This window comes from Abrus precatorius, unplaced genomic scaffold (genome assembly GCF_003935025.1).
Source record: "Abrus precatorius isolate BTA unplaced genomic scaffold, Abrus_2018 Scaffold9, whole genome shotgun sequence".
In the NCBI taxonomy this organism is placed as follows: Eukaryota; Viridiplantae; Streptophyta; class Magnoliopsida; order Fabales; family Fabaceae; genus Abrus; species Abrus precatorius.
In genome coordinates this window covers 24,225,300-24,369,478 of record NW_020874439.1, presented here as the reverse complement: position 1 = coordinate 24,369,478, position 144,179 = coordinate 24,225,300, and the positions used below count along the sequence as shown (strand labels likewise).

The following is a 144,179-nucleotide window of genomic DNA, read 5'->3' as shown; positions in this document are numbered from 1 at the left end:
TCAATTATAAAATAATCTGAGTAATTTGTTTAAGTAAAAAAAATGTATGTTAATGGGAATGGGACAGGATATTAATAAAATTCAGAACGGGAAAAGATTAATTATCACAAAATGTCAAACTTTACATTTATAACAATCCTATGCTTTCATTTTAATGGTTAAATTTAAATTTTGCTTATTAGATTTAGTATTATTTTTTCTTGATATCATAACTGAGTTAAATTTAGTCTTTATATTAATAACATTTTTTAATATTTTAGTTCTAAAGAATCTATACAAAAGAATTGTACTTTGACCGTAAAATGAATTTTTTTTATTCCCTATATTAAAGCCAACTTCTTTTTGTTTTAATTACTATTTAATAGAAAAACTTTTAGATTATTATAATTTGAAAAAAATGGTTAAAACAAATTTGTAAACATTTTTTAATTAAAATGAAAATGTATTTTTCCCTTATATAAGTTTAAAAAATGATATTTTATACAAAACATTTTTTAATTTAATCTATTTTTTAATCTTAGGTCAAATTTGTATTACTAAACTAGTCATGACTCTAATATTAAAAGAAAAACAAGAGAAGCTGGCCTTTTCATTCCTCTCTCTCTCTCTCTCTCTCTCTCCGGCGGCATGAAACGGCTCTCTCTCTGGCGGCATGAAACGGCTCTCTCTCTCTGGCGGCGTCAGCCTGCTGTCGATCTCCGTCCGTTTGCAACGACATCGACAAGTGAAGAAATGGCCACTCGAACTTTTGGTCGATTTTATTAAAATACTATATATTAAAAAGAGACATGCATGCACCATTGATGGCCAATGCTGTTTTTTTACTTATAATTCCATTCAACCTTTGATGGTCGATCTAATAGCAACGAAGCTTGACAATTTGTCCTTCCTTTCTACAACATGCATGAAGTCGATCTTTATTCTCTATTTTAACATTTAAACAAACACATTTTATCTTTAAAATTGAATTTGCTTTTACTATTAAAAAAACATATATATATATATATATATATATATATATATATATATATATATAGTTTGTATATGAAATGGAGTACATATTGTATTTTCATAAATAAATTCTGCCTATAAAAAAAAGTTTAAAACACACACACACTCACAGAAAACGAGTTTATCTTTAATTTACTTATAAATGAATGTTCATTCAACCGACCTTAAATCAACCTGAGTATACTCGTATTTTTTTCATCTTACGTATCTTCTCCCAATAGTAAGAGAATATAAAATGGAAGAAAAAGGAACAAAATATCGTAGAAACAAAACAAAACATGCAGAAGCAAGACGAATATATTGAAGTAGTGGTGGAGGCTGTTGAATTTGGAGAACAAATCTATGTAAAGTAATTAAGGAAGAACATATATTCCAAATATATATTTTTTCAATACGTCACTTTGAAATTAAGCGAAATATTACGCCCACTGCCTTGTTAGAAAAAAGTTCACCAATTTTGAAACTTAACGCATTGATGATATTAAAACAAAAAGAGACAAATACAGTACATCACCTTGTAGACTATACATTTTGATAACTTATATTTTCAAGCACGAGCTCGATGCTTTTTGACCATCTCTATCGACACGCATTTATTTCCGTAGAATATATATATATATATATATATATATATATATATAAGAATAAAATAAAATCTCAATTAGTACGCACCTGGTGTTTGGCTAAGATTTTTTTATGTTTGAACGCCGATATTTAAACATTTTTCTTTTACCATATTAATAGGAAAACAAAGAAAACAACTACTACTCTCCAATTAACAGTGTGAACTTCATAGAATCCACGAGCAATAAGCTGCTCATTCCAGGGGGTGCCTGAAGGTTCATATCTTCGTAATGTTGAAAGACATGACAACTTGAAGTTAGAGAAAAATAAAAGGGAAGAAATGAGAGGACAAAGTGAATGCAATTGTTTGAAACGCGATTAAGTAACTTGTATTCTAGTAAGTTCTTTGTAATCGCAAATATTTAACTAGTGTCAAACCAACTAATCAAATGGTAATACATATACAGAAAATCACTACAACTATTCTTGATTGGATTTTAAATTATTTTATTTTTTAAAATTAGTTTTAAAATTTATATTTATTTTTAAATTTATTTTTTTCTAATGAACGAGACTAAAAAGTCCAGATTTTAAATTTAGTTTTAGTTGAAACTAATTATAAATCTAATATTTTACATTAAATTAGTTTTAAATCTAAGACAAAATTAATTTTTAATACATTAATAAATTTAGTTTTAAAATTAAAATTAATTTGTTGTACTACACTATTGCATTAAATTAGTACATTTTGAAAAGTTTTAGTAATTTTTATTAATTATATTATATTTTATAGAAGCTTTTAAAAAATATTTATTAATTTTTTAACTTATTATTAGTAAAAATAGTTGATGATAAAAATTTTAATTTAAATCTGTAAAAATAAATATTAATAATAATGAATAATAAAAATATAATGTTATAATATTTTTAAAAAAATTAAAAATGATTTAAAATATAATAATAATAATAATAATAATAATAATAATAATAATAATTCATCTAAAAATGTTTGTTATATTTTATATCTTTAATATATAACAATTAAATGAATAAGAGCTATTTGATAAATTAATATATAACTGGATAAAATGTGTTAAATGATTAAAAAAACAGAATTATTTTGTTTAAGTGTAAATTATTTTAAAATTTAAGATTAAAAATAGAAAAAAATAATAGTTACCCTCCAATAAATTTAATGCTACTTGGAATAAATTTTTATAAGTTATCTTTTAAAAGTTATGTATATTTTTTATTTTTTTCACCAAATAATTCTTCCAACTTATTAACTAAAAAAAGTATAAATTCTTACATAAATTATAAGCTTGTGTTATCAAAGTGTTTTCTCAACTTATTTTAGAATTCTTGTTGATCTCCTTAATCTAAGAAGTTGTAGCGAACATAAATTTAAAAAACTCTAAAAAACTACAAATAACTTCTAAAAAGATTATAAAATAACTAACATAAGAAGAAAGAAAATATCGACAATTGTTGATTTTTTTGTTTGTTTAGTGGTGGAGAAAACAAAGAGAATATAAAAAGATTGACTTTCAAAACAAATATATATATATTTTTAATTTTTTAATTAAAATTTTTGAAAATTTTCTCACCTTTCATTTTCTTCTTACAAAACCAAATATAGGGTAAGATTTTTATTTTTCATAATGTTCAGTTGGAAGAAAACACATGGAACGGGATGAGAGAGATTTTTATAATTTTTTTAAAGTTTAATTCAATATTTAGAAAAAAAGAGATATTTTTTTTCACTCAATGAAAATTTGGAGGGAAGAAAACCTTAAATTAATTAGATAATTTTTTTAAAATTTAATAATTTATTTTAATAAGTTAAAAAATTATTCAAGTAAATTAAAAAAATCACAAAAATTACAAACTATTTTCATTATCTTATTTTAAACTTTTTAAAACGTATCTTAAATTCTTATGACATAAGAGAATTGATTCATCGATCCTTCGTTTACAAACTTCTCAATCTATATTGGGACTTCTTCCAACACATCCGTGTAAAGCTAATGTTTGAGCTTATTAACAAGCTCTTATATATATTGAAAATTATTTGAGTTTTTTAAAAATCTTATACTAATATTTTTATAAATTTTAATTAATAATTAAAAAATATTTTAAAAAAGTGTTAAAAAGTAACCTCCTTTTATTTAAATTATTAACAAAAGGTGACTTAGCACAAGGTTGGCCCTTCTTCTTCTTGTTAGGATTTGGGGAACAAAAAACTCCCAAAATATTTGTTACCGAAGATTTAAAAGATGAAATAAAATAATGTGCATTAAGTTTGTAAGTCTTTTCACTACTAAAATCTTTGTCTAAATTGTGAAGCATCTTCTACTCACATATCCTCTAAGAACGGTGGAACCCACATCCCTCAGTTTATAGCGAACGCTCTGTCGCATTGGTATGACTGTTGACCTACGCGAAATGTTCATACGTATAGGGTTCCTTATGTATGAATTCACATTTTAAGAGAAAATTGGCATAAAAAATTCAAGTGTGGGAGTGTGATTATAACAAGTCCCACGTTCAAAATATATACGAAAAAGAGGATTTTCTAAATAAAAATGACTTGAAACATAACATGATAATATCACTCATCACCAAGAAAAGTTGGGTACAGAAAATAAAAATTACACCATATACTTTTTATCTTAAGATATTTATAATTATTATTTTTATGAAAGTATATTAAATAAGCTTGTTGAATTAATATTTTCTATTTTTATTTTTTAAATGAATAAATATGTTTAAACATAATTGACTTCCCACAATATTTAAATAATTTTAAACGGACTTAAGGAAGAACTGGTGATACAATATAAAAAGAGGAGTAAAAGGGGCGAAAAGGAGTTATCTGCTGTAGTTGGCGGTCTTATCAGTGAGTCTATGAAATATAATTATTTCCATCCACATTTGCATAAGGATTTTATAATATCTTGGACATGCAGATCCAGTATAAAAAATTAGTTTATTAGTTTTTTTAATAACTTTGATCGAATACTAACCAAGTTGAAAAGAGCCACGAATTCTTCTATTAAAAATTTGAGATTTTATTTTAAAATTTTATTTCTATTTCTATTTCTATTTCTATTATTATTATTATTAAAATACAAGTGAAATTTTATATTAAATTAATATTTTTGATCAGTTGTCTTGTCAAATAATTTTTTTCTTTAATTATTTTAATCGGTTCAATTCAGTTAATATTAAATACAATAACATATTTATAAATTAATAAGAAAATAATATTTTATTAGTTAAATTAAATTATTTTTTCGAAATTATATTTTTAAACATCATGTTTTTATATTTTAATATTTTTTATTATCAATTAATTTTTTTCTTAAAAATTTATAATTTATATTTTACATACATTTGTGAATCCATGCAGTGTTGGAAATTATTTTTCTAAATGGAATTATCACTATAGAGTGAGTGAAGACTTTTCTTCCTAGATATCACTAACATGAATAACATTGAATGACTTTGAAGTATTTAATTTGTGTTAAATGCCGTCTGTATCACTTTATTGTGTAATATATATAAAACTGAGAGGCAATTGGCAGATCATATATGTCTGAATCTTCAAAAGAAAACCATGTTTCTTCGTTGTTGAATCGCCTTTATGTAGTGGGGAACTAGTCATTGCCGGAATTTATGGGAAGGGTAAAAGGCTATTTCTTGGTAATTCATCGATTGACCGAATAAAGTTATCAATTTTTAACTTTATTTTTTTTCCCATATACTAACAATTTAAGATTTCACAACTAGTATTTGTCATTAATTGTACTTCAGGAAAATATCTGAAATTAAATTATTGTTACTTAAAGTGTGATGTTGAATATAATTAAAGTAATATTCGTATCTATCATGAATAAAATAATACATTTTTCCGTTGATTAGTAATGTACATGTTTAATGAAGGGATACTGATATAATATTATTTAAAATTTTCTTTCGACACATGAACTGAAACTCACATTCTTTTAATACGTATAACATAAAGTTTATTAATAATAAATGTAATAAAAATAATATACTAAAAATTATTTCATAATAATTTTTATTTAATGATATGTAAGAGATTTATATTAATCTGAAAACACTTTTTAAAAAAATTCGCGAAATATTTGACCACGTCATTGTATGACTTCAAGCACCCAAAATGGCTGTATATTGCCCTGTCATTCTATTCTTTGACAATCAAAATAGGTGGCTCATTTGAACTTAATTAATTATACAGTTACAGATTTGACTTGATAGTATCATCAGTCGCTTCATCCACAGTTTATATTACACAGAAGAAAAACATTTGATAAACACTTTTAGTTATTTAAAAAAATTTAAAAGGAAAAATGATAAATAATATAAATAATACAATACAATTTAATGTAAAAAATATTAAACAGATAAATATTATTACAGTGTGTATAAATAAATAATGATTATATATAAAAATGGACTTTTCTTCGCCACCGTGTACTACCGTTTTGACAAATTTATATATTTAGTCATGATCATGATATATAATTCTTGAGGTGTGATTGGGACGCTTGGGATTACTCATGATTTGCAATTTGAAGTAGGTGCCAAATGTAATTTGACTTCATTTTAAATCTTCGATAATCTCAACACTATCTGTAGTTACTTAAGAAACAAGATTATTATATCCTCCATTTTATTATGCTACTCATAATTTAAAGAAGGAAACAGTTTAGGTAAGGGAGTTTTCTAAGTGCCATTATATTTAAAGCTTGGTAAATTTAATCTTAGCAATAAATAAATGTGGTTAGCATATATATATATATATATTAGAAAATAGATTATAATTTTTTATCTATAGTAAAAAATTATTTTTGAAAGTCCAAAATCATTATTGAAAATATAAACAATGATTTAACAACATTTCTTTAATCTTTTAGGTTGCAAAAAGTACAAATAATGTATTTTTAATTAGAAAGTATGAAAATTAATATGATAATCTTAAAACAAATTAAGGGGCATATGATGTCAAACATTTTTGTTGTGGTGCAAACTGAAGGCCATCTATATTAAATTTCCATTTAAAACAATCAAAAGTGTGTTTCCACATAATGTATTGTGATATATCAAACTACTCGCCATTGACTAATTAAGCAAACTAGTCATACTCTGTGTTCTGACTATGTATGGTATTCTATTTTTGCATCAAATTCACATATATCCATTCTGCAAAAACTTGTATACTTTGTTGATGTCATATAATTGACTATAAATGTTAAGATATTTTAAAAGTCATGTTTCAACCAGGATCATAACTCTTGAAAAAAATATATCATAACTTTAGTCAATGACAGTTTCATTATTTGAACAATAAAAGTATGATATTGTGATTGTTTTTCTTCTCTCAATTTTTTTCTATCTTATATATGTATATATATATTTCACAATTCTTATTTGAATCGGGGATAAACTAGCATGCATGCATGTAGTCTAATTTTTGGATACCCAACAGAGAAATATTTTTCTATTTACCTTCCAAGACAATTGAGCTTCTCCACATGGATTGCTTGGACCATTTACCTTTTCATTGAGAAATTTTTAAGTAGCTTCTTCTTTGGGGTTATGCAACTACCAATGTGGGTTGAACATATTTTTATTTATTTGCTTATTAGATCGTCACTTGTGACAAATATGGGTTTAACATTTTGAATTCAACTCACCAATGTAGCTCAGACATATTGATGTTTACTTCGAGAAGCTAACTACTTCAGTAGTAATTGCTTAGCCTTTAACAATCTTGACCGGCAATGCTACTACTGGTAACAAGGCTCTACCTATTGTTGATACACATGCGACAATTGGATATTTTGAGAGAATCTATAACTATTACTAAAAATATCATCTCCTATATCTCTACTCTATAACATAACACCAACTCTATTATTTTAAAATGTCTAAACCATACACGTGCTGGGACATAATCAATTCATTATACGAGTTAAAGCTTTAGAAAATGTCAAATTGAATATTTTTTTATCTATTTAATTTATGGATTTAAATTTATTATAAAATAAATTAAATCTACAAAAAAAAAGTTGTATAATTCAAAACTTAACTTATACTTTTATTTTAAGATTTTAGTTCTAGGATATTTTTAGTGCAAAATTTTGTATTAGCAAACAATAAAAAAGTATCTTAAATATAAATTTTGAAATAATTATTAAAAATAAATAATTTTTAATTATATGATAATTTATGATTTAATAAGAATATAAATTTTTTACACTGCTAATATATTTTAATTAAATATTTTTTTTAATATATAACACATTGTTGAAAATATAAAAAATATCTACCACTAAACTCATAAATCAACTAGTAAAAATTATTTCAATTTAACATGTGACTTTAAAGTTATAAAATTTTATTAAATATAATTGTGTTAAATACTTAAAAATTACTTTTAACAAGAGATAACTATGTATAAACAATATATATATATATATATATATATATATATATATATATATATATATATATATTCCATCGCAATGTATAAAATAAATTACATACAAATTAGTTATTAATCCATGTGAGATTTCCCATGGCACTTGACAGGTAAATGATTAGATGTGATTGTGTTGTTTTTTATTACACATCAATTATTATATAACAATAAAATAAACATTAAAAAATATTAAAACTCCAATTCGATGAAGAATCTTTATGAAGCATGAGGAATCGAATCTTTTGAAAGATATTGATTTTATCAATTTAATTATTATTAAATTATAAGTTTTCACTTCACTGATTAAGTTTATAAAGCTTTATATAAATTAAAAATTATATGATACTTTGTTTTAAATTTAATAGATTAAATCAATTTCATTTTAATGTATAAAATACTTTTTAAAATGTAAATAGATACTAATTATTAATTTATTTACCTAGAAATATTTATTTTATCTAAAATTTAATAGGTAGATATTTGAATTTATAAATACATCGATACATAAATAAAAAATAGCAAGATAAATAGAGAATAAAACATTGTCTATTATAAAAATTAAAAATGCATAATCTTAGTTAAATTTAAATGATCAATATTAATTTTAAAAATAAAATCTATTTGCCAAATCATGTAAACTCATGACGTGTTTGATTTTACGTCAAAATGTATATAAAATATATTTGTGAATAATTAAAATTAATTTTAATACATATTTTAATTATATTTAATAAAATTTTAAAAAATTTTAATTAAAATAATTACACTTAACATTAAAGCAAATGATCCATTACACTTAGCTTCTACTTTCATTCCTGGTCTTTCTCTAAGCAATTGCTCCATTGTTAATAATTTTTTTAGTGAGAGGGAGGAGTTAAGCAGCAGAACAACTGCACATTACAGAATAATGTTAGTAGTTTATACATATCTATTTACACAAAAAAGGAATTATGTGAACCGTAATCAGAATCTGTAAAATAAAGTTTTAAATTATTGTCTCTTATAAATTTTTTTATGAGTTTTATTTTAGTACACTGTTAATATAAAAAAAATTTAAGTTATCGATCAATCAAAATATATATAATAAATACGATAAATTATTAATCAAATCATGAATTTAATTTTTTTTTCTTCTAAATATTAACAATTTATTAAAGACAAATTTAGAGTATAAGGACATTCTAACTTTATAATTTTAAATAAAATTAACAATACATGTCAAGAAATCATTAATCTAATTTATAGTTAATTTTTTTAAAAGTCTTACTGCAAAAAGCTTTTAAAATACATATTTTAAGCATTTGATTTAATTCTTTCTTCTTTTTCTCGCCTTATAAAATGCACTCTTAACATTAATTTTGTCTGTACTACCACTTTAATAACAACATTAGATTGAGAAGAATTTAGTATATAACTCAATACGTAATTAGTTTTATCTAACTCATGACAATGCTTAATAGTTATGCCATCAGATTTGTTAATAAATTTTTTTTTATAACATTACTATTTCCTATTACTTCCTTATCAATAATATTTAGTTGAATAATCTTTAATCACCTTGCCTATCTCGTTAATTTCCTTCCTTATAAATTTTGATGAATCAGCCTGATTTGAATTACATAACATAAGTAAATTGTGCACGTGAAGTTATGCAAACAATAAAAATGTTGCAGAGGCATACTCTTTTATTGAATAGATCAAATAACGTTACCTTTCCATTGCATGTCTATGATTTTGTAATGATACAATTTAATAATAGTTATGGGCCTTTTGCATTGGAAGCCAGTGAGCTATTTAGATTTTGGATTTATTTTTACCCTTTGTCAGTGTGATTATATATTTTATTATTTTATCACTGGTTTGGTTTCTCCAATGTTAGCGTGTCTGCTTTCCTAGAATCCAAGAACAAGGGGCTCCACTTCTTAGCTGTGGTTGTTGTTCTTCTTGTTTTTTTTTTTTTCCCTATTTTAGTTTTATGTATGTTAAATAAATAATTGCTTTTAAATGGTATGCATCTCGACCCTCAAATCTTATTTTAAGCAAAATGTTTATAAACTGATTTAATTAAATACAAATATTATATTTTTTTATTAAATTAAATTAAATTAAATCAATCCTTGATTTTTTAAAAATATATCTAATTCAACGTAAACTGATCATATATTTATATATAAAACCTTGATATGATATATATATATATATATATATATATATATAAGTATGTATTTATAAAATTATCATATCAGTTTATTTTTTCCTCCATCTTATTTTTAAATTACATCTCATGTTTTGGATTACTTTTTTTTTTTCATTGCATCTCATGTTTTCTTTAATTTGTTATATAGTTTTCGTGTTTTGCATTAAACACTAAGTTTCTAAAATAATGTGTAAAGGATATAAATATATATATATATATATATATATATATATATATATGAAATAATACATACTTACCAAAGTCACAAGATAAAACGCAATAAGTTCAAACAAGTTAATTTACACTTAAAATTATTGAATATAACATTATATACGTACTATTCAAATAAGCTGTTAAAATGAATTATGTATAGTTTGAGTAAATTTTTTAAGTAGTCTTTATTAAAGAAAAAATACATAAAACTTTTTTATGTTAAAAAAATTTTTTTTTTAAAAAAAATTTAATAATTTTTTAATTTAAATTTTCTAAAATTTGAGAAAATAAAATGTTTATAACATATAAAAAATCTTATTTTTTTATATTAATTTTTCTTGTTATAAGAAATTTTTTAGAGGTTTACCAAAACTAAACCTTATATTAATTGGAGATTTATAATAAATAATTTATATGATAATATGCTTGATACTTTCTATAAGTGTTTATGATATTTATTATAAATTAATAGATTCATCAATTTAATAATTTATAAAAAATCTAAATAAAAAGTTTTAAAATTTGTAAAGTCAAGTTAACTAATGAAATTTTTATGTATTTTTTTTTTAAACATCAACCATTTGTTAAGGACAAATTTAAAGTATAAAAAGTACTCTAATTCATTATAACTCTAAAGGAATTAATAATATATGTCAAAAAATTTTCATGTACTATATTATTATTGTTATTATTATTAATTATTTAATTAAATATTATTTTAGAATAAAAATTCAAGATATGTTAGATTAAAAATATATCATTAATAATAATAATAATAATTTTTTATTATATTAATGAGACTAAATCAAAGGCATAAAATTTTAAATAAGAATAAATTTAAACATAATTCTTATTAATATAATATATTGAAATTAAAATGTTAAATTAAAATTAAGTAATATTATAATAATATTAAAATTTAATTTGTCTAAAATAATATTTTCAATTTGGCATAATACATCAATATTTAAAATAAAAAATAATTGTTACATACAGAGAGAAGGGCGTGGGGGAGGGAAGGGAGAGAGAGATTTAGAATGGATCGAAGCTGAATTTTTAATCAAACTGATGGAATAGAACAATAAAAAAGAATCCTATAAATATTATTTTAAAAATCAATTGAATAATATATTTAATTTTAAGTTTGATAAAATTATTAATTGAAAATTTTTATTTATTATTGTTTATTTGCTTGATGAGAGAATAATTTTTTTGACTTAAATAACATTTTAAAAAAGTTGCATTTTTTTATTTGATTCCTCTTTTTAAATTTTTAAATTTTTTAAAAAAATATTTTGTATTTTTATGAAGTATTTATATTAATATTTTTTTTTTGTTTTGTTATTTTTTATAACATTTAAATTAATTATATAATTTGAATAAGACATAATGACACGTGCTATTAATAATACAATACTTTTTATTAAGAATAAAATTTTAACATATAAAAGTAAGACTTTGAAAATTAAAATTTAAAAATATAAAAATATAAATTATAAATGTTACATTATTATCTACATCAGCTCTATTATATTATATTAGTCAAATTAATTGTTAGATAGATACATACATAGAAAAGTAATAGATTACTATGAATTTATGAAAAGAAAAACCATGTTTAGAAGACTTGTTTGAAAAAATTAAAATGAAAGTTTAAATAAAAAATTATGAATTTAAAAAAAATAAAAATTGTATTTAAGGCATATTATTTTTATTTATCTGTCAACGTAAATTAAAGAGTATATTAACATTTTTTCCTATATACTATTCAAATAGTTTAGGAGTTAAAAAAATTTATTAAAGATAAATTGATAAATTTAGTGATTAATTTTACAAACTTATTCAATTTATTGATTTATGTAATTTTTTACTTTTTTAAACAAACAAAAATAGTTATATATATATATACACGGGAGAAAGAATATTTTTACACAAAGTTTAAAAAATTTTACACTTAATCCGAATATTTCATTTAACAACTAATAAAATAATAAATTATAACATGTTAGATATAAGTTAAATAAAAAATTTAAATTTAGTGTAAGAATTTTTAGATTTAAAGCGGTATAAGAAGATAATGTCCATATATATATATATATATATATATATAAATAAATAAATAAAAAGGTAGTATGATCAAATAATTAATTTTGAATGACATGATATCTGCAAGATCTGCATCCACCGCATGGTAAGCTATTCCTTATATTTGCAGGGCCTTTGTATGCATCATTATTGATTTCTGGTAAGAAATAAAATATATTTGTAAAAATTGTCAATCATAACTTTTTAAAAAATTTATCTTATTGTCAGATACATTTTATATGAATCTTGTTACATAATTTAGATTTGTTGCAATAATGCATATGTGTCAGTGATTATTATGATTTGATTTTATATAATTTGATTTGTTTATTTTGATAAAATTTATGTTTTTAGTAAATATTATTAAATTGTAAGTTTATTTTTTTTTATTTACTTATATCAATGTATTTTATTTGAATGAAATAAGAGACAATTTTTTTTTTAACTTTTCTTTATTTTGAATATATTTTTACTTTATTTATCTTTTCTGAGTTATTTTATAAAATTTATGTAAATTTTATCAAATAATACAAAATATAGTTAAAAATGTTAAAAGTATATTACTAACACTCCTTAGGAATAATAACAAACTTCACCACCCAATCCAATGGTTTTGAATTGGGCTCTACCAGTTTTTAAAGAATGACAAAATTTTCAAAATACAAAATTGTATTATCTACTTTTATCATATATTTGTAAGCTTTACATTTTAAAAGTGAGATATTTTATGAATTTATTTTCTACATGTCACATCATTAAAATATGTTTGTTTATTAGTTTCCATGTTGTATCCTGTAAGATAGTCTATTATTTAAAATAAATTTCCATCTCTTTAATTTACTTTATTTAATATAATAAAATATTTAAAAATAATAGTAATGATATTTTTAAAATTTGATTTAATGAAAATTATGTAGTATATTTTTAATTTACTAATATTCTTGTATTACTTTAGAAAAGCTCACTGATAGAGTGATAAATGTGTGTGTATAATATATATATTATAAATTTTTTAATATTATAATGAAAAATATTATTCATATTAATTTTTTATGTGTAATTTATTATAAAAAATTATAACTATCTACCGGAAAAAATATTTGATTTGTATTTTTATTTTTAGACATTAGTATTTTAAATTATTATTAATCACTTGACAAAATTACAAATTTGAGACTTATTTATGATTTATATATTTTAAGATAAAATAAATTCATGGACAAGTTAGTAAAGCATAAAATTTAAGGTTCAAAGTTATATTAATTTCTTACATTGAACTAACTTTAAATATCAGAGTAATAATGATTTTCCTATATTTTTTTTTATTACTACCAAATTGAGTTTCATCAACTTATGTGTATCTTCATTACGTGACTATTCATAAAATTCATTTGATAACAAATAATAGTGTTATGATTGTGAGATATATGAAAGTCTGTTTATAATATGAAATAAAAAATTTCAATAATTAATAATTTAAAAGTTAAAAATTATTTTTGTCTTAATTCTAACTTAAAATTTAAGTCTATATTTCACATCAGTACATACAATGCGTATTAATTTTAATAGTTGTAATTTCTTAATATATCTTTATTTGTTTCACAAAATATTTTTATTTTTAATTATTGTTATATATATATATATATATATATATATATATATTAAAGGTGAAATACCTATACCATTTTGGCTATTAAGCTGAGTATTTTTATTATAAAATAATTATAAAAATTGGAAAAAAAAAACAGCCATAGATCCACGAAATGTACACGGTGTAATTATTTTCAGATATTCATCGTATTCTTATCCAAATTTATGCATTGGCCTACCACAGAGGATCATATTAAATGAGCATCACATTATTTTGACTTTGCAAACGATAAGATACAAATTAGAAATATATCACGTCTAAAAGCTTATTTAAGGAGGAAAATTGCTTGAATTAACAAGGAGTATTTCGATTATCGTTTTAACTAATATAAAAATATTAACACATTTTTCTAAACATTTGTTGAACATCTAGATTCTAGAACATAAAATTTGTGGTATTAAACATCTGTATTTGAATCCAAAGCACACGTAAATCCGAATCTAAATTGTGTGTTGACAAATGCTCTCATACATTTTCCTCTAGTGTTATTACCGTATTAATAGTTAGAATAGTTGATAAGCTTAATGAGAAAACACTTTCATCATGTATTTATTATTTTATTGGGGAACTAAGGAGATTATTAGTACATACATAAAAGCAACGCGACTACTATTTGATATGGACATTGATATGGCTATTCAACTAATTATAATTAAGAAACAACTAATTCTCCCAATCGTTGCTAACAGCTCCTGTTGACTCATTAACTAGCATGCATACATAGTCACTTCTCCTATGAAGAGGAATGTCTTTTTAAACTAACAATTTAGCTCTAGATGAATGCCATCTTTTATCACCTTCCTACATTTGGAGTCAAATCTGTGATTATTCTTATTTGATAAAATCTAATGTACTACATATATAGAATAAGTACTAACGAGCTCATTGCACTGCATGCATGCATGCAGTGGTTGTCCAGCATGCGTAATAATAGCTTCTCGCTGCAGCAAGTCAAAAACATATAGAAGTAATACATTTTTAAAAGAATTAAAAAAGAAAACTGTACCCTTTATTAAAAACTCATTATTGATTCATTTTATAGCATTTCTCAAATGAGAAATATAGAATTATATATAGAAAAAACTATAAGGTGAGGTCTATTGAATAAAAGAAAAATCAAATGAACCTGTACTTGGTGGGTAGAATCATAATTAAGACTAAAGTTGAGCGAACTGGACACTACAATATGGCATTTCTGCATCACACCTAAGTTACATTTCTTCTAATTATTGAACTAAAATTTGATACAAAACTTATTAAACAGTTCTTCATGTTCCATCAGTTGCGTTTCTTTGTGTGTTTTTCTTTTTGGTCAACATTGGTTGCTTTTCTTTTCTTTAATTTTCTTTTTTCTTTTTTATGATATTGATGGGTTACTTCTCTTTCAATGCCTACTTTTAAACGGTGAATGGTACTTCAACTCCATTTTCTTTTGGTCAACCTCGATTCCATTTTCAACTTCCCCACTTAAACCCGTTGAGCCCATTCTAGGCCCACCACAAGGCACGTGGGCTAATACACGTTGTGGGCTAATACACGCGCAAAGTAGGGGTAGCAGACCAGCAGTTTTGGGTGTGGGTCATGATATAATATTTCGTTTGAGCCCAAATTGCTTTAGTTAATTAAATGTTTATTTATTCACATTCCTTGTCAAAAAAAGGAAAAATTACCTTTCCATTTTTGAAAAATAATATAAAAGTAAAAAATCTTTATTATGAATTTTTAATTTTTGTTGGTCTATCTTACACTTTTCGGTACATTGCACTTATCTTGTATAAAACATATACGTTGTCAAATTGTAATCCATTGTTGATTATTCCGTTCTCTTCTCACCCATGAATTCAGCTGGTTTTGTCTCATACTGTTACATATTTTTAAAATTTGATTTTGAACACAGTCCATCTAGTCGATCTCACGTACTAAAATTAGAGTATAATTGTTATTGTTATTATGGTCTTACATTGTTAGCACGGCTTTTGACCATGTCTCCTTCAATTTGTGAAGCAGAATGCTTTGCACAGTATCACACTCTCCCCATTCCAATGCTTGATACATGCATGGACACGACAACCCCTGCAGCATAGACAAGGGTATTTGTTCCCCACTCTGCTTAACACACTAATTCAGCGCCAACAAAGTGCATTGGTCTCCCACTTCATTTTCATGCTTTCACTGTGCAATACACCCACCATTGCCTTAAGGTACGCATAATGTCATTTTTCTCCACTCTAACAGCTTCACCACAAATAACACTTACAAATTACTTAGGCATTCTTCTATATATGTATAAAATTTTCAGAGTGTAAAGGGAAGTAACATTAACATTCAAAGAAAGTAATGTAATTACCCTTTATTTTTATTGTATTTTTTTAAAAAAATAAATTTCCTATTTAAGTCCCTTTAATTATAAGTGTTAATATTTTAGTCGTTAACTTAAAAAAAATATCACTTTAATTTTTAATTTTATAAGTCAATATTTTTTTATTCTTTTTAAGTATAAAATGATAATAACAAAATAAAATAATTATGCTATAAAATATTAAAAATTAAAATAATATTTTTATAAAATTTAAAATTAAATTAATAAATAATTATAATTTCAAGAACTAAAATAAATTTATTTTCAGGCCCATGGGATGGGAAGGAATGAGACTTTTTGGGATGATGACAGAAATGGGACTGTGACCTCTTTTGCAGCATGTTCCGTCAACTCTCCACTAAGGTATTAAAGAGTGGGTGGGCTCTCTTCTATTTTGGAAATGACATGTCTAAATTTCTAAGAGGATTGGGCTAATAAGGATTTCTTTACAAGTTTTGTTAATGGGCTTTTTAGCTTTGCTTTCTCCCTGTTCTTCTTTCTTCTTTAGGAGATAGAATAAACATATTACATATGTATACATGTTGAAAAAATATATAATAAATTCATCAAAATTAAAATTAATGAATTTTACATGTTAAAAGCAAGAAATTAAATTTGAAGTGAAAAGTTATATACATCAATAAAATATTAAGGAAACAAGGTTAAATAATTTTACAATTTGTTGAACACCTACTTTCTTTTATCATACTTTTTACCATCAATTTTCAAACCATCAACTATAATTACAAAAGATAAAAATCCTCAGAAAAGTGAAAAGAACTCTGCAAAAGGAAAAAGAATCCGTGGAAGCACAGAAAGACGAGGAGCTAACTTTTTAGAAAACTAAATCAGAGATTAGGTGGTTGAAATCAGGAGATTCCAACACTTGTTTTTTTTTTCTTGCTAAGCAAAGGACACTAATTGAATAAAGAAATGTGGGTCCAAGAGACATTTTATTATGTTTATAATGATCATGTTCTTTTAAAACATCAATTTTTTCCTATAATTAAGAACTTTTATTTTATATTGATTTTACAATTGTTTTATAATTACTCCCTGTACTATAATTTTATATATTTATTGTATCCTCAGGTTCAATTTTATCATATACTATATTCTTTTCTCGTATCGTGTTGGTATTTTGTATATGATATTTATAATTTTAATACCTAAATAAAAAGTTTCTTAACAATTATTGGTATTAAAAGTTTAACTTTAGTGTGCTTTCAACTAATTAAAATATTCTGTGAATATACTTTTTATATTAATTATTACAAAATTTAATCACAATTTCTATATTATAAATGAAAGTATTCTATTCAAAAAATGAAGCATTTAATGAAACTATTTTTTTTTATAGTTGTATTTTTTTAAATTGAAATTATCTGATAATAATGTAAAAATTAAACTCTCTTATTGTAATAATTTTAATTATTATTTATTATTATTTTTATTAATTTTGTTTTAAATTTTAGAAATAAAATTTACTATTTAACTTTCTCTTGTTACTTTACATAAATTTTCTAGATTTTTCATGAATCTGTGTTTATATTTATAAAACTTCTTTTATTACCTAATATAAATTTTCAATTTTATTTTAAAATATCTTTGTTCATATAAAATTTATGATAGTTAATATATTATTTTTATTAATTTAAAATAAAATATTTTAAAATTATTATAACTTTATTATATCTTTATTATTTTAATATATACTATTTGTAATTATAAAGCTAAAATAATGTTTAAAGAAGATTAATATTTTAAATAATTTTATTATATATTGTACTATTGTATATATAATTTAAAAAAATATTTATTCATTACACAGCTATTAACTAATTCTTATTAATATGTTAATCCATAATTAAGAGACAGTGTAAATTTTTTTTACACCAACGCATTTAAATTAAATTCTTATATTAACCATCCTCTGAAAAAGGTCTCTAAATTAAATTCAATAAGTTCGCTGTTCCATCGTGATCTCGACTGCAATAGATAAATAAAATAAGTTAGTTTGATTAAACTTGTTAAAATATAAAAAAACATTTTATATAAAAAATACAGAATTTTAATTTAAAAATTTATGCTATAAGTTTAAAAGTTATTTTTTTTATCAATTCATTATTTTAATCCAGTTCAACATAGTTTATAAATTTATTTAAGCAGAAAAATTACATTTACATTTAAATTAAAATTAATTTATTATTTTAATATTAAAAAAAATTCTTTTTTACCAATTTAATTAAGCTGAAAGTTGGAATTAGAGTGAAGAATCCATTTTCTGAACAGTCTAAGCTCAAATATCAATCATTGGCAGCGTAGTTTATTCACAGTATGGAACCCGTTCTAAACAGAAGCAGCCATGTCTTGCAATGCACTACTTTAACAAAATAATTGAAAAAAGAACATGCCAAGAGATTACGTATGCTTGTCCTATAAGTCGAGGTTTGCTCAGATGACTCGTTTATTTTCTATAATTATTAAGAAAATTTTAACATCAGCCTTACTTTTAATAAAGTTGATGTTAACTATTCATATACCATGAAAATATTGCACGTACAAAATCGTTTGGCACTTTCACAAACTAGCAAGCACTCTAGAATTTTGATTCTTTGAATGCCGAGTGGCATGCTTTGCCTTTAGGTATCCCTACAACCTTTGGGGGTATGAACTTAGTTCCTCGGGCACATTTAATTAGGCTTAAACTTTGCATAATTGTATCTTCCAATTAAATTATCATCAGTTAAATGCTTAAGCGTTTGATTTTTTTTTTGCAAGAACATTACTCATTTTGGATCATTGAAAGATTTTTCTTGATTTTAATCAACCTTAAAATCTGCTAATATTACTAAGATTTTTATAATTTTATAGTTTTTTTTAATCAATTTTTACTAATAACTAAAAGTGTAGTTTTAGTGTTCCTTCTTTAGCTGTCTTCTAATCTCCGATCAGGCGTCCTGCTGCTAATTTGATGATAGGGAGAATACCTGCAAAAGGTACTCCGATGATAAAGTCAGGATTCGGTTCTGAACAATAAATGTTATTTAATGATCTGAAGTCAACCACTAACCTGTATTTCTTATCTTCTTTTTATAGACATTCTTTGAGCTAATGAGCCTGAGTCAATTTTTACATTTGAGGCCCATAGTATTTTTGATTATCTTTAATTTGGATTATTTACCTTTTAATCCTGACTAGGGGTACCGGCCTGGTATGCCGAGTAGGTATTCAGTTTCTTTTTGCTGATGGTGGGACCGAGTTGATTCCTTTCCCAGTACACTAGCCCCACAAGCCCGGCGAGTTGCGAAGCAAGGGCTTTAAAAAATGGAGATGGTAATATAGGTATCCGGTTGGAGTGCTTTTTATTGTACTGAGGGGGTCATCGTGGGGGTGTCCGGCCTCAATTGATGGTAACGTTTGATGTATTAATTTACACTGAGGAGTAGTCGGTTTAGTAACAATACGGTATAGGCCAAGATTATAAATTTGCTGAGGAATATTCTAGAATGTTGGTTTTGAGGATTTGTCAGAGGGGATGTGAAACGAAGGGGTGCTCCATCTCCTCCGTTGATCTGGAAGGGATCTGATGGTTTGAAATGAAAGGGCGTCTTTTCGTTTGCCCGACATCAGTCCCTTATAAATATGTGGTGGTCCCCCATCCCTTTCTTACTCTTTTGCTCTGTGCCGAACCCTGCATATCTTTGCTCCAAACCGACTAGTGTTCAGAGATCCTAGGCTTTTCTTCTCTACCGACTACTAGCAAGGTGCGTTTCATTTTCTTCTTAACTTCTTTTCTATCATGGCTGATCGTATTGAGTGGGAGGATTCCTTGTCGGATGTCTCGGGGCCGGGTACCATTGAGGTTGATATTATGAATGGAACCGAGGGGAGTGGCGAGGTTTCGTCTATTTCAAACCAGAGGGCTGAAGAGGCACCAGTCGGCGAAGGCAGTAGCGAAGCCGAGACCTCATCGTCCAGTGATACTGACGCTCCTGAACCTCTTCCCAGCACTAGTCCTCCTGGGGAAAGGCAGGTGTTTCCTCCCTGCACGGTGCCTGGTTATGAGTGGGTACACGGTGAAGTGGCCGCCTACTTTTCTCGTTTCAAAAGAAATAAAAGTCTTCAATTTTTTGTAGATAATTGTGATATTTCTTTATGGAAGGCTTGTGACCCGTATCCTATACACCTTGATCCCTGTCAGGGGGATGAGGGCGAGAACCCAGACTTTGTTTTCTTGGGAGGTGTCGGAATGGCCGACACCTTCTTTATGTATGAATATATGTTTAGGGAATTAGGTATCAGGCTCCCTTTTGACGATTTCCAAATGGGGGTTTTGAGGGTTTTGAATGTAGCGCCAACACAACTACATCCAAACGGGTGGGCGGCAATTCAAGCCTTTAGAATACTTTGTAAATTCCATTATATAGAGCCTAGTGTAGGTCTTTTTCTTCATTTTTTTTGTACGCGTCCATCCGACCTGGCGAGGTGGGTTTCTCTAATAAGGCAACTCGAGTTGCCCCTCTTTAAGCCATACGCGTCGTCTTTTAAGGGTTTCAAAACCGGTTTCTTCAAGGTAACCGTGGACCCTGTAGGTAAAAATTATTTTTTTGATAGCGAGGGCAATCCCCTATTTCCTTTTCACTGGACTCGGGTGCCGCGCCGATACGACACATACCCTGAGGATATGTTATCGGCTAGGGAGCTGTCGGATTTGCAATTCTTGAAGTCCCTTCCCCGAGACATTCCTGCCCGACATGTAGTCCTCGTTCTCAAGTCTCCGCGTCCTCGGTGGGATATAGAGGGTATGTGTTATTTCGTTTCTGACTTGTATTTGGAATTGGGCTATATTGATTTGACTTGCTATTGTTAATGCAGGTTTAATGGCTCAAAGAGGTGTGGATGTGCCGACCTTCCGGCGTACTTTGAAGCAGAGAATGCCCGAAGGGACGCCCGTTGAGGAGCACCGTCATCCTCAAATCGACCAACTTCCCGAGGTGCCGGAACCTCGCCCTCCTCCCCAAGATTTTGTTCCAACCGAAGGCCCTTCCAAGAAACGCAAGGAAAAGGGCAAAAGCAAGGAGCCCGAAAGGGAGAGGAAGAGGCGACACGCCCACTCGGGTGAGCCTAGCGGCGTTCAAGGGGCTCGGAGTCAGACCCGAGTGGTAGCTGCTGGGGAGGGGAGCAGCTCTCCCGTAGTTCCCTTGGACATGCTGGCCGAGGGGTTCTTGGTAAGCGGGACACATGCCGGTCGGCTTGCTGCTCCGAACCTGTTATCTGATGCAGGGAAGGAACTGGTCGGCGATTTGGACTATGAGTCTCTGTGGCGCTACTACGCAGAACTTCATGTACGGTCCACCGTAATGCTCCGAAGGCTAGTTGTGGATCCCATTCTCGAAGTTAAGAAGTTGAAGGCCGCCCATTCGGTTTCTGAAGAGGCTTTGGCCGAGAGTAGAGAGATTCAAGCTAGCCTGGACGAGACCGTTCAATCCCTGCAGGGTCAGGTTAATCAATACAAAGAGCACTTTCAAATAATGGAGGACCGAGTACATGCGGCCGAGGAGGTGGCGAGGGTCCGGGGGGAGGAGATGGAGGCGTTGAAGGCGAAGTCCTGTCAAATGGAAGAGGCTTTACGGGCCAAATCTGCCGAGATGGAAGAAGCCCTGGCGCTGGAGAGGCAAAAGGCTGAAACCGAGATGAGAAACTTTGCTGAGAAGTGTTCTCAGCAAGTATCTTACGAGCATGAAGCCGATTTTAACCACGCTATTCGACAGTGTCATGGGTTCTGCCAAGTACCGGTAGGTTTTCATTTTGACATTACAAAAGACTTTTTCGGCGGGAGGTTCATTCCCTACACCGAGGTTGAGGATGATGTAGAACCCGACGTCGAAGTGCCGAGACGTCTCCCTGAGGTTACCGCCAACCCTGAGGTGGCCGCTCCCGAGGCGGTAGAGAGAATAGAGAGTTAAATTACTCTTCCTTTGTATTCATGGGCCATTAGTGCCCACATTTTGTAACCAGTTTTTTGTTTGAAATAGAATTTATCCTTTTTCTCATGGTTTGTATTTTGTCACGCAACTTGTCCTAACAACCTTTACGATATGCTTAATATTATCATGCTTAGCCAAATAACTGGATACGATTTACCCTTAACATACTCATTTTTAGCTGAGTAGGGGACGAGGAGATGATCTCGTTTTTTTAAAAATTTAGCTTTAACTAAGAACTCCTCCTAATTTGTTAATTTTGACGAGCATGAGAGTATTCGGGATTGAGATATGTCGACCTTTAGTAGAGAGATGCTTGAAAGAAAAATAATTCACACTTGACCGAGTGGGGGTACTCGGCAGGGGAATATAATTGCTGCATCCTTGACCGAGTGTGGTACTCGGGAGGGAAACCATTTAACCTTGGCCAAGTGAAAACTTGGGAGGGAATGGTGTTATCTCATCCTTGACCGAGTGAGGGTACTCGGCAGGGGAATATAATTGCTGCATCCTTGACCGAGTGTGGTACTCGGGAGGGAAACCATTCAACCTTGGCCAAGTGAAAACTTGGGAGGGAATGGTGTTATCTCATCCTTGACCGAGTGGGGGTACTTGGCAGGGGAATATAATTGCTGCATCCTTGACCGAGTGAGGTACTCGGGAGGTAAACCATTCAACCTTGGCCAAGTGAAAACTTGGGAGGGAATGGTGTTTGAAAGGTATATAATGCGTAAAAAACCGTATAGGTGAAGAAAGAGAAATTTTATTGATTAGGTGCCTCGTTAAAAACCTTCTCAGGAAAACCCCTTTTCACTTTCTTTTAAGAGGATAAAACCTGGGATAGGAAAAGAGTACACCTGTGCACGTATTACAAGGTTTTAGCTATAATAATGCTTTAAATGAGTGACGTTCCAGGTTCTTGGTATTAATTTTCCTGCCAGGGTTTCCAATTTGTATGCTCCATTATTTAATTTTGCTGCTACTCAAAAGGGGCCTTCCCAGTTGGCTGCCAACTTCCCTTCTTGTCGATCCTTGCGCGCGTCCCCGGTTACTCGCCACACTAGGTCGTTTTTGTAGAATTGTCGTGGACTTATTTTGGAGTTGAATTTTCTAGTCATCATTCTTTTACTAGCCTCAGTCATGATGGCAGCGCGGTCACGGATCTCATCTATCAAGTCCAGGTTAACGGCCAGAGCCTCTTCATTGGCCGATTCCTTGAAATTCTCTCTCCTGAATGACGGCTCTCCAATTTCTACCGGCACCATGGCATCAGTACCATATGTAAGCCGAAAGGGGGTTTCTTTTGTTGTGGTCTGCGGCGTGCACCGATAGGCCCATAAAATCTCAGGCAGCTTCTCTGCCCATTCTCCCTTTGCCGAGCCCAACCTCCTTTTTAATTCATGCAAGATCACTTTGTTGGCAGCCTCGGCTTGGCCATTCGTCTGCGGATGTTCAACAGATGTAACTCTATGTTTGATATGCAGGCCAGCCAAGAACTCGTTGAATCTTCGATTTGCAAACTGAAGCTCATTATCTGTAATCAGTGCATGAGGGAGACCGAACCGTGTTATGATGTTTTTCCAAGTGAATTTTTGCACGTTATGGGCCGTGATTGATGCTAGGGGTTCGGCCTCAATCCATTTGGTGAAGTAGTCCACAGCGACGAGGAGGAATTTACAATGCCCTTTTGCCAAGGGGAATGGGCCGAGGAGGTCCATTCCCCAAATAGCGAAGGGCCAAGGAGCGATAATGTGCCGAAGGGTATCGGCGTGTTGGCGCAGGTGAGGGCCGTGTTGTTGACAAGGAATGCATCTTTTTACAAACAATTGACAGTCTTGAGTTATTGTTGGCCAGTAGTATCCGGCCCTGAGCACTTTGGTTGCCATAGTTCGTCCGCCCGAATGGGTTCCACAAATACCTTCATGGATTTCTCTCATCACGTACTTAGCTTGATCGTCTTCTAGGCATTTAAGCATGGGGGTGGAAATTCCTCTTCAATACAATTCTTTACCGAGAAGAAGGTATTTGGCTGCATGTGCTTTAATTTTCCTAGCTGCTGCTGCGTCCTGTGGGAGACTGCCATCAGTGAGGTATTGGACCAGGGGGGTCATCCAATTATGGGATGAATTTTCTATGTCCATGCATTCTCGCTTGGTGATACTAGGTTGGGGGATTTGTTGGTAAACCATGCTCTGCAGCTGCCCTGGTTTCCGTTGGCTAGCCAGCCTGTCGGCTCGTGCGTTCATGTTTCGAGGTGTGTACCGAATGCATACCTCCTCAAACTCGGTTTTTATTTTCTTAACCTCCTGGTAATATTTAAGCATGACCGAGTCCCTGGTCTGATAGGTATCATTTACTTGTTCGGTTACAACTTTTGAATCACTCCAAGCAGTAATGCGTTTAACCCCCATTTCCCTTACTAGTCTGAGACCGGCGAGTAAAGCTTCATATTCGGCTTGATTGTTGGATGCCTTAAATCCGAACCGGATAGACTGTTCAATGGCGAACGCATTTGGTCCTTCAAGAATGACCCCCGCTCCACTGCCTGATTGATTTGATGATCCATCAACATGTAGGTTCCACATGTCTGAAATGGTATTATGTTGTGTCGTAAACTCGTTGATGAAGTCGGCTAATAGCTGGGCTTTAAGGGGGCGTCGGTTCTCGAAATGGATGTCATATTGGGATAATTCAATTGTCCATGTCACCAACCGACCAGCCAATTCTGGTTTTCTCAAAATTTTGGCCATCGGACAATCTGTACGGACTATCATTCGATGGCTCTGGAAGTAGTGCCTTAACCTACGAGCTGTGTGGACTAAGGCAAGTACCACTTTCTCCACTAACTGGTACCGAGATTCAGGACCCTGAAGTGTCCTGCTAACGAAATATACGGGGTTCGGTTCGGGTGTTTCTTGAAGTAAGACCGAACTGACGGCGTGATCGGACACGGACAAATAAACAATCATTTCCAGATTCGAAATTGGTTTAATCAACGCAGGTGGTGCGGCCAGCATATGCTTGTACTGTACAAAGGCGTCCTCACATTCATTGGTCCATGCAAATTTTTGCGATTTCTTCAACAATTCAATGAAAGGCCGAGACCTTTCTGCCATTATTGGCAAGAATCTAGCCAAGGCTGCAATCCGCCCGGTCAGTCGTTGCACGTCCTTGATATTGCGAGGGCTGGCCATGTCGATGATGGCTTTACATTTGTCGGGATTTGCCTCAATTCCCCTTTCGGACAACATGAAGCCCAGGAATTTACCGCCAGCTACACCAAATGTACATTTTTCAGGATTGAACCTCATACCATGTTTTCTGGCTTCTCCGAATACCTCCTTTAAGTGGTCAAGATGTTGCTTTAATGCAAGGGATTTAATTACCATGTCGTCTACATACACTTCCATGCATTTACCCACTTGTTTTTCAAAAATTTTGTTCATAAGTCGCTGGTAGGTTGCTCCTGCATTCTTCAACCCGAACGGCATCACCCGATAACAATAATTTGCAGAATTTGTGATGAATGCTGTTTTTTCCTCATCGGGGGGTACATTCGTATTTGATTGTACCCAGAATAAGCATCTAAAAAGCTCAGTATTTTGTGACCGGCAGCACTATCAACCAAGGTGTCAATGTTTGGTAGGGGGTATGCATCTTTTGGGCATGCTTTATTGAGGTCCGTGAAGTCTGTGCACATTCGCCACTTGCCATTGGCTTTTTTGACCATGACAATGTTGGCTAACCATGTTGAATACCTGACCTCTCGGATGAAACCGGCTTGTATTAGTTTGCTGGTTTCTTCTCTTACCGCCTTTGCTCTATCACCACCAATTTTTCTCCTTTTTTGAGCTACCGGTTTGGCCCCTTTATAGACCGATAAGTGGTGGCATAGGAATGCTGGATCAATGCCAGGCATATCCGAAGCTGTCTAGGCAAACAAGTCGGCATTATCTACCAGCATCTTTTGGAGAACGGCTTTCTCTTGCTCGTTCAAACCGATCCCCAAATACGCAATTTGTTCTGGCCTTGTTCCTAGTTGGAAAGATTGTTTGTTTTCATTGGGCTCGACTCGGTATTCCTCATCCACTCTAGGATTGAGTTCAACATCTAACTCTTCTTCCAACCGAGGGGATACAATATTGACATCCCGGGTATTCCCCTGAAAGGGTTTAAGGCGTAAACTTGCGAAGTAACATTCCCTGGCTGTTTTTTGATCGGCATGGACGGTAACAATTCGGCCTCTTTCAGACGGAAATTTCATGGCCAAGTGCGGAGTGGAAACTATGGCCTTCAATTTGTTCAGGGACGGTCTACCGAGTAGTATATTATAAGATGTGTTCGCATGTACTACAAGATAAGTGACTCTTATGCGTTTGCCCTCGTGCTCTGATCCAAAGGTCGTATACAAGTCGATACACCCCTTGGTCTCTACTCGTTCCCCGGAAAAATCGACCAACGGCTCATGATATTCCTTGAGTTCTTGTTCTGAGATGCCTAATTGCTTGAATGTATTCCAGTATAGGATATCAGCCGAGCTCCCTTGGTCTATTAGCGTTTTTCGGACAGTACAGTTAAGAATGTCTACACTAATTACCATGAGATCATCCTGTACCGGGTCGACTCCTTGAAAGTCGTCGTCAGTGAACGTAATAGGCGGGATTCGGATCTTGCTGCCCAATGAAACATTATTCACAGAACGGACATTCCGAAGATGCCTCTTCCTAGCCGAATGGGTAGATCCTCCACCAGCGAACCCTCCGGCTATGGTGTTAATGACCCTTTTCGGATATTTATCTTGTTCATATCTTCTTGGTGGGGGCTCCCTGGACCTGCTCCTGGGCCGTTCAAATTTTTTGGCGTTGGATCTCTTTGGTGAATCGGGGTGGCTGTTTCTTCCTTTGTTGTATTGCCTTGCGGGATCTGTCTGTACAAAATTTTTCAGGTGTCCATCTTTGATCAATTCTTCAATTTTGTCTCTTAGTGCCGCACACTTCTCGGTAGTGTGACCCCTGTTCTGATGATACCGGCAAGACTTGCTTTTATCCGCCCGAGGAGGGGTGTTAGCACGTCTAGGCATTCTCAATATTTCTGTGGCCAACGCTTGGTCAAGTATTCTGGACTGATTAGAGTTGAGAGTCGTGTAGGAGGGATACTTCGGTCCTCGTGGTGGTCGTTCGAGTTCCTTTCCTCTGTCGTTCCCCCGCCTTGTTTTAAAGATCTCCCTTCTTTCTTCATTTTTTGAGTTAGGTCCTTGTTCCATCCGTACCTGGCTCCGGTATTCGGATAGTTCTTCCATTTGCATATATTTCGCAGCCCGGCTCCTTAACTCGTCTAGGTCGACTGGGGGTTTTTTGCAGAGGCTATTAACGAAGGGTCCCGGTTTCAGCGCTGTTGTTAGATGGTGCATAGCCACTGCTGGTTCTAAATTATGGATTGAAAGAGTCACTTTGCCGAAGCGTTCCATGAACGCTCTAAGTGATTCACCTTTCTCTTGCCGAATATTGACTAGGGCCAAGGATGTTAGTGGATGGGGCCGGCTTGTGGCGAACTGCAGGTTGAAACGTCTTGTGAGAGTTGCGAACGAGTCGACGGAGAGGGGGGGGAGTCGAGTGAACCAACTAAGTGCAGGTCCTCGGAGCGAAGTAGGAAAGATTCTGCACCATAAGGCGTCGCTTTCTGTGTACAGACCGACCTGCGTTGTAAATATGTCCACATGTTCTCCGGGGTCGGATGTGCCATCGTATTTGTCTATTACCAACCCTCTCCAATTGTCGGGCAGCTTGGCTTCTAGAATGCGGTGAACGAATGGGCTCCGATTCATAAGTTCATCTCGGTCGTTTTCGGTTACCGATTGATATACTTGTCTTGATTTTTCTTGCAGCGCTGATGATTCTCCTTGGTCTTGGACGACGGGGGTAGTAAGGGAGGGGATGTGTGTCCTTATTTCCTCCCTTAGGCCGGTATTTTCCCTTCGTAGGGCTGAGAGTTCCAGTGCATCCCTTTCGCGATCCTTCTTCATCTCCTCCATTTCTGCCCTTAGCTGCCTTAGTACAGCTAGGATGCTTTCTTCCGTTCCTCCCTGTATCACTACTTCTGGTACTAGTTCCTCTGGCGTTACGCCCTCCATTTGTTGCCTAGAGGTCCCTTCCTGCTGGTTTCTTGTCATTACCATGCTTAATCCTGAGTGACGAAGTTAATCGCGCCCCACGGTGGGCGCCAAAATGTTCCTTCTTTAGCTGTCTTCTAATCTCCGATCAGGCGTCCTGCTGCTGATTTGATGATAGGGAGAATACCTGCAAAAGGTACTCCGATGATAAAGTCAGGATTCGGTTCTGAACAATAAATGTTATTTAATGATCTGAAGTCAACCACTAACATGTATTTCTTATCTTCTTTTTATAGACATTCTTTGGGCTAATGGGCCTGAGTCAATTTTTACATTTGAGGCCCATAGTATTTTTGATTATCTTTAATTTGGATTATTTACCTTTTAATCCTGACTAGGGGTACCGGCCTGGTATGCCGAGTAGGTATTCAGTTTCTTTTTGCTGATGGTGGGACCGAGTTGATTCCTTTCCCAGTATATTTAGCATTTCTAAAAAAATTAAATGTTTTTTTATGGAATTGACTCCGCAGTGCATAACAAACATAGATTAAGATTGAACCCAGAAAGAAGAAACATGGAAATCCGGTTCATGTCATTTTCAGCTAATTAATTCAATGGTAGAATGGTGCTAAGAAGTTTCACGGATTTTGGGTGGGGATTTAAGGGAAAATAGTGGTCAAGAACTTACCCACTTCAAATTGTTATCAATTCGTGGAAAACAAACTACACCAATAAAATGTATCAATGCAACTTATTCTAGGGGCAAGGAGTTTTTTTTAAGAGAAAAAAAAAGCTAAGTTTTCATTAAGTCTTATAAATGAAAAAATAATATTGATATTTCGCATCTCCCATGAGGTGTGAAATGGGCGTAGAGAAGGGAGATATAAGAAGTTTAAAAAAGAAAGAAAGGAAGGAAAAGTAAAAATATAATAAAAATAAGAGAAAAATAAAAAAAATGTATATAAAAATATTACTATTGATAAAGAAAAAGAAAAACAAGTATTAAGAGAGTTTTACTCTCTTGAATGAGTTCACTAAACTCAATTCAGATAAGTTAATGTAATATTAAAAAGGTGTTTAGAAGAACTAATAGTGTGAGTGATGATATGAATTTAACTTTAGCAGATTGACTTGTATAACTTGCTTATTTTGGTCAGTCAAGTTAAGAGTGTAAAATACATGAACTTGATTTATATCTAACTTGCATTTAAAATAAGTTAACTAAAACGGATTGACCTTTTTAAATTTTTATAGTTAAAAATAATAAAATAAGACTTCTTTTTATATTTCTTAATATTAACATACATAAATTCAATAAATAAAAATCTTAGTAATATATATGTCTTTTATTTAATTTATATTAATTCTTAAGCTGATCCAATCGCCAATTCCCCTTAAAAAGTGGGGTGTATTACCAAACTCAATCTATGTAGGTTGTTGGTAGGGTGAGGTGGAACAAGTGGGTTGTTATGTAATTTTTACTTATGTGTATTTAAATATATGAAAGTATTTTATAATTTATTTTTAGTATAACTTATTAAAATAAATAATTTTTAACTTATTTTAATATATTTATGGTTAAATTTATGCATAATCTCTCATGCAATTTAAAAAACTTATTTAATAAAATTTCATAAAACTATATTTATTCAAATATAACTTATCACTTTATTTGGTATGTATGAAAAGCAAAAGATAAAATAAAAAAAAAACTACACCAGAAAATTGAAACAAATCAAGAAAATGAGAGCAGCAAGAAATAGTGTGGGTGTTATTACTTTTTTTTTTTTTTTGAGTCTTGACAGTTTTAAAAAGAGAGTACCCATTTCTATAAAGTATTATATTTTAATACTTATAGCTTTTAAGGGTATAATTGTCTATTAATAATATAATTAATCACGGTACTTTTACATGTAAAGATAAATTATTTGCATCGTCTTGATACATAGGAATTAACATATAAGCAGAGAAAACATATAGCACCGTCAATAAATGAAAATTATCGTGGTAATTAATACAACTGATTTACACAATAATAGAGACAATCAGTAGAAAAGGTGAGATATGATGAATAAAGTTAAACAAATCATACAATTTTATTACATAAATATGATATCTTCAAGTTTTAAATTAAGAGTATCGAGTATAGTGTATTATTATAAAAATGAGTTAGTGAGAGAGAAAGATTGATCAGAAGAGACATTTACCTTTCTTGATAAGTTTGGGTGAACAAATTTATGTTAGTGATGCAATTAAAAATACTTATTACTATTTTTTGGTTAAAGTAAAAATACTTAATGAGTGAGGTTTTAAATAAGTGCTCATAAAAATAAAATAAAAAGATAAAAAGAATAATAAATTTTATATTTTAAAGAAGTTAAATGATTTTAAAAAAAAATATTAACTCATAAAATGAGTTTGATTTATTTTACTTCTTATTTTTATTTTATATAAATATTTATTGAAAAACTAATTTAAATTACACTTTAAAAGTTCAAATTTTAATTATCAAATTTAAAAAAAATTCAAAATATCAATTAATAACTAAAACTACTCTTACCTAATGATATCATTATTAGTTTAATTAATTACTTAATTTTTTTGGCTGAATTTAATTAATTAATAAAAAATAGTTATTTTTTTCCCTTCTATTTATCTTGCATAATTTTGGCCCACTTTAGCCTCCTGTTGTCGTCTTTGTCGGCTATCTCACTGTTCTTTCTATATAGATATAGAATCGAAAAATAAAAATAAAAAACAAAAGGAAACATTTTAAAACACATCCCATCATTCCTTCTCTTTATGTTTTGGTATTATCATTGTCCTTTTTATAGTAATGTCATCTCCATGGATTAAGAAGAAACACAATCATAGCACATAAAGCAAAGTTGTAGCAGCATTTAGGATGCAAAGTTATTAGTATTCGTGACCAAAAAGACGAAAGAATAACACATCATTTGTTTTTTCTTCCCCCTCTTTTTTAGTAAAAGTTTATAGGAGGAGATCTTATCTCGTTTCAAGATTAAGGCTTGATACAGATTTTAATTTGTAATTACGGATAACACATATATTTACAAAGAAGATGAAAATCAATTTATTTTTTCTGATGTTATTTGATCTTATTAATTAATTGAGTTAGTCATATCCATTACAATAAAATAAAATCATATACTAGAAAAATAAATTAATCTGATATTAAGATCATCTTTATTAATATAACCAATGTGTCATAAAAAATTATTAGCATAGACATAATAAATTTACATTAATATATATATATATATATATATATATATATATATATTGTATGTCTTTAGTAGTTATTAGATGATACAAAAGATATTAATAATTAGTTTTTAGTATAAAAAATATACTTTACTTTACTTGACATTTTTTTTTTAACGGTAATCTTAAGAGAGTAGATGTCTCATAGTAGATTTTTGAAATGTGTAATTAACATATACAAAGTTATTGTAATGTGAGTGTAATTTGTATTCAATTATTTATTATAATATATATTACATTTGCTTTATAAAAAAAAAATATTAGTTTTTAATTAATAAAATTGTATACTAGTAAAATACATCGTTCTATTGGTATAGACTTTTAGTATCTAAATTGATAGTTTAAATTTTGTTAAACAGAAATAAATTGTACAAATTTAACACTTAACTTTCAATATGCGATCCTTCTTTTCTACTTCGAATAATTGTTAATGTATCACTTGGTTAGATGATATATAACAGTTCAACTAAACTAACACACTTAGTTTTCTTTCAACTAGGAACATTTGCAATAAACCTGTCCTGACCTACAACGGTAAACCTTTTCATATGCGAGGGTAAGCAAATGTTCCCCTCACTTTAGGGTTTAATAAGTATTTTCTTTCATTTATTGTAAGCTTTTATATTTTATTTTCTGTTTTTATTATTTTAATTTCATTAAATCTAAACTCCACCATATTTGAGTTTTTCTTTTTTTAAATAAGTCTTTTTGTATTTTCTCTTGAACACAATCAACTTAAAATTCTAAACTCTAATTAGAATCGGTTAAAGATGTGAAAAAGATGGTTGCACGGTGGAATGGAAGATGGATGAATGAATGACTATCTAATTACTTTTACTTATAATGAGAAATGTATGTCCAATAGCTTTAACAATTATCTAATCTCAATGATTTTAATTAAGATATGAAATCATGTAAAAGACAATTATAAGATATGTAGTTTATTTGATAATATGAGCAGTGTGTATTAATATTTTAAATTTAACATTAATAAATGTAAAAATAGTTATTATTAAACTTTAATTCTTTTTTTACAAGTTACCCCACTAATCTAGGGTTTTGAATCCGCCAACCCTAACCTCATTTTATTGTTATAGGCTCGTCTTGAACAATTCAGACTAAGTGGATCCGTTTGTAATGAATCGTTACTATCCATGCAATATGAATATTGCCTATCTAATTACATGGACAATAATGTTTTAACTGTTTGTTTTCTTCCTCTAATGGTAATTAATTTTTTGTGTACTATAATCTTATATTAATTGGGCTTGATATTTCTTGGCCCTTTTGAATAAAATAAAAGACAATGATCGAGTGACAGACTAACCTTTGCCTAGTCTATTGCACAAGCAGTAGACAAAATGGATTACGAAGTTATATAAACTCAAATTTAAATTTAAGTATATAATACTGTATTTAATCTGTATAAAAAAATAGTGAGAAAAATCCAGATAATTTATTACTTAACAGTATCTTTATATTCATGACAAAAAAAAATCTTTATATTGGCGTCTTACCTACTAACCTTTTATTACATTCTAACTATAGTAATGTTAAGGTTATGTGTGGAAAAACAGTTTATGAATTAATTAAAGCTATAAGATTAATTAAAAAATGACAATTATTTTCATTAAAATTTTTAAAAGTTATTATACTGACTTATTGAAGGTAAAATGAAAAGAATGTGATAAGAAATTATAAGCTCAAATTCCACATAATGTTTAAAGAAATATTATATAAAAGTTAATAAGATAAATATGTTTAATAAATATTTGTACTTTAATTAAATAAGTTTATAAGGTAATGAAATAAATTATATGCTATATAAGTAAATGGCTGGCCAAAATTATGATATCAAAATAATGGACCAATTTGATACATGCATTACATAAATTATTTGATTGTTCGGTATACATTATTTAAACTAAATTATACAATTTGACTACATATATACAAATATCTGACCAAAATGAAAATAAGAGACTATACATACAAATCACTATGTTTAGAATATATAATTTGACAAAGATTTGCTAAATTGATCAACGAATATACAATAATCATATTTAATTTCTAATTTTCTTGTTTTTTGGTTTATCCTTGTTATGAATCTATATAATGTTTGGGTAAATGATGCATGATAACCCATAAACACACTCTTGCTAAAATTAATCAACGAACACATGAATCAAATCAAATTTATAATTTTCTTGCTTTCGGTTCGACCTCTTTATGAATCAATATAATGTTTAGGAAAATGAAAAATGGATGATGAACACACATATATATTCGCAATGACAAGACGTATTGCTTTGTACGTAATAAAACACATTAATTTATTTAAGTGTATTGCTTAATACCTAACATTGTAGAACAGAAGTCATACCGTTCTCAATTCAGCAAAGTAGATGCACACATGTAATGTCAAAGGTGTCAAGTCGTAGGATTTTATTAATGAATACACGTTAGCTATCAGAAATGCATCCTAAAAATACTAGAAATATTTAATAGTTTTAAGTAATAATTTAATAAACATCAACAAAAGTATATTTATTTTTTAACACATGAACTTACGTTAACAATATGTAGACTTCCATAATATCCATTTACGTAGTAGACAGACAAGATAATTAAACAAAAAAGGTACTATACATTAAACATTTGATTTTGTAGATTGTCTACTAATATTAATGGAAACTTCAAACCTCGTACAATTACCATAACGTTCAGAACGGTTCTACATATTAACAGAGAAAAAAAATAGTGATTAGTTTTGTCCTTATTAATATAATCTGTATTTAATTGAAATTAATTTGTTTATACAAATATTATGTCTTTAAGCTAATAATATATAATGTCCTCAGAATTTTTAATATTAACTTTTAGATTAAATTATAAATTTAGTCTTTATATTTAACAAATTTATTTATTTATTATATGAAAAGATTATAATTTAATCTCTACCTGAGTAAGTATTTTCAAATTTGTCTTTCTAATTAAAAACATGTTGACAATCTTAAATAAGAAGAATTAAAATGTAAAAAGATTAAAACGTAAACATTAATTATAAAGATTAATTTATAAATAAGTAAAACTATAAAAATTAAATGTGTATTCTAACTAAATAATAAAAAATAAATTATAAACTTGTTTATAAAAATAAATAAGATACCAAATAGTTTTTTAAAAGACTACAAATTTATGTCTAAGTATTTCATATTTCAAAAATAGTAAATCTTTTTTTTATAAAGAAAAATTATTTTATCTTGCATTCAAATAAATGAATAAAGTATCAATATAAATAATTTTATTGTATATCAATTTTTATATAATATTTTTTAAAAAATTATTATGTTTAGGATATAAAACCATATTAGATATAAGTTTGCTTGAAGATATAATTTTTATTTTTAAAAATTTTGTGATTTTTTATTTAGTTCCTCATATTTCTTTCTAAGTAAGTCTAAATTTTTTATATTTTTAGTTTAAATATATATTTAATCTTTATAATTAATATTTATTTACAAATTAGTTTTTATAATTCACATTTATTTTTGAGTCCTTATATAAGTATTTTTTTTGACATTTCAATCATTTTCAATTGATGGCATTAACATATGTTTAACATATAGGATAATCTAAAAATATTTACTCATGTGAGGATTAAAATATAACTTTTTTTATGTTAGGATTAAATTAAAAAATGTGTTAAATATAAAAACTAAATTTATAATTTAATTTAAATTTTATTATATCAATTATTAATGTAAAATTTTAATTTAAAAAATAAAATATTATATTTAAACCTCATCCATTTATCATACTAATATAATTATCTATTAATAATTATATGTTTACTTATCAGTATAAAAATAATATAGATTATGAGTACATTTAATAGCTAACTTAAACTCATAATATATATCAAATTAATTTTGATTAGATAAAAAAAGTATACTAAATCAACTAAATAGTTAGCATTAGTTTTTGGTAGTGTAAGCAGGTCTGTCAACGCTCTCTGGACAATGATTGATCGTTAAACTTGTTTATTTACAAATTAAATATTAAGTATAAATGCTATTATTGAACAAAGAGCAATAAAACTCATTTATTTATCTAAGTTATGAACAATTTTGACATTCGCAAATAATTAAGTATTTCTTTTTGACGGAACAAATAAATAAGTTGAAAAGTCAAGTGATCTTAGTAAAAAAATCTAATGTTGTATATTTGATGTGAGGAAATCGATTATCTAGTGCCTTATTTCATTTTTATTCTCCATTTCTAAAGTTTGTAAGAGCTATTTGATTATCTTTAAAAAAGAAATCATATTTGAGCAGTGACCAAGGTTTTGTACAACTGAAGGAAAAATAGTTGCCCAGTGCAGGCTGAAACCTGGGTAACTCATGAAAAGTTGAAAACAACCATCATGTTTACCACAGACCAATGGTCCAAGCGGACCCCAACTTTAAATTTGGAATATTATATATATATATATTAACAAATGTATAGCTCTCATATTCTTTCATCTAAAATGACGTTTGCATTAATGCAATTATTATATAGGCATATACTCATGTATGAAAACACTTGCGAGAAAAGAAATGATACCAATATACTTCAAACGATGTATTTCATCTTATGCTTAAAGGTGACTAATACACTAGTGATACCAAAATTATTTTTTATACAAAAATAAATATTGAAAATTACATTTATGTATAAAATTTAAACAATGAATCCATAATTTTTTTTCAAAACCCAAATTTAATGTCGATAAATTTCAGTGATAGATTTTTAACAGTTATATTCAAATTGTTCCCTTATTAATTTTGATTTTTTAAAAGTTAATTAATAAAAATAATGAATTGTTATTATGAAGCATGCAATTAAAAATCATTTGAGCACATTTTAGCTGCTTAACCATATTTGACATGCAAACTTATTGGCCAACACACCGCAGATAAATTATATTTTTAAAATCACCATAGAATTGAAGATCAACACTTGAATGTGCTTGATTACTTTGAAAGCAAACTCTATGGTGTAAAAGTTAAAAACATGGGGAATTTTATTGCAGAGATCTCTGACAATTAAATTAAGGAAGGCATGATCAATTGAAGCAATCAAAACCAACATTTCTGATAAGTGATAACTCTATAAAAATCACTGCTTAAGATCAAGAATGGTCGATCCTTGATTCTGGCCAAAAATAAAGAAAGGTACTTGATTAGAGAAAAAGAAGGTTTGACAATTTGAACCACTAATAAGAGTCTATATCGTTCAAAAAGTAGAAACCCACCACAGTACATACTCATTATTCCACCACAAATATATAAATTAAATAAATAAAACACACATAAAGAAAATAAATTTAGAATTGCATTTAATATATATAAAAATAGTTAGCATTATAGTTATTAAATATAAAGTGAGTCCTAAAGACTAAAACATCATTAGTGAGGAGATATTGATAGTGTAGTCAAACCAGACACTTCTCTTCCCTCTTCTCGCTTTCTTCTTTTCCTTTACAGCATTCATAAAGTAAGCCAACGCATAAAGCCACCCCACAAACGAACCAAAACATTCTTTCTTGCACTAAGGAGCAACTGCAGACAAACAAGGTGAACTCTCTCTCTCTCTCTCTCTCTCTCTCAAGTCATCCTTAATTGCTTTTTCCCTTTCTTTTCTTTGAATTTCATGGTTATAGCAACCGCTGTTGGCCAAAGGTGGGTGTGGATTTTTCTCATGTATTCTAAGTTATTTATTCTGGGTTTTGGGGTTGTTAAAAGCTGACACAAAATATCAACTTCCACTAGATTTAAGAGTTGTTTGTTTCTTTGATTTAAATTTATTTTCTAGCTAAATATATGTAAGAGACGATCTTCATGGTAACTACTGCAAGGTCCACACACATATATATATACATATATTGACATTCTATCTTCTCTTTTTCTACCAAAGAAGTTTTTAATCAAGTCCTAAATACAAAAAGAACTACTTTTCCTTCTCCTTCTCTTTACCTTTTTGCTCGTGTGATAATTGTTAAAGAACACAAGAATGAAAAAGATACCATTTGTTATTATTATTGATTACTTTTCATGTATTCCTTTCACCCTTATAATTGTCTGCGTAGAAACTCCTGCTACCTTGTTTGATTTCATTGATAATTATTTCCAAAAATATGTTATATGCAAACTTAAAATCTCACCAGCTAGCTCTTGAAATATTTTGTGTCGTAAGGATTAATATTCTCTAGTCACATATGTGAAAATATGTTGTAACTATGTATAGGTGTCCTCTCTCCTTTGGGGTTTCTCAGGACATTGGACTTGATGGAGGGGATAGCTCCCAATTCATGTGCAAGGACAGTTTTAGAGAAGAAAGCAAGGCCACAAGAGCAACTGAATTGTCCAAGGTGCAATTCAACCAACACAAAGTTTTGTTATTACAACAACTACAGCCTCACACAACCCAGATACTTTTGCAAGACTTGTAGAAGGTATTGGACAGAAGGAGGGTCTCTGAGAAATGTCCCAGTTGGAGGTGGTTCAAGGAAGAACAAGAAGGTCACTTCAGTAGCAGCCACAGCTTCATCATCATCATCATCAAAGGTTCCAGACCTAAACCCACCAAACCTCTCAGCTATTTCTTCCCAAAACCCTAAGATAATGCATGGAGGCCAAGATCTCAACCTATCTTTCCCAGCTATGGACAAGTATCATGGCATGCCCCCTTATGTTGAGATGCAAAACAGTGACACCAGTCATCACCAAAACTCTTCTTGTTCTGCTGCTCCAAGTTCTCTTTCAGCTCTTGAACTCTTAAGGTCTAGCATGGCATCTAGGGGTTTGAATCCTTATGCTCCTTCTTCCTTGATGCCAAACTCAAATAACAATGCCCTTTACCCATCAGGGTTTCCCATGCAAGAAGTAAAACCAAGCCTTGGCTTTTCTTCAGTTGATGGGATTGGGAACAGATCATATGATCATAATCAGGTTCAAGAGAGGGGTAGTGGCAGAGTTTTGTTCCCTTTTGGAGATGTTAAGCAGCTTTCTGCTGCAGGTGCTGAAGTGGAACACAATAAAGAACAAGGGAATTCAAGTGGATATTGGACTGGAATGATTGGTGAAGGGACATGGTAAGAAAAGAAAGAAATGGGAAGACAAAGGAAAATTAAGAACATGCATTAATAATAATATCATCTCACATATTTTCTTTATTTTGATCTTCCCTATTTTTCTCTTTTCACAATATGGATCATTTGTCTGAAGTTGTTCAGAACTAACAATAGGACACACATGGTTAATTACTTTGTTTTGTACACACTGCCTTTGTTTCTTTGGGAGAAAATGTGACTTGTTTTACATTTTAAAAATTAAAGATAGAAGAAGAGGTGAATATTGGGCCTGTTTTTGTCCACGGCATGCAATTCCTATATTCATGAATTCTTCTGTAAGGAGTAGCAATTTGTGTATTAAATTTTCAAAGGTTTGGTTCAAAGGACTTTTGGGGTGGTGAAGGAGGGAGAGAGAGAGAGAGAGAGAGAGAGAGAGAGAGACTTAGGTGTTCAAGTTTGTAAGTGTAACCATAATTATAAAATTGGTTGAGTTGCTTTGTGCTCTTTCCAGCTACTCTTTCTATGTGTGTGTCTGCAAAAATTAGTGGGTTGTCAGCTTTGTTGTCTAAATTATCACATCTGAGATTCTTCCAACTATGAAAGCACTTTGGTGGAATTATTCGGAAGAATAATAGTAAAAGAAAACTGAAAAGGAAGGACAAGGGAGTGTTGTATGATCTCAGTGTTTTAGCTGAATCAGGAATTGATGTCACACCCACTTTTAATGCAAGCTACAATTAATAAAACATATAGTTAATTACATGTACTAAAACAGTAAGACCGTATAATTGGCAAATTGGACAAATCTTGAGAATTGGATTACCTGCCCCAACTAAATAATACTAACCTAATATAATTGTCATCCACTTGCATCTTAATTTAATTTCAACACTTCAATTTCATGAGTGTCCTATGTCATCCATCCACCTGCTGTTAATTTTAGTATTTGCAAGGACTATCAAATTTCTCAAAACCTTAACTTCGTTCGGTATTTTAATGGGACCCTCAAACATTCCCTTAGGCCAAGTGGAAATTATTTCTTCCACTGCCCAAGTCAATGGATTGGCTTGCCTTCACATGTGGATCATTCATTATGTATTTAACCTTTTTTCCAAAAAAACAAATTAAGTATTGTATTTAAGGTATTAGTACATGAATTTAAAATTAAAAAATATTATTCATATATTTTTAGCATGTTTTTTTAATATTAATTTTTTAATTAATGTTTTTAGAATATCGGCTAGTAGGATTTTTGTTTCTTTGTTCTTTTGTGTTTTGCACTTTGAGGGAGTTTGATTGGAGGATAAAATACCTTTCCTCGTGTGTTGGCCTTCTTCTCACGCCAATCGCTTAATTATTCTCTTTTTCTTCTTCTGAGGGTATTAGATTCATCTTTGAAAATCAAAACGTTTTTCCAAGATTGCTAACCCATCTTGCAACCAATTGCATTCTAAAATATCAGAGTAATTTATAGCACAAATACAGTCTGCTAAATATAATTATTGCTTAAATATTCTTTCTACCTCAAGCCATATCATTTTAATTTAATCTTAATAAAATTAATTTTAATTTTAATATTTTTAAAATTAATAATTTTAATTTTCAATTACTATTAAATAATGACTTGATTAACTTAAATATTTTTATGGTGTACCGTGTGTTACTTTTTTGAAGAGTTGCGTTTGTGAGATATATTAAAATTAATAATTTTAAAAATATAAAGAATAAAATAAAAAAATTAATTTTGTAAGAACAATTCAAAAGATTATGTATTTCTGAAAAATCAAAGACATATTTAATTATATAATTATTTAAAAACTCAAGATATATTAAAATAACTTTATTTAACATCAATAAAGTATTCTTCCAAGCAATTTTGATGCCTTCTTTAGTTTTTTAAATTTTAATACTGTAATTAGCTTTTTTTTCTTTTAGATTTGCCTAACAGGTATAGCTAATATAAGGAGTGCTTCAAATATTCTTCGTGAAGAGTAATTCTTGCATATAATCTTATCGAATATAGCCAATAAAAAAGTAGGATATAAATAAGTGGAATTAAGTTGAATGATAAAATTTTAGATTTAACTTAGAGAGATAAATTATTTAAATTTAAATTATATATTCAAATGAGTTAAATTTAAATTTAAGTTTAACTTATTTTACAAAATATGAAACCAAGGTTTGTTTAGTTATTAACTTAATTCATGACCGATTCATGACCTATCTATTAACTTTTAACTCTTTAGGTATTCATCGGCAAAATCCTAAAATAAAATCAATAAAACTAGAAGTTGTAAAGCAACAAAGCTTACACACAATTGATATAGATATTTATATTTTAAGTATAATGAAAAAAAAATTCTTAATTATGTGAATTAAAAACTTTTATTAAAAAGATAAAATCCACTTTAATAATTTTTATGCTTCGAAGAAATTAGTTATTAATATTAACTAGACATTTAAAATCAAGCCTTAGCACACACGAGTCCTGGGCACACACCAAAACATAGAAACTAAACTTAAAAACATTTTAAAATTTTTTATTCTAATGATAATTTAAAAATATAAAAATGCAATGTCTTTTATTTTAAGAATATTAAAAATCAATTTAGTTTAATAAATATTATTTTTCTTGAGGATGCATATATATTCTAGATAAAATAAATATTATTTTAATAATAATTTGTAAATATATATTGCACTTAACATTGATAATTTTTTTAATATTAATTTAAATAGTTAGAGAAACTAAAAACCATTTCAACATGGTAAACTACTAAGACTTTCTTCATTAACCTGTTATGAATTTTAGTTAATTGTATAATAATATAAAACTAAAATTGATATACATTTATGGTTGGGAATAAATTTGCGCCAATACATGGCTTTTTTTATGATTTTTTAAATTATAAATATGATTTTTTTAAATTATAAATATAATTTTTTTATAAAATTATAAAAATATAAAAAAATTAAATTTTTTGATAAATTAGTACTTTAAAAATATTTTCTTATTATTATTTAAAAAATAAGTTTAGAAAGATATTGTGTACTTTTTAAAATATTTTAAAGATTAAGAGATATTTATATATATATTTTAAAAAAATTACTAACTTTATTATCTATTAATGTAAATTTAATAGTGATAATTATTTCATATGTGAGATGGCATAAAATGCCTTCTTAACACAAAAATTACCTTTCAAAAATCATTATTGATACAATTTTTGACATTTTACAAATTTTCATTATTTTATCTCTGTAATTTTGTACCTAATATAAAAAACTAATCCAGATATTCGAGACAAAATTAATTTAATTATTAATTAATTTAAATAAATGTTTTTATATGTGAATAGCCTTACCCTAACTACAAACCTCAAATAAAAAAGTTATTTTAACGTTTGAAAGATAAAGGGTCAATCAAAGTAGTTAATACAAGTTGAAATGTCAAATATGCCCTTAAAAGACTAACAAAGGAACATGGCATATTAAATCCGTGATGAAAGATTTTTATATTTGAAAGTTTAACTGACATGGAAACTTGACTAAAATATCATTTGAATTAATAAAACAAAAGAATCGGTCATCAAACAACCAACAATCAAGTTAATCTTTGAAAGAAAAAATAACAATGAGGTTAGGTTTAATTAAGGAAGAAGAAAAAAAAATGGAAATGTAAAAATGGTCTTCCAGCAGATACAGGATTGTAGAACTTTTTAAAAATAAACATTTCAAAACAAGTCTTTATAACTTTTCAAGCAGATCCTGACATCGGGGAGACATTCACATTTCATGTCACTTCCAACTTGGCCATCTAAAATTGGACTAAATAATTTGAGTTACTTTTTATAAATAAAATAAAAAATAAAACTAACTTGTTAATCTACCAAAAACAAGTCATTAATTATTGAAAATATGGCTACTTAAAAATAAAATAACATGCTTAAGTTTTCAACGTAGTGTGTAGACCAAGATAAATTTTTTCAACGTAGCGTGAATTCAACCTAGACCACAAATTCTCAACCACCCCTAATTTTCACCACTTGACTTGGCGTCTATGTTATATCTTCGTGTTTTAATTTATTCATTACAACATTCCATTCCATGACATCATAGCTTTTAATGGAATAGAATTTACAATTTATGCTTGTGATAATGAAAGAGAAATTTTTATTTCCAAACAAAAAAAAGAGTTGTACCTATAAAATTCAATGCTAACGCAAAGGATCATACTTGTATATATGTTCTCAGGCATAAATTGGAAAAAAAAAAAAAAAAGGAATAGAAAAGAAGGGTACATTTTAAAGTACCGTTATAATCCGATACATATCTTCTCTACTGTACAGAAATAACTCAACATATATTTATTTGTTTAATACCTTAGAAGCAGCTTAAGAAACAGTTGGGAACAGAACATGAGTATCCTTTCTGCCTTCTATACAAAGGGTATGACCTTTTTTCCAGAACAAAGGGACAAGGGGGAGGCTTTTGAGCAGGTAACCAAAGTTTCATGGACACAGCAACATTTCACTTATCAGCATTGATTCCAAATATCCTCACCTTGTGCATGTGTGGGAACTTTGCAACAACCAGCACAATCACTGCAACCGTGTTGAAGAACAGCATTGGGTTCTGATAATCGGTTGTGTGAGACGCTATCAAGTACCTGACAGTGACAAAATAAAACCCAGTAAATAACTATTGGCTTTTAAATCAGTGTGGATTCAATGATGAGTGAACACAACTTTGTGTGATGTTTATATCTTATCTTCAAGATAAAATTACATTATTTTCTAGTTGAGCTGTTGAACAAATCTTATTTCTTTCAATTATTTTGCTAAAAAACTGTAAATTGTAGCATTAATTATGATACGTTATTTAATTATGTTTAGTTATTCTTATATGTTTCTCAAATAATTTTTTCAAAAGTATGTGAACTCTTACCAGCTCGTGAGTCAAGTTTTACCTAAGCTCGAATTAGACAACCTTACACCCACCACCACCAAAGCCTTTTCCTATGAGGCAAAGTTAGTTACAAGGATTAAACAAAACCACTGTGTTATTCCATGAGCTATGTCCTCAATACGTTCATTTAGACCTTAGTCCTTTTTAATGATTTCACCTAAAGTTTTTTGGTCTCCTTCTATCTCACTAAGGGATATCCTCCATTTGATCCATTCTTCATATTGGGGTTTCTATTAGTCTTTTTTATCATATGGCCAAAACACCTTTGGCAAGGTTACCATTATTTCTTCAATACATTTTGGTCCTACTTTCTCTCTTTAACACATTTATTTATGATCCTGTTTTCTCATGTTTGTGCATTTTTCTATCGTAGCATCCTCATTTTGGCAATTCTTGTTGACTCATTAACCTGACATTTAGTAATATACAACACTGCAAGTCTGTGTGGTCAACTTTCCTTTAAGCTAGAAAGGAACCTTCCAATCGCGTATAACACCTGACATTTCTCCATTTCATCCAGTAGGACTGTATGATGGATTTGGTTTCTCTAAATTGAAGAGACATTTCAGAGAGAAAAGTATCAAGTTATAAGTTTTAACATTTGATTGGGAATCCAAGGATGGATATTGTGGTAAAATACATCCACACATGTATTCTCTAGTGATTGCTTGTAGGATCACAATAATATGATTGTTATGGAACATGTAGATATAAACCTTTAAGTATGAACTTCTACACAAACTAATTCCAACTGCATGCAACTTTAACTACATCCCAGCAGAAAAACATCTTCTCATAAGCAGAAGGGAATGAGCACACATGCACACACATAGTAAGAGAAAAGGGAGTCTAGTTCTATCAGTAGTCAATACAACACCCTCCGCCCCAAATAGGAGAATAACATTTAATTGCAAGTTCTTGCACCACAAGAAGTTATTAACCAAATAGGAGTATAAAATGAAAGTTAGAATAACATTATCAAGAATCACACAATTACATTTTTCCACATCAGTGTAGAAAATGCTTTAATGCATACAATTAACACTTGTATAACAAGGGTGCATGTGCACGCACGTACACACACTCATAGACCTTACGACATCACAAGGAAGGAGCAGACATTTATATATAAAAATGCTGGCTATGCAAATTTGAGAACTTACAGCACCAAAGGAACAACTGTTAGAAACTTCCTGTTTCGAGTGAGCTGCTTTCCATTGTCTACCTGCTCCCACCAAGTCAATCTATTGTAGATCCCCTGGTCCTCTGCAAATGGAGTTCCTTTCTTCCAGTGAAAAAAGTGATATGTTATCTGTTGGACACAACATAATCAATTAACCCAGTAGAGAGATGAAATTATTTTAATATTCATTAGATTATTTTAACATTCATTGAAATATTTGACAAATAAAATATTATTCTATAACCTCATCCAATCACCCGATTAATACAAGAAAAGAAAAGAGAAAATGTCCTGCCCATCACCTCACCAAGTAATAAATGAGAGAAAATGGGTTGCCTAAAGTATTCTATTAATATGTTTGATTAAGAGACATAACCCACCTCTTACCTGCCCCAAAAAGCAAAAGATGAAAACAATGACATACAATTCATTCCAAGCCTTACTGTTAGACAAATATTTAATGAGAAGGTATAGAAGGTTGTGTCGAAGCAATATCAAATAAACTAATATTATACTTTATAAAATGTTCCATGAAACACCTGGTGTACTTCTAAAGTCAAACAGAGGAAAAGTATGAGAATTTTTTGAACATTGTTAGGAAGACAGAAACTGCAAAAGTACAGTAAAATAAAAGCAAATATAGTTCAAGATTCACAACAATCAAATAAATCTAGCATTTTCCTGAACCCCATTCTACTTTTAACAAATTCAGAAAATGTGGCATTTCACCTTCTCAAACAATCAGAAAATTCCTCTACGGATCATCCAGATAGCCAATGGCTACCTGTTCTAAGACAGACACGAAGATGAACTTATTTCCTGCGATTTGGAGCAAACCCAGATACTCATCATGACTCCATCACAATCATTGGCAAGCACAGAGATCCACATAAGACATTGGAGATTTCCACATGAATTCTCTAATAGCATCAATGTCTTTCAAAACTAAGAGACCATGAGAAGTGAAGGATGTTTTTTAGGAAGAGATTAAGACAAATAAAGATCAGTCTGTGCTTCCACATTTTGCCGAGGGAAATACAAAAGTAAGAGGAGGTGGTGTTATGGAGAGGATACAACTAATAAAGTAGATATTATTTTAGGATAGATTACTAAAGAAAGTTTAGAACTTGGTGGGGCAATGGAGATGGGACAATGTTAATGACTAGTAAATTTGAGAATTAAATGTAGTAGCTCAATTGCCAACGAAAAGATTAATGGGACAATGTTAACTTTTATCAGATCAAGTAAACTGGTTAATGCATAGATTTTTTATAAGCTTATATACTTTATGGGATTGTACTTTGAGTAACATATCACAAATAGTTGCCAATAGCGAGCAATGGCGGCAGTGCATGGTGGAGCAGCCTTCAGCTGCCACAGATCTGGCACAGCGGAGCATTTTTCCTGTTGCAGCCATTGCGGCTGTATTCGCAGCCCAAAATGCGGCACAATAGCATCACCACAGTGAAAGATATCAATTTCACTTTTCTACCCTCAAAACAAAGCAATTTTTGGGTTTTTTAAGGGTAAAAAAGACATATTCTTTTAGAAATAAGCTGATTTTTTCTTTTTAGCCTTAAGATGACACAGTCTTAGGTTTTTTTAAGGGTAAAATAGTCTTCTCAGTTTTCAGACCTAACCTCACATTTCCCACGTTTTTCTCCTTCCTTTCAATGTTTGACACCCCATCCTCTCATCTCTATTGCTGTTCTGCTTTTCAACAGGAGACACATGACAACCTCACTTTTTTTCTTCTCCCCTTCTCTGCTGGACACTCCCTCCTCTCATCTCTGTTCTGCTTTGCAACAATCTCCAATCCAGCAGAGTCACTCATCTTCCATGACTTCTTTGGCAAAATCCACTTCCTTTCTTCTATCTATTCTATGATTCTAAAGTCCTGCCTTTGTTATGTTCTCCCAGAAAATCCACTTTCTTTCTCCTCATTATGTCTTTTGTTGATAATTATTTATATGCTATTTATGAATATTTTCTGAGCATTATATACATAATTATCTGCATATGTATATATTTTATATCCATATAAAGAACTTTAAAATAGCACATTTCCGTTAACAAACTTCCTAGCTACAGGAGAATAAGAACAAGATTATAGCGGAGTAAGTAACTAAACTTCCAAGCCACCAGATAACAATAGCAAGAACAAAATCATCGGAATTGGGAATACCCTTCATCATGGACAAAAGAAGACAAAATAAAATAGTAAATTATAGGAATACCTTTCACTTTCAATTCCAGATTGTAATTTTGTGAGATGACAGGTGTCATATCTCTAATTCATATATGCCCTATGATAATTCTACCCTCTCTACGTTTTTCTCAATGTTTCTGAATATTAAGATTGAAACCGAAAATCCCAAACTATTTACCATCTAAAATAGGAACCCCAACCTCCGACAATTAAATCCCTTCTAAGACAAGTATCTAATCTCACAAAGCCAAGGAGACATGAAACTCCAAGATTAAAACATCAAGCACAATTAACCCGGATCAATCACCCCTTCTTTGGACACCCAAAACCAAAAAAATAACAAACAAACAAACACATGCATACCCTAAAATTCCATTGCTAATGGGTTAACATAAATCAGACAAGAACAGAAAACAAATCAACAAAGTATCAAATCAAACACCCAAAATTAAATTTCTTTTTGTTTTCAAAATAAAAAAAGGGAAAGTTGAAAGAAGATACAGCGAAATGAGCGAGATTAACGATGGTCCATGCGATGCCAGGGGAGCAACCAAAGACGGAGAGAACGAGGATCCAAGAGAAGAAAAGGATAAGGATGTATGTGGTCCAAACTCCAGGGTATGTGAACCACTCCGTGTTCCTGTTCAGATCCGCTGGTGGCACCGCTTTCACGTACAGATTTGCCATCAAAACTTCGTTACCCTTTTGATGCAAAACCTAAATTACGCGATCTCCGATGCAAAAGTTTCCAACTTTCAATCGCTTCGATAATGGGGTTGATTAAGGGGGTTTGATGGGGCTGAAATTTCCAAAACCCAGAAACACAACCTTCTCTCTCTTCCTTATTGAAAGAAAATATCAAGGATGGATGGCGTGTGTTGAGGAAATGAAAAATGAAAATGAAAGCTAAAATTGATTTACTCCGTAAATAAATAATAATAGTAATTAATATATGAGCACTAGGATTGGAATAAATATATACATATATTTTCTTCTGACAAAATAGAACGATGTCGTTTGGAATTTCTCTTATTCTTGTTGAAGGTTAGACAGTTTTTTTTATACTTTTTTTGGGGATACAGTTGTTTAGAAAAGATAATTTGACATAAAAAGAAAAAAGACATCACCATAAAAAGAATGTAGTGTATAAAATACGACAAAAATGCTAAATGATGCAAATCATTACTCACACGAAAACTAAATTGAAATACCCATTGTAGTTTCTGTCAAATTCAGATTTCTTTTTAACCATTTATTTAACTAATTATATACAGAAACTGAAAATATAAAACTGAATTTCTATTACCATTTTTCATGTAGTATGGCAAAACTGAAAATATACAATAAAAGAAGTATATTATTTATATAACATTTTTTACAACATTATTTTTATTTCTACCTTTCTTTATTATATCAATCATTTTTTTCACAAGTTTTCCTTGTTTGTAGTATAAAAAAATTATAGTATAAATTCAATTTCTCTAAAATAAAATGGGTTCATAAATGCCAATTCAACTATTACCAGTTCAATTCAACAGGCAATTTCGCTGTAATTTGTTTTGAATTAAAAGTGAAAAGGAAATAGAATAAAGTAACAAGCATATATGTAAATACTATTAAGAAGTTCAAAGATAATTTTATCTTTGGAGTTTCTCAATGCAAATATAACCTCAGGAAAATCTGTCATTACACGCAGCATTATCATATTCTGAAGCAATACATTTCATTGGTTGCGCAACTTGAATAACTAAATACCAATTATAGCAAAATAAAAATAATAACTAGTAGATAGAAATCCACAATGAAACATCATCAATGATCCCTTTTTGATATCAACCGATGTAGTAGTTTTATGTGCACATCAAATCAGCTTGTAATATGTCTGCTTGAAGTTTCATCCTCAACCATACCCCTTGATTATATTAGGACATGTCCCATGGTCACAGTCAAATTCTCAACTGTCCCCATGATCACATCAATTCGCACATCAATGTTAGCCACACACCAACACTACTAGGCATCAAGGGGATAAGAAACATTTATGCCAACTGAGCTTCAATACCACAAGAAGTTTGATCATTTCTTCCCATTCCTTCTGGGCCACTATATATACAAGACCACTTTTACTCTACAAGGCAAAATCCTCACAATTGTGTTCTATAACATGTAAATATCACCATGCAACAATAACTAGACCCATTTTCACAAACCAATATCTAGACAAATAACTATGTCATTGTTGTGTTTCGTGAATCCACAATTAGGTAAAAGATTAGGCATGGGTTGGATGTTGATCATCCAAGACTAAGAATGGTTCAGTGAAGGACTTTTTAAGCGTGTTTGAATTACATAACTTTTACGTTAAAATATTATTTAGTTTCCAAACATATATCAAGCCCCACTCGGTTACAAAATTCACAAGTCGCAACCTTGATACAAGCTTGGTTCAATGGAACTTATATTTAGCTTAACAAGAAACTAACCATCCATCCCTTAGCAATAATAGTTCATAAATGTATTTAGTTCGCAACAGCTCCTCCAATTGTGTTGAATGTCACTTTGTATGATGTTTTTTGATCCTACTGAATTCATCTTTCCACCCTAAAAAAAAGTAAGGACTAGAAAGTAGTAGGAAGATCATGTGAACGAAATTAAAGTTAGGGAAAGGAAGCACAAGACAGCTACATATGCAGAAAATATAAATGAATCGTGTTACAATTGAAGTGATGCAAAACCGACTTGGATTAATGATTGGTCCTGATTAAGCTTTAGAGATAACGATAGGGTCAACATTTTCAAATAAATTTTATTATTATATTATTATTATGCTTTTTAAAAATATTATAATAATGATAGTAAATAAATATAAATATATAATAAACTAAGAAAAAAATTAATATGAACTCGATTGTTTTTGTTCGATATATTATCTTATATCTATACTCTAATTCTTATTTTTTAATCATCGCATTTACGTGTATTGTATTCAACATTTACACTCGTATCTATCCAAGTGATTCACGAATTATTGGCTAATCGGTGCATAATATTAATAGCAACAATTATTGAATTAAAAAATACAAATTTTTAAAAGATAAATGACAAGTAAGCTACTTCTCCCGTAAGGCAAACTAACAAGATATGTTGTCGGTTTTTCATTTCATGTACGATGATTAACAGTAATATGAGCTTATTGGATAAAAATTATATATGGACTTGAAGAACTCACTAATGGCAAGTTTTGTCACGCATGGAATCAAAGATTTCCGTTCTACAATCTAAAAATTAAAAATCGTAAAAGTCAAATTTTCTTGTATCTCCATATATTCGCGTAAGTTTTTCTAAAATCTCATATATAAAAAAACAACCCTATGTTATTGGAAGTGTCGAAATGGTAGGAACAGTAAAATAAGTTCCTAAAATGTTATAAAAATTCAAGGGTTGGCGTCGCCCGGACTCGAACCGGAGACCTTCAGTGTGTTAGACTGACGTGATAACCAACTACACCACGACACCTTGATGGCTATTTGTTAATAAATATTTATACATTGACAACAAGAAGATGGGAAGAAAATTGCCCTCACCCAATTTGGTTTCATTTACGTGTCTTTCATTAGCACCTTATATTTTATATTATTAATACTATTTGTTTGTTATCCATTTGAACGTTGTCAATCAATCATGATTGGGAAAAAATGGAAGTAAATGAACAATTGATGATAAAACAACAAAATTTTACTTTTCTCTATTTTTACATTTTATATGAAAAGTAATTTGTATCATTTAACAGTTTTTATTTTTTATATCCACATTCTTATTTTTAATGTTAGGTGAAATGGCCCCTGAAAATGTACATTCAAGCACTTCCCATATACAAATTTGGAGGGAGTAAAAGCTATTCTGCTATCTAAAAACAAAAACTAAATTTTTATAGTAATTGGTTCATTACCTTAGAGTACAATAAATAAGTTAAAGATTATGAGATAAGAGAAAAATGTTCTTTTTTTAAAACGTATATTATAATACAAGTATGTCCTCCTACTTCATAAATATCATGCATAAAATATACTTAAATATGAATAAGTGAGTAACTCAGCTTTTTGAAATTATTCTCTGATTTACATATTGTATAAATTAATTATTTTTACAAAACTTGTATCAAGGTGAGATTGAAACAATTAAAATAAGGTTTATACATAAGTTATCAAAGTAATAATAATAAGGGATTAATAATAACAATAATTATGATAAAAATAGTGATTTTGACAAAATTTGAAAAATAAGTGTATGTTACATTGTAAAATGAAAAAATATGTTGTCATTTTTTTTCCTCCCACTTTTCTTTTATGACTATGTAATTGTAAAACTAAATGGGAAGATTGATAGCTTGAAATTTATGGAACACAATGTTAGAGGAACAAAAAATGATTGCCACTTTATCCTTTCAAGAATTGGTTGGATTGCTCCAAATCATGTTAGATTTCTTATATTTTTGGATTTAGAGTCTAATTAGAGTTGTAAAACCTGTTTGTATTTTTTAAAATGGAATTTGTGATAAAGATGATAGAATTTTGTTTTAGAAAATTTATGAGATTTTTCATAACCTTCGAGTCATTTTTTTTTTTTTGTGTGTGTTATTAGATCATTTTTATGAGTTGGGTTATTTTTTTTAATTAAGAAACAATGGTTTTAATTTCATCACAAACGTCTATGTTTTGCACCATTTATAATCATTAAAAGATTGATTTGCACGATTTCAAACTTTAAATACTAATTTATACGCAGTCCAAATAATAAGAGAATAATGTGTATTTTCTTTTTTATTAACATAAAATGAAATGCAAAAAATGATCAACTCAATACAAGCTTAATGAAATTAAGAACGAATTCATACAAATAATTAAATTTAAGGCCTGAACTATGGATACATAATTATGAGTCCCATCTGTTATTTTTTATTAGGAGTATATAATTTTCAGATAAATAATATATATATATATATATATATATATATATTAGTTTAGAATAAAAATATATTTTTGTAAAAAAAATTTAATTAAATTATATGAAATTATCGTGTACAACCAAATTTACTATTAAGATGGAATGATTTTATATTAATTAATTCACGTGTTTCTGTAGTTAAAATATTTTAATTGTGCGTAAAAAAGGAAAAAGAACAGTTTAAACACGTTCAAATATTTAGTTTGACCAATTCTTCCCTTAAATATCGTTTATTTAGTTTGACCAATTTTGTTCAGAATAAGTCACAGACTCGATGTACATGTATGGATGTGAAGCTCTCTCATGTCATGTTTAAATATTTAATTATAAACAAAATGAAAAAATATACATTATAGAATTAAATGAAATAAGCGTATTATTATTAAAATATTATAATAAAAGTTATAATAGATAGTTTATTTTATCACTTAAATAAATAAAATAATAAAAGTTATAATCTTATTTGTGTAAATTCATCTTATCAATGGGATTGGAGTTTGTTCCCTACACATACACGAATTAAGACGTAAATCTTCATTGCCAGGCATCTAAATTTATTGTCTGACAGTGATTCAAATAAAATTATTTAATTTTATCTTATTTCCACCGGCTCATAAGTTTCTGTCACAATTATATTTAAGATCTTGTTAACAAATTAATGCTCTTAAAAACTAATTAAATTAACAAATAAAAATACAGTAAAATAAAGTAAAAATTACTATAAAAGTATATCAATAATAATTTTTAGATTTTTTTTAATTTCATAATTAATACTCTATTTACAACAGATACCATCATCCTTCTCCTAACACTGAACTGTAGTATTACAGGATATACGAAATGATTTAAACAAAAATAAAAATAAAAATACATGACATTTCATTAGTGTGTAATTTCAAGTTAAGAGTGTTAATGAATATAATTATTTTAATCTATCAATGATATAATAGTATCTATTAATAATAATATCCATCCGTGACATCCCTTTCTATCAACGGAAAGATGAAACTCATCTGATTCTCACCTTCATATTCAAGTTTCTTTCTGTTAGTTCCCAAGTTCTCCTTTGACCTCAAAAGTCAAACCTCATCTTCTTCCTCCTTAAACGCATTTTACTTCACAAAATTAGCACTCTGATTTACCATACACTTGTTTGTTCCCACCTTCTCTTTCGCATCCACAGCTTCCTCATTGTCTCTCTCTACCTCACCAATCACCATTCTTCTTCTTCTTCTTCATTTTTTTTCTTTTTCCTTTTTGATCAATTTCCGTGTTTTTTTTTTCCTTGGAAAATTGGGCAATGGGAGACCCATTTGGTAAACTTTGAACCTTTTGGAGGTTTTTGTACCTGGGCCGGTGGAAAAAATGGATTTTGAGAGGAAGATGGTGATGTTGGGTTTCGTTTGAAAATGAAATTTTGCAGTGACATGGAAGGTTGGATTTTGGATTTAGGTTCATTGCCTCCAACCTTTGTCATCGAATGCCGATTCCAGCTGCGATCGGCATTCGATTCATTTTATGTTCAACCTCAACCTTTCTCCATTCCGATCACAAACTAAGTCCCATCCAATACGAAATAAATAAATAATAATTTTAAAAAAGAAACAACTTGTGTTGGGTTCTGATTCAGTTACCAGAATGAATTCTGGTGCTGTGTTAGCATTGCCTCCTGTGAGCAATGTGTTCGACACAAGGGAGTCTCTTGATTTTGAGGATGACTTTGTAGAGAAAGATCCAACCGGCCGGTACCTAAGGGTATGACATGACATCACACGTTTATATTATCTGTTTTCTAATTCATTTTTGGTATACTTTAGAGGTTCTTCAAAATTTTAATCAATGTGTGTGATTTGTGGTGTTATGCATTTTTCACTCGTTGGCTTTCAAACATAATATTTTGATATTGATTAGTCATGTTTTTCTTGTATAACTTGTTGATTACAAATGTGCAATGCAAGTTATATATGTTGAATAAATGAGATGATTCTAGAGACTGTCTTATGTGCCATAATGCATCATCTCATTCGTTTGGAACAAGGGACAGTTTTTTTGAGCTTGGAAGTATTGTTTTTGTTTGAGAATAAAGTTATTTGGGATTTCACAATTGTCTTAACATGTATCTGTGAAAGCATTGCTGCTGTGAAATATAGATTCACAAACTAAGTTCAACATTTACTTTATAAGCCAGGTGTATTAATGATTATCATTCTTGATGCACAAGTATAAAACCTATCTCATGCTTAAGATTCAATACTACAGATAATCCTCTATGTGAAAATTTTCCTGCCTGTAAAGCACAGATAGGGGCAGTGATCACAATATGCCGACATTGTCCAAGGGGATTTGTCTACTTCTATTAATGATTCTATGATTTACTTGTTCTTTATATGTTGTCCTTAATTTGATTTTTTCTTTCTTCTTGTCTCAGTACAATGAAATCTTGGGCAAGGGTGCCTTCAAGACCGTGTATGATTCTTATGCCTTATCTCTGTTTTTCTTTTTTAATTTCTTTTTCCTCATCATCTCTATTTCATTATATTCAGTTCCTAGTCTTCTAGTTTGTTTCAGAATTTTACTTGCTAAGAATGATTACCTCCAAATTTAGTCTTCAATAACATTTTACGAGGTTCTTGGCAGTTTTTGTGTTAAAGCATGATATTTAATTTATTTTCTCTTTGGCAGTTATAGGGCCTTTGATGAAGTTGATGGAATTGAAGTTGCTTGGAACCAAGTTAAGATTGATGGCCTCTTTCATTCAGTAGATGATCTTGCAAAATTGTATTCTGAAGTTCATCTTTTGAAGTCTTTGAAACATGAAAATATCATTAAATTCTATAATTCCTGGATTGATGATAGGCAGAAAACTGTTAATATGATTACTGAACTCTTCACTTCCGGAAATTTAAGGCAGTATGTTCTCTTGATTTCCCCCCCTTTCCTTTATGTTATTTGGCTTTAATGTGTACATATGAAATTGTTGTACACCTTTGGCCGACAGATATCGTAAGAGGCATAAATATGTTGAAATGAAAGCTATAAAAGGTTGGGCCAGGCAGATTCTTCAAGGCTTGGTATATCTTCACGGTCACAAGCCACCTATTATTCACAGAGACTTGAAATGTGACAACATCTTTGTGAATGGAAACCAAGGAGAAGTTAAGATAGGAGACCTTGGCTTAGCAATTGTCATGCAACAACCAACTGCTCGAAGTGTTATTGGTAACATATTACTTAAATGTGATGTTTTTATCATACTGGTCCTGTGCGGCACTGAACTATGCTTTTGTTTGTTGTTGTTTCTGTATTTTAAAAGGGACTCCTGAGTTTATGGCTCCAGAACTATATGAAGAGGAATACAATGAGCTTGTCGATATCTATTCTTTTGGGATGTGCATACTGGAGATGGTTACTCTTGAGTATCCCTATAGTGAATGCAAAAATCCTGCTCAAATCTTTAAGAAAGTTACCTCGGTAAGTATATCAAGTAATCAACCATTGCCATATCCTTATCAGTTATGGTTGTGTGCTCATAATATGTACAACTGAACTCATATCTATGCTATATTGTGATGCATGTCACTGCAGGGCATCAAACCTGCTTCCCTTAATAAAGTGAGTGACCCCCAAATTAGGCAGTTTATTGAGAAATGTTTGGTTCCAGCATCTAAGAGATTGCCGGCAGAGGAGCTTCTTAAAGACCCATTTCTACATGTTGAGAATCCAAAGGATCCAGTCCTTTATCCTTTACAATCACCTAGCAAAACATCAAGAGGTATAAATTCATCCAAGTTTAGTTCTCAGTCTACGGACATGGATGCTGACTACAAACAGTTTTCTCTGAGTAACTGTTCTGAAAGCAACCAGGGAAGCTCATTTTGTCCTGTTTTTGAAGTCCAGAGGACAAATAAGAACAACCAGTTTAGGTTGAAAGGGACTAAAAATGATGACAACTCAATATCATTGACCTTGCGTATTGCTGATACTTGTGGTCAGTATTTGGTCCTTCCTTTGCCTTCACCTTTTGCTACGAACACACAAACTTGTTTTTAACATGCTTTCGTGTGCTGTGGAATCAAATTGATACTAAAATGGTGTTTGTTGTGTTACTGCAGGTCGAGTAAGAAACATACATTTTCTCTTTTACCTTGATACAGATACTGCAGTCTCTGTGGCCTCGGAGATGGTTGAACACTTGGAACTGGCAGATCATGATGTAGCTTTCATAGCTGAGCTTATTGATTACTTGATATTCAAACTTCTCCCTTGGTGGAAGCCTGCACCTGATCATCGCTCGAGTGGAGAATTAAGTCTTTGTGGTACAAATGTAGATAGCCAAAACTCAATGGCATGCCCGTGGGGTTCTGTCCTCACCAGTATTCCCTCTGAATTGGTTGTTGGTCAAGACGGCTTCTCTGGGTTTAATACAACTCCCACAGACAATTTTGTGACAGCAGATAAGTGCGGCATTTTCAACTATGCTGATAATGATACTTTCGAGAGCGAATATAATTCTTCTCCTAGTCTGACTAACATGGAAGACCAATGTTCCCAAGGATCTAGAGCTTCTGAGATAGTTGTTGAAAATACTTCCATGAAAAGTGACAATTCTCGCGAATCCAATGTTGATGGAAGTTGTAAAAGCTTAAGTAGTTCCAATTCTGAACTTGAGGTTGGGGCGGATGATTTTGAGGACTGTAAATTGCATGCAATAGATTGCTGCGCTAAGGAAGGCCTTGTGATGAATGAATTCGCAAAGAACTCAGGGTCAGTTTGTGGAGCATCTACTAATTTTGGGAGCATGGCAAGTAGCTATTCCTCTGTGTCTTCAATAGACAAGGACATTGATCTTGAGCTAAAGTTTGAACTTGATGTAATTGAGTCACACTATCAGCATTGGATTGATGAACTTACTAAAATGAAGTTGGAGGCATTGGAAGCCACCAGAAGGAAATGGATGGCCAAGAAGAAATTGGATGTTCATTGATTTTGAGGTTATTGATTCACCTCTTTTACCCTTGTCAAAATTGTTTCATTGTAAAATTTGTGATCGTCAAAGTGATTTGTATACTGGATGTGCCTCCTTTTAGCGGAAGTGAGTGACCTTACTCTCAAACTCTTTTTTTATGCTTTGGAGATAATTCTCGTTTTCTCTTTAGCATTATGTAGGAGAATGTCTTAGAAAATTTATAGTTCTAGAAGACACATTCTGATGGAAACCCTTTGATCTTTTAGTATATTGTTATTCATCGTTCATTACAACATTGCATGCCATAATTGTTGCATCTCCTCCTATCATTAAATTTCATCCCTCTACAAACTAAGCACGAGCAATTATAATCTCTCTAAGTACTTTGTTTACTTTGTAAAAGAAGAAAACCAGCGTTTCTTCAACTTCAGTTAACCAAATTTTATGAGAATTTGGATCTTAATCTCCTAAGCTATATTTGGATGAAATGGGTAAGAAAAAAAGAAGAAAAGAAATGGTTAAAAAGGAATAGTCAAGGAATAAGATGTCTTTAGATCGATAAAAATATGAATAAAAGAAAATTTTTCTTTACCTATTTGGATAAATGAAAATGAAATTAAAAAAATAATTTATATATATATATATATATATGTGTATGTGTGTAGAGAATAATCTTTTTACACTAGTGTAAGTCTAAAAACACTTACACCTAATTTGAACATTTTATTAAATTTAAATCTAATTGTCAGTAAAGTAATAAATTATAATCTGTTATATTTAAATTAAATGAAAGACTCAGATTAAGTGTAAGAATTTTTAAATTTACACCAATGTATAAAGATCTTGTCCTTTATATATAAACGTCTAAGGAAAGTGGTAGGTGAGAAAAGTTAATTTAGAAGTACTTATAAGTAGAATTTAACATTGATTATGAATCAAGTGAAACTCTGTTTAATTAATAATCAAACTGAATGGAAAAAGTGGTTTATGGTGACTAGGACTTGAAAAGTGCGCATTATCACAATCCAAACTTATCAAAAAGCAATAAAACAATTTGATTAAACTAAATCTTTTTTAATGTATATTAATGTGACCACGTGAATTACATAATATGGGATAATCTTTTTCTTTGTGACCCCTCACTGGTCATTGAAGCGAGATTTTATGCTAAGTATTTGCACTTAACACACCACAAAATGACTAATCCGTTGAGGTGACTAACAACTCCAAAATAGATATAACAAAAAGAAAAATACATTTGAAATTATTCAACATTTATATCTTCTACAAAAAATATCTTCTATGAACACTTAATAAGGGCAAATTAGTTAAGATTTATATCACAAAAAAGAAGTTAAGATTGCTACCAATACTCAACACCTCCCTTCTCTCTCTCTCTCTCCCACACTTACCCAATCCCACAGCTACCATAATTTTTTATACAAATAATATAGATACCTAGCATTAAGCATGCACTAATGCACAAACCAACAAGCACATAAAACTAAAACCAAAAGGGCAAAGGTAAGTTTTACTTTGAATAAACGATGATGATTGATGAATGGAAACACAAAACCCCATAACCCATTGATGACATTTTCAGTGGAATCTTCCTTTCTGTTGATTCTAGTTTTACATTTTGTTGTATGTGTTCTATGCGGCTGCTAAAAGGATCACCTGGCTTTTGAAGCAACGAAAATATTTGTTAAAAAATTGCATCATTTTCTTACCAAACTATTGTTAAAAAATATTGTAGTACTTTCCTTATCCCGTCATAATCAACCCCTTTTATTTAAACAATATTATTATATAACTCTTAGAATCTGCTTTACTCAATCACCCTCTTAGACATATTCTTTTCTTCAAATTATTTCTCAATGATTGACGTTGGTTGAGTACATATCTAGCATTTCATTCAGCCTTATACTGTTTGATATCCATTTGACAAATCATAACCCATTATCACATTCTGACATGGTAAGATTGGCTTGGCTGATAGTGTTTGGTCACTTTTTCATAATTGAGTCTTTGACCAATCTTTTCTTTTGCTCTTTTATTTATTATGAGTAGGATCTAATGTGGTAGTGCCAGGAAAATTCATCAATGGAGGAGTTGATGGGATCACGGGCATATTGCTGCTTTAAGTGCCAGAACCTTGTTGCTTTCCATGATGATATTGTTTCCAAAGATTTCCAGGTGAACCTTTCTCTTTCATTTTTGGCATTTTCTCCGTAGTTATGCTAGATTTCTAGATTAGAATGGTTCATCCATGTGAACCAATCTTTTGGGTTCATAATAGAATCATAGAAAACAAGATTTTAGACAACTTGCTGAGCTGAAGTTTCAGATAACATATACCCAATGTAAATCATGTTAAAACCCTTTCAAACAAGGACCTCAAATTAATCCGATCTAGAGGGAACCACTCTAAATTATGTTATAAATTTCCTTCAAACTTCTCTGTCCCATGATTTATACAGTTCATAGTTATGTCTATATTTTTACATTTTTTTCCCGCTGCTTGTATGAATTAATTTGGTGCAAAAACTGGATAAAAGGATGGATGATCAAGATTTCAAGTTCCATTTTAACCAAGGATTTTCAAGAGTTATGTGTAACAGGCAAGCAATGGAAGAGCTTTTTTATTTTCTCATGCAATGAACATTCTTTTGGGTCCTAAAGAGGATAGGCAACTTATCACTGGTCTTCACACAGTGGCTGATGTATATTGTTCTGATTGTGGAGAGGAACTTGGTTGGAAATATATTAAAGCTTATGAGGAAACACAGAAGTACAAAGAAGGAAAATGCGTCTTAGAGAAGTTCAAGATAGTCAAAGGCAACTGATAGTGAACAGATTTTGGATCTCTTGCAAAGAGGTTATTTTGAATTTGGTCAAATTTCAAAACATGATTTTAGTCACTCAAAATTTTCCTTGATAAGTTGTTGAATGATTTCTCCCCTAGTATGAACTGTTAAATGGTCCTTTTTCATATTGTACAAAAGATTCTTTTCAAGAAAATTAGGAAGATCATTCGTTGGTCTTGCTTTGCACTTTATCAGCCAAAAGACTATTTTGGCAAGTAACCTATAATTTTATTATCAGTTCCTTTTAATTTATTTTTGTAAATTTATTTCTCATTTAATAAAGATGATTTGATAAGAACTTTTGTATAAATCTTCTCTTAAATAAGTATTGATAACAACATGATCTAAAATTAGATTGCCTCTACTTTTGCATGGAGTAGCAATTCATGTAAAATTGAAATCAATTGTTGGAAAAATTGACACACTGCAGCTATCTATTTTGCAGACAGAACCCACATATATTGTTGTGTCCCCACGTGGAAAATAGGATGTACTGTCAGAAATATGTCATCTTTGTATAATCCGTTTATTTAAAATTGATTTTTGATCCTTTAAATGGGTAAAGTGAATTGAATATGCAGGGATACCAAAAAATGGTGTTTATTTAAACTTACAAATTGCTGTGTGCTGAAGCTTTTGTGCGACAAGTCAATAGTTGAATAAGACGGAAGTTGTCAGAGATGGTTCTTTCAACACTTTACTTCAGATTTCAGAATGGTGTGCAATTGTGGGGTATGCAATGCAAAACTTCTGCAGCACTTTCATTTTGTTTTTTGTCCAGCCAAAATCTCCTTCACAAAATTAGACGATAGTGGAAAAAAATTAAAGGAAAGAAAAGCATTGATTAGTATCTCTTTAATCATCTGCAAAAAGCACATACTATTCCTCATAAATAAATAATTCTTTTGTTTCTATTTTTAATTATAAAATTTTTACTTTTTTTTTTAAATTGTACTAAAAATAGTGATAATAGAACAAAAATATTTTCAGTATTTCTCATACAAATGTTTAAAAACATAAAATAAAATGAAAACAAGTAACAGCTAAGATATTTCAGAATATTGAATATTGGAGATGAAAACGATCACAGAAATAAACATGGCCTTAATATACACCAAATTCAACAGCATACACAGCTAAGAGCACATACTTTGAATATTGGAATTTCTGATCCTCGTCAAACTAATTTTGAACATTACAACAACTAACCAAAGGGGAATTCAATAATAAGATTGGACCTGTCAAACAACAAAATTTCAATAAATCCATTTAAAATGAGAAGTGTTTTAATGATTTAATTTAAATACATTTTTAATCTTTACAATTTTTCTCAAAGTTTAGTTCTGAGTTTATAACTTTTAAATCACAAAAACTAATCCTTGATATCATGATTATGTTTTAATTTATAATTATAAGTATTTAAAATGAAACATCTAAAATATAGAGATTAAAATCAAAATTTTACAAAAGTATATATCAACTAAAAATTTATTGAAATCTAATTATTTCATTTGCTCTTCCTCCACCCTTTTCTAACGCAAAATAACTTTTTTCTGTATGTTTATTTATCTTATTTTTTTATATGTTCACTAATTCATCTCAACATAATCTTCAATATATTTATTTATTTATTCCTCTTGCCACTTTTATGCCCATTACACAGCTTGGTTGTGTTTGTACAGATACGTTTTATGCTTATGAAAAATCCAAAGACTGAGGGATTCTTCTTTAGAAACTCTACCTTAAACTTTGATCATGAAGTCACCATTATATGTTATTAAAACACATTATAATATTGACCTAAATCTGAGAGACAACTCAATTTGTTGAAGGTTTTGACAAGACAGCAAACAAGTTGATGTTTGAGAATACTATATATTAACTATGGCAACATACCTGAACATATGCCTAGTAATTTTCCAAAGTTGTATAATAAAATAGTGAATAGTCCAAGGCTGATCCAACAGACAAGACCTAAGTTCAGCTAATAGAGCTTAGCTTTTGCAATGATTGCAATATTTATGCATTGGTTTTGTACAAGAGGGGATTAATCAAATGGATTTAGGTGACAAAATGAGTCAAGAAAAAACAACATATCCCGTCCTCCCTGCTGTGTTGCCTTGTCTACTATCTCTTACTAGTTTTTGCTGTATGTGTGTTTTAAATATCTATTGTAAAATTTTAAGGATTCTGTTTGCCACGTTCTTACTATTATCGTATTAATCCTCACATGTTTAAATTAATGAATGAACACTTGGTTTTGAGCATTTTCTTTGGTAAAATGGACATTGTTGATTGTCAATGATACCATTGCATTGAAAGTAGAGACACTGTCCCCTGTATAGAAGTTTACGAATGCTAGATTCATAAAATCATGTGTTAGACTTAATTAATAAAAAGTGATACACATAATTTTGTAAATTTTAATTATTAATAACAAATGTTAAAAAGAGTATGTAATTAATATTTTTCTTTTTATAAATTTCTTAATAGAACATTTAAATATACACAAATTTTCTCATCACACTTTCAGTAGAATCCATCCCCATTTATCTCTCTCTTTCTTCTATAGATATTTGGCTTATTCTTTTTTAGGGTGAGGGAAGGCAAAAATAGTCATACATGTGTACAAGGATTACCTGCAACAAGGGAGAGATTGATACCTATTTGGTAGAAGTGGAGATTATAATACCCTTCATTTACATAATTGGAATGGAATAAGACGTTTTTGTTATGGTTGCTTGTTTTAACAAATATTATTGAATAAGTAAGAGATTATCAACAAGGAATACAAATATGTGCATTGCATTAAGTGTACAGACAAATGTGACTTCTAGCTATTCTACTTGGTGGAACCAAAAACTGAGTAAGAAAAGAACTAAAACAAAATTATTATCATTATTGGCTAATAAGCATAGTAATGAGTTGGAAGTAGGTGACATGATATAGGCTGTTAGTTTGACACTAACCCTAAATGATAGTCTGAGCCCTACAAATTCAATGGGCTGATAGACATGAAAGAAATAAGCGATGATATTTAGAGTCTAATGAAAACCTGAAGATTAAAGCAATAAAAATTACAATTTTTAATTTAAATGTGTACGTCAACTTGATTAAACTGTTGAGATAAACTTTGAGCATTAAGTTTTTTAGTATGAAACTACCAGCGATTTGTGTTACAATTTTTTTTAGACTTACGTTACATTGTTATCAATGTTGATTTTTTCTTTTTTGCTATATATTTCCACCGTTACTAGTTATCACCTATCGAAAATGCAATATTTAGCGATGAAACCTTTTTTTCTTGTTAAAACTGTTGATAATAGCAAAAATGTTAGGAAAAATTTAGATATAATTACTTGTTAGTGTTGTTTACTAATAAAAATTAGAGTTGTATATAAATAATTTAATATAACATTAAATATAAATATATTATTAAAATAACTATAATTTTAATTAATAAAGAATAATAATAACACCTAAATACGAACATATAAATTGTCTCATAATATTCTAACATTAATTAAATTTTAGACATTCATTTCTTATGTACACTAATCATGAGCCTCATTCAATAACTAGTGACTCGTACGACTTATTTAACAGATTTTACATAAATTTCACTTGATGTTAAAGTATGCTAAAAGAATAATAGAAAAAGATATTACTAACATTTATAAAAAGGAAAATAATAAATATATAAAACGTCACGTTTAGATTTTGATTTGGACTGAATTTTTAGACATTAATATTACAACAAAGTTGTCATTAGCTAAGGATCAAATCAGAAGCATTATTCTCATGCTTAAATTCAAGACTCGTGCTTCAGTTTGGATCATTGTAGTATTCGATATATACTTGTGTTTTCGTCAACCATTCACTAAACGAATAAATCGGAAGTAACTTAAAACAAGTTGAGCAATATTTATATATAAAAGAATCCAACATTTCAACCAATATTTGTTTTCTTATGTGGAAATAGAATAGCATCCAACGCATTATGACAACACCATTTGAAGAAACTTGTCAATTTCTTTAATTGTCCTTTTTACATCTATGTTTCGAGTTGAGTACAGTAAATAATACACTTTTTAATGTAATGTTTTTTCTTATTATAAAATTATGAATAAACTTCAGTAAATAAAAAATCAAATCTACATTATTTTGTAATTATTAATCATTAAAAAATTGTATTTTTTTCATGCTTCAATTATGAAACCACCAAAAGTTAGCACAATAAATAGATAATCAAGTTCCTTAAGCATGCTTATTAGAGTTTTATTTTTTGCCACAAGTATAAGAAATTAAAATCATGTTGCAAAAAGCAATATTGATACTTTTTACAGCTAAAGGAAATTAGTCTCCATTAGTCAACTGGAAATATCATTGATTCATGCAAAGAAAAGAATGATCGATTGAAATAAATTTGCTGACAGAGTTATGAAAAATAAAAATATAAAATAAACCTAGTTATATGATAATTCCGAAAAAAAAATAAAAAAAAAATATTGTGATTGATATGGCCCATGTGGAAAACAACAAATAAAATATTATTGGCACTTGGCATATATGATTGATTGAGAACACGACAGAATATGAAACTTTGGTAGATAGAAGGAGAAGAGGAAGCTTCATGGAAGCCAAACTCATGAACACTTGCTGCCAATCAAGATCACATCTTAACCAGAATATCCCTCTGTTCCCACCAAGACACCTTCCAAGAAACTATCCCAAATAAATGGATATTTATTAAACCCATGAAAATTTAAAATTCAATAGCACAGAAATACATCTACTTGTGACAATTCCGTCTTCGCCTCGATTCCTCAAGCCCTTGACTTACTACAATTCCCACTTCCCCAATCCAACTTAAACTTAATTATGCAACGAAATTTTCTTCCGTGAACCTCATCACAACCACTTCATCTTCTTTGTGCACATTACTTTTTCTTTATTAAATTAAAATTACCTTCTTCTTTTTTTCTAGAACCTCCCCAATTTGTAGAGGCAAAATTACCTATGCATAAAAGTGGTGTAACTTGAAAAAAGCATAGGATGATTAGTGTGTTACACAGACGGAATTTACGTAAGTTTCAGATTCAGAAGAGGGGATTAAATCTTATATTTGAAGAAATCAATTGTTGGGCAGATTCTTGTGTGCCCCTTTGATTTAAAATTGAGTAAATTTGACTTTGAATCGTTAAATACAATTAAAACATATACATAAATATATTTAAATCACATTTTTATTAGAATATTTGTTTTTTTTTTAACTCTTCAAGAAACAAGTTCTTAGTCATAATCATAGCTCCCAAATAAATGGTTATTATTTTAGTCAAAAACACAAATAATGGGTAAGAACAATCAATCAAGAATACAACTTCTAAAACAGACGGTTGAGATGAAAAGCACAAGCGGCCAATTTGACACCATGAAGCACCTAAACGTTACCATGAGAGTTATTCGGAAAAACAAAGAAATTTTACATCTCTATAAAAGGCCATTGTCCTAACGAATTCTCATTAAGTCCTCATTACTATATAATATAAAGTCTTCCAAAGTCACTTTCTTGTTCCACATTTCTTTCCAAGGTTCACAAATTGGAGAAAAAGGAAAGTTCCTATAACAATGGAAAGCAACCAGAACATGAAGGAAAACACCATAGGGACAGAGTTTGAGGACTTGCTGCCAGTGATGGCACAGAAGCTTGATGTGGAATCCTTTGTGTCAGAACTATGTGGGGGTTTCAAGCTTCTAGCAGACCCTGAATTGGGTTTGATCACAAGCCAAAGTTTAAGGACAAATTCAGCTCTTTTGGGTATGGAAGGTATGAGCATGGAGGATGCAGATGCTATGGTTAGACAAGGTGATCTTGATGGTGATGGCAAGCTAAATGAGACTGAATTTTGCATCCTCATGGTGAGGCTTAGCCCTGGAATGATGCAAGATGCTGAGGCATGGCTGGAGAAAGCAATTGAGGAAGAGCTCAGGAAATCCTCAACTTAGAGATGTTTATGTTACCCATTTTGTAATCAATTGTAAGTTGCAAATATTTAATTTTATCAGTGTTATGTTGCTACTATTGATGAGACTCATCTGTGTCTTAATGGGTATTTTGATTTGACTATTGATGAAATGAATTTCTCCACTGAAGCATGGATGAAGTTTGATTCAAAAGCCAATTAATTATGGTACTATTTGTTGTATTTTTTTAATTACCTTGTTATGTAAATTCTAACATTATTTGATGATTTCATCTTCATCAAACTTGTGTAAATTAAGTTAGTATTTTTCCTAAAACTAGAAGTCAAAACAATAATCAATACAGAAAGCGCATAAAAAGGAAATAACTTTGATAATTTTAGGTAGAGGCCGATTACATAAAGAGTTGAAGAGCATGGAGTTGCGTTAACTTTCAGCCACAAATTCAGTTAACTCCGATGAGCAAATGCCAACTCAGATTCATCATTCAGTGGTTAAGTATCGAAGTATAAAAGTCAAAAGAATAATGGATGGTTTTTGTGTGAACAAAACTCAGTGCATTTTCTTATATGTGTTTGGTATTATTTTTTCATCAAATTAAAATTTTATTTCAATAATTGTTGATAATATTAAATACAGATCTATTATATTATTCAAATTTAAATTTTGATTAAAAATAATACTGAAAACACTAAAAATTGTTGTTGTCTTGTTGATGATGATAAAAGAATAAAGTTAAATATTAATTATAAATATTTTCAAGAAAATACTAAGCACAAGAATTTTTTTATTTACAGGAATGAATTAACATTATTCCTATAAGATATGCATAAGTAATCTTAACGTCTTTGACTTTTCCAAGTATAACCCCTCAAATCATCATAATTTTCGGCTGAATCCTGAGAAAATTTTCTGTGTAACATTGCTTATAATTTAACATCTCATCATTATTCATGCTTTCCCTTAAAACTTTGTTACATCCCAGCTTAAGTAAATGAAAAAACTTCAAAAACGTATTTGCTTTGTAAACCATTGCCTTTCTTTAGATTTTACTAAAAATTACAAAAACATTATCTTATTTTACTCCCCCCAAGAGATTTACACGAAAAATGATAAAAACATATAATTAACATTTTTTACGCAAATATTTTAAGACCAGCTAATAAATTTAAAATAAAATGACATTTTAATACTATTGACGAAAGATAAACATAAAAACATAACGTTTTCAAATCAAATTATTATAAACTAGTATTTCTTTGGATGGACTTTGCTTATAGACTCGATTCACCTAAAAAATCTTCACACATAACACGTGCCAAAATGCAGAGCAATTTTATCTGGAGGAGGCCGTTTAATTTAAAGTTTATTTCAACACTATTAATTTTAACTTCTCTAATGAATTTATACTTGTAGAATTTTTAATGTATTATAAACACATTCCGAATAAGGCATACATATTTGTGCACATTATTTCGTAAAAACAATAATAAAACCTTATTCCGTTGGCCAAAGTCGACTATATGAATCATTTTTATTTAACTTAATAAAAAAAATCAAATTTTAAAAAAAATTAAATTATCTCATGAAAACAATTTTAAGAAACCCACTCCGCAAAAATTACAAAAAATAGATGTACAATTTAATCATTGAACGAAGTTAAAATGAAACATATTTTATCCTCTGAATTGCAAGTGTCCGAGGAAAAGGAGTGAATATGTCCTGTACATGACGGCATGTTTTAACCTAAAATCTAAACTTTTTTTTTTTTCATATACGATCAGGCTTTTTTATTTAAATATTATAAATTTAAAAACAATTTCTTAAATCATAGGTTTTTTTAAATTATTTCCCTGTCTGGAGTGATTTGGTTGACGTGGCATACCGTTTCGCTAAAACGGATGGCGATAATATTAATTTTTTATAAAAAAAATAATCAATTTCGTCACTAAAAGTGCAAAATAACCAGATCATGACACGTGTAAGTATCTGGAAAGTTTCACAGTATTAATGACGAAATTAATAAATAGTTTCACTTTAAAAAGTGAAAAACTCAGAGATGGTGACATATGTCATAATCTTAACCAGTTTTGTCATGGAAAATGAGAAACTCTTATATAGTGACATGTGTCACAATCTTAGTTAATTTTGCTATAAAAATTGCACAACTTACAAAAAGTTGATAAGTGTCACAATTTTGATTAATTACGTAAATTAAATATAAAATTTTTAAATTTACTCAATAGATATTAATTAAAATTATATTAAAATTAAAAAATAAATTATGAACATAATAACAGTAAATATTTTTTATATTTACATACAAATTATTAATGTAATGACAATATATAATTTACTTTCATTAATTTTAATAATATAATAAAAAAGATTTAATTTATTAATCAAACAAATTAAATTTAAAAATAAAATTACTAACATAATACTATAAAATAATTTTTATTTACATACAAATTTAAATTATATTTTAATTAAAAAATAAAATTACTAATATAATTTAGCATAATAGTTTTTATTAGTAGATATTAATTATAATTACATTAAAATTAAAAAATAAATTACTAACATAATACCAAAAAATATTTCTTACATTTATATACAAATTACTAATATAATCATACTAAATAATTTATTTTCATTAATTTTAATAATATAATCAAATAAAATCTAATTTAAATTTACATACAAATCAAATCATATTTAAAATAAAAATAAAATAACTAACATAATATTATAAAAAAATTATTTATATACAAATTTAAATTACATCTTAATTAAAAAAATAAAATTACTAACATAATTAAGCATAACAATTTTTATCAGTAGATACTAATTATAATTATAATAAAATTTAAAAAAATTACTAACATAATACTAAAAAATATTTCTTATATTTATATACAAATTATTAATGTAATCACAATACATAATTTACTTTTATTAATTTTAAAAACATAATCATTAATCAAACAAAATCTAATTTTTTTTACATATAAAATATGACCATATTTAAAATAAAAATTAAATTACTAAAATAATAATAATTTGTATATAAATATTAAAAATAATTTCTTGTATATTAGTATTTTTTTAATTTTATTATAATCATAATTGATATATAATGACAAAAATTATTATGTTTAATTATATTAGTGATTTTAATTAAAATGTAATTTAAAGTTGTATGTAAATAAAAAAATATTTTTAGGTATAATATTAGTTAAGTTTATTATAATTATATTTAATTATAATGATATTATAATTTTATAATAAATTTAAAAATTTTATATATATCAAAATCATGACACTTATTAACTTTTTGTAAATTATACAATTTTTATGACAAAATTTACTAAAATCATAACACATATCACCATCTAAGAGTTTCTCACTATTCATGACAAAATTGCTTATTAATTTCGCTATTAATACTGCAAAACTTTTCAAATGCTTACACATGTCATAATCTAGTTATTTCACACTTGATGACAAAATTAATTTTTTTTTAAAAAATAATATTTTCACCGATCATTTTGGCAAAACAATTTACCACGTCAATCAAATCAACAGAAAAATAATTTTAAAAAACCTATAATTTAAGAAATTGTTTTCAAATTTACAACATTTAAATAAAAAAGTCATACGATCAAGTGTCAACCAACTTCAAGAGTTGATCCAAGTGCTGATGCCTGATAAGTTGGTATTAATGAGAGTTTTCTAAAAGGAATAATAATTATAATTGAAATTATATTTAATAATAAAATTTAACATTCTAAAAATTGATAAAATGTAATTAATTGTTCATCCCACACGTACATACCAAAAACAACTCAACATATGATTTTCTAATAAATCACTAAACGTTGATGACGATAAAAATTTACTCAATTAAACTAGTACTTTTGAACAATTTTCTCAAGATTTCTAGTAAGTTTTGACCTTCTTTTTTTTTAAATAAACCCGATAGTGTTTAACTAAACTTGTCTACAAAAACACATCTTTAATAAATTTCCAATACAAGTCCGAGAAATTAAAAAATGAAAGACCATTTCTCTTAAATAATCAAACATGGACTTAGTCTCCGACAAGACATGGCCTAAACCTAATGGGTAAGAACATTCAGTAAAAATAGTTACAAAAATAGGATACCGGAAAAAACATAAGGATTCAGTTGTAGCAAAGCAAGATGTCCCTGCAAAAATATGCCTCTATTTTTTAACTAACAGGTTCATATTTAGGACCTATAAGCATAATTGCACTGACTGCTAAATAGCAACAACGCAAAAACCACAATAAACTGTGAGAAGTACCTTTACTACACATAATGTACCACTCGCTATTCTAACTAGAAAGTAACGAAGTACCAATGGAGCCTCGCTTTTCTTACCCCAAATCCAGACATCACTTAAGTTCGTGACCTTCGTACAGGTGAGCGGCTGCAGATAAATTACAGAGTAAATAACCTCTGATAAAAAAAGAACACTTGCAGGAGATAAATAATTAAATTGACAATGAATACAATACCTGCGGTATCTACCATATTCAGGACTCCTGTGTCTGCCATAATCAGGACTCCTGCGTCTGCCATAATCAGGACTCCTCCGCCTATCTGGTCCATTATACCTATCATACACAGGGCTGCGTGGACGACCATAATCAGGACTTGGTCGCCTGCGATAAGCTGGACTGGGTGATCTCTCATAACCCCCTCTTCTTGGACTGTCATAATTGTCGCCCCTCTCACCATCATCCCTCAGAGCATACTCCACAGACACCACCCTGTCCAGTATCTTACTGCAAGTGTCATGAGACCAGAAATTCATTATTTGTACGTAGTAAAAAAAGAAACCTTCAATAATTTAACCACAAGACAGTTTAATCTACCACTGACCTCATATTTGTACACTCTAGAGCTTTAGTAGCATCTTCTTGTGTTTCAAACTGCACAAATGCAAAATTCCGACGAATTCTAACATGAAGAACCTTTCCATAAGGTTCAAAGTGTTTTTCTATATCACGAACTCTAGTACGGATTGGGTCAAAGTTAATCACAAAGAGAGTTTTTGTTGGCCTCTGGTTTGCCTTTGAGCCATCGCGATGACGCCCTCGCTCACCCTGCCAAAAAAAAATTCTTCTTTAACCCAAGCAGCTCATGGTTATCCACTTGTCCTCTCACAATCTCATCAACAAGTAAATAAAACTATAACATGTTCATGAAAATACTGCCATACCCTAGCCCACTCCACAGATAGCCTTCGCTTTTCATAACCAAAGGGAATATTGTCAAGTGCACGAATTGCTTCTTCTGCATCGCGCTCATCCTCATAATAGACAAAAGCAAAACCTGCAACATAAATAGTATTAGAAGCATAGATGATGATGGAATGCATCAGCATGTTATCCCTCACCAGAAGTACATCAGCCAAATCAGGAAATCATTTTCCCTGTTAGGAACAAAGGAATACAACACCTGAATATAAGTGAGGGCTGATGCACATGAAGCTGTAGAGGCGTGGAATGAGGAACAAAATCATGATTGCAATTAAAGGTTTAAATCCAAAATTCAGATCTGAGATTGCCAAGCATGCTTCTCCATTCAGACAGCACAATTGATTTCAGAAATAGAATGGCATGACTTGACAGAATTTCATTGATCTCCTATTTTCAGTGATGCTAGGCATGGCTTAATAAATTGATTGATGATCCCACTAAGAACATTCTGATGGAAATGTCAATGTTGGGAAGTGAAGTAAGTGAATGACGAATGATCAGATGAGAAAATGCAGATCTGTGGGTAGAAGGAGAGCAGACAAGCAGGAAGGTTTCCTTCCAAAAAAAAAATTTGCAGAGAGGTTGGCAAGCCAAGACAGAAGCTCAGCATATTTTCCCTTAGTAGAAGTTCCTGCGTCAAAAGAAACACTTAAAAACCACAGGATTTGTTTTCCAAAGGCATTGCAATTGTGGCTTCCATTTATTTCCCACCACCAGGATATAGGAACTAGACATTCAAGCCACAAAAGCAGCCATTTGTCCATACCCAAATTCCAAAACATGGCCGTCCCAATATCAGTAGCTGTTAGATGAACATCATTCTTGTTCAACTACATAACACTGTTTACCTATGTGATACACTATCTTCATCAATGATTGCTAGATGTTCAAAAATAAATGTCATCGTTTCCAGACACTAAATTACACAGTACTATATGGGACCCATGAAACTGGTTTGACAATTGCTCATTCATGTCACTTAAAAAACAAAAGAAATGGAAATATGATTCAAAATGGGATGACAAGGTAGGGTTTGTTAAACAAAAATTTAATAAAACATATTAGAACTTCACCATGAAAACATTCTAATTACATATTAGATGACACAAAAAAAAAGGGTTTTTACCAGATTTCATGTCTACGCGGTCAATCCTGCCATACTTGGAGAACAAGCGTTCAAGCTCTGATTGACGGGTATCGTACTCCAAGTTCCCAGCAAAAACCGGTCTCATCTTCTTCACTTCAAAATCAAACCTTTTTTAACACATCATAACAAAAAATCAATCTATGAAACTAACCCAACAAACAACGAATATAAAAACAAAAAAAAGCACAAAACCCACAATGCCCTAACCCTTACACCCCTTAATCGTAAACCCCACTTGGATCTTTCACAAAATCAAGAAGGAGAATCACAGAAAATTCCCACCTTTCTTTACCCAGAAACCCTAAAGTGGTTGATGAGTAGAGAGAGAGAGAGAGAGAGAGAGAATACCTGAAAAAATAGCTTGGATCTTTTTGGGGTTCCCACAGAGGCTTGGGTGTCTGGAATTAAAATAGGAGAGTAAATTTGAAATCTAGGGTTTTCAGGTGTGAGGTGGGTTTCAATCAATTCCAAAATGAGCCCAAAACAAAAAGCCCTAATTTGGACGAATAATCTTATCGGCTCACCTCACAAGCCCAAAATCTGGCCCATTCGGTTTCACTCTACTAGCCCTACCACTCATCCATGTTTCTCAATAAATTCATTTTATAACAATAATATAATGTGTTATATGTGCTTTGTTGTGTGATTTTGATTGTTAGATGTGCTTTTTCAAAATATTTATATTTTAAGAATTTAGTTTCAATACCCGGATAATATAAAAAATTAACATTGTTCTTTAATCATAAACTGTTAAATCAACAAAAAATAAGTTAATTTTTATAACAATTAATACAAAATTATATTCACAATATATTATAATTAATTGATAATATAAAATATTTTGTACTAACCATGCACAAAGAATTATACTCATGTTTTAAATATATGTAATTTTTAAAATCAAAGTTTATTTTTAAAATAAATAAATATTTATTATCATAAACTTCATTCACGTCCTTTCAAAATGATTTTATATCTGACTATTTCTATATTTAATGAATCTTATTATTAACTAGGCTAAACATGTTCAGAATATTTAATTTTTTTTATAAATAAATAAAAAAATGAAATTAATTTAAATTGCATTAAAAAATAAAATATGCGTAAATAATCTATCATTTAAGTTGAATATTATTTAATATTATATTAAAAGATTAAGCTTAATTTATCTTCAAAATTTAATAAAAAATATTATGACTTTATTTATATAAGTAATTAAAAATTAATAATAATAATAATAATAATAATAATAATTTTATTTAACAATCTTGCAAATTTCATATATTAGATATCTTATTTTAAAGGTAAGAAAGTATGATAAAATATTATACATCAATTAAAAATAAAAATAAAATTATCTTTATGAAAGTTAAATAATCTAATTTCTTTAAGTTAATGTTAAAAAATAAATTAAATTAAATTTATCAAATAATTTAGGATCTGGACAACTTATTAAATAATATGTAACAAAACTTTAATAATTTTTATTATAAATAAAAATATATAATCACGTATTATTTAATGAATGACTAAAATTATTAAAAATTAATGGTTTTCACGTCATAGAATAATTTCTTCCAATAACTTGTCTATACCGTTTCACCTCTTGCCATGCACATAGATCATCTCCTGGATGATACAATGAAGCAAAATTTTGTATTTTTTCTTAAGTAAAATTTTTTGACTTAAGCAAAAATGTAAAATTAATTGACTGAACATCCAAGTCCTTCTCACTATCTAAAAGAGTGCCTCTAAAAATAATTGCAGGTCCCACAGTCATCATAATATTAAATTGATAAAAATTTAAAGATTTATTTTATAAATTAAAAGAAAAAATATATGTTTAAAGAATAAGAGAGAAGAGGAAAAAATAAAAATAAAATATTAATTTTGAAGAGTACAAGAAGATTTTAAAAAATTTTAAAATAAATAATACTATTAAATAAATTTTTCTAATATCTTTAAATTAAATTTTAAACAAAATTTAAATATTTAATTTTTTATCCATATTTAATATTTTTATCAAATTATAAATTTTTTTTGTGATTGAAATTTCATGAAACTACTTTCATGACTATAAGTCTACTAAGAATCCACTCCAGATTCTACAAGAATTATTCTTTATTGTTGAAATGCTTACTAAAGAAAAAAAAATGGTAAATAATTTTTTGATATACTATTAATTATTAATTAAATTTTATTAAAAATTATATTTTCATTTTTAATTAATATTTTTTATATTTTATTATTTTTAATAAATTAAAATTAATAACTAAAAATATAATTTTAGTAGAGAAAAGTAAAGAATTTGACAAAAGAAAAAGAAAAAAAATTATAATCTTAAATATGAAATTAATTTTAATTTTGTAGGAAGTAAGATTCAATATTTAAAACTGTAATATGAAATGACTCTAAGTTTAATTAAAAAATCTACACATGTTGCCTTTGAAATGTGCGTCTAATGATAATTTTTTAATCTTTTCTTAATTACTCTTTTTATTACTTATAAAAATATAGAACAATTTACACCGCAAGATTTATTCATTGCGTTAGAGTAACACAAGAAATATATGATATTTAAATTTTAAGTATTTTTAATTATTAAAGCACAACTATGAGTTGATTATAGGTATTATTATAAATGTCAATAAATTCAAAAACTCTTCTAAACCAATTTTCATCTATATTTCTAATAAGAACACTAAAATCAACTCTTCGTAAGCTTTCTTGAGCACTCTCATCAATATTGAGGATGAATTTAAAATTTTGATAAGCTTTCCAACAAACCCAACATTTCAAGTGGTCTGAAAATACTACACTTGTTCATATAAATGAAACTGGTTGGTAAAGTTTATAACATCAAACATAATTTTATAAATTGAGATGTTTTTCTAACAATGCAATTAGCATTCTTGCCCCTTCACCATAGTGTAGCTAAAAGTAAGGAATAATTACCTTTATGTTGAGTTATAATTCACTTGTTGGCATCAAAGGAAGTTACAAATCCTTCATTTCATATATCTACATGAACTCATATTTTCTTAGATGTTGGATGCACTTGTAAGGAGGTTTAGCATTGGAGATTAGATTTAGACATGTTCCTTAAGTGCTAAGCATAAGGAGAAGCAATGGAAAAGCGACGAGACCAAAATTGAAAGCGAGCCAAAAGGCACTAAGGAAAGAAAGAGTGGAGGGATAATATTTCTTTGAGATTTAAGAAATACTTATAAGGAAGTTTAGTGATAAAGATGACTTTAGACAAGTTTCTTAAACGTCAAGTTAAAATGAAATTAATGAGACAATCTTTGACATAGTGAAGAATGTCCTCGATGTAAGTGTTACATATTAAGTAAATGAATGAAAACGTCAAATTATTATGATGCCTTAAGTAATTTGTGAGAAGGATATTATAACAAATAAGTTAAATTAGAATTTTTTTTTCATAAAGAAGACATCAAATCCACGTCTAACTAATGTATTGATATTGAGTTCTCCTATTAACGAACTAGTTAAAACTATGTTTACTTATATAACTTCATTCTAAATTACTTGACCAAATAAATATGTCTATAATATGACTATTAATTGACAAGTTAGATTCACAAGTAACTGAAGTAATTAATATTGGTATAAAACGTCAAATTTAAGTAAAAATTTACCTCTACTAAATCTAAATGTTCTTAACTTTGAGTTTGAGTGTTAATAAAAAAAGTGTAATCACATAACTTATAGCTAAAAATAAATTAAAAATATGTTGTTAACATTATTTTTATAAAATTCACCGAAAAAAAAACTAACTATTTTACTTTTTTTATTTATTACTTTAATATCTTCCTAATTATTACGTTTTTATTTAATCTCTAAAAGTAGTTTATTATAGTTTATTATAAATATTTTATCCTTTATTGAGACTTTTTACTTACTGTTGATATAATATATATGAGTTTATATATTCATTGTTTTAAAAATTTAAGGTTGTATTTAGAAAGAAATAATCTAAAAAATTTAACATTTATAACCAGGGATATTTAAAAATAAATAAATATGAAAAGAATTATTAATGATAATTATAAAAAATTAAGTATTTTAATTTTTTTTAAATTGTTATTCAAAACTTGTTGTCCTTAACGTAAAAATTTTCTAATTAAAATTTTAAAATATTTTAAAAATACTTATTTTAGTATCTAAATACATGTAATCTAATAATTTAAATTTCTTCTGTCCAAACAAAACTAATAACAATTTTATTATTTTTTAAAAAATGTTACCGTATGGCAATTTATGTAGTAACAAAAAGATTTTAGATTTTCTGGAAAGATGACATTGCGGCTGGTCCATTTTGTTTACAATAATCCTAATAAAAGTCAGAGAAAGCATTTTAATTTGAATCGTTAAGAATAAATCTTGACCGATCTAAGCGTATTTGGTCAAACTTTATAAATGCATAGCACAAAGCACGAAATAGACATCATGGATATAAAAAAAGCAGAATGAGGAAGTTTCATGGAAACTTCCGCAGACGAGAAAGTTAATATAGGACAAATACTAAATATATCTCACTATCTGGGTTTGGTATGAATAGCATATTTAATGGGAAAAAAAATATAGAAAGATGAGAATATTTTAAGGTTAAAAAGAAGAGAAAGGAAAGCAAAAGAAGTATGATATTATTACGTCTCATTAAGGATTGATAAATGGACATTTCGAGAATAATAACATGTAAATTTAAAATGTATTTAAGAGTTGTCTTGAGTTTGGTGTTAATGCCAAGATAAAAGTGTTTTGTATGATAAAACGTAGTTTGGTGTTTGCATACTTGCAGTGTAAAGTGTAAACAGATCTTTTCCCCCCATCAACTTTGGTCGTGTATAAAGCTACTGCTAATTATAATTACACGCTCGTTGTTGCACCACACAAGATGCCATAATTATGACATTAACACTTGGCCTAACATGCTAGCACTCGTGTCTTAAAAGTGTAAGAGATAATCATACTTACATATAAACACTTTTTATTCAAGCTTCAAGCTATATATTAAACTGACTTTCAGCATATAAAACTAATTTAATATTCATTTTTCAAGTAATTTAATAAAGTGTATTTAATATATGTATCCTATAGTCATGGACACTAACAATGGATTTCATTGTATTATGATTAATTCTGAAGACTTTTATTTCTAAATTTAACTTAGACATAACTCATTTTTTATTTAGTGTGAAGCAGTGTCAAACTAAATTATCCAACAAACGTTAACTCTTCATGAAAAGAAAGTGATCCAGCCGCACTTAACAAAAATAAAAAATAAAAAATTAATACTTAGCTAAAATTATAAATTGAAAAGGTATATTCCCAAAGGAGAACAATAATACCGTTGAAAGATTGCTAGTGTTGTTGTTTACTTGTTCTTTGGCTTCCCACTACCAGCAGCCACCGCATTCACCAACCTCTGCCACCCTTTTCTTAGTTTGACATTATTGTTCTTTTCAGTCCTTTAATGATGGTTTTGGTCGTTGAACTTTTAACTATTAATATCAATTTCATTTTTAATTATTCTTCTCATTTATTATTATATCTTCGACAAATCTGTAAGCAATATTGTTGTTTACTAGTATTCTACGAAATATATATTCATGTATATATGCATTTAAAGCAAAGTCTAATATAAAATTAAACACAAACTAATTTTAAAATGTGCAACGTTACAGTTAATAAATATAGCAAAGTCAAAAGCAGAAAGTGGGGTGGTGCTGTTCATTCCAACTCACGCACCTTTAGAAAATTCTAAAGTAACTGACTGGACTTGAGCAATGGTTATAAATTATATTGGAAAGAAGAAAAATTTTAAAAGCATCAGATTCTAAAATTCTCTTTCATGAACGGGTTTCCTAACCCCACCACATCACAAGACAATACAAGTTATCTAAAGTTGTTCAAAGACAAGACTAATTGACAAGTGACTAGTCCTCAGTCTTCACAAGTTCTATTTCTTAGACGAAAGAAATTCCCACTTAGCATCTTTGGAAAATTCCAGGCGCTAGCTTTGCTTGGTTTCCAAGCCAACATATTTCAACATTTTATACTGCTTCTAATGGTACAAATTTTGCATTTTTTCATGTATATTACTTAATCAAATATCTTGCTTTACCATGCACTTTATGCTGTGTGTGAGAGAGAGAAAGAGGTTGAGGTATGCAATTTGTCTTGATTTGATGTACTCATAAAATGTTTTTGATGTAAGATAATGTTCTCATACATTTGTCTTGTGCAATTACTTTGTCCCTTTACTTAATCCTTGAAAACAGGAAATTTTCTTCCGTTCATGAAACATGTTTCTCTTTTTCTCGTGATTTTGTCAAAGTGAATATGTGTAATACATGCTTTTATGTCTGTGAATTGTAATAGCATGTTATTTTTTAAAAATTTTCAGTGGTGAATTTGAACAAGCACATGAAGATTCCAATGGAGGAAAGGCCATTCCCTGCATGGTCATGGTCCATTGAACAGTGCTTGAAGGAATATGGAGTGAAACTGGAGAAGGGTCTAAGTTCCTATGAGGTTCAGAAGCGGCGTGAGAAATATGGTTGGAATGAGCTAGCAAAAGAGAAGGGGAAGCCCTTGTGGGAACTGGTATTAGAACAATTTGATGACATGCTGGTAAAGATACTTTTGGTTGCAGCCTTCATATCATTTCTTTTGGCTTATTTTCAAGGAAATGTATCAGGGGAATCTGGATTTGAAGCTTATGTGGAGCCACTTGTGATCATTTTGATTTTAGTCCTTAATGCTATTGTTGGTGTTTGGCAAGAGAACAATGCTGAAAAGGCTCTTGAAGCTCTTAAAGAGTTGCAATGTGAGTCTGGAAAAGTGTTAAGGAATGGATATTTTGCGCCTGATTTGCCTGCAAGAGAGCTTGTTCCTGGTGATGTTGTGGAATTGCATGTTGGAGATAAAGCCTCTGCTGACATGAGAGTTGCAGCTTTGAAAACCTCAACTTTGAGAGTTGAGCAAAGTTCTTTAACTGGAGAAGCAATGCCTGTTCTCAAAGGTACCAATCCTGTTTTCTTGGATGACTGTGAAATACAGGCCAAAGAAAACATGGTCTTTGCAGGCACCACTGTTGTCAATGGAAGCTGTCTTTGTATTGTTATTACCACAGGAATGAACACTGAAATTGGAAAGATACAGAAGCAAATACATGAGGCTTCTCAGGAGGACAGTGATACCCCTTTGAAGAAGAAGCTAGATGAGTTTGGTGGCAGGCTTACCACTGCAATTGGGCTAGTTTGTCTTATTGTTTGGGTTATTAACTACAAAAATTTCATTTCTTGGGATCTTGTGGATGGATGGCCCTCAAACATCCAATTTTCTTTCCGAAAGTGCACTTACTATTTCAAGATTGCTGTTGCTCTTGCTGTTGCTGCAATCCCGGAGGGTCTTCCTGCAGTTATCACAACTTGTTTAGCACTTGGTACAAGGAAAATGGCTCAAAAGAATGCAATTGTGAGAAAGCTTCCAAGCGTGGAAACTTTGGGATGTACTACTGTGATCTGTTCAGACAAAACTGGTACTTTGACAACAAATCAAATGGCTGTGACACAGTTCTTTACTTTGGGTGGGAAAACCAATGCTTCTAGAATCATTAGTGTTGAAGGGACCACTTATGATCCCAAAGATGGGGGAATTGTTGATTGGAGCTGCTATAACATGGATGCTAATTTGCTAGTCATGGCTGAAATATGTGCTGTTTGTAATGATGCTGGGATTTACTTTGATGGTCGCCTATTTAGAGCTACAGGTTTGCCTACTGAAGCTGCTCTCAAAGTTTTGGTTGAAAAGATGGGAGTTTCAGATGTGAAGGCAAGGAACAAAACTGGAGATAATGCACAACTTGGTGCAAACAACATGGTGGATAGCAACACAGTGAAGTTAGGTCAGCAAATGAACTTAACTTTATGGAAGATGAATGAACTCTCTACTGTACTAGGAATTACAAAGTGTACTATTTAATTCTTCTTGTACAGGTTGTTGTGAATGGTGGAATAAAAGATCCAAAAGGGTAGCTACATTGGAGTTTGATCGCATTCGGAAGTCAATGAGTGTTATTGTTCGTGAACCAAATGGACAAAATCGGCTTCTTGTCAAGGTGACTTGATCTGATGCTTTTAAAGAAACTATCTACAGTTGTTGGGTACAGGAAGTTGGATGCTTTAAATGCATATTCAAAATTGGATCTTATACAAACTATTTGTTATCATTTGAGAAAAAAAAAAGAAAAATGGTACTCATAGGACCTTTCAGGATTTTAGCATGTTGTTAACTTTCAGTAAAATTTACTAAAACAAGTAGAAATGGCACGGTAAACATAAGACGATTTAACTATATTTCCAAGTTGGGCTGAAAAGGGCAAAAAGGGGCTTGTGATGCCTAAGCCTGATTAATGAAGACAGTGACTTTCTTGTCTCTAGTGTCATACATTTTTCAAAGATCACTATTTTCTTTGTGTGATGTTGTGATTACTATTCTTTTATTCTTTAACTCACACCTTTCACAACATTATGGCTTTTGATTTGTGAATCACTAATTCTTAACTTGTGGGGTATGTGATGTGTGGATAGGTAAAAAGATCATCTTAGTTTTTACTTTATTGCTTTCATTTTGGCCATCATGTAAAATGTCTCCTTGAATTTTTACAGTTACCCACTTTTGGCTTCATTCTAAATGTAAATTGGGAGTTGTTTTGACATTCACTATTCATAAATTGTGACCTTTTTTATGCATGGTTTCATTTATTGCTGCTTTTTAAGTACTAAAGTAGTTGAATGACAGGGAGCTGTTGAGAGTTTACTCGAGCGTAGTTCACATGTTCAACTTGCTGATGGATCCCTGGTTCCAATAGATGATCAATGTAGGGAACTACTTCTTCAAAGACTCCAGGAGATGAGTTCAAAGGGATTGCGTTGTTTGGGCTTGGCATATAAGGATGAGTTGGGAGAATTTTCAGACTATTATGCAGACACTCATCCTGCCCACAAGAAATTGCTTGATCCAACACGCTACTCATCCATTGAAAGTAATCTAGTTTTTGTTGGTATTGTTGGCTTAAGAGTAAGTTTATGCCATTCCTTTTGCTTTACCTACCAATGAATCAATGATCACTCTTTTTCCATGCAACTTTTTGAGGAGATTCATTTAGTTCATAATAATTGTCTTGATCAGGACCCTCCTCGTGAGGAAGTTAATAAAGCAATTCAGGATTGTAAGGAAGCTGGTATAAGAGTTATGGTAATAACTGGTGATAACAAGTCAACAGCAGAGTCTATTTGTAGGGAAATCAAATTATTCTCTAAAGATGAGGATCTTACAGGACAAAGTTTGACTGGTAAGGAATTCATATCTCTTTCTCAATCAGACCAAGTTAAAATATTGTTGAGACCTGGAGGCAAGGTTTTCTCTAGAGCTGAGCCCAGACACAAGCAAGAAATTGTGAGACTTTTGAAGGAAATGGGGGAGATTGTTGCAATGACTGGAGATGGTGTGAATGATGCACCTGCACTTAAGCTTGCTGACATAGGGATTGCTATGGGCATAACTGGGACTGAGGTAACATGGCTTTTACTATGGTAGGGTGCAACTTTGTTTTATGTGAATGTCATATCATAACACTTTCATTTCTTTCTTCTTTTCTTCTCTTGTGGCATTGTATTTATGTCAGTGTTGTGATAAACTTTGGAAGTTGAGATGTATATTTCTAATTGTTAGAAACATCAATGTAAAGAGTGAAACGGGTATTGACTAAAAATGAGTTGAGATGTGTGTACTTGGACTTATAGCATTCTGATTGAAAGTTCATTTTTGGTTTGATTATTTCTAACCTTGTCTACTAAATGTTAAAGGTTGCAAAAGAAGCTTCAGATATGGTGCTTGCAGATGACAATTTTAGTACCATTGTTTCAGCAGTTGCTGAGGGTCGCTGTATTTATAATAACATGAAATCATTTGTCAGGTATATTATGTCTCTTCGTTTTTCATCTAGAATTTGATTGATTCACACTAGTCCTTCACATATACTCAATCTTCTTCAGGTACATGATATCATCAAATGTTGGGGAAGTAATATCCATATTCTTGACTGCTGCTCTGGGGATCCCAGAATGCATGATACCAGTGCAACTTTTGTGGGTGAATTTGGTTACTGATGGTCCACCTGCAACAGCTCTTGGTTTCAACCCTGCTGATGTTGATATCATGCAGAAGCCACCTCGCAAAAGTGATGATGCGCTTATAAATTCTTGGGTTCTTTTCCGTTATCTGGTAAGCTTTGCTCAAGTCCCTTCAATTTAATGCATAACTTTGGATGTCTTGCTCAAGTATCTCATAAATTCACGTAATAAAACCTATGTATAAAAGTTTTTATTAGAAATAGCAAGTTATCACAAAATTCAATGCATTAATAACATTAAATGCAACCATTTTTTAATAAAATACTTACTATTTTTTGATTACTTGATACTTATTATGTACCCTCAGAGACATGTTAAAAAAATCATAAATTCATTAATCTAATATAAACTTTGTATTGATCACATGATAACCAAACTAATGTTCATGGCAGGTAATTGGTTCCTATGTCGGACTTGCAACAGTAGGAATTTTTGTCTTGTGGTACACACAAGCATCTTTTCTTGGCATCAATCTTGTGAATGATGGTCACACAACTATAGAATTATCTCAGCTTCGCAACTGGGGGGAGTGTCACTCATGGTCTAATTTTACTGTTGCTCCATTTGCTATTGGAGGGGGTCGCTTGATCACATTTTCAAATCCTTGTGACTATTTTTCAGTTGGCAAAGTAAAGGCCATGACTCTCTCTCTCTCAGTCTTGGTGGCAATTGAGATGTTTAATTCGTTGAATGCCCTCTCAGAAGACAATAGCTTGAGGAAATTACCACCTTGGAGGAATCCTTGGCTTTTGGTAGCCATGTCAATATCACTAGGACTCCACTGCCTCATACTCTATGTGCCATTCCTAGCAGATGTGTTTGGTGTTGTTCCACTTAGTTTGAATGAGTGGTTTATGGTCTTTTTAGTATCAGCACCTGTTGTTCTTATTGATGAGATTCTGAAATTAATAGTAAGGAGTCAAAGGAGGTTGACTAAGGAGAAAGAAGCATGATTAAGTCTCAGGTTTATGGCCACTATACAAAGCAATACAAGAGGGTGATAGGATGATAAATGGGAGTATCAAGCAAAATTCTTTGATATAGTTTTTGTTTAACCTTTAGGATAAGTTCAGTTCATTAATTCGTGGTGAGAAATTTGTCATGTTTTATGATCATACAGTAAATATATTTTTACAAACATTTGTTCATATGCTCTCTCCCCTTTTTACGTTTGAGAAAAATCTAAATGCAATGTCTAAAGGGAAAAAAAAAGCTTTAACATAATACTTGCGAGTGACATATTGAGAAATCGGAAAAATACGTTTTTTTTTGTTAGGAAAATGTATGTTCAATTGAAACAAGGCCATCTATACTTTTTGAAAAAAATAAATAAAAAAATTCATGACAATTTTGCTCAATCCCCCGTCACTGCTACCAACCAAAAAGAAGTGACATTGGACTATTTATGACGTTGGTAGTAAAATCCAAATAATAACGTAGTTGAATAATTTTTTTTATCCATTTTGTTAACTTCAATTTTAAAGGTTTAGTGTATGTATTTAATAAAATATTTGGAAAAAAAACATCTATTATACTTCTGGGTCTCTAATACTTTGTATGCTTAAATTCAATTCTAATAATAAATTCTTCTTTTTTAAAAAAATACATCTACGTAATACTGTCTTCTTTTTAATAAAAATTCATTTTTATAAGCTTAAACTCAACTATCAGCCGAAGTAAATAAAACTCTTTTTTAAGATGATTATCTTCCAGAAAGAGGCAAAGGAATTACATTAGCGTTAAAGCCTTTCATAGAATATATTTCATGAAGCTTGGTGGGGGTTGTTAGTGTACAAACATGAATATTTTATTATTTTCCACTTGCACCCTTGAGTATCAAAAACTGATTATATACCGACACATTTGCTAGGCAATTGATGAAAAATTTCATGGTTGGAATTTTGGGATGTCCATTATTAATCGTACTCCTATGATTCGTTGCTCAAATCAAGATCCAAATGGCATTCAAACGCACTTCTATTAAGCTTTATCATTTCATAAACTCCATCAAGCAACGCAAAAATTTCTTTGCTTTCTGGATGTGATCTATCTTCCACAATGAACTTATGCAATTGACCACCCTCTTCAAGGAAACTATGTCCAGCAGCCTTAGCAATTTGGCTTCCCTTCATCACCTTCCTAAGCTTTGAAACTCTATCCCATTGACCAGCTGATGCATAAATGTTGGAAAGAATGACATAGTTTCCAGGATTCCAAGGCTCAAGTGCAAATAGACACTCAGCTGCTATCTCAGCCACCTCAACATTACCATGGAAGCTGCAAGCTCCCAACAAAGCCCCCCATATTACTGAGTCCGGTTTCATTGGCAAACTTTGTATGACATTATAAGCTTCTCTCAATTGCCCGGCTCGGCCTAGGAGATCAACCATGCAGCCATAGTGTTCTAGTTTGGGAACAATGTTGAAGGCTGTGGTCATTGACTTGAAGATATGCCTACCCTTTTCAACCATGCCTCCATGAGTGCATGCCAAGAGGAGCCCCACAAATGTCACATCATCAGGTGAAGATCCTTCTCCCTGCACCATCAATGACACAGAGACATCAATATTAGAATCCTTTAGAACTTATCAAAGGTTCAAAATCACTGATATCAATGAAAGGAAACCAATTAAAAACAAGGCTAGCCGTGCTTACCAGCATTTGTTCATAAAGCTCAAGGGCCTGTTCACATTGTCCATGGACAGCCAAACCCATGATCATTGAATTCCAAGAGCACAGGGTTCTCATGCTTCCAATCTCATCGAAAACTCGCCAAGCAAAATCAATCTTACCACACTTTGCATACATCTCCAATACAGCATTTCTCACATATAAATTCTTAAAAAACCCATTTTTCCTAGCATATGATTCAACCCTCTGCCCAATCTCAAGTGCCCCAAGATTTGCACAAGCCGGCAAAATGCTTGCCAAAGTTACTTGATTGGGCATTATGTTTTTCTCCTGCTCCATCCTCAGAAACAACCCCAAAGCCTTCTCATACTGTTTATTCTGTGAGTAACCAGATATCATGGTGGTCCATGACACCACATTCCTAGAAGGCATCAACCTAAACAACCCCAATGCTCCCTCCATATCACCAAATCTTGCATACCCTGCCATCATAGCATTCCATGTGGGTACCCCTCTCACAGCCATTTCCTCAAACAGTTGGCGTGCCAGCTCCAAAGTACCCACTTTGGCATACATGTCAAGCAAAGCAGTGGCAGCAAAGAGATCAGGTTCAAAGCCTGATTTGATGAAATGGGTATGGAGTATTTGACCAATGGGAGGGGAAGAAAGGGAAGTGCATGCAGAGAAGAGGAAGTTGAAAGTGTGTTGATTTGGGGGGAGGCCATGAAGGCGCATTTGAGAGTAAAGCGAGAAGCATTGGTACTGGGAATGGAAGGTGTAGGCTTGAATGAGCTTGTTGTAGAGAAAAACGGTTGGCTTTGGAGAATGCTGCAACACCATGTGTGCATAGTGTAGGTTTGGGATTTCAAGTAGCTTCTCTATTAGGATTTTGGTGTGGTCTATGCCATTTCTCAGAGTGTAACCATGGATTTGCTTCACTTGCTTCATCACATCGCAATAGCCTTTTTAGAGTTTGGGTTCCTCAAAAGTTGGAAAATCGAAGTTGTTGTCTCGGATAATAATGTCATCTCTTAGTACAAAACAAAGCCACGTACAACGTTTTCGCGCGTTTGCTGGTTTACAAAAAAGGAATTAACTGGTTCGAAAACCCATAATTTAATTGTTTTATTGGATCATAATGACAAGAGTGGTGTTTGGCTATATATATATATATATGTGTGTGTAAAAATTAATATAATATTCATTCATAATAAACGTAAAAAAGAGTATTAAAATCGATTATGAAAAAATTCATATTACTATTGATCATGAAATCTTGTGTATAAAAAATTAATATAATATTTTAACCTCGTAAGGAATTACTACGAAATAATTTGGACAAATTCATTCATGCATGTATAAATATAATTGTGCAGTTATAGTAAAGTCACATCATACTAGAACAAATGATTGCCATGCTCCTTGTCAAATACCTCGTAACCTTTTTCACCATATAAGAAATGGGTTCAAATAGCAAATAATACAAATATTCGAGAAAGGGATTTTTTTTATTTTCCTCTTACACTAAACCATAACAACAATCAATTTTCAAATGAATGTACAAGCAATTTGAGACGTTTAATATAGGCCTCAAATAAATCCACGCATGTCCAAACGGTGCTGCTGTATTGATACACTTAACAGCTCAAACTTAACACAGGTCACAATGGTTCAGGAGCCTAAATGATACCCCAAGAGAACTAGCTAAGGGCAAAGCTTTTCGGTCAAATGGTTAAAAGATTAAGGAACATCATGTGGGGTTCTCCTGGTTGGTGAGACAACATTATGTTAATGTGCACTGAGGAAAGCAGTTATCTCGGTTAAAGAAGCAAAGGTTCCATTTCCTGCCCAAGCACGTAGTTGATGTCATGCATAGTGAATGCATCAAGGGAAGGTTATTCCACATGGTTAGTTCCTTAGTACATGAACAAATATTTTTCTTTAGAAATATGAAGATTGATCATGAAGCACGTTCAAATGTGCCAATATTCTAGCTGACATGGATCTCACATTACCATCACCCCTTTGAGTTAAGTCCACTAGAGACATTTGAGCTAAGCCGCCATACATCTGTTTGAACTCGAGTAGCCGAAAAATCCTTTCCAAAGCATCTAGAGACTTCTCCTGCAACCTAGGAGAGGGAGAACCAAGAAACCTTATTATTAATGGTATGGCATTTGCTTCTGCAAGCACTTTACTACCACTCTGGAGTCTTTCATCTTCAATTAATGTTAATAGAGCATCCAAAGAAGCCTCACAAACTCCAGGATCAGATTCCCCAAGAGTTCTTGTAAGTGGTCCTACTGCATTAGCCTCTAAAAGGCAAAATGATGATTTCACAGAACATATTCCTCCATGAACTATGCAGCCAATATCAGCTGGTGCTGAGAAACACCATAGTCCTTTGCGCTTGGCTACTGGTTTGCTCAGACTCACTGAACTTTTAGAAAATTGAGTAAGAGACTGTGCCACGTGTTGTTTTGTCAAGGTAGTTCCATTTTCAAGCAACTGCACTAAAATAGTTATAATCCCAGTTTCAGCTACACTTTTTTGCCATTCCAAGTTTGTTGGAACTGTGAAACGGCGTAGGGCACCAATGGCATTCTCTACAAACTTATCCTTTTGAAGATCTCTGTCTTTCCCATCTTGGACATAACTTTTAATGATTGGCAGTGTGCCTGCATCCAGAAGCCATTGAGTTATCTGGTGATTTTCTGGAAGATAGCATATTATTCCCATAGCAGAAAGCTTTTCCTCCTCATCAGATGAATATTTCAGGATTTGGAGTAAATTATTGATGCAGTTCTGATCCACATTCCCCCGTATGATTGCCTCATCACAACTCTCTACCAAGCAAGAAAACAACTTTACAGCACTTGCTCGTAGTTTTAGCCTCTCATTCTCAAACAGTCGAACCAGTTCCGGAACAGCTGAGCACTGCTCATACATAAGTAGACTAATTTAATTATGGTATATTGCCATGCAACAAAAACAGAAAAATAGTTTCAAGATTTTAGATAAGGACAAGTGAATGAGTGACTGAACCGTAGTGAGTGAACTTAATGCTAAACACTGGAAATTTTGATCCTCAGTGTAAAATATATCAGAACAGGCCTAAGGTATAATTTTTTCATTTTATTGGTACAAGGCACATAACTACATAACCTATAAGGTTTAAGGACAATGGATAAGCAAATCATGCATTGCTATCACCAAATAAGACAGACAGAGATAGAAGATCAATAGCATCAGCAATACTAGGTATAAAAGAAAAGTTAACCATAGAGTCATCAAGGAAAGCACCACAATATAAACAGTAAACATGAATTCCACTTCTAAATATATGAAACTTCTACAATAGCATGTACTAGAAAATTAGTCCAAACACCCTCCAGACACCTTATTAGAAACTAAAAGAATTCTCAGAAAAGAAAAAAAAAAAACAATGACAAAAGCATACCAAGAGGGGGAGGGGGGATGAAAAATAATTTTACTGATAGTTGTTTTACTGCACTGTCTTTTGTTTCTGGATGAATGTTTTACTGCAAATTTTGTTAGATTGTTAACTGTTCAACTGTAGTCAAGAGTTAAACCTTATAATTTCACCACTCTGGGCAATACCAGTTTCAGAAGATTTGCAAGTTATGACACCATCAATTATCAAACATCAGTCATATATTAAAATTAAAGGAATAAAGATTCAGGAAAATAAAGAAATATGAGAACAAGTTTGTTTCTATCATTATCAAGGGCTGAATGTATTAAATTTCTAAACTTAATAGAGTGCTTGAAATTGCAAAACAACAATCAAAGCAATTGCTTCCTGGATCCTTGTCTGATTAAACATAAAATGTTTATATAGCTAGAATCTAGCCAGTTCTGCCTTTGCTCTTTAGTTAATAGAAAGTTGACCTAGATGCATGATGTCTAGTAATCAGCAATTTCGCTCTCTGGCAATCTTAAACTGGGAGGAATTTCATTTGACAGAAGGACTTGGTCTATTGATTGTATCAAGTCTTTGTTATTTGCCAATTGGAAGATATTTTCAAATTCTGTCTTAAAACATGATTAGTAAGATAGAAACTTAAACAGTAAGATGGATCTCTTAGAGCTTAAATGGTTTTTGCCTAGTTTCTCTAGATGTGCTTGCAGCATTCACCATGTTGAGAGAGTGATTTGCCTATTCAGTGCACTAATGATTCAGCAGAAAACATTTTTAGCTGTTGTAAGTAGACTTCAGCTTCTGTAAGACTCATACCTCTTTTAGTTTGGTTCTGATATATGAAGCTGAAAAAGGTGACTGACACAGGGCATAAAATGTCTGAATAATGTTTTGCTGCACACCCGGCTGTGAGACACTAACTAAAGAGAAGAGATTAAAAACATCATCATCAGATTCTAGTAATAAAACAGGTCTTTGAGCATCTTGAGAGATAGTTGATGCAGCAAGTTGCACAACTATGGCTGCTACATCTTCCCATAAACAAGAGGTTTGTATGCTGCGATGGAAAAGGAGGTTAAGTAGCCGTCGTGCAGCCCCCTGTCTAATCATTTCCTGTCCATTTTTCTTTGAACTGGATAAATTCCTAAGAGCTTTAATAGCCACTATTTTCACCTGAAGATCATTGTGTGAGAACATGTGAAGAAGAGGAATCAGTACACCACCGTCAAATAAGGATTCCTTATTGTGGTCAGTTAACTCCATTTCTGCTAAATTTGTGGCCATAATCATCTTTACATCATCTGGTCCTGCATAGAGGGAGAGAGAGAGACAGGTTATGGTAAAGGCTTATTCTCACACCATCACTTTTGTCTCTTTGTAGCCAATATTCAGATTGATGCATTGAAGTAGTGTCCCAAACTGAAATTTGTTCAGTTCTTGAAACTAAATAACAAAAACATAACCTTATTGTACTACTAGTTGCACAAGATAAAGCTTATTTTTTATTCCAAGCTTTTATATTTCATGCATATCTTTTAACAGATTAAAGGGGTAAAAGAATTCGCCATTCAATGCTAATACACTGACTCAACTTATGTAGGTTAAAGATTAAACCTGAGGAGAGACGCTGCAATAAATGTTTGAAATAATTTGCTTTTGCCATCTGTATAACATTCTGATCAGAGTATGAAAGATTATCTAATAGCATTGTTGCATCTCTAGCAGCTTGATTGTCATCTCCGCTAGACATAGTTACCAATAGTAGTATGCAACCTTGAACCTTTCCAATGTGCTCTCGTGCTGAATCATACTCAGATAATTCAAGCAGCAATGCCACGGCTAACTTCCTTTCTTCTGGACGACGTCCAAGAGAATGGACAATAGATTCAATTGCATTGTCAACGGTTGCAATTCTTTCCTGCATAAAAGGACGGTCTTGAATGTCCATTATGAAATCAAATGTAGTTCAATATGATCTAAAGCAACATTTATTTGAATGTTTAATTATGTGACAAATATTGTAGATTTAGGGGTTTAAAAAGGAGATGCAATCATCCATCACACAGTAACATAAAATGAACAGTGTTTCTAACATGCTTGAGACCACACAATAAGAACCTATACATTGTAATTTTTTAATGAAAATTACAAGATCCAATACATTGATAACATTAAATACTATAATTTTCAATAAAAGCTTTCGATTTATTATTTTTTATTATGTACCCTTGAACACATCAAAACTAAAAAATGAAACAAGTTGAGAAAAAAACAAGGAGGAAAGATAGTTATAAGAGAAAGGACTAAGGAGTGCAACATGATCAAAATTCTAGATAAAATTGTGCTGAAAATTATATTTAATTCCTAAGCTCATTTTTTGGTAGTGTTTTCAAATGTCTAATAGAGGCATGGATGACAAAGGCCCTAACCAATCTGTCTTTGAATGTCAGATAGACTGCATCCTATTAATTATGAATATCTTCTCCAGATTCTTGTTTTGCCGTGTTTGGTTTCTAGCTTAAAGGGAAATTCGGTTATATGATGGTGTTATTAAAGCTAGAATCATTTTCAACAAAAATTTCCAGAATTCATTTATTTTATCTAAAACTATAGCTGTCATTGATCATTACATCTTTAGAAAGCCAAATATTGAATGTAGCAAAGATGCTATACTCCTTGTTAAAATATAAAAAGTGAAGTATCAATTTAAGTACCTTAGCTTCTTCATTATCCTTTGCCAGCATGCCAAGGACGACAAGAGCATGGTTCCGTATATCACGGTTTCTTGAATCAAGAATTTGGATGAGAATTGGTATGTAATTCTCCAGTATCACCCATTCCCTGTGTTGGTCTCTTTGTATACACAAATCCTGAAGGGTTCTCAGACCATCCAGCATGTCATCATCATTCCCAGACTGGATTTTTTCTTTCACAGTAGCAATTTTAATCATTGTATTTCTATCCTTCCATTCTTCTATGGATTGTTTCAATGTTTTGTTAGGTCTCAAAATTGATGTGTCTAAAGGAATCAAGGTTAGGGGACACAATCTGTTTCCTTCTGCAAACCACTTCTCTATTGCAATTCTCTCAAAGGTCTGTCCTGATGAAGTTTCTACAGGATCCACCATAACATCCTGTGTGATGGGGCAATAAAATGATTGCAAAGGCTCCAAGAATCGACTACCCAACGATTGACGTTTTGCAAAGTATTTGAGTTCCCTTTCTCTTGGTGATGAAGCTGCATCAGCCCTTTGCAACAAAGCAATGATTTGATCCATTTGCATAGCTTCAGCTAATTCCTTCCTATCACGAGCATTCTCAATTTCATTTTTAAACTCTTGAAGCTCCATCTTTATTGTTGACTTCTCATTCTTAATCCCAACTGCCTCTGCAATGAGAATCAGCAAATCATTGGCATAGGAACGGTCAACATTATTTCCTCTTATCCCTGACTCAATTTTCTCTAAAATCTCTTCTTCAGCTACAGCTGCCTTAAACCCAGCTGTCTGCATATGATCACATAGCTTTTCAATTTCTTCAATCACTCCTGAAGAAAGACCTGATAAGGCTAAAGGTAGAAGACTAAGTGCTGTGCTCAGTTTCTTTGTGTGGTTTTCTAAGCTTTTAATAATGGACCTGCAACTAAATAGGAGATAAACCTTGCTCTTGTTCCTGCATTCTAGAGCCAGTTGCTTTGCACCTTTTATTTCTTTATTCATGGTCTCGATAGCTCGGTTGAATGCCTCAGAATCACTGATTTTTCCTTTCCTCAATTCTTTTAAGACAGGCTCAATTCTTTCCATGTAAGTTGCAAGTTCCTTAAAACTGTCCTTCTCCACAAGGACATCAGTAGCATAAACTAGGAACTCAGCAATGGTATCTATAGTTTGAGAAATGGCTGCTGCGGTAGGACCAGAAGTTAACACATCTAGAACCATCATCTTGCAACACAATTTAGGCAAGGAAATATGATCCTGTTTCTTTCCATGAAACAAGAACACACTCACTAACTAATGTTGCAAGAAGGATTGCAGAAATTTCCTGAGACTTCTCGTTCAGAAATGCCCCCATACCCATTTCAATTCAATTCCAAATGCCTAAATCTGATATCAATATAATAAAACAAAAGAATTCATCAGATTCATTTACCATTTATTTTTCTACACAAATAATAAACTATGAGTTCATAATCAAATTAGTCCCATAAAGATATAGAGTTGGTTAAATTAATTAGTTCTTGAATGAGGGAAATTTCACTCAATGTTCTTGAATGTGCATTTTCAGTTAGATTAGTCCCCACTTCACGAATCCTAGAAACTAATTTGACCAATGGAATACACTTTACTAATTTAACGATTAAAAGGCATATTAAGAGATCACAAATTTAATTTGGTTTGTGACGGTATTATGGATACGTAAATCACACTAAAATTTGAACAAATATTGACAATCTTTTGAGCTGATGAAAAATATGTCATATTTTGAAATTTGAATTTTCTTCAGCGCAAGCAAGGGGTACTTGGACCTGGCATCTTGCCTTGCTTATTGTTATAAGGAAGGAAAAAGAGAAAATTGAGGCTCAACGGCAAAAATGAATCAACAATCTAAAATTGATTTGGCTACATTCATACATACAGTCCAACTTCATCTTCTCCAATCCACAATATTCCACGACACCATCAAAATGCTTATGCCATTATGAATTTTGAAGAACTCAGTCCAACAAGCGAAAAGCTATAAAGTTGACTTGACTAATTGATACCCCTTCTTTTCCATGGACTTCATGGATGCCAAATAATGCCACTAGCTTTTCAGTTATCTTTCTCCACCAACATTTTCTCAGCTCCCAAGCAAAACAAACCAAATCCAGACCCCAAAAAAGCTAGTTCCCTTGCTCTATGGAACTGTATCCCCTCCCTCCCCACCTACCCTTTTTCCTAGGCAATAATATCAATCACAGAAAAGCATGGAATAACTTACTACCTACAGGTGAATCATGTATCATATAAAAAACTCAGGTTAAGGTAAAGGAGATGTCAAAAAAGCTTCTTCTTTTTTTGTGACCTCATTAACACATAATCTGATTTGCCTTCTATGGAAGCAAAAAGAGAAAAGTCAAAGTCAACAAATACCTGAGGGAACCATGAAAATTGAGAGACCCCGTTTGCCCGTTTGAGCAAAGGAAAGTAAAATTCCCAGAGAAACTAGATCCTAGCACACAGGCTGAGATTGTATATGTTTTCTCTAGTATCCAAGTCTAGAGGACTTTTCCATCCCTGTCTTTGACCTGCTACAAGGAAAAGCTTATTAGATGCACTAGTTTTACTATGTTATGTACGTGTATAAATAGTTAAATATCAACAAATAGATGTAATTATATGCAGCGTATAATATGGTTTATGAAAAAAAATTGGACAAATCATGAACCTTCGAAACATTATCCGATGGATATAATAATATAATATAAAAATCAGTATTTCGTGAAAATTGCAAACTAGTTCCCTTTTAAATTATGTTTGCTGTATTTGCAAAAATACCCTTGATTGAGGCTCTCTGTGAAAAATTTGGAAGTGCTGAGATCCTACTTTGTTAAAAGAATATTGCTTGCATGTTCAGTGTCTCCATCCATGTCTTTCTTTGAAGGCTTTTTTACCATGTTTGACGTAAATTTTGAAATTATTTTTTAAAAGAATTTAAAAATAAATAATTTAATTGTATATGTTTTTTTTTTTATTTGATGGATTTTTTAATGCATAAATTTTGCATGTGCCAGAAAGAAATCTTGTAAGAATAAAATTAAAGCTAGTTTCATCTGTTCTATGTGATGATCATGCAACAAGTTTTGTCTATTCCTATGCATGGGTAATTAAAAGATGCATCTAAATGAAGAATGAGCAAACAAATAAAAGACTTAATTGTTTTTCTTTAAGTTAGGTTTCTGTGCGATTTAGTTTTTTTAGCTAATTAAGATTATTTATTTAAAAAGTTGTGTGAAATTATTTCCTTTCTTAATTTTATTATACTTAAGAGCTTCAAATCATTGAATTTATCAAAATATTTGAAGAGTTTATAATGAAATTATTATATGAAAAAATATTTAAAAAATAAAAGATTAATACTTTTTTTATAAGATTGAATATTTTATTAAGACATGAGATTAGTCTTGTAACAAGGGAAATATTGATTTTTTTATATATATTTTGACCAAAATTTAATGTTTAAATTAGTGTGTTTTAAAGAAAAGAAAGCTTAAAACAATTTGACTGTTTTAATTTAGTATAATTTTGAGTTAAAAAAATTGAGTGTTTTAAGTAAAAAAAGTGATAAAAGAATTAAATTTACACAATTTTAAAAATAAAGAAGCTTAATTAGCTTGAAAAACAGAAAAATTTAAGTCGCATGTATACTAAACCAAAGAGACAAAATAATAAAATTAAATATAAATAAAATATTAGTCTTTAACTTTTAAAATAAATTAATTAAAATTCAAAATGAAGATAATTATTCATTTTAAATTTGGAAAAGCAAGTTAGCTAGGTTGAATAGGTGTGTTGTTAAACGATGATTATTTTATATATTTTTTTATATCAATTATTAAAATTATTTCATACTAAAATCAAAATAGCATTTATTAAAACAAACAGTTTTGGGATATTCACTAGTTTTTTTTTAATTTACTAGCAATATTGATATATTGCTGAATTAAACAGTAATATATTAAAATTACCAAAATCTAAAAAAATGAATCACAAATTAATCCCTAGAAAAAAGTCCGCCAAAAATGACATGTTAATATGAAGATGCTGGTCACCAGGGATAAAGATATCAACGTTGGTCTGATAGGTGGATGCCTAAGTTTAACGAGAAAAATAAAACTCATTAATTGTATTGAAAATAGAAAAATATATAAAATATTTTTTGATAAAAATTTATTATTTTTAGTTGTTTAAAAATTAAAATTAAAATTTAATGTTAACAAAATTGATAATAAAACAATATTTTTTTTCGTGTTATTAACTCTTGATGATTCTCAGTAGTTTGAACACGACATAGGCTTTGAGTTCTAACCCATGTTCGGATCCTCCACGAAAGAGTGGTGTCAAAGAGGATTTTTTGACCAATTCTGTACAAATTTTGAAATTATTGATAAAAAATGTGAAATACATAAATTATTACTTTAAAGTGATTTTTACAACATGACAAAATATCTTATTATTTTATATTTTTCGACACAAATTTTGCATAAGTCAGAAGCACAATTCGTAAAATAAAAAAAACGAGAACTAAAACAAGTTTGGTCTATCCCCAAATGAAACTTGGTACTGTTTAGGCAATTTTATATGTGAATAATAAATTTATATAATATTTATTAAACGAAAAGGTCTACAGAAAGTTTCGGCTGCCCTTTATATGAAAGACATTTAAAAAAAATAATAATAAAACAAGTTTTGTTTGGGAAGAATACAAGACTTGTTTGGCGAATTAAACTCTTAATTACTTTGATTATTTAATATTTTTAACAAATATCATATATGTATTCAACACAGCGTCAGGTGTAAAACATAATAACTCATTCTTGAGACCAATAAGACTTATATAAAAAAGAGAAATTTTTTCCAACTTCCAAAGTTCAAACAAAAGTTTGATTTAAAGCTAAAATGCGACACTGCATATTTATCAACTTGACCACATACGCATATAATAATATACTGCAACATTTGTTTGTGGGACCTTTTTTTTTAGAACATTTTACATTAATTTAAAATAAAGTAAAATATTTTTGTAAAACTTGAGCAAATTTTTTTATAAACTAATTTTTAAAATGAAATTAAATTATTTAATATAGTATAAAGTTTTATTCAATTTAAATATTTGACTTGTAAGACGAAACGTGAGCCACTTATCGGCAATGTTTCTAATATTCTTTCTCCATTGACGACGTCACTTGCGTAGTAAATTAGGGCTCTTTGCTTTTTGATTGTACGAGAAATGAGAATGCAGCAACTCATTTGTCATTCACTATTTGCATGTTTATGTATACGAGTAGGGATCGATCTATATTCGCATGAGTTAAAGATATATTATTTAGTAGCTTTAAAAATAAATTTACTGTTAATGTAATTATTTTAATAAGATAAATTATATTTATATACTTTTAATATGATTATTATTATATTAATTTATATAATATATTTTTTAAAATATATAAAAATAAAAATAATTTACTATTTTTCATAAATTAACGTTTATAAACGTTGAAACAAATAATTATAATGAAATACTTAAATCAATAACATATATTTTATATAAACTTATTAATAGTGTAAAAGTGAGTATATCTTATTGATTTAAAATTAAATAAAATTATTTTTTGAAGTATCGAGTATGATTGAGATGCATGCATATATTATTTTGAATTATATATTTTTATTAAAATGTGTGTTTTGCATCGAAAAATATAAAAAAAATGGATAAATAAATTTATTTTTACCAAAAAGTGCACAAATTAGTTATCAACTAATGTGAAATGAATTTAATTTAACTTGAGTTTGAGTTATAAGAAATGTAGTTTGTATCTGTGAATAATAATTTCATTTTCTTGTGAAGGATACATTTGATTTAGACTAAAAAAAAAAAATTCTGTTTTCAAATTTTTTAGTACATTAAAAAACACTTTGACTATTAATTCTTGTTATCAATAAACAATAAATATATAAATAAATCTATAAAATATTAAATTATTTATAAAAAGTAATTATATTTACTACTGTTGATTTATCGCCCAAATATCATGCAATTTAAATTTTAAACATTATTAGTTTTTTAGGTACTTTTTTCATATTTTTAACCAAATTTTTAAATATGTGCTTGACTACTTACTAATTCAAATTAATCCAATGCATTTTTTTTTATGAAAACCGTATTTATAAAGCAAATAGTGTTTTATTTTTATGTATTAATTTTTTAAAATATAAATAAAAATATTAATATTTTTATTTATCCTAAATCATATTTTAATAAATGGATTATTATAAATTACTGTAAAAACTAAAAAGTATATTAGTTTGGTATTTTAAAAATTAATTATATATAAATTTGAGTATTAAAAAGTTTATGATATCAAATGATATTAAATAAACTGATTTTAAGCTACAAATTAAAATATATTTTTTTAATATTTTTCAATGTCCGAAGGATTTAATATCATAAATGTTTAGAAGACTAAATTAATATTAAATATAATTCTTTGAAGGACAAGAAGAGTTGAAGTACTAAATTTATAAAAGAACTTTTGCATATCATATTTTTATATTACATTAATATTAATGTATAATAATTGATTGAAAAAATAATTATATTTACTTGCCCTCAGAAAATAATTGACTCATAATATATGGTCAATATTCAGTAAAAAAAAATTGGATTTAATATTAATTTTATAAGTTATTCTCGTAAAAACGTAGAGTATGAGGATAAATAATTTTTTTATTATTTTCTATTTATAAATTTTAATTAAATATTAAGAACATACTATTAAAATAAAATCTTTCCTTATGATGTTGAGATTTTGAAAATGTATATTTTTAATTTTCTGTTTAACATATATAATAAGAATTTAATATTTTTTTAAAAATCATTATATTTTTTGTAGTCATGTTTCTAAAAAATTAAAAAATTATTATAAAAATATAAAATATAAGTTAGAAAAATTAGATTATAAAAGATCAAATAATATATAAATGAAACAAATGAAAATTCAATAAAATGTAAATAAATTAATATATTTAAAAATTATAAAATGTTAAAAAATTGTCATCTAACACTAGTGAAAATTTTGGTATTACTTGTAGATAGATAAATTGGTTAGATTTGAATTAACTTATAATTTAAAAAAAGTCAAATTAATCAATTGATTGAAAAGAAGAACATATTGAATTTTGAAGAAATCAAGACGTACAACCTTTTGCAATTAGGATGTGCTTGAAAATAATACTTAATTAAGTCATTATTTATAATTTTTTAAAATAATAACTTATATAATAAAATTATTAAAATAAATAAATTATAAAGTATTATCTATAAACTATTCATAACCTCATATACGGTTTATAAACTCTAATAACTATATGATAATAAAAGTATAGAAGAGGAAATAAAATTCTAAAATCATAAATAAATAAATAAATAAAACGCGCACTTTGAAGTGGCTGATGGCGATGCATGGCTATGTGAGTTCCAAGTCCTCCCTTGTGTTGCTGTCTCTGACAGCTCATCCACGTTGCCTTCTCTATTTCATAACTCTGCAACCAGTTCTGCCATTAATGATCAATTAGTGTACCTCAATGCCTTGTTTGTTCTTACAAATGAGTTGCACAAGTTTGGGGAGATTACTTATTCACCTTTTTTTTTTTTGGTTGTATTACTTTATTATTATTATTTTATAATTTAATTTTAAAAATTTTGTTTAGTAAAATTTTAGAAGCTATTTATAAATTATTTTTATAATTTATTAGAAACAATTTTATATGTCTATAAAATCAAATCCCCAAGTGAAAAAAAAAATTATCTAGCCACAAAGAGGATGCATAAATCAATTTTCCAAATCTGACTTAATTTTTAGGTGGATTGTTCCTATTTTTTCAGCTCCACCCACATTTTGTAAACTTCTACAGAATTTTTTATGCAAGGAAAAAAATTAATATAAAAATGAATAATTTTGTTTCATAAGTTATATAAATAACTTATATTTTTCAATTTTTTAAAAGATAATCTTATTTAATTTCTTTAAAATTTTAAAAAATAATTTTTTTATTTACGATAAATTTTTTTATAATAATTCTTTTCACTTCTTTATAAATTTACCCAAACTAACCATTTTCTTTTAATTTTGAATGAAGACACTGTGGAAATTCTTGAGTAAAGGTATAGACTTGCTTACGCTGTTTGACTGAAAAATGGAAATTCTTGTGTTTTATTAGAACTAAAGACCCTCAAATGTAACTATCACACATATAAGTCACATATTTAAGATTTGAATTTTAACTAGTGCTTTGGAAATCACGAGTGAGAATCATAGGAGAAAATGTATTATATATTTTTAATAAAATTTTTATTTTTATTTTTTAAACAGTGTCTTAAGAGCATTAGTTGGCAATTTTATTTTAGATTTTTATAAAATTCTTGATGAGAAAAATGGCATTTAAAAATGACCTAAGGTGGAATCAAAATTCCAACATTGCTACTACCTATTTGATTGAATAGCCGAGAGGGATAAATAGCAAATGGACAAAAATCTCACTTATTAAAATTTTTTTAAGTATTAATAATTTTAAAATATTTTACATTATAATAGATTTAAAGGTTAAATGAAGAAATAGAAAAAAATGAAAATAAAAAAAATAAAAAGGATCTTTACTCAAAAATCAGTATAAAATATAGTAAAAATAATGTTATTTTAATACTCAGTTTTAGTGTAAGTACCAGACACCGTGTACAAATAATGCATATTTAATGTTTATACTAAATTACTTCAAGAGCAAGTAAGTTTCACTTCACTTGTTTTTATATAAACAATTATATATAAAAACAACCAATATACATGAAAAAACAAACATATACAGAAACTAGAGAAGACCATGCTTGTTGCATAAAGTCAAGACATATAGTAAGATACTAAAGCAAGAAGTTAGAAGTTAGAAGTGCTTGAAACCAAAAAGTGAGAAAACTAAAATAAGATAATTAATTACAAAGCTAGAAATTAGGTTACACACTTTCAAGGGATGCACTGCCCTTAAACATTAGGTTAACCTAAAGAAAGAGATTATTACTAGTCTTCTTGTACATTGTTAATGTTTTTTTACACTAACATAGAGCATCTTTGTACATTAGACATACATATGAATTTCTAGCTACGTGCATAAAGCATAGATCGATCATTCTTGTAGCTTTATCATCTCTACTAAAATTTCTACATTGCATGCTACCAAAAAAAAAAAAAAGACACCCATAACCAACCAGACAATTTGATAAAAGAAAGAAAAACAGTCGAGTATTTGACAACTAAAACCATGTGTGAATTATTATGTATACAATAAATCGTAGTTTGATCAACTTGAAAAATAATTGTTTCCCTTTCATCCAAATTGTTATTTAATATCTAAAATAATGTTCAAATTAACAACAGCCTAGTTGATTATAATTTTGCCAAACATACTATATATGGACAAAACTCTGTTTGCACACTCCAAACTGAAATTAAAGGGATCCAAACTAATCTAATTAACATATTATAAGTCACAACAACAGCAAACTCCACTATCCCCAAGATGCATGCAAGTAGCACACCCCAACATCATTATGATAAAATAGGTACAGAGAGGCTAATGTTACCATCCCCACATGTTAATAAAAGCGTTACCCCTTGTTACACTCTCCAGGGTAAAACCATGGTACTAAAACCCAAAAAGAATATGATATAGGAATGATAAAAATTGGAAGCACGAAGATAGAAAGCATGCTGCTTATATTGCTACAACCTTGGGATTTCAATTTCATCGCTTATAATATAGGATATAAATATAAGTAAAGCAGCAATCCGTTGTAGTCTAGTTGGTTAGGATACTCGGCTCTCACCCGAGAGACCCGGGTTCAAGTCCCGGCAACGGAATTTCTTTTTCAAATATTATATATAAGATATGTTTTGGTCACTAAAGTAGTTTATATAGTATTTTTATTATTATTATTACACTTACTTTATTAAAAAAATTAAACCTATTTCACTCTGATAAACTAACTTAAGAAAAAAGTTATTTAAATCTATTAAAAATAATTTAACTATATTTATAACTAATATAAAATATCTTAACATATTTTCCAAGTTATCTTAATCCTTTAATCCATGGTACCAAAAATGAAGGTGTGGATTTTTATCATTTTCTTTTTTCTTCTAATTGTTGCGCCAGTTTCCCTGCATTTGGTTCCCGACAAACATGTAAACGTACATGTGGTTGTTGTCATTGTGCATCGTCATTAATGTGATTAAAGCCGTATCATATGTGGGATGCAAGCATGGTTGTTTAACCCATAGAATTGATCATGCTCATTGCTCAATCATGTAATTATCTGTCGGTAGAAGTTAAGTTGTGCTAGTAATTCCTAGTACGTCACGGCAATGGATCATCATGCTGAAATAAATTATGGTAGGCCATGTTCTTCTGCAACAAAATACTATACAAATTTTTATATATAGAAAAGAAAAAGACAATAATACCATGGAACAAATAGTGCAAGTGTCAATGTCAGAGGCTTCCCTACGATTTTCTTTGTTCTTTTGGTTTTGTTTTTTTAACGTTATTTCATTTGGGTCGACCAGTAAGTGAAGAATATGATGTAAAAATTAAGTTATTCCATAGATTTTAGATAAGACGTGCTATTAATTAAGAACAAACAAACTGTATAGTGCAGTCAGGGATGACCAAAGGCCACGGGCATCAGAAAACAAAAAGGTTTATAACGTTGATTCTAAAGCTAGACATTTTCAATTAAAGTAATAATATTTTATGAAATTATTATAATTTTATTTAAAAAATTAAGATCCGAACATTAAATTTTAAATTTAGACGACTATCCTATTTATAATTTTTTATAAAATACGATATTGACTGATCTGATCGATAAATTATTTTATATTATTTTTATTATTATAAATATTAAATTTATATAATTTAAATATTTGTAAGTATGTTATTTAAAATTAAATATTTATATTTTAAAAATATTATAAAATAAAATAAACTAATAAAATATTTACTTAATTTATTTTTATATAAAATTTTATAGTTAATAAGTACTTTTAAACTAATTATTAGATTCATTAATATTGTATTTTATAAAAAGTTATTACAATAATTTCATAAAATAAAAATACACATATTCAAGGGGATTTCGATCACACATGAATGATGAAGATTGATTTAATTAGTTTTAATTTTAATTATTGAACTGAGATTCTCTCCTCGCCCACTCATTTTTCACTTGCTATGTTTGATAACTTTTGCCAAAATGAAGAGGTATATTTGTCCACTCCCGCCACCACATACCGTGACGGGGTGGTCTTCTCAACGTGCGTGGCTTCGCCAATGAACATAACCCATTTATTTCGAAGCCAAAAATTAAGGATTCTAATCTTTATAAGGTTTAAGCAGTCTAGTTTTATTAGCATCTGAGATATTACCAAAGACACTTTTTTTTTCAATCACAAAATTACATCTTGCATTTATTTTGTTGGCATTTTATATAATTTAATTAAATAAAAATTAAGGAATATAAAAAAGTTAGGCCACGTTATATTTCAGCTTGATTTTGGAGGTTATTTCCCTAATGATTCTTCCTTGTATCAACACTAGGGGATTCACCATGATAATCATCACTCATCAAAATGCCTAAGCAAGCTCAGAGAACATAATTTCTTACTATATACTGCAGTGAATGAGCTTCACCAACGTTGAACCGCACCCTTCTTTTCTTGATAGTGTTGCATACAAGCTATTTCAAGAAACCCTTGAATCATCTCAATCTTAGAGGCCCATTTTGCGAGATACAAATCATTGATATTAGGAGAAAGAAAAAGAACAAACGAAAGGGTAAAAATAGTGGAAAGAAAAGCCATGTATCCTTGGATTGCGCCTTTAATTAAGACCAAAGTGATCTGAAGTAGACACTTTCCGGGTTTCCTTAACCTGAGGCAAAAACCACCAAAGCTTTTTAGAAATTTTTGATTAATTTATATTATGTTTTCCTTTTTTTACTAAAAAGGAACTCAACCATATGCTTAATTACATGTCATGATATATCAACAGCATAAGGTATCACGGCAATAAAGTCCAATAACAGTGTCACATAATAATATTAAAAGAGAGACACAGAATGGACCCCATTTTCTTTTGCCACTAGTGATTCAACATTGATTTTGTCCGGTTTATCATTTTTCAACCTGTTCTCTGTTCCTTTTCTTGCTTCCACTTACCTCCAAGACCAATACTTTATACCAAGTCCAAGTTTTGTAAGTTAATTTGCTGGGGAAGAATAAGACCAAGGTTTTAGAACCTACTATTTTTTCCAGCTCTTGAGAAGAAAATGAACCAGGAAATGAATGGTGTTGAGGCTGAGAAGAAGGTGGAGAATGGAAATGAGAAAATGGACTATGATGTTCAGGAGAAGATAGATTATGTGTTTAAGGTAGTGGTGATAGGGGACTCAGCAGTGGGCAAGACTCAAATACTCTCAAGGTTTGCTAAGAATGAGTTCTGCTTTGACTCAAAGTCCACTATTGGAGTTGAATTTCAGACTAGGACTGTCACTATTAATGGTAAAGTCATCAAAGCCCAGATCTGGGATACTGCTGGCCAAGAAAGGTTCATCACATTCTCTCTCTTTTTCTCTTATTCATGCTTGTGCTTGATTCTTTGTCTACCCTTATAGTGTTTCCTTTGAACTCATGGGTGGACATTGAGTTTCAATGATGATGTACTGACTTAGAGGTTATTATATTATACAAAATGTGATCCCAAATTGACTTAAAAAACATACATTTTCAAGAAACACATGATCTTGACTTTTGTTTTATCGGTATTTCATTTTCCCTTGATTAGGTCCCAAAAGTCACATTAATATTCTATAAATGGTTGTAATGAACAGTGAACAGTTTTGGGAGGATGTGAATAAAATGCTTCTAACATCTAAGCCCATTCACATTGTCATATTCCACATACACATTAATGGCAAAGGGAAATACTGATTTTTTTGGAAACAAATAAAAACTTATTGGTAAAATGTATTGATTGGTATACTCGATCGTTTTGGGTACAAATAAATCCTCACAAATTTAACATACTGAAAAATTTGTTTGTGATGTAGGTACAGGGCTGTGACAAGTGCATACTACAGAGGTGCATTAGGGGCCATGTTAGTCTATGACATAACAAAAAGGCAATCGTTTGATCATGTTGCTAGGTGGGTTGAGGAACTGCGTGCACATGCAGATAGCTCCATTGTGATCATGTTAGTAGGGAACAAAGCTGATCTTGTGGACCTGAGAATGGTGCCCACTGAAGATGCAGTGGAATTTGCTGAGGACCAGGGTCTGTTCTTCTCTGAGACTTCAGCTCTCAGTGGTGAAAATGTGGAGAGTGCATTTCTCAAATTGCTAGAAGAGATCAATAGGGTAGTCTCTAAAAAGGCATTGGAATGTGGCTATGGGAAGGAGAATGGTTACAACAATGCCACCACACTCAAAGGGTCAAAGATAGATATAATATCAGGTCCTGAATTGGAAATTAGTGAGATGAAAAAATTGTCTTCATGCTCTTGTTAATGTTGTTGGTAAAATACATTTTAGTGGATTTGATTTCAAGTTTGCAAAAGAGAGGAGTGAAAAGTATATATGCATATGCTTGATGGTGGGTGAGGCTAAATTGATTTCATCTGGTCTTGCTTTCCATGCTAAGAGTTGTAGAGTAATTATCCCTTTTTCATTATAATCATGACTTCTTACAGTTATGGCACATTTATAACATTTAGTAAAAATGGGTACTGATGGTCACTTAGAACATTCACCTAATATGTAACTTCTCTATTCAAATTGTGTTCAAGTTTTGTCCTTCATAAAAAAAATTGTTTTGCTCTAACACAAAAGATTCTTAATTATGTACTTTAACCTAAAAAGTTGATAGAAAGGGGCTTAACTGTAACAGTTAAAAATTTGAAGGATTAAATTTGCTCAAAAAAGTGTTAGAAATAAAAAATAAAAAATTACACAGCTATGATAGAGGAATATTTTCTAGTATTGACACGACCAACAAACTGTATATTAGAAGAATGTCATAAATTATTTTTATGTAATAATATTAAAAAGAAAAAGAAAAGGGGATGATCATGACACCAGTGGGTGACCCACCCCTTTTCCTCCCTCCAAACTGAAATCTGAGGGATCCAAACTAAACTCTAGAAAGAAGTTGGTAGCATGAAGATACAAAGCTTGCTGCTATAGGGCCTCAACCTTTGTCGTTTTAAGTTTACTGGTTTTAAATATGTTTAATTAATAACAATCCGTTGTAGTCTAGTTGGTTAGGATACTCGGCTCTCACCCGAGAGACCCGGGTTCAAGTCCCGGCAACGGAAGGATTTTTTTTTCCCTTTTATTTCTTAGTGGATATTTTGGTTCTATTTCAAAATAAGGCTCTATTGTGCTACGATAGTTACCTTTCAATATTCAATTTCTAGATGTCGGTTATGAATTTTCATCTTTATAAAGTTTGTCTGTCTTTTTAGTATTCAGCTGAAACTAGTTACACTTATCGTTGTAATAACAATAACATAATGAATGGGTTTTTTTTTGTCAGCATAATGGATATTGGAGCAACTGTAATGGGCTCATAGCCAATTAGACTTGAGATTACGTGTATATTAAGAGTTGTGATATCTTTTAGTTACCCAATTTCTAAAAATTGCATATTCTATTCATCCAATAACATGTAGTGCTAAGAGTTTGACAAAACCCGAAAAGGGGGTTGTGGTGGAGATTCAAATCTATACATTCCCATAAATTATAACACCTCAGAAGTTATGATTATGACTGTGTTTTTGTAGAGCTATTTTGATGGGTTTGTTTTATTTGGTGACAATTTAGGATTTGTTGGACAAGTAATCTATAAATTTTCTTGCTTGCAAATCAAATCAAGGGCCAAATACCACAATGGTTTAGGTAATGTATATAATTCTGGTCAAAGGTTAGCAAGACAAAACTGCAAAAGAAAATGACACGTTCATGTCAAATACTCGTAACATTATCTATATTTTTTTCATCTTATCTAACATTTCTTTCGTAAATTGTATAATTTTTTTTCAAGATTTTGTTGTATAAGTAGTATATCTCAATAAAATATCCTTGTTCCAGAGATGCTTTAGGACTTGTCCTAACCTCAATCGTTAATTTCCATTCAAATTATACCAACGATTTTGTCATAATTTTTCTAACTAGCTCAAAGCTTTGTGTTTCCACATTCTTTGACAAAAAGATGCAAGTTGCTCAACTTGAACGTCCCTGAACATATCATACCCAAGGAATATTCTTCACAAGTTTTAATTGCTCAATCATGTTCTTAATTTTATGTTCATGCTGGAAGACACTGCAATTAAAAGCCTAGACTAGCTTGACTTGCTTAATTTGAATCCGTTGGATTCAATAAAATCATAATTAATTACGTCCAAGTCATGTTGAGTGGCTAATTTTGAAAAGGAAAGAATATATAATATGTGCTTGGCAGAGTTTGATTGGGTTTAATTTCAATTTCGCGGATGCAAGAAATACTCTTTTAAAAATATTTTTAATTATTAATTAAAATTTGTTTAAAAATTATAACTTTTTTACTATTAAATTAATATATTTGTATACCTTTTAAAAAAATTTAATTAACGATAAAAAAAAGGCATAAAAAAAGTGTGATAAAGAATGTTATTATAACTTTGGCACTGATAAGAAGAGAAGTGGAACAAGTGTCCTGAGGAGTGATGCAGAATATTAATGCTAATTTAATATTGCCTTTGTAATTGAAACAAATGTTGTGACTTAATTGCTGCAGGGAAAAGAAAGTAGTTGGGAATGTCATGGTCAAATTAAAGGTACTGAAAAGGGCTTCCATTTATATCCATCTCCATTAGCCTATAGCCCTGTAAATTTTGATTTAGATAAAAAGAAAATCATGAAATTGGTCTTCCACCTAGTCCCTAGATGCAGAGGTGCTGAATGCTCAAATAAATTCATATTTATGTTTTTTAGTTATAATAATGCAAGATATTATTTGTAACGACATAGTTTGAAATCTCTATTTTTAATCATCAATTTTTTTTACCTTACTTGTAAATTTAAAAAATATGCTATATGTTTGATTTTGTAATTTAGCCTCCTTGAAAATGAAGAAAATAATTACACACTCACACACACACACATATATATATATATATATATATATATATATATGTTTCTTAAACAATTCGCTGCATGAAACCATAATTAACTTTGAACATTTAGACGAGTGAGTGCACATTTGGATAGCATATAAAATTATATTAAACTGTGTTAAAATTATAACGTAGTGTTCAAATGAATTTGTGTTTTAATATATTACAAAAATGCAACTTTTAAATTTTAATTATAATAAACTATTTTATAAATTATATCCACTTTTATATTTTAAAGGCTTTATAAATAAACTTTTTTGTTATCTATTCAACTGTAAAATTATAACTTAGTAGTGTATTTACTTTTTATATATAACTTTCATAGGCAAAAATTTTAAAAAAGAAATGTCTGGCTGTGCATTTTTTAAACAATTTTTAATAAAAAAAATTAGGACTTTTGAAAACTAGTTGAAGAATCAATTTTCACAAATTTTAAATATAAAATATACATTCTAATAAAAATATAATTAAAATCAATTTATGTATTTTAGTTATATTTAATAATTTAAAATTAACTTTATTAAAATCAATTGTACTTAATTTTAGAACAAACAGATATTTAGTAGTGTATTTAAATTTGTTTGGTTAATAATTTTTCTTGAAAAAGTTATAATTTTAAAACAACTAACTATAAAATTGATGCGTCATCCTGTGTGTGTCTAACTCTAGAGACATGGACACCTATAATTTATACATTGCTATTTGCTAGCTAGCACGTGTAATATTCAACGATACACGTAAGTACAATATCTCTCTTGCAATTAATTAAAACAATTCCACACATTACTGATATAAAAATTTTCTATAATAAGCACTCCAATCATAAATACAAGTCAATAATTATTATTTATAATACATGTCGTGTTTTTCATCATCTCCTACAACCTAAGTTATAAATAAACGCATAAAATATAATTTTTTGACCTTGTCAATCTCCCTCTTCAGAGGTAACTTTTACTTAAAACCTTTAAAGAATTATGTTTATGTTAACTTAAGCCTTAAATAAATCGAGCCAAACTACCTAAATTCAATTTTGATATACATAGCTGTTAACAAATTAAATAACTTACTTGTTATAGTTCTAGCTTATGAAATAATGAACGACGTGTAAATTCTAGAGCCATTCACAATTTTATGTATAAGTCATCCTATAACTTTATATACTATGCATGCTTGTAATATTCATTTAACATCAATTTAAATCCATAAAGTGACTCTGTAATTAGAACACTAGAAGAAAATTATTAAATAAGAATGAACTATATATAACAAAGCCAAATTAATATACAGCATGATATGATCGAGTTACATTTTTTTTAATTGTATGAACTTGTTTATTTCAAATAATAATTCGACATCAGAACTTTTTTTTAGCCATAATGACAAAAATGAATATAAACTAAGGCCGAAATTACTATTTATTTTAAACGTGTAAGGTTAAAACGTGGAAAATAAATGTGCTATTTAAAGAGTGCATAATATACAGTAAAAACAAAATCATTTTTCAACATTTTATTCATAATTTTTGTGAATTTTCATTAGTTTTTTTCATATCGTCAATGCTTGATTTACATTGACCAGCATAAATATTTTATGTATATATTTTTTGAAATGTAATTTTTTTCGTCTGCAGTGTGACTCTTGAATCACTAGCATTGCGTCATACAAATGTTTATTAATTTCTATATATATTTTCGCAGTATATTAATAAGATATAAGACTTATGACTGGAAAGTTTCAAAATTAAGAAGCATATTATCAAAACGTGAACACAAAAAATAATAACAAATAACATTTAATTGACTGGGTTGATAATTGAATTTGAAACACAACCATTTGTTATTCATTTAATTGTATTATATTTTAATTTATAAGAATTTTAAAATTATTAAAAATGATAATAAATGTATTTTTGGTCAATAAAAATTTAATATTTTTAAATGTTTAAATTCGTTTTGAAGTTAACAAGATTAAAAGAAAAAGTGAAAACTTACATGGCAATTGACTCCCCATTCATCAAATTTGGAAAATAAAACTTTACATGGTAGTTTTCTTTTGCTAATTATTATCCTATATCAATAATGATTCTTGTGCTATCATTATATACATTATCACTAAATTAAAATGATATCAATGAAAATCATTCCCAAAGGACCAATATGAACACTTTTAATTGGGGGCTAACCAGCCAATAAATGCGTTAGCTAATTTGCTTCATTAGCAAAAAAATCTTTGCCCCCAAATTCACAAAAATTGTCAAATTTGTATTTTGTCTTTCTATCTATCGTGGCCCAACGAATTAGACAGTTGGGTTCTTTTGGCGTTCCGTAATTTGAAAAAACCGTAAAACTTCCGCAAATCCTTAACCGTAGAGAATCCGTCCCCACCACAAAGCACCCCTTCGGTAACTTCGTCCACGTCACCATCCTCTAACTGCCGTCCGATCATAACACCACACCTTCTCCCATCACCGTCCGTTTGCAACGCCCCGATTACCGATTTTATCGCCCGACTCGGCGAGTTCCGATTCGCGATCATCAACTCACCGATCTCGGCGGGACTCAGACTCGCTCCGTGCCGGAAAATATCTTCCACTTGCGCAAACAGCTTGTGCTCTTTCACTCCGAGGTAACTACTCGCCAGCGTCTTGAACGCAGAGAAATCGCACGTTGGAAAGTGAATGTGCACGTCGACCCGACCAGGACGCAACAGGTTCGGGTCGACGCACAGCTTGCTGTTCATCGTGAACACCATTACTCTCTCCTCGCCGCAACACGAACTCACGATTCCGTCCATGAAGTTCTGGATCCCCGACGCCGTAACCGCTGATTCCGAGTCCTCCGTGAGGAACCGATCCAGATCCTCCACGACGACGATCGACTTCGGCGTCGTTTCTAGGAGGAGGTGCTTAAGATCGGAATCTCCGCGAACTTTGGAGAGGTCCACGTCGTAGACGTCGTAGCGGAGGAAATTCGCCATGGCAGCGACGAAGCTCGATTTCCCGGTGCCGGAGGGACCGTACAAAAGGAAACTCCGTTTCCACGCGCGGCCGAGCCGCTGGTAATATTTCTTCGCCTTGAGGAACGATTCGAGGTCTGATTTGATCTTGTTCTTGAGATCCTTCTCCATCGCTATGGTCTCGAACGTCGCCGGATGATTGAACGGAACGGATCTCCACCGCGCTCCGGCGGAGCCGGGGCCGTTGATGAAGAGGCGCAAATGGCGTTTCCCTTGGTGTTCAATCTCGTCGGCGACGGCGTGGATGTGGTGAAGATAAGGGCGGAGAATCCGTCGTTTATCGGTTTTTCTGATTCTGAGAACGAACGCGGCGGTTCGGTCCAGTTCGGTTTTTTGGTTGAACCAGAAGAGCGTGGCACCGAGAAAACGGTCCTCGATGGTTTGGCCAGGGTCGAGGCGTAAAACGATGTCGTTTTGGTTGTTACCGGTTATTAGGTTGGTGAAGTCAGAATCTTCAATGGAAGGAAGAGAATGCAAATAGAGAGAGACCTTGCGGTAAAGCTGGTTCCTCTGCATGCTTTCGTTAAATTCTGGGACTTTGATGAACTGGTACACGTGGAACCAATCTTGAACCCTTCTCAAGAGTTTCTTGGTCGTGTATATCATTCCCGTTTTGAACAGCATCCACCGAATCATGAAACAAACGACCACACTGAGGACAACCATTAACACGGTGTTGTACGGAATCATGGCAACAATGATCCAAGACCCAATTTTCACAACTGAGTATTCTTATTGTTGTTTGTGTCTCCACTTAATTTCACAATGTTTGGGGTATAAATAAATAAAATCATATTTGCATTTTGTTGAAGGAATGTGTGATGATGGAAGATCGATGGGGAAGAAGAGTTGTGTTTTGTGTGGGGTTTTGAGAACAATGGATTCTCCAATTGCTTTCTCTTCCTTCGTCTTGTTTTGCAGCTACGTTTTGTATTCAATTCAACGTGTACGTGTTTGTTGTTCTCCTTCAACATATTTTTCCATTTCCATTTGGGGGTTCGATTATATAACACTTTCTGTCACGTAATCTGCTTTGTTAATTTCCCTTTCAACACGGAATTAGGTGAAGAGCCATGATAATTTTTTATTTTTTATTTTTTATTTTAAACATTCTATTATTTTTATTTTCAGCATCAAAACTATTACTTCAATTTTGATTCATTAATTAGCCGTGTTCATGTTCTGCCACGTGATTAATCATTTCGGTACTTGTTAATAATTAATTCCAATTAAATTTTATGAATATTATTATTCTTTTGTAATATAATTAGTATTGAGTTCAGTAGTAAATCATTTATGTACACGTGACTTTTTTTAAAATTATCACATAAATTTTATATTTTCAAAAATTATTTATAATAAAATTCAATAATTAAAATTTTATTCTCATATTCTTGCATAAAATATATTTTTATTTTATTATATATATAATAATGAATTCAAATTAAATTTAAAGATAGTTATAAACATTATTCTTTTCTTAATAGATAAATATAGAGTCAGTCAACCATAGTGAGTCAATTATACATATTTCAACTGTGCTTACAATGAAGTGACTATTTCATATATATATATATATATATATATATACAGCAAAGCTTTAAAATAACAGAAATTGAATTAATCCCTAAAAATTTAATAAACAAACTCTTACATTTGACTACATTAAGGTTTCAGTTAATCATTTTTAAAATTATTATAATTTAATCGCTTTTCTAGAAATATAAATCAAATTTCTTATTTAGTTTATTTTAAGTAAATGATCACTTATTTGTATTAGTTTTGAAAAAAAAATATAATTATAAAATAATATTTTTAAAAAATATCTCTTAAACATGTATTTAACGCTAAAAATTAGTTAAAAATGTTTGTTTAAATTTTATAAAAATTATTTTGACTATATTGTTAGTTGAAGTGATACATCTTAAAACACTTATCAGCAATATGTTTATTATTATTTTCTCCAATACTATTTTCATCTCTTTTGACAATTGTAAACAATTAGTTATAGATGAAAAATATGTTAGGATTATTCAGAAAATAATTTTCATTAATACGACCAATTCAAAGATATTTTTATGTATATCGGACATTACCCGAAAAGTTTTTGGCAGAAAATCCAAATTATTTTAATATAAAAAATGTCATTATTTAGAACAATGTTAAGCATGATTCTCATTATAATATATAATACTGTTATAATAAACACGATACACATCTTTTAAAGGAAAAGTTGATAAAACTAATATGGAAATTGATCTTAGATATTTCTCCGTGTGAAATGGAGTTTTGAAATTGATAATGTAATCAATTTAAGTGTTTGTATCTTCACTTAATGTTTTCTATGTTAGCCTCATGAATTGATTTAACTTTCATAAAAAGATTTTTTATCATAGTGTTAAGCACCACAACCTTTGTTAGATCTAGGTATTGAGGTAGTTAGTGTTGTTTTGTAAATTTAAAGTGTAGTAATTTGACTCCTTTAAAATAAATAAAACAAATAATTATATTTTTTTCAATTAAAAAAAAGTAGTTGAGATTGTAATTAAAAAATATGCAAATGTATGACAGTATAATAGTTTAAAACTTGATCATTGATAGTAAATGAATATAACCTCTCACTTTACATTCTAACTTAAGCGAATGCTCATAGAAAAAAATAAATATAAGTTTACTATTGTTTAGAACTTCCTTTAATCCTAATTTTGTTGTTTAAATAATAATAGTGTTTATTATAGTGAATTATATACTATGCATCCCAAGTCTTTATACTTTTTTTTTTCTCACTTTAAATTACTTGTGCATTTTAGCTTGCCAATATGCAAACACATTAATTAATCCTCATTTATGGTCCAACTAAATACAGGTTATTCATGTTAGAATTAAATCGGAGATTCGCCAGGATATTTCATATGTGACCTCAACCTTAGTAATTAAAATAAATCCATTGTTGTTTTACTCGATTTATTCCAAAAATACAATAAAATAGTTATTTTATCAGATTAAGTTAATATAGACATAAACAAATTTTTATAGGACTATAAATTAAGTAAACCTTGCGTTTAACGTCAACACCAATAATTGTTTCAAATAATATCATTTCAGAGAAATAATTTCCTTATGCGATTCTCTTTTTGATTGATTGGTTTTTGGTAGGCTTTCATGTCCCAAATTTGGCCTATTTTCCTTTGTCATTCATTTGAAAACCTTTTTTTTTGGTTCTTGGTCCATTATTAGTTACTATTGTGCATGAATAATAATTACGAAGTTATGCATCTTTATTTTTGTCCTCTTCTTTCCGAAATTCTCACTTAAGTCCTGATGAATGGTACCTATTATAATCCATCTTCTTTATATAAAAACAATAATATATTGTTGTGATACTGAATTTGACCTATTAATCAAATGATTGAGCCAATTATGAGTGCAGCAACATCATAGTAATTAAACGTTTCAAGCATTTTATTTTTGTTTTCCTCGTTGTGTTTGCTAATCTTATCTGTATTTTCAGCGAGGGTGTCATAATCAACAACTCAGGAGTCTTATATAGAACAGGAAGATGATTCATTATTTTGAGAAATTAAATCCATCACTTTTAAAGAAGGAACTGGTGATTCGATGAACTTTCTAATCAAAATCAACTTTGATTAGTTCGATTAATTGCTTTATTTTATTTCAAACTCAAACCGAATCAGTTGTGTTTGTTATAAGTTTAGCTTCTAGATTTATCTTTTTTAACCTAAATTAATAGAATAATTAAAAATATATTTTAGTTCATTAAATTGTAATTTTCAATTACTTTAGCTTTCGATTTTGTAAAACTTCCAATTTAAATTTTAAAAAATGACACATTTTATTTTATTTACATAAAAAACTAAAATAAATTTTTTTATAAATTTAAAAATTGAAGTAAGACTTTTATAAAATTGAAAATTAAAATGATTGACACTGATAATTTAAAAAAATAAAACGAGTGCTTATTCTAAACCAATGTGATCAATGTGTTGACTTTTAAACTTATATTTTTAATTTTTAGTATTTAGACTTTTTCCTCTATTTCTAATTTTTGATTTATTTTTATTCTCTTATTTAAGTTTATTTAATTAGTTATGTTTGTTATCCAACTTTTCTTTTTATGATATTCTAAGTAAAAAGACTAATGAGATGTATAAAATAAAAAATATAGAAAAAATAAAATATTAACAAAAAAAACAGTATTAATGTTTTGAACTGAATTAATTGTTGTTTAAAATTACTGAAGAATAAAAATATATTGTTAGTTTATAGTAATATTTAATTTAAAATTTTATATTATAAAAATTCTATTTTTTATTATTGATTTAGATTATAAATATCTTTTATAACATATAATCTTGTTTGAGTTAAATAAAATTACTATAAGTAATATGACAATTTTTCTTTAAATATTTAATGTTGCAACATATTCAAAAGTTAAACGTAAGATAAGTAATTAAATTGTAATAACTTTAAGTCAATTGATCACATTCTCAAGTTTATTATGGTATGTTTGATAAAATTAACAAATAATTAGTAAAAAATTAAAATTTTATAAGAAATTCAAAATAAAAAATTAATTAAATTAAATTAAATATATTTGATAAATTTAACTATTAAACTAAATAATGAATATACAATAATATAAAGATATATTTAATTATTTAACCTTAATTAAAAACCATATATAGTAACTAAATTTTAATTATTATTATTCATATTTTATTTTTAAAAAATTTCAACTTAAAAAATTAAGTTAATAATTTTCAACTTTATTATTAAATTTATCTATTTGCTTTTGAAACTGTTATGATAATAATAATAATAATAATTTTATAGTAAATTAAAATATAAAATAACCTATTTAATAATTTTGCCAAATATATTTAAAATAAAACCTAATTAATTATGAAAGATATCTATAATCTAACCTAAAAGATAAGAACATATAAAAAAATTATTTACTTCAGTGAACATGTTTTTATTTATTAAAAATTTCTGACTGATTTCCTCTTTTCTGCATTGACATCATCAGCTTTCCATTTCCTTGGTCACTTTTCACCCTTATAAGGATGACGGTAGCTCAAGATGATATATCTTTTTTGTTTTCCAGTGAAGACATCAGATTCCTCCATATCAGTGGGCGACTAGCTATTTTTTTCAAGCTATTGTATTTCTTTCCAAGTTAATTATTTTCTCTGCCTTTGACAAAAGTTTACGTAAGAAATATATATTAATTAGTCAATTTCAAAATTCAAAAAGAAACTTTCAAATACGCGATAAAAATATAATATTATGGTTAACATTCTATTATTCTTGTCTGAACTCCCAAAATTAATCTAAAGTGAGTTTTAGTCACCAAATTGTACCTATAATTATAAATCTAAACTTAGTATAATGCAACCGGGACAACTGTTGGTTGACTAAAAATAATTCAGTTGATTTTATTTTTATATTTTTAATTGTAATAAATTAAAGTTATTGCCAATACTGAGTAATGAATTAAACATATTATAATTCAACTGTTTGAAAGTCTTGTTACTACTACTGAACGAATCGATTACTTAGGGGCTCAAACTATGAAAGAAGTGATTTAAGACGGCTTTTCAACCCTATTAAGGAATGATATATAATTAAGCTAAACAATTAGAGGGAATTGGTCAAGCTAAACCAAGTCTATTATTGAAAGTTCTGTCCCTTTTCTCACTAACATAACACTAACTACACGCTAACCCTCATGTCCTACTATGCAATCAGAAAATACGTGTTTAAATGTGCTTTACGTCACCAATCCATTCTATCAATTTTCTCATCAAATTAATAGTTTCTGAGAATTTACTACAAATTAACTTCGAATTGAATAAAACATTCTCTTTTCTGAGAAGATGCATCATTTTGGTCTTTAATCGCGCGCATCCTGTAAATTAAACGGTTCTGTAAATATTATTGATTTTAAGTATTTAATAAATTAATACATTTTTACGTAAAAATAAATTATGTTATTTATCATGTTAAAAATATAAAAGTAGAATAATAAAAAAAATTAAAATTAACTTTAAGAAACAATATTAACACGTTTCTAAATTAAATTGCCGAGCTACAGAACATATCCGTTGTCTCTTTGTCGCATAAAACTGTAAAACATAAAACATGAATCCCTGGGACGCGGTATGCTACTCAGGTGATATAGTAATTACTTAAAAAATGGTCCATTCTTTTTGTAGTGATTTCATTTAGATTCTTATCAATAGTTTTGACTTTAATATTTTGGTCTTTAAAATATATATTAAAACTCAAAACGTGGAATTTAGCATTTTCTAAAAATACGCCTATCTCTAGTTTTCTATGTTTAAATAAATTTTGCTCGCATCACCTGTATTTGTTTTCACTCATAATATGACCCTTGCAATAACTGAAGAGCTGAAGAAATCGTGGACACAATAATACTGGAGTATGTGATATTAGTTTCTCCAATTTTTGTATGAGTTGTGGTGGGTTTCTAATTCCTATATAAACTTAAGAGAGGTAGAAAAGTTTATTAGAGACTTATAATTCTTATAAAAATTTTTATAGCTTATCTCAATGATTTTTTTGTATTATTTATTAAAATAAATTATTTTTAAAGTTATATTAATAAATTTTATGATCAAATTTACAATATAAACTCTCATACGATGAGAATTCGAATTTATTGAAAATAAAAATTAAGATAACCTTCTAGGTCTTATTATTTTATGTTTGTATTCTATTAAGTCAATTAGAGGAATCTTTCAACTGAGAAATATTGAAAATCCAAAAAGAATACACTTATGGTCAAAATCCAAAATGAAGAAAACACATTATTAAAAAAATAAAAAAGGAAAAAAACTGGCCCTGGTTTTCTACGTAAGCATGCAGGTCTAAGGACCACAAGCATCTCTATCATTTGGATTGTAAGAAAAGAACAACATTCTACTTGACGGCACTTCGTAAGCATATATTGCAAAGGCATCATGCCATATGCTTTTTTGGACTGTTTCTTCCTTTATTCTTGTCCTGATTAACTGTTTCTCAACAGCAAATAAAATACAACTTGGTATGTTGTATCTGTCTTGTTCTGCTCCATACAACGTGTGAATTTAAGATTTTATGTTTTCTATCATTATTTTAAAAAATAAATTAAACTTTTTAGGTCGTAGCCTCTTATTTTGTTGGACACGTATATTGTTGTGCATATTAATCATGAAATTAATGAGCCATAAATACGATAAATGCATGTCATTCTAACTGAGGCTTTGGTGGAGCCTCCAAAAGATGCTTACAATGGCAAATTGGTTGAGCCTCCACAGCAATTATTCGTAGTTGCATCTGCTCAGTAAGAACCATTTATTTGTCTTTCGCTCTTTATATTATAGTATCAATTTTTGCAGTGCTATTATGGGCATGCATGAAACATGCATTTCTACTAACCATTGAGTAGTGCTACTCTCGATAGTGTTTCTTTTTTCTTCTTTTATCATCATCATTATTCTTATTTAATGTCTTCAGGATGATATCAAGGGCTTTAGCAGTTACTTTTCCATAAAGAGATTTTGTTGAAATTTGAAATACGACCACAACCAGCTTTAATGCAGCAGAAAGAGACGTGAAAGGGAGCAGAGAGACAGCCTCAAGGCCACAAAAGTTCATGAACTTAATGAAGCAATCAATGTAGGTAGGAAAACATTATAGCATGATTAGATTTACATTTGAATGAGTAAGAATTTATATTTATTTTAACGCTATTAATTGAAATTATATAAAATAAAATATTTATTATAAATTAAAATTAAATTTATACTTTTTTATTTTTAAAATTATATATTTAACTTTTAAAAAATTTGAAAAATATATATTACTTTACGAAAAAAACTGTTAATCAGGAAATTAGACTTCATGCAATAATTTGTTCAAGTGGGATATATTTTGATCAACAAGCTTTTAGGTTTGAGTCTTGCATATATGAAAAAAAAAATTGGTTAAAAAAGCTATTTTACTCTAGTATAGATGTTATCGGTCCAAATAGAATTAGTTCTCTTAAGAAAAACTAGTAATTTATTAAAGAAATTAACTGAGAAAATTCAGAGTTAAAATATATTATTATACTTGCAGGAGAGGACTCTGACATGTGTAGCGTATGAGGATGTATATTAAAAATGTTATCTACTAATAATTAGGTAGAAACGCATGCAAGTAGGCAATGCAAACTAAATATAAGAATGTCTGTGTCCATTGATTTGCTTTGCCGTGACGTAGTAGACAGATAAAGTGCTTAAACATCAGAATAATTTGACTGGTAATCCAGCAATAATGAACATGCAATTGTGTGTTTGTGTTTACCATATTGATAAACAAAATCACGAAGAAAACAAAATGTAATATGCTCATCGATAATGTCATTTAGCAAGTGTTTTATTAATCTTGGTACAACTTGATAATTAAGTTCGCAAAATTTTATCTCTAGTTAGTGAAGTAATTGATACTTGTAAAGTGAGAAAAAGTTTAAGCAGTAGTTTCATACCGCTTTAGTGGTGACAGTGTAATGTTGGCATGAGCTCATTTGTTGCTTCTAGCAATCGCGTCTAAGCGGTGGAAAAAGCCACCATTTGAAGAATAGAGACATATATAGTAGTTGATTTAACCCTTAAAATAAAATTGCAAATCAATATGATGTTTGACTATCAATATTTGAATCAGTTTCTCTGATTTATTATGTCACGAAACATTTAAGATGAAAAGTGAGGTTGTTCGAATTGTTGAAGGGTAATCTTAAGGTGATTGAATTATTTCCAGAATTGATTTGTCATAGCCCTACAACTGATATTGATGGCATAATTCGTCTTTAGGGTAATGTATATGTTTTATGTTTCAAGCACCAAATATATTTTATATTTAACTCCTTAATTTGTTCGCAGAACACTAATGTGGCAGTTGGTAAACTTAATGGGCCAGAACATTGACCTATATTTTAGTATGCTTGGTAACGATTATTTCATGACAAATAATGGGTTATTAAGAAAATATTTTTTTAAAAAATGACATAAGCAATACTTTTTTTACAGATAATTAAAATGTATATTACATTCATTTTTAATTTCTCTGCCTTTTTTTTATCACATCCTGTCGCAATTTTTGTTTACATTCTTTCTATTTTTTTCCCTTGTCTTCATATCTTTATCTTCTTCTACCTATTTTACATTTTAAAACGAGGTGTAAAAGAATCCAAATGCATGATATAAGTAAAACTGGTGGTAGGCTGAACGGGGTGTTCATTGGCTATGGAAGTTGGCAGCATAGGTAGTAGAGATATTAGTGATGTTAGGATGGGTTATGATGACTTGGACCACTAAGGCTATGCATGTTTCAACTTTCTAACTTTCCTTGACTGAAATTAATTTTTTTTCTTAATTACTTGGCTCTATTTGCCTTGTGAATTAGATTTTATCTTTAAATTTAGTTTCAAGGGATGTCCAAACAAGTTCTTAATGTATTTCTAGAATTAAGTTATTGGAGATCTTTAGGCTCTAAATATGATTATCGAGATGGAAAGCATATAATATGAATTCCATGACGGACGGTGGTTTTGGGTGTGACAAAAATGATGCACGATCATGAAGTTATTGCTGCCTAGATGATGACCGTGAGTGTTCTTAGGATAAATTAAAGTTATCTATATTACAATTAATGAATCTATATTACATGGCTCATTCAAGTTACTCTTTAATTTGTCATTTTTTATATAGATTCGTTAGATTTATGATATTTTGGGTCTATATCCTCAATTGGTTGTTTGTACAAAATTATTACAGACTAAAGCTTGGGGATTAAAGCCAGTTTTTAATAAAGTTAATCTTTGATGCATAATTAGTTTATTCACTTCAAAACCCAAAGGAATTTAATTACAATTAGATTAATTCTCAGATTTGTTTTTTCGTTCAATCTGAATTAACCCAATTACTTGATAATTAGTTTTTTTTTTTTTGTTCATCCTTTAGATTTACATATTTAGTCTTTAGCATTTAGACCTCTCCTCTATTTTTGTCTTTTTTCATTTATTTTGAGCTATTAAACGTCTTAATTTTGCTTACTATCCAACTTCTAGATAAAGAGATTAATAAGATATGTAAAATATAATTGTAAAAAAAGTCATATATTAATTGAAAAATATATTAATTGATGTCCAAAATTATGAAAAAGAAAAGCCTTTTTAGTTTATTTTAATATTAAATTTGAAAATTCATTTAATAAATAATAAGTGAAAATAAAAACTTAAATAATATATTAATTTATTTTTTAGCCCAACCCAATGATTCGAATAAATCAAAGCAACCTTAATCAGATTGTTTCGTTTGGATTAGCTGAAAAGCTTTTGCAAACTAAACCTACTCAATTAAATTTGATCGATTTAAATTTTATTTTACCCTAAACCTAAATCAAACTAACTTGTGAACACTTATAATTATTAAGTGTTGAACATTATGACAAACAGCTATATCCTGTCACTCTAAAAACAAATAACTAACAAATATTTGGTTAGAGAAATGATATTTTTAAGTACTCTAAGATAGTTAAAATAAATTAATCTAAATACATCCTGCACTCCAGGTTTTGTCCCAAGCAAAGGCACAAGGCCTAAAAAGCTAAAGCAAGGCAACGGTCTGCTACGAAACGTAGCATACTACGGGCCACTAGGAAGCAAAACAAGAAGCCCATAAGGCCTAACAGACATGTTAAAGCCCAAAAACTATGTAGATAACTTTATTTGGACCATAGCTGGCCCATCAAATCGAAACGGGCCATATAATCCACAAAGGTTTTATCTCAATTTAAAAGACGAAATGTGAACAAATAAAAGAGACAAACTTAGTTCCTCAAGAAAAATGACAACTAAAGAAATAATTTCATTTATCAATTCATTCACAAATGGTTAATTGATCTAAATTCTAAGTGTTGGTTTTTGACAATGAATAAATTAGAGAAACTAATTATTTATTTTAAGTTCTTTCTCAAAATTTAAAATAAATTGAAATAAACATATTTTTACTTAGTTCTTTTTAGGTCTGTTTATGAGCGTTAGTCCTTTCCTCCTCTTCTTTTTCATCTCTTACTCTTGGTCCTCTTATTATCTGCAGTAGATCATTATTAAAATTTTGATTTATTAAGCTCTAATTTTTTAAAACTTTATCATTAATCAAACATAATTTTTAAAATTGCACCATTACGATAATAATAAAAAAAAAAAAGGCCAATTGTCTCATCTTTGATTTTTGTGTGTGTAGAAATACGATTCAAGACTAAGATAATAACTTTTAAGGGAGTTTATATAATAATAATAATAGAAATTTATTTTTCTCATGTTATACATTTACATGATAACATTATATTATAAAATAATTACTATAATAAAATTTATCTTATATAATATTTAGCCGTGTTCTTTTTGTGTTTCTTCTTTTATTCATATACATTATGACGTTATATTATAAAATATGCAAAATCTAATTAATATGTGTACGCAAACGGGTCTGAGTTTCTAATTAATATGTGTACCCAAAAACGGGGTGTAGAATTGACCTTCTGAGTTTCTAATTGTCTCTAGCCCCTTCTACAGGTACATGTAAGTCTGTAACGTGTTTTTTTTATTTTTGTCGCGAATTGTACGGCACTGACGACTGGATGGTGCCACGTCAACATGCCTATGCAAAGGTAGCTTAGTCAATAAATATAGTACCCGTTTACTGTAAAATTTTAAAAATTATTAAATATTTTTAGGATGTATGTATAAATTAAACCTCATATTTTCATTAAAATATAGATTTTACGTTAACGAAGGCAAAAAATAATAATCTGACTATATGTAATCCCATGATTCAGTCTCAATCTCAGATTTCCTTATCTTCTGTACTTTAATTTTCCCTCTCTCTCTCACTGCTTCCTAGGATGCTAATGGCCACCACTCTCTCCCATCTCACCCTTTCAATTCTTCCTCACAGAACAAATTATCAATCAACCGCAAAACTTCATTCCATCAATTCAAGGTTGAAGAACTTTTATACCCCAAAAGATCCTCCCATTGCTAACTTAAAAAAACTGTTGGATCAAACTAGCAATGTTCTAAAAACTGCTTCTCTTTCCCTCACAGCAATCACCTTCCCCTTCTTACTAGAACACAAGGCAAGGATCTACCTCTAATTGTTTTTATACATAATGATCCCATCATGCTTATTTAGTTACTTTAATCAATTTGGTTGTCAAATATTGTTTTGACATAGGATGTTGCACTTGCTGTTGATGGGGAGTTTGGGATGTTGGAGGGTAGAACATTTGCTCTTGTTCACCCCATTGTGATGGCTTCTCTGTTCTTCTATACCTTATGGGCAGGGTATTTGGGGTGGCAGTGGAGGAGAGTGAGGACTATTCAGAATGAGATTAATGAGCTTAAGAAGCAGGTGAAACCTACCCCAACTACCCCAGAAGGTAAAGCACTAGAAGAACCACCGTCACAAGTTGAACTCAAAATTCAGCAACTTACTGAGGTACCTTTTTTTTTTTGCTTTTGTTGCTCTTGTTATCCTGATTATATTTATTTCTTTATGTTAATTGATAAGTTGTTTGAATTTTGAAAATAACCTATGCTTTGGTGTAATGAAATTGATTTTCCAAATTGTTAACAGGGCCCTTGTTTATATCATTAGCTGAAAAATGATTTTTTTTAAAGCTTGGTACAAGCTTTAAGATCTGTGGTTGTTTCATTGAATAATGAATGTCGGGTCGAAATTGAATTTGGAACCAATATAATCCATGGATTTACTCTTAAATTGCTGAATTCTGAGCAGTACTTAGTTTTATGGGTTCTCAAATTCAGGAGAGGAAAGAGCTGCTCAAAGGCTCTTATAGGGATAGACACTACAACGCAGGGTCTATACTTCTAGGATTCGGGGTGCTTGAGGCTATTGGTGGAGGGCTGAACACATGGTTAAGGACAGGAAAATTATTTCCAGGTCCGCATCTGTTTGCGGGAACAGGTAAAGTTTTAAATTTACATTTGATGATGGGAAAAATAAAGATATAATTGGAAGTGTTTGGCAATTTTGTTAGCTTATTCAATAGAATGATCAACTATATATTTTGACTTTTAAACATGTAGCTTTGTAGTATATGTTGGTATGGAAAATGATTGTTATGCAATTTTTGTCACCAGCTATTACAGTGTTATGGGCACTTGCTGCAGCCCTTGTACCATCAATGCAGAAAGGGAGTGAAACAGCTAGAAATCTTCACATTGCTTTGAACACTTTAAATGTACTGCTCTTTGTGTCTCAGATCCCCACTGGATTTGACATTTTGTTGAAAGTGTTTGAGTTCACTCAATGGCCTTGAATGTTCCCATGTATTTTACTTCCAATTTGCAACACCAAAATCACCCCAATTTCACATTTTAAGATCACTCTAATAAGGTACAGAAGTGTGCTTAATGAAAGTGAAGGAGATTAACTTGAATTGATTGTAATTGGGTTGTCGTAGGGTAGTGAAATTCAGATTCCCAAAACATCTTGGGAGATGTACTCTGTAAATGGAAATCGTTTTTCTTTGTCTTCTTGATATGTAGCCAATGCCTTCTATTATAACTTCATTTTTGTTAATGAAAGGTAATGTTAGTTATTTATAAATGTTGATAATTTTGAAAAAGCTAAAAATTATTTGGCTTAAGCAGTAATAAGTTTCTTTTGTCTTTAATGTAACATTTTGTTGTTGTTGTTGAATTATCGTCATTTTATTGGGAAACAGAAGAAAAGAAAAAGGGACATCAATGTTTTTTATCCAAAAGAATTTAAATAATTTATTTGCCTCTTTTCTCCTTCATCAGGGATAGTTCTACTTGAAATTTTCAAATTAATGTGCAACGTATACAAGAACGTTTCTGCATAAGGGTTTCTGTCTGCATAAAAAATTTGCCAGGCATATGAACCACATAAATTTGGGGGAAAGCTAAGTGAGACAGAATTGGGAGAAATAGGTAGATTTAATGGGATATCATGAAATATGTAAGGAACTTCATGTATATAAAACAACGGATTCAGATCCTTTCAAGTGTATATATAAAACAATATTTATAACATGAGAGAGTTATTTTTTTAAAAAAAAATTATACATAAACATCGAATCTAAGGCTTTACTTAAAGAGAGTCAAGCCACTTAACAACTGTGGCTTGGATTGTTAATCACTGTACAAGTGTTTGAAATGAGATGGACCATTAGTTGTTGAAGATGAATGAAGACCATCACTAATAACTTATTTTTTATGCCTAATCCTTTTTATTAATTTTATTTCTCGTGCGTAAAGAGGAATACTGACTATACATTTTTGCACACAATCAGGAAGGCCCAACGCTTACACTACATTTTTGCACAAATGAAAACTGTATTTGTTTTTATTTGATATTTTTTTCGTATTACATTTTAAATATGAAAGAAAAACTTAAATTATTTCAAATTTTGCTTAAAAAATTAAACAAGGGTAACTTATAAACTGGGGGGGGAGTTACAAAGTAAAAATGTATATAAACATATTACACTACCAAAGTGAAATTCATGTGAGAGTATGAAAAATAAATGGAGGTCACATCATTTAAGAAGGTCGGCACGAAATTCACCTAATTATAAAAAACATTATACTAAAAAATGTAAAAGCGAATATATGTTATTAGCATTATTTAATGAATAAAAAGTATGATTCGTGTATTTAATGGCTTCTAGCTGAGGTAAAGGTATGTAATTTCCAGAAATTGAAGACAATAAAAACATAAAAAAATGTGTGGAATAAAGTGTATATATATGCAAAGATAGCTTTATGAATGAATTCTTGGACAGGGTACATATTCTTGTGTCTCAAGATGAAAAACTTGTTGTTTCAGCACTCAACGGTTATTTTTATGTGCTTCATGAATATTATATGTATGCTAAGTTTCTGTAGAACAAATGAAAGTCGTAATTGAATAAAAAAATGTCAAACTGTAAAGCATTACAGCCTTCATTTGAACTTTCTTCTGTTACGTTGTTTGTGTATGGTAGAATAATGAATAACATTCTTCTTATTTGAAAAAGACAATATTAGTCAGTATCTTAAGATACTGGTTAAAAAAAATCATATTTTATTTTTAAAACAATTAAAAGAATTTAATAAAGTATATTAAATAATTTTTAATCAGTATTCTTAAGATATTTATAAGTAATATTATTATAGAATAAAAAATATTGATAATATATAAATGTTTGGGTGAGCTTATTATAAAAAAATAAAATAAAATACTTCTCATAAGTTAAAATTAACTTTTATTTATTTTTTTAAAATTTATTTTTATTTTTATATTATTATTTTTCTTTTCCAAGGACTTGTATATAAATTCATGCAAATAAACCATATTCCATTAAATTCATTCCTTATTCATAAATAATTTCATTTAATAAGAATGAGATTATATAAAAATATATATTAATTTGGTTGTTAGTCTCCTGGGAGGACTATCAAAACCCTTCTTTTAAACTAACATGATATTTTATATGTCTTTTTTAATTATTGCCCTTACAATAATAGTTAAAATAAAAAGTAAAGTAATTTTTTATTTAAATATATAATATTTAATATTATTGATACATCTTAATTTGTCATATTAATTTTTAACATAAATTCTATAGTTTTTATTATTATTTTTCTTATATTATAAATTTAAGAACTCACTTTTAAAGGAAAATTTTCAAATTTATAGTTTTTATTCTTCTCAAGTGTTATTACTTAAATTTAGTTAATATTAATTTAAAAAATATTAAAATTTACCGTATCATATAACATCAATATACTTAAAATTAACTTTTCCTGATTTAAATCATTTATTTTCACACTTTCCTACTTAACTTCAAAAGTCTTTTTTCTTTAAATTATTCCTATATAATAAAATATAATCATCATGGTTGGCAATTACATATATATATATATAACATGATTTTATAATTATTTAACAGTAATCATATTTTATCTCTATTGTATTTTAATTTTAAATTTAATTTAAATTAAAAAATATTCCCATGATACTTAAAAAATTAACTTATAAAATAATTTCTTATTTTTTATAAAAAATTCATTTAAAATTGTCTATTGTGTTAAATTTTTATTTTCAAAAATGTTATTGATTAATATTTTTGTTATGGTCAATAAATAATAAATATAGTATATTAATTTCGTAAAATCTCTTTCTCTCACGAGGACTGAGAAAGGTTACCAGTCAAAAGTTATTATTTAAATAGAAATTAATTAATTAAAAATAAAATTAAGAGAATAAGATTTTAATAATTTTAAGGATAATTTTTTAAAAAATAATATTAATTATTGACAAATTTAATGTAATTAATTAATTAAATTAATTTTCTTAATATTTATGAAGTGATTAAAAGAGTCTTATATATAATAGATGTATAGGTAAAAATAAAAATATAATAAGTTGTTTTATAGAGACTTAAGATTTAATTTTTTTAAATTTAATCTAAATTTACTTATTTAAGTAATATGTTTAATTTAAATTCTTTAAAAGACTTAATTAATTGAATAAATCAGTCTTGAGTTTAAAAAAAAATTATTAGGTCTCATATAATGACCTAAGACTCATGCAATTTATAATAATGTATTAATTAATTTTATATAAAAATTATAGTATAATATTATGTTAAATAAATTAAATTTTAAATTAAAAAATATAAATTTTTTATTAGAGTTAGAAATTACATGCCTTGTGAGAAAGAGCATCGCTTGATTTGTTCTATACAAACAACGCTAACATGCATTTGTATTTGTCATATATTTAATAATTTATTTATTTAAATCAAAAATATATTTTTAAAATAATAAATAAAAATATATAATTTTATTATAAATATTTAAGATATTAAATTATATTTTATAATTTATTTAGATATAAAATTTTTGACTTTTATAAAGATATATTTATTTAAATTGTTTAATAGTTTATGTACAAAGAGACTTAACTATTTATTAAAGATCTAAATACATAGTAGATTATTAATAAGACTAATAAGTTAAATTAAATTTTTAAAAATGTTAAATTGGACTCAGTAAAAAATTTATGACAGATAATAAATCAAACTTAAAATTATTAAATAAATTAAGTCTATTTGTACAAAATTCAGTTTAACTTTACTTATTTTCATCCCTATATATAATAAATTATTGATTTATAAAAATTAATAAATTTTTTTAAAAATATTTAAATAAAATACTCATTAAGTTAATAAAATATAATAAATTTATTTTTATTTTCATTTAATTATTATCTATAAATTTTTATATTATATTTTTATTAATTATTAAATAAAATTTTAAATTAAAAACTAAATATAAACAAGTAAAACTAAAAGAAAAAACAAATTACACAGAACAGTGTAACGAAGCATGGACCCACAATATATAGTGCTTTACTTATAAATACCTTAGTTTCTCTTAAAATAAATATATAAAAAGATTTTATTAAAAACATAAAAATTAATTGTTGGCAAGCTATATGCAAACATGCACACCCGTTGATATTCTGTGTGAAGGAATGGGAAACCTTGATTCAGGTATGCCCCCAGCATCTCCTTTCCGTTAAGGAAGATCTCCCCAAGCACCTTCCAAAAGAACCAATAGGAAGGAAAGATGCAGCACAAGAGCATAAATGTTATTTATAAAGTTAATTTGGAACATTTAATGTTGCTGTTTTTTAATTAGAATATATTTTTAAAACATTATTGTATATTTAAAGACACATGCTAAAATTTAAAAAATATAATTTCTTATAAAAATTATAACACAACTTTATTGCATGTTTTAATACAAGCAGGGTGGAATCACATTATAGCTAGGTTGGGCGTGCCAAAAGGGTTTGAAACCCAAAACCCTAACATCCGTTTATTCTTTTATATCACTTTCATCCCTTTCGCCACAAATATTTTTCAACTACGCCCTTATTCAATTAATTAAAAGTTATAAATTTTAATTTTAACTATAAAAAATAATTTTTGTATAACTTTATTAAAGCTCAATTTGAATAAAATTTTAGAGAATTTTTTATTAAAAAAATATCAATATAAAAAATAAATAAGTTTGATTAATATTAATCTCAATCTCAATCTTTAGAGTTAAATTTAAGCATTCATAAATAAAAAATATATTAATTATATTAAAATCATAAAAGTATAATAAATAATTTTTTTATTAAAATCTTGCTATTATTAGTTTTTATTCTCAGCTTTAAAAGTTAATTTTAACATTTTTAAAAATATAGAGAACTTTTTTATAAATTAAAATAACATATATTTTTTTTACTAATATTTGAGAATTAGTAAACGCTACACATTCCATAATATAATCTATGTGATTCTCTGCCGCTGAAATTTCAAAACGTCTACCCTTAAATATGATTGATTAGTTCATTTCATATCAAGAATCAAGACAGTTGCAGATGCCACCCGATCAAATTGTCAACTCGTTAATGCATGCAGAACCATCCATAATTGCTCATATGGCGGCTGTATTTTACATGGTATAGGAAACAAAACATGAAGGAAAACCTACATCATACAGTAATATTATTATTACTTGTGAACACTGTCACATAAACATAAAATGTTTGGAAAGCTTTTAATTTTTATGGCCTTTTAACAACAATTGAAGAACTAAACGGATGGAATGAACGATGATGATGTACGAGGGTTGAAATAAGTGAGAATGTGGGTACCCCTCCAAAAGCAAAATCTTGTCAATCACTCCAAAGATACCAATGTGCATCGAATATAATGCTTTTCACACTTTTTCTCATTCAGTGTTTTCTATTAGGTAACTGCAATTAAGTATTTTTCTCGTCTATAAATAAGATTGCATAAGTCATATATTTTTGTGCTCACATCAAACAAACCTCTTCATTTGTAGTATTTTTAAGTTAAGGTTTGAATTAAGCATTTCCAAACACTATGGCTAACTCAACCCCAATTCGTCCTTGGTCTCGCTTGGCCTCCTTGCGCTCTGTCACTTCTGCTTCAGAGCCATATTCTAACCCATCACTCAAAGCATCCCAAGCAAGACACATTTCCTCTTTAGACAACAACGTTGGTATCACCACATCACTGCCATCAACACCACCATCTAATCAAAGCCCAACGCAGTCACAAAAGTTCAAACACACCACGCCCTTTATTTTTCCACCTTCCAAACTGAAGGTTAACCCAGAGATTGAGATTCAGACTAAGATTAAGATACCCGGGGAAGAAGAGACAAAAGCGGTGCTTATTAACGGGACTGTTGAAAAGCCTAATGCCAATGACAATGGTTCATTGCACAAGGAATCAATAGAAACCCAAAAGCAATCCACAGGCCATCATGAAAAACAAGTGAAAACCAAAGAGAATGAAAGGAAAGGGAAAGGTGTTGATTTGGGTTCTGATGGGAATGGCATAACTAGGGTCATAACAATTGCAGGGGAAAACAGAGGTGCATACATGGAAATACTCAAACCCCAAGAGAAACCCATTAAAAAGATGGGAAATTTTGGTAATGGGGAAGAGGATGCAAATGAGAAGGAGAAGAATCGGAAAGTGAGAACAATATCTTCACTTCCAAAGAGTGGTTTCTACGTGAACAGCAATGTTCAATGTGTCAACAGCTCAATGATGTTCCACACAAGTTGCACACACAATGATCCTGGAGTGCACCTGAGTCTCTCAAAGAAGCCATTTGGTGAACGTGTTGATGGCCAGAGCAATTGATTTCAAAGTGGCGTTTTAAGTTAGTTCTTTGGTGTTTTAAGGTTGTAGTACTGTTCATGTGTCTAGGTAGAGAAAATGAAGGTTTAGTTATTTGTTTGGATGGCTATTATAAGGGCACAATTCTAAGTATCCATGGATTAATCTACACAAACTAAATGACTATGTTATTTGTGTGAATGAAGTCCTGGATTGGTATGTTATGGGGATTTTGTAAAGTTATGACTTGAGGAAAAACAACTATTTCATTTTCTTACTCTGTTTCTTTTCATTCATTTTTTTTTCTCATTTTTCTATTGTATCATTATGATATAGACACTGTTTGATCAAAGTAATTGAAAGTTACCAACTTAATTATACTTTTAAATTAAATAATTATGATAGTTTTTGTGTATTTATCCTTTTAATTAACCTACCACACCTATTGTATAAGACATATATTCAAACGAGTGAATAATTGACTACAAATGAACTGATAAAAAAAAGGAAAAATCCATGATTTAATGTGTCATATGACTTGATCTCTCCAAATCTTTTAAGTTTTTATTATCAAATTAGCCATATATTTGGAAAAGCAACGGAAAATGACTTATTATCTTCATTGTATTCTATACAAACTTTTAAAAAATAGATAACAATGCAAAAATAATGTGTTTTTTATAATTAAAAATATTTTTATAAAATATTTTCTCAAATGAAATAAATTTATTTTAGTGACAATTTTTTTAAAACTAATTTAATATAACATATGTAACATTAGAGGATGAAATTTATTTTTTTCTAAAAAATATTAACTTAACAAAGAGAAAAGTTATAAATAATTAATATTTTAAAAAATTAAAGGTACAGCAATTTAAAAAAATTGAACAAGTAAATATAAATAGTCAATATAATCCCACCTCCAAATCATATAACTTAAAGTGTATGATTAATATATGAGTATGACGGACGGGCAAGCCTTTGAAAATAAAAATGGAAATAATATTTTCATGCTAGATAGATTTAGAGTCATTTTATTTTTTCTTTTAATTGGACTATTTTCTTTAGCTGCGGTTTTGATCAATGGGAGAACAGTAATTTATCCAATAAATACCATAGCAAATTTTCTGATTGAAATAGGCTATTTGACTTTGTAATTTGGCATATTTAAAAGGATAAAAATTTATTTATTTTTCAAAATTTCTTGGTTCCTCCCAATCAGTTGGCTCAAAGAATTATTTAGAATTTTAATTATTTCAACTATTGTCATAATCATAACACTAATTTTGTTTCTCATTTTTTGGTGTAACAAGCTAGGGTTAAGTGAACTTCTCCTAGTCATAGTTATCTTAAGATAAATGTGAATGGATCAGTTTATGCAGATGAAGGGATGACTAGCTTTGAAAGTCTAATTCGAGATGATAGAGAGTTCTTTATTATTGGTTTTCATGGTAGCACCTCCCCTTGTGCTTCCTTGGTTGTTGAGTTGTAAGCTCTTTTTTGGAGAGTTAACCTGGTCATTAAGTAGTATATTAATTACATTTGGATTTAAGGAAATTCTAAGGATGTTCTCCAACTTATTTTAAATATTCCTTTCAAGACTCATCATTTATTTTCTCTAATCTCAGATATCAAATCATTGTTAAAATAAATTAATTTTGTTAGATTTAACTTTACTTGCAGAGAAACCAGTCAATGTATTAATTATCTTACAAAGTTTGGAGCTAAATATTGTAATCATTGTATTTTATTAGATCAATCTCCTTTTTCCTTATTACTTTTTTTTATTTGGATGCCATTAGCTCGTGGGTTGTTAGACCCTACTTGTTTCTTATTGGGCTTTTAGCCCCTTATTTTAGCAAAAAATAAAAATAGAAACAATATATGCAAGCATTCTTTTATGGATGAATAATCCATGCAATTAAAACATCTGAAATCCGAATGCACTCTCACGTATGATAAAAATGTTTTTTATGTTAACGTAATGAGAATTATATTTTTAAAACTAGAATGATTATTAAATTAATAAAGGTGTTAATTTATGATTTGTTGATTTAATTGTGATCGAATTTGATAACAATAAAATATAATTTTAATATTATATAAATTTAAATTATCTAACTATATAAACAATTAAAATTAAGAATTAATTAATTAATCCCACTGTGACGTAAGATTCTTCTGTCTCCAAATGAAAGGCTTCAAACGTGAGAGGTCAACGGTGACTTTTTTGAGTTTCATGAAATAGGTCAATTTTTTCGTCGGTGTCTAAAGGTGAAAATAAAAATTCAACACTTTAATTTATTCATATCTATTTTTATCACATTTATTTTGTATCTATTTTTTTTTTCTTCTATCTTCTGAACACTGATCTCATATGATTTTTTTTTAAAAAGTTTATTATTTGGACAACCTTGCATCGAGAGGAGAAAATTATAATTGTCAACAACAAAAAAGAAATCAAGTTTACATTACATATGTCATGTTTTTTTAGGACATGTCAGGTTTTTACTTTATGTTAAGGGAAGTCCCAGGAAGCATCTTGAAAATAAAGAATAGAAGGGAAAGATTGCGTGAGAATGAAAAGCTGAGATATATACAGTAATATTGTCTCGAATCCAATCAAACTTTAATTTTGCCGTGGGTGAATTTTGTTAACGGGCAACAATGCATGAATAAGAATCTTAAGAAAATGAGTAAAAGTTATATATTTAATTTGTAAGCATGACATGATGGAGCCGCTCAAAGCACAGAAAGCATAATACACCGTAAATCAAGAAATTTCAAGAATAAACAAAGGACACACTCCACAATCCGTATGACTCAATGTAAATGTTTGAAATTTCAAGAACGTCCACACTTGAAAATGAATATGACAGAAGTAATGCATATTATTAGCTCAATTCGTGTCGAGAATCAAGATAAAGACAGCTGCTACCTCATCAAAATGAGCAGAACCTTCCATGATTCCGTGTATGGCTTTATTGTATTTTTCAGAAAAAAGAAGAAGGTAGAATTGCCCATATGTGTGCTACATAAAACGTTAATAGCTGTTGTGCATGGGGTGTCGTAGCAAATTGAATGAATGTGATCACAAATTCACATCAAATCTTTGTGAGATTTCGTTTTTCTAGAAAATAGATATCTTGCAGAGTTTTACAAGATTATTTTTTGAGTCGGTCTATTTTATTATTTGAATATTTTTTTAAAAACTAATATTATGCATAATAATTTATTTTTTTCCTAGGGTTTAAGTGACCCAATGTTGCAATTTCATTACAACTACAATTACCTCAAATGATCTAGTTATTTTAACGTTGAATTTATACGTGATACAATGGATCGAGGATTGATTTCTCAAACTGGCATTGCATTTTTGATTCTACACGCTGGAAAGGTTCCAAGTAAACAAATTAAGTCAAACGAGGGATGCATGAAACATGGGTCCCAAAGCAAAAGCAAATTTGTCTGAGCTGGAAGTGCCAAATGCAATTGAATCTGATGCTTTTCACATTTTCTTTCATTCCGTGTAGGTAAAGATAATAGGTATTTTTCTCATGTTCTAATAGAAATTCTGTTTTGTCCCCATGGGACAAGTTGTGCTTCATGATTTCCTGTTGGATCACCATTCATTCACGTGTCTATAAATAAGACGGCATGAGTCATGCATTTTTGTGCTCACTTCAAACAACCCTCCTCATTTGTATTATCTCTCTCTTGCAATTATTAACTAAGGTTTGAATTGAGCATTTCCAAAAGGAATGGCTAACCCAACTCCAATTCGTCCATGGTCTCGCTTGGTCTCCTTGCGTTCTATTCCTCCTCCTCAGTCAGAACCTAAACCTCAAACCTTACCATCCCAGCTTGTAGAACCCCCTCTCAAAGCACCCCAAACAAGAAACACTTACTCTCAAGACAACAACTTCAGTGCCACCAAATCTCTACCAACAACAACTACAACGGTTCAAAGCCAAACGCAATCACAAAACCTCAAACTCACCACTCCCCCCACCTTTTCACCTTCCAAATTGAAGCCTAATACGGAGAATGAAACTAAGAAACCGGTGGAAGAAGAGCCAAAAACCGTGCTTGTTAACGAGACCATTGAAAAGCCTAATGCCAATGGCAATGATGACAATGGTTCAATGCAAAACGGATCTCAAAAGCAAGGCACTGACCATCATGAAAAGCATGTGACAAACAAAGAAAATGAAACCAAATGGAAAGGTATTGACACAAAGCTTTTGGGTTGTGAGGGGTATGGCATAACAAGGGTCATAACAATTGCAGGGGAAAACAGAGGTGCTTACATGGAAATAATCAAACCACAAAAGAATCCCGTTAACAAGATGGGATATTTAGGTGACGGAGAAGTCAACGCAAATGGGAAGGACAAGAGTCAGAAAGTGAGAACACTATCTTCACTTCCAAAGACTGGTTTCTACGTGAACAGCAATGTGCAGTGTATCAACAACTCAATGGTGTTACACACGAGTTGCACACACCATGATCCAGGAGTGCACCTTAGTCTCTCAAAGAAGCCATTTGGCAAACGTGTTGACGGCCATCGCAATTGATTTGAAGGTGGCACTTTAATTTAGTTTCATTTGTGTTTTAAGCTTATGATGCGGTTCATGTGTACTACATAGAGAAAATAAAGGCTTAGTTATTTGTTAGGGTGGCCATGCATCAAAGGAGCAAGGAAGATTCTCACAGCCTTTGGTGGGACAACTAATTAATGCTATTGGGTAGTATGCATGGCTTAATCCACAAACTAATTATAAATGACTATGTTTTTTGTGTGATACATAGGAAAAGGAGTCTTCAATAGGTATATTATGAGGATGATGATGTAATGTTGCGACTTACCCAATAATATAAGTCATTTACTCCTTTTGTTTTTATATTTTTGATATTTTCTATTTGTTATTTTTAATTATTATTTTATAAAGTTAATGAAAGTGAGGAAAATAAAAGCAGAGTAATAGGAAGTGAGGAAACCAAGAGTCCTCAATCAAATTTATTTAATATACAACTTAATTAAATGTTTATATAATAAGTTTTTTTAATAGAATTTTATATAATAAATTTAACTTTAAAATTTATTATAATAAATTAAAATGACTTATTATAATAAATTGTTAAAAATAAGTTAAAATAAACTTATAATTAAGAAATATAAAATATTTTTATAACCTGCATAAATTACCAATAGAAATAAAAAAGCCACAAAGATTGAAAAAGTGATTTCAAACAAGGGTGGAGATCGAAACATACATAAAAAGAAAATATACTATTTTCAAATATAATTTGTCTTTTTCTTAGTGTCTGCTCAAGCCTTTTTTACATATGTGGGGGAGGGTTATCACATGCTTGGCATGCTTTTATATTTTTGCTTTTAATTATTTAATTGTATTTACAATTTGTACTCCTTATCAATAAAAAAATATTTTTTTCTATAATAAAAATTAATAATCTGATAAATTATAGTACTAAATAATTTTTTAACAAATATTTTATAATTATATATATATATATATATATATAACTAATGCATCAAAATTAGTATAGTGTATTATTTATCAGTATAAATTTTTAACATTTACACTGAGTTTTTAAATTTCATTTAACAAAATTATATTAATTAAAAATATTTTAACACTTGAAAATATTTAATGATATTTAAAAAAAATTAATTAGTCTAATAGTACTATGCACGAGATATCAAACTAACTACATTATTTAAAATAAGGATAGGGTGACAAACTGGGCCTTTCCATCCCGACCTTAGTATTTGCTAATGGGTTTTTAGGCTCAGTCCAACAACTTAGCTGAGTACGAATGTATCGACCAAAAAGTAAAAAAATAAATAAAAAAAATCAAGTGAGATGAGTGTTATTCACGTGAGAGTGAAACTACAAATAATGAATGATGTTACTATAGATGATTAAAATTAAAGTATAATAATTGTGACTTTAACCTGTAGCCTTCTTCATTGTTCTATAATAATTGAATTCCAATCACAATTATAATTATGAAATCAATTTTTATAATCGTGCTTTTAATAAGACCTGAAATGAAATTTAGGGTTATATATATTTATTGAAAGTTAGAAGAAATTTTACTCTTGATTCTCCTTGCATAAAGAAATTTAATTCGTTACAATATTACTTTAGAATTATTTTTTATTTTTTAAATTATTTTTTTATTAATTGATTTGTTATTCATAATTGTAAGCAATTCCATTTCTTAAAGGCTTAGTTCAAATAAAGATGAATTTATTAGTTAATACTTAAGTTTCAATCCCTTAAAAATATACTCTTTATTCACATTATATTTTCTTAAGAGATTTAATACACTTACCAATTAACTGTCAACTTTAATGTAACCATATCAAGAATTATATACGAATGATACCAAGATATTTTTTTTGAGTAATATTATTCTTCTAAATTTCTTTACCTTTAACCTGTATCCTGCCGACAGAGGTAATAAGATCCTTCACTTCGTCATGCATACAATGATATTGATTTCTAATTATAAAATACCATGATAGCTACTTACGTAGTTATCTTTATATTCGATTGTTACTATTGTGAAATTATAAAAAATTATGGACTAATATAATTGATGCAACTACAATAATTATTTGTATTCAATAATTGTAAGGATTTTTCAAACGCCAATCGCAATAGAAGTGGACGATCCCAAACGAACTTCAACTTAACTGTCTAGAGTTTAAATTAATTTTGAAAATTTCAATTTGGGAAAACATTATTTAACCATCATCACTTGTGGGGATTAATTTTACAATTATGTGTGTGGTATACTAATCATAGACGAAAAAAAAGATAATATTAATCATAATTATAGTTATAAACGGCAATTTAGAAACATGTTTTCCTCCTTTGGTATCCCAGTGTGTCGATTATGATTTATGATTGAAAGCTTAAAAAGTTTTAATGGGTTGTACTAAAAGGAAAAGGTTATTACCGTCGCATTATCAAGAAAGGGGAAAGGAGGAGGAAACAAAGGCACCCATAGGACTAAAGATGTCAAATCAAACATGTAAATATTAATTGTCAAACTTTCATTTTTATTATAACAAATAAAACTGTGTCATTTTTGTCTCTGAAATTGACCATATATCAAAGTATATATCTATTGAGGAAAATGTTCCTACAAATTCTTTAGAGACAGAAATAATTAAGGTAGGATAAATTCGGATAGAGGCTTGCAAAGTGTAGTGATTTATAACAAGATTCAATTGGTAACCAATTTAGGAGTAGTTCCAACGGAGATAAGGATGAAGTTAAATAAATGTTATAATCTGGATTCCTATATCGAGTTAAATTTATCCTGTTTAATTTTTGGGTACAAATTATAATTGCATCAGCATGTATCTCCTATGATTATCTAAATTTCACTAATTCGGTGTTTGTATGGGTAAGAACTAATAATTCCCAATTGTATATCACGCCTTGAGCAATTACTTCTAAGCTTCTTAGTGGGTCTTGTGTTTTGTGAAAAATCTTGTATGTGCATTGAACAAGATACCTTCGAACTCTCTTTCATGGGGGTCTACAAGAGCTTTCGATTATGAAATGTTTAGCAAAATGTTGTTCTATTGAGAAAATGTTTTGCCTTCATCCATTTCATTGTGTGGTCAATGATGCGAATATGGCCTGCATTCCGATGGACCATTGAACCTGCTCATCGATCTAATCCATTGAGAAACATATGGACAATGTATCTTGAAACAAAAGAACCAACCTTTTCAAATTGAGAATTCTATGTTTGATTTTCGGGTGTCTTATTCAATTAGTGGATAATTATAACCCTGAAGATGCATTAATCTAAGGTCTATTTGTTTATTAATTTAATTACTGTAGGGTATTTCTAGAACTGGTAAAATGGGTTAATTAGTTCAATTAAGTCTACTAAAATATATATAAGACTTAAATTTAAATTCTAGATCGTAATTAACTCTGAACTTCATGATTCTAAGATTTATCTTGATCGAGTTTTTTTTTTTTTTCTTTTTCTTTACCCTATTTAAACATAGAATATAAATTCGAAGCAGGTTTACGCTTTCATTTTAAAGCTAAAAAAAAGAATAACATTTTCCATATAGTCTAACAAAGTCCAAAACTCGAACTAGCTAGGTTAGATAGCCCGATTTGTCACTTCTAGATATTTCTAATGCTATGTTTTAAGACTGGAATTAACATTCTGAGTCTTTGAATCCTTGAACCAACATATATGGCCAGCTGTTTCTTTTGTGAGCTGTTTGGATAGTCACTTTTTAACATGTTCAATTTATATATTATAGAACCAACATACCCCACAGCATAAGTAGTTAGGTGAAGATCCAAACAGTAAACGCACCGTTTATCTTTAACTTGGCAATAAGGAGTTTACATGCCTAACAAATTAGTCAGAATGAAGTCTAGGTACCCTGTGAAGGGGGAAAACGAAAATGGGATGTGGGAAAGAAGCTAGAAAGTGGAAAAGATCATGTGGACAAACCTGAAAGCGGTGTAACAGTTGCATTTGTACGGGGTGTCTCTCTGTGTCATAGTCCCATCATCAGTGAGATTACAAAGTTAAACATTGAAGCAAACCACATTATTCTAGTTGTTATCTGTTTACTCTGTCTTTAGTATTTTGTTTTACGATGCATAACTACACATTAAATTTCAAAGAGCCACTTGCTAGCTAAACATGATGTGGTAATCCATCTAAACTTGGAGGCAAGTGGCAATTCCCTTCCCTGCAAAGCTGCTTTAAACTTGATTCTGTGCTATTAATTCTCTTTAAACTTCTCATTTGGTTTTGCCTTTTCATCCAATAGAAAAGCTGCACAGAAAATTGAAACAATCCTCTAAGGTACATTAAAAAGATTTAATTATTTAAGTAAACTTCTAGATAAATATTTATAGAAGATGAAAATAAAAATATAAAATAAATAATTTTTTTCACATAAGTTAAAATTAACTAATGCATTTTAAATTTAAATACATTTAAAAAAAATAAAAGCATTATAAGATGATTATTTTATTTTATTACTTTTATCTTTCATTAATACTTATTGAAAAGTATGTCAAAAATAAATTTAAATCTGCTTGGTTTGTAATTGTAACTTGATTGTGTCAAGTGTTTCAAACTTTCCATTTCCATCATTTGAGAGTTATTAGAGTAGAGTCATGTATCCATTAAAACTGTCCTCAAAATTTGCTTTAGCAGTGACTGAAATTTGTAAGCTAGTAACATGGAAGTACTCAATAATCACATGACCCACTTGACTATATGCACATATATGTGACATACCCTTTCAGCTGCGGAGAGATAATAGCAGTTAGCTTTAACAAGAATCCAAAGCAATTTATTTGTTTTTAAGGCAACAGCAAGACCCATTGATGGACAATAGATGAAGGGTGCATCTCAATTGGTGCAAGGCATTTGTTCAATGGTGCAACGAGACAAGTAGCTATGAGTCAAAACACAGTACCATCATTTGATCAATGCCATCCAAATGCCCCTTAACTATGTTTCCTCTTGGCTAAGCCCTCTTGGAAGAAAACCTTCTCCAGCTAAGCTTTCACTTTCATGGAACATTCTTCTTGTGAATGTCTGGTTTGCCCTCGTGGAAGCTTTGCCCGCTAGATTGTCCCTCTTCAGCTTCACACCCTGAATAATAATCGACTTGCTTTTGACAGGAAAATATTTATTCAAAATTATCCTTATAAAAAAATTACAGAGTATAGTACATTGCTGTGGCAGACATGGCAGCATTGAGGAAGACTTGGTTGGACTATAGCTTATACCGTCTTTAGTGGACAACAAACAAGCGAGAAGATAAATACCTAATTCCTGTAGTCCATTGATTTGATAAGTATTGCAATCAAAATGTACATAATTGACGTATATTAGGAAAACATTCAATCCTGAAACTTGGAGGTGACAAAGTGAAAAGCGAATTGAAAGACCTCTTGTATGATCTATTGCATTGTTAAAAAATATGAATTTATTATATGATCTTGTACTTAAACAGTAATATAGTAAGGAATCAATAAATAAACAATATTGATCATGTTAAAGTTAAAAATTACACGATGAATATAATATCATATTTTTTAATAAAAATATTTTTAACTCTTCAATTAATGTTCGAAATAGACACTCTTTAGTTTTTACTTATACTATATAATAATAATAATAATAATTAGTTCCTGCTTGCTTTCTGTGACCCAATAAAACTTCCCATTTTTGCTTTTCATGTATATAGCCATGTGTGAAAAAAGGAGCAAAGCTGTTTACTTAGGGTGGGGGGGTGGGGGGGGGATTTGTTATGACCATGTAAAGAAAATATTTTCCTCATAATTAAAACCTAAATTAGAAAAAGAAAATTGAGAGGCCCACTTGCAACAGTCACTGGAAAGCTGAAGGCATCAAATTTGGTAACTTGGCACACGGCACGTGAATCGATATATAGAGAAGGAAATATCTCACACCATGCGGAAGGATAAAAACTTCCTCATTTTAGCATTAACATTGGATCACTAATCTTCTCGAAGCTGAATTTTATGATCCTAATATTCGGCAGATACCAACCCCTTCGTTTTTTTCTTTTTTGAAAAATTGTCTGAGTCCTGAAATAGCTTAAAGCCAAGTAATCCAACTTGGTCGAAATCTTAATAGAAGCAGATGAGATACAAGTCAATGCACAATAATTTATCAAAATTCAATACTAATGACATGAGCGCTACCTCTAATATATAGTAAGGTGAATTTATTACTTAGGGGTTAAATTTAAAATTTCTTATTTCAATTATGTTTATATGAATAACAAGCATGAAACCCTAGTCAACAGACATCAAAAAGTTTCCCTACATTGCGATAGAATAGAAAATAACAACCGCTAATAGTTCATCAATGTGACTGTGCACCAACCAGCAATATCTCATGGTCGGATATTCATTGACAATTCAGTGTTCAAACTTGCTTAGAGATGCTATACATTATTCTACATTTCTACCACGTCCTATATGTATACAAGAGTAACCCTGTTATCTTGGCTATGGACGATGTTTAGAGCATCATTTTACTGATAAAAGAAAAAACCATTATGTCGTTTTGATCATTAAGTGAGAACTTGTTTAACGTAAAAAAAAATTAAAAGTCAACCTGTCATTTGATTATTCCAAAAAATAAATGACTGGTTTAATGTCATTTTATAATCTTTCATGAACAGAATTTATGGTTTAAAATATCTTAAAAGATATCATAAATTAGGTGTTTACGTTATATACACTATTCTTGTTTATCCCTTTTTAAATTAAAAGTTCCAAGAGTCAGGATCGAAAACTCATTACATAGTCCTCACCCTTTACAAAGTATTTGTATATTATGCCCACAAAAAATGAAAACTATAGCTTCTTTCATTTCTTAAATCCATCCACAAGTAAAAACAAAATTACTGAAAAATGATGTTCAACACAACAATTATCAAATGAAAAGTAGTTTATTTAATAAGTTGAGAACTCGATCAATGTATATTTATTTATCACTTTACTTTTTAAAAACATACTAAGAGCACAATTTTTTAATGGTTAAACTTTATTTTTTTAGCTAAAAATCTTGTTGTTATTGACATTTTTTGAAACCGTATTTCAACCAGGATTTTTTATTTTTAATTATTAGTTGAAAGTTTTTTTTTATAATTGATATTTTTTTGAAATTCCTCTTTTTCCAATTTAATTTTAACCAAATGTTATCTCTTTACATTATTCAATGAGCTGTTACTTGCAAATTATATATATATATATATATATATATATATATATATATATATATATTTCAAGTTTTTATTTAATAATTAATTTTATCAAACATTTTTATTCCAATTAATTGTTTTGTCAAATTTCAACTTTTATAAATCATTTAACTTTCAAGCAATTTATCCGTTAGTTTTTATCGAACACACTCCAAACAGTGACTATTATCTTTATACTCTTATTTTTACAACTGTGAAATCAAATGTACCTAGTTCTAATGCTACAAGCTGATCCTAATAAATTTCAGAGCATTCATGGTCTTCCCTTTTAAAATTTTACAAAATTGATATTTTAACTTTTGACATTACACATTTTTTCCCATCATTAAGACATGCAGATGAGTTCAATATGTTGTTGGCGTGAAATCTTTGATTACAAGATCTGCTTGGTACTCTATATGGTTCGCAGTTAATCGGTGACTATGGCTCCACAAGAATGACATAGTCCTCAATTGTGACAAAATTCTAGGCTTAATTATCGTTAGAACTTCTCTTTCTTTATTACAAGATTGAATTTGGGATTTGCTTGAATTATTTGCAATTCATGTACCTGTACTGTGAGTTGGAATATCTCTCATACCTCTTACGTATAAAAATTTTCTTTTGTTGATAAAATAATGTTGAGAAGCAATGGTTTGGTGGGCAACATTAATGATTCTTCTCTAGCAAAGCCCTAGCCTAAGGAGGTAGAGGAATACCTAAATATAGCCTTTTTATGACAAAGTTATGTTTGATACCAATTCAAATCATATATAAATTAATGAAAAACTAAAAGTAAATTCGTACTATGTACAAGTAGAAAAAATTTAAATAAATTTATTTTAAAAATTGAACAACTTTTTATTTATTAAAAGTTAAGATAAAGTATAATATTTACATTTATAATAATATATTTAGACTTATTATTTACAGGAAATTTTTATAGTGTTTCTAAGATTAACACGACATTTTATATTTTTTACACGTACAATAATAATAATTTTCATTATTAATATTATAATAAACATGTATAATAAATAATTAGATTAATAATTTATTTTAAAAAATATAAATATTTTTTAATTTTTAAAATATTAAATCAATCACAATCGTCATTTAAAAGAATATAAAAGATGAATATGACAGTAAACGCCTTATTTAAATAAAAATTATTTTGAATACATAATTTTTTGAAATTCAACAACTAATTTACTTTTGTTAATAGTTTAGATGCTTTACTCTGTAAAGTTTAAAATAAAGTAAAAATGAGAAAAATGTTTTGGTACTATTAAAATGATCTTATTAAAATTTTATTTATCCAATTTAAACTTGAATGAGAAATGATAAACATTATACCATTTAAAGGAAAACCATTTGTTGTAAGAGAATAAGATGAAATAATTGTTGTCATTAATACAGAAGATTCTTTTAACTAAATTATAATAAATGTTTAAGTGTAATATTATAATTAATTTTAACATGTTGTTAAGTTTCATGTGTTGGTGGCG

The 144,179-nt window shown here is 29.6% G+C and overlaps 14 protein-coding genes and 3 non-coding genes across 25 annotated transcripts; 11 read left to right on the top strand and 6 right to left on the bottom strand.

Moving 5' to 3' along the window:
- The first annotated feature begins 37,521 nt into the window (after positions 1 to 37,521).
- On the top strand, positions 37,522 to 39,496 carry LOC113849678 (dof zinc finger protein DOF2.5-like). Of its 2 annotated transcripts, none has more exons than XM_027479754.1 (2): positions 37,522 to 37,596; positions 38,295 to 39,496. In XM_027479754.1, the coding sequence occupies exon 2, from the start codon at positions 38,308 to 38,310 to the stop codon at positions 39,115 to 39,117; it is 810 nt and encodes a 269-aa protein (XP_027335555.1). In that variant the 5' UTR covers positions 37,522 to 37,596; positions 38,295 to 38,307; the 3' UTR covers positions 39,118 to 39,496. The 2 variants fall into 2 exon arrangements, with proteins under 2 accessions (XP_027335555.1, XP_027335554.1); XM_027479753.1 differs by having other exon boundaries at positions 37,536 to 37,596; positions 38,267 to 39,496.
- A 3,750-nt stretch (positions 39,497 to 43,246) lies between these two features.
- LOC113849101 (ORM1-like protein 3) lies at positions 43,247 to 48,404 on the bottom strand. Its single transcript, XM_027478722.1, has 3 exons — positions 47,954 to 48,404; positions 45,224 to 45,372; positions 43,247 to 43,761 (listed from the first exon to the last, which is right to left on the bottom strand). The coding sequence occupies exons 1-3, from the start codon at positions 48,137 to 48,139 to the stop codon at positions 43,623 to 43,625; spliced, it is 474 nt and encodes a 157-aa protein (XP_027334523.1). The 5' UTR covers positions 48,140 to 48,404; the 3' UTR covers positions 43,247 to 43,622.
- A 2,490-nt stretch (positions 48,405 to 50,894) lies between these two features.
- On the bottom strand, positions 50,895 to 50,968 carry TRNAV-AAC. The gene has a single exon. It is a non-coding gene; the product is annotated as a tRNA-Val (tRNA).
- Positions 50,969 to 53,446: 2,478 nt separating this feature from the next.
- On the top strand, positions 53,447 to 57,665 carry LOC113849266 (probable serine/threonine-protein kinase WNK10). Its single transcript, XM_027479039.1, has 7 exons — positions 53,447 to 54,211; positions 54,885 to 54,922; positions 55,139 to 55,366; positions 55,455 to 55,675; positions 55,770 to 55,927; positions 56,042 to 56,444; positions 56,569 to 57,665. Exons 1-7 carry the CDS (start codon positions 54,095 to 54,097, stop codon positions 57,438 to 57,440), a joined length of 2,037 nt encoding a protein of 678 aa, XP_027334840.1. The 5' UTR covers positions 53,447 to 54,094; the 3' UTR covers positions 57,441 to 57,665.
- A 1,642-nt stretch (positions 57,666 to 59,307) lies between these two features.
- On the top strand, positions 59,308 to 60,268 carry LOC113850886 (protein yippee-like At4g27745). The gene is made up of 3 exons (XM_027481410.1): positions 59,308 to 59,399; positions 59,493 to 59,618; positions 60,044 to 60,268. Exons 2-3 carry the CDS (start codon positions 59,526 to 59,528, stop codon positions 60,266 to 60,268), a joined length of 318 nt encoding a protein of 105 aa, XP_027337211.1. The 5' UTR covers positions 59,308 to 59,399; positions 59,493 to 59,525.
- Positions 60,269 to 65,833: 5,565 nt separating this feature from the next.
- LOC113850563 (calcium-binding protein KIC) lies at positions 65,834 to 66,882 on the top strand. Of its 2 annotated transcripts, XM_027481138.1 has the most exons (3): positions 65,834 to 66,327; positions 66,444 to 66,480; positions 66,655 to 66,882. In XM_027481138.1, exon 1 carries the CDS (start codon positions 65,918 to 65,920, stop codon positions 66,293 to 66,295), a length of 378 nt encoding a protein of 125 aa, XP_027336939.1. In that variant the 5' UTR covers positions 65,834 to 65,917; the 3' UTR covers positions 66,296 to 66,327; positions 66,444 to 66,480; positions 66,655 to 66,882. The 2 variants fall into 2 exon arrangements, with proteins under 2 accessions (XP_027336939.1, XP_027336938.1); XM_027481137.1 differs by having other exon boundaries at positions 65,834 to 66,480; positions 66,659 to 66,749.
- Positions 66,883 to 70,265: 3,383 nt separating this feature from the next.
- Positions 70,266 to 73,161, bottom strand: LOC113849039 (serine/arginine-rich splicing factor RS31). 4 transcript variants are annotated; one of them, XM_027478597.1, is made up of 7 exons: positions 73,056 to 73,161; positions 72,687 to 72,800; positions 71,521 to 71,633; positions 71,181 to 71,404; positions 70,941 to 71,083; positions 70,814 to 70,898; positions 70,459 to 70,725 (listed from the first exon to the last, which is right to left on the bottom strand). In XM_027478597.1, exons 2-7 carry the CDS (start codon positions 72,790 to 72,792, stop codon positions 70,695 to 70,697), a joined length of 702 nt encoding a protein of 233 aa, XP_027334398.1. In that variant the 5' UTR covers positions 72,793 to 72,800; positions 73,056 to 73,161; the 3' UTR covers positions 70,459 to 70,694. The 4 variants fall into 4 exon arrangements, with proteins under 4 accessions (XP_027334396.1, XP_027334399.1, XP_027334398.1 ...); XM_027478595.1 differs by having other exon boundaries at positions 70,266 to 70,725; positions 70,814 to 71,083; positions 72,687 to 72,814; positions 73,056 to 73,119; XM_027478598.1 differs by having other exon boundaries at positions 70,324 to 70,725; positions 70,814 to 71,083; positions 71,521 to 72,191; positions 72,687 to 72,814; positions 73,056 to 73,088.
- Positions 73,162 to 78,570: 5,409 nt separating this feature from the next.
- On the top strand, positions 78,571 to 84,076 carry LOC113849553 (calcium-transporting ATPase, endoplasmic reticulum-type). Of its 2 annotated transcripts, none has more exons than XM_027479541.1 (8): positions 78,571 to 78,801; positions 79,138 to 80,640; positions 80,732 to 80,853; positions 81,537 to 81,815; positions 81,927 to 82,310; positions 82,604 to 82,713; positions 82,793 to 83,021; positions 83,323 to 84,076. In XM_027479541.1, the coding sequence occupies exons 2-8, from the start codon at positions 79,158 to 79,160 to the stop codon at positions 83,881 to 83,883; spliced, it is 3,168 nt and encodes a 1,055-aa protein (XP_027335342.1). In that variant the 5' UTR covers positions 78,571 to 78,801; positions 79,138 to 79,157; the 3' UTR covers positions 83,884 to 84,076. The 2 variants fall into 2 exon arrangements, with proteins under 2 accessions (XP_027335342.1, XP_027335343.1); XM_027479542.1 differs by lacking the exon at positions 78,571 to 78,801 and adding an exon at positions 78,804 to 78,897.
- A 782-nt stretch (positions 84,077 to 84,858) lies between these two features.
- LOC113851077 (pentatricopeptide repeat-containing protein At5g08510) lies at positions 84,859 to 86,509 on the bottom strand. Its single transcript, XM_027481564.1, has 2 exons — positions 85,586 to 86,509; positions 84,859 to 85,467 (listed from the first exon to the last, which is right to left on the bottom strand). Exons 1-2 carry the CDS (start codon positions 86,507 to 86,509, stop codon positions 84,859 to 84,861), a joined length of 1,533 nt encoding a protein of 510 aa, XP_027337365.1.
- A 451-nt stretch (positions 86,510 to 86,960) lies between these two features.
- LOC113849787 (U-box domain-containing protein 43-like) lies at positions 86,961 to 94,351 on the bottom strand. 3 transcript variants are annotated; one of them, XM_027479955.1, is made up of 6 exons: positions 94,136 to 94,325; positions 91,718 to 93,106; positions 90,618 to 90,921; positions 89,820 to 90,310; positions 87,815 to 88,498; positions 87,138 to 87,766 (listed from the first exon to the last, which is right to left on the bottom strand). In XM_027479955.1, the coding sequence occupies exons 2-6, from the start codon at positions 92,942 to 92,944 to the stop codon at positions 87,503 to 87,505; spliced, it is 2,970 nt and encodes a 989-aa protein (XP_027335756.1). In that variant the 5' UTR covers positions 92,945 to 93,106; positions 94,136 to 94,325; the 3' UTR covers positions 87,138 to 87,502. The 3 variants fall into 3 exon arrangements, with proteins under 3 accessions (XP_027335755.1, XP_027335757.1, XP_027335756.1); XM_027479954.1 differs by having other exon boundaries at positions 86,961 to 88,498; positions 94,136 to 94,351; XM_027479956.1 differs by having other exon boundaries at positions 86,971 to 88,498; positions 90,177 to 90,310.
- A 7,246-nt stretch (positions 94,352 to 101,597) lies between these two features.
- Positions 101,598 to 101,670, top strand: TRNAE-CUC. Its single transcript has one exon. It is a non-coding gene; the product is annotated as a tRNA-Glu (tRNA).
- Positions 101,671 to 104,138: 2,468 nt separating this feature from the next.
- Positions 104,139 to 105,375, top strand: LOC113848936 (ras-related protein RABA3-like). The gene is made up of 2 exons (XM_027478369.1): positions 104,139 to 104,416; positions 104,919 to 105,375. Exons 1-2 carry the CDS (start codon positions 104,139 to 104,141, stop codon positions 105,373 to 105,375), a joined length of 735 nt encoding a protein of 244 aa, XP_027334170.1.
- Positions 105,376 to 106,108: 733 nt separating this feature from the next.
- Positions 106,109 to 106,181, top strand: TRNAE-CUC. Its single transcript has one exon. It is a non-coding gene; the product is annotated as a tRNA-Glu (tRNA).
- Positions 106,182 to 110,118: 3,937 nt separating this feature from the next.
- LOC113850491 (AAA-ATPase At2g46620-like) lies at positions 110,119 to 111,992 on the bottom strand. Its single transcript, XM_027481052.1, has one exon. It carries the CDS (start codon positions 111,726 to 111,728, stop codon positions 110,298 to 110,300), a length of 1,431 nt encoding a protein of 476 aa, XP_027336853.1. The 5' UTR covers positions 111,729 to 111,992; the 3' UTR covers positions 110,119 to 110,297.
- Positions 111,993 to 123,011: 11,019 nt separating this feature from the next.
- On the top strand, positions 123,012 to 124,556 carry LOC113850588. The gene is made up of 4 exons (XM_027481170.1): positions 123,012 to 123,245; positions 123,344 to 123,607; positions 123,937 to 124,096; positions 124,273 to 124,556. The coding sequence occupies exons 1-4, from the start codon at positions 123,012 to 123,014 to the stop codon at positions 124,449 to 124,451; spliced, it is 837 nt and encodes a 278-aa protein (XP_027336971.1). The 3' UTR covers positions 124,452 to 124,556.
- Positions 124,557 to 130,088: 5,532 nt separating this feature from the next.
- Positions 130,089 to 130,880, top strand: LOC113851076. Its single transcript, XM_027481563.1, has one exon. The coding sequence runs from the start codon at positions 130,089 to 130,091 to the stop codon at positions 130,878 to 130,880; it is 792 nt and encodes a 263-aa protein (XP_027337364.1).
- Positions 130,881 to 134,617: 3,737 nt separating this feature from the next.
- LOC113851075 lies at positions 134,618 to 135,433 on the top strand. The gene has a single exon (XM_027481562.1). The coding sequence runs from the start codon at positions 134,618 to 134,620 to the stop codon at positions 135,431 to 135,433; it is 816 nt and encodes a 271-aa protein (XP_027337363.1).
- The last annotated feature ends 8,746 nt before the right edge of the window (positions 135,434 to 144,179 follow it).

What these genes read in the sequence shown, in the direction of transcription:
- LOC113849678 (XM_027479754.1), top strand. Translation starts at nt 38,308, where the DNA reads ATGGAGGGGATAGCTCCCAATTCATGTGCAAGGACAGTTTTAGAGAAG.
- LOC113849101 (XM_027478722.1), bottom strand. Translation starts at nt 48,139, where the DNA reads ATGGCAAATCTGTACGTGAAAGCGGTGCCACCAGCGGATCTGAACAGG. An exon ending in TTAATCTCGCTCATTTCGCT is followed by an intron (nt 45,373 to 47,953) that starts GTATCTTCTTTC and finishes TGTGTCCAACAG; the next exon opens with ATAACATATCACTTTTTTCA. An exon ending in ACAGTTGTTCCTTTGGTGCT is followed by an intron (nt 43,762 to 45,223) that starts GTAAGTTCTCAA and finishes TGTCACTGTCAG; the next exon opens with GTACTTGATAGCGTCTCACA.
- LOC113849266 (XM_027479039.1), top strand. Translation starts at nt 54,095, where the DNA reads ATGAATTCTGGTGCTGTGTTAGCATTGCCTCCTGTGAGCAATGTGTTC. An exon ending in AAGGGTGCCTTCAAGACCGT is followed by an intron (nt 54,923 to 55,138) that starts GTATGATTCTTA and finishes TCTCTTTGGCAG; the next exon opens with TTATAGGGCCTTTGATGAAG. An exon ending in TCTTTAAGAAAGTTACCTCG is followed by an intron (nt 55,928 to 56,041) that starts GTAAGTATATCA and finishes ATGTCACTGCAG; the next exon opens with GGCATCAAACCTGCTTCCCT.
- LOC113850886 (XM_027481410.1), top strand. Translation starts at nt 59,526, where the DNA reads ATGGAGGAGTTGATGGGATCACGGGCATATTGCTGCTTTAAGTGCCAG. An exon ending in TTGTTTCCAAAGATTTCCAG is followed by an intron (nt 59,619 to 60,043) that starts GTGAACCTTTCT and finishes TATGTGTAACAG; the next exon opens with GCAAGCAATGGAAGAGCTTT.
- LOC113850563 (XM_027481138.1), top strand. Translation starts at nt 65,918, where the DNA reads ATGGAAAGCAACCAGAACATGAAGGAAAACACCATAGGGACAGAGTTT.
- LOC113849039 (XM_027478594.1), bottom strand. Translation starts at nt 72,792, where the DNA reads ATGAGACCGGTTTTTGCTGGGAACTTGGAGTACGATACCCGTCAATCA. An exon ending in CCGCGTAGACATGAAATCTG is followed by an intron (nt 71,634 to 72,686) that starts GTAAAAACCCTT and finishes TTTATGTTGCAG; the next exon opens with GTTTTGCTTTTGTCTATTAT. An exon ending in CTAGAGTGTACAAATATGAG is followed by an intron (nt 71,084 to 71,180) that starts GTCAGTGGTAGA and finishes TGACACTTGCAG; the next exon opens with TAAGATACTGGACAGGGTGG.
- LOC113849553 (XM_027479541.1), top strand. Translation starts at nt 79,158, where the DNA reads ATGAAGATTCCAATGGAGGAAAGGCCATTCCCTGCATGGTCATGGTCC. An exon ending in TTGGTATTGTTGGCTTAAGA is followed by an intron (nt 81,816 to 81,926) that starts GTAAGTTTATGC and finishes TGTCTTGATCAG; the next exon opens with GACCCTCCTCGTGAGGAAGT. An exon ending in AACATGAAATCATTTGTCAG is followed by an intron (nt 82,714 to 82,792) that starts GTATATTATGTC and finishes AATCTTCTTCAG; the next exon opens with GTACATGATATCATCAAATG.
- LOC113851077 (XM_027481564.1), bottom strand. Translation starts at nt 86,509, where the DNA reads ATGAAGCAAGTGAAGCAAATCCATGGTTACACTCTGAGAAATGGCATA. An exon ending in AGCTTTATGAACAAATGCTG is followed by an intron (nt 85,468 to 85,585) that starts GTAAGCACGGCT and finishes TTGATGGTGCAG; the next exon opens with GGAGAAGGATCTTCACCTGA.
- LOC113849787 (XM_027479954.1), bottom strand. Translation starts at nt 92,944, where the DNA reads ATGATGGTTCTAGATGTGTTAACTTCTGGTCCTACCGCAGCAGCCATT. An exon ending in AGGATAATGAAGAAGCTAAG is followed by an intron (nt 90,922 to 91,717) that starts GTACTTAAATTG and finishes CCTTTTATGCAG; the next exon opens with GAAAGAATTGCAACCGTTGA. An exon ending in ATTGCAGCGTCTCTCCTCAG is followed by an intron (nt 90,311 to 90,617) that starts GTTTAATCTTTA and finishes CCCTCTATGCAG; the next exon opens with GACCAGATGATGTAAAGATG.
- LOC113848936 (XM_027478369.1), top strand. Translation starts at nt 104,139, where the DNA reads ATGAACCAGGAAATGAATGGTGTTGAGGCTGAGAAGAAGGTGGAGAAT. An exon ending in GATACTGCTGGCCAAGAAAG is followed by an intron (nt 104,417 to 104,918) that starts GTTCATCACATT and finishes TTTGTGATGTAG; the next exon opens with GTACAGGGCTGTGACAAGTG.
- LOC113850491 (XM_027481052.1), bottom strand. Translation starts at nt 111,728, where the DNA reads ATGATTCCGTACAACACCGTGTTAATGGTTGTCCTCAGTGTGGTCGTT.
- LOC113850588 (XM_027481170.1), top strand. Translation starts at nt 123,012, where the DNA reads ATGCTAATGGCCACCACTCTCTCCCATCTCACCCTTTCAATTCTTCCT. An exon ending in AAATTCAGCAACTTACTGAG is followed by an intron (nt 123,608 to 123,936) that starts GTACCTTTTTTT and finishes TCTCAAATTCAG; the next exon opens with GAGAGGAAAGAGCTGCTCAA. An exon ending in GCATCTGTTTGCGGGAACAG is followed by an intron (nt 124,097 to 124,272) that starts GTAAAGTTTTAA and finishes TTTTGTCACCAG; the next exon opens with CTATTACAGTGTTATGGGCA.
- LOC113851076 (XM_027481563.1), top strand. Translation starts at nt 130,089, where the DNA reads ATGGCTAACTCAACCCCAATTCGTCCTTGGTCTCGCTTGGCCTCCTTG.
- LOC113851075 (XM_027481562.1), top strand. Translation starts at nt 134,618, where the DNA reads ATGGCTAACCCAACTCCAATTCGTCCATGGTCTCGCTTGGTCTCCTTG.